At 34.4% G+C, this 134,052-nt stretch overlaps 2 protein-coding genes across 3 annotated transcripts; one reads left to right on the plus strand and one right to left on the minus strand.

The window, feature by feature from the left end:
* Positions 1-13,473: 13,473 nt before the first annotated feature.
* Positions 13,474-86,875, minus strand: LOC129235189 (ATP-dependent RNA helicase DDX3Y-like). 2 transcript variants are annotated; one of them, XM_054868884.1, is made up of 16 exons: positions 86,548-86,875; positions 80,902-80,953; positions 78,098-78,277; positions 68,414-68,560; positions 61,467-61,566; positions 54,770-54,910; positions 54,025-54,124; positions 53,693-53,828; positions 49,233-49,312; positions 41,290-41,558; positions 28,704-28,848; positions 28,450-28,615; positions 26,486-26,667; positions 23,267-23,384; positions 21,366-21,531; positions 13,474-18,291 (listed from the first exon to the last, which is right to left on the minus strand). In XM_054868884.1, exons 1-16 carry the CDS (start codon positions 86,656-86,658, stop codon positions 18,084-18,086), a joined length of 2,301 nt encoding a protein of 766 aa, XP_054724859.1. In that variant the 5' UTR covers positions 86,659-86,875; the 3' UTR covers positions 13,474-18,083. The 2 variants fall into 2 exon arrangements, with proteins under 2 accessions (XP_054724859.1, XP_054724858.1); XM_054868883.1 differs by having other exon boundaries at positions 41,290-41,573.
* Positions 86,876-97,332: 10,457 nt separating this feature from the next.
* On the plus strand, positions 97,333-98,106 carry LOC129216341 (uncharacterized). The gene has a single exon (XM_054850553.1). The coding sequence runs from the start codon at positions 97,333-97,335 to the stop codon at positions 98,104-98,106; it is 774 nt and encodes a 257-aa protein (XP_054706528.1).
* The last annotated feature ends 35,946 nt before the right edge of the window (positions 98,107-134,052 follow it).

Consider the following 134,052-nt stretch of genomic DNA (forward strand, 5'->3'; position numbering starts at 1 on the left):
ATATATTTATGATTTAATACATCTTTTTCACCAGTACAAATATAACTGTTTTCAACAATATGTTTACATGCTAGAAACCGGAAGCAAGGCCCACATAGTATCCCTTTGACACCAGTCTTCATTTATTCATCAAGATTTTTTTCCCTGGCTTGTTTATCACTCAATTTGATATTACAGTTACCCCTTGTTATATTGTGCTTTTCGGGGGACAAAGAAAAAGCACGTATTATCCGAAAGCGTGAAGTAACCAAGGTTATTAAAAATAGTAATCCATCCAACACATACATGTAAATTAGCATTCACTCTTTTTAACATGATTTTCAAAAGGTTTCGATATATTTCAAGAATTTACTATCGCACGTATTAAAACTTATACAAGATTCAAATTTAAGCAAATTTTCAGCGTCAATATGAAATGGTGACTAAAGATGATCTTCATCAAGAGTGAGCATTCCAATACCCTCTTATTCCCAAGGGACTTTCTAATCCCTTCGATTTGCAGTAGAAAGGATGTGAAAAGTAAAAGTAACCAGATTGTTTAGAGAACTCTTTTGCCCGTCCAGAGCATTCTTCCTTTCTTTGATGCAAATCTTGATCCGTGGAACCAAGCACAAATCTTCTGTGCTAACAGGCAGTCAGAGAGGGTGTATGTTCTCTTCTACTTAGACCAGTATGACACCTGCCTGCTCTCTCAATCATTGTAAAGGTCTTGGTATCAATACAAAAGAAAACGTGAGGTAGTTTCCAAGCTATATCTTAAAATGAAATATACTGCATGTACGTACATTTGGATAACAAGAGTTGCCACTGCTTTTCCAGCAAATTCAGAAGTTATTAAATACAAACAAAAAACCTGACTGCGTAAAAACCAAAAAAACTTGGCCCCATTCCTTTCTGATTCAAGGAACCTCGTAAAATTTGAATGGGCTCCGATTGTTGACCCTTCTCTTCTGCTTTTGAATTTATGATTAGTCTTATCTGTGTACAATTATAAAACTATTTCAATGGTGTAATTATCAGAAACACTTAATAACATTCTTAACTACTGGGCTTATACTTTTTCTTTTTAGGTTTTTACGCAGTCAGGGTTTTTTTTTAAAATATTTCTTTTTTATTTTACACTTTTTAGTTAATTTTCATTGATTTAGATGATTATGAGAGGATACACTTCTCAATCTTGTCATTTTATTAAGAGAGTTTGTATCTTGAGGTTTATTAAGTAACTTGCGGTGGTCTAAACTACTGATAATTAGTCCCTCTAGGCAGGGTCCGATTAAAATATCGAGGGGTCCTATGCCAAATACTTTTTTGGGGGCCCCTGTGTTCAAACTTTATAGCATTAGCCATCGGCCGAATAAATTTTAGCAAGACTAAAGTAATTTCAGACATTTAGGGGCCCCTAAATATCGGGAGCCCTAAGCCCGGGCCTAGTTGGCCTGTTCAGCAATCAAGTCCTGCTTCTAGGGGCCTAACTCGGCTTAAAGCTACATGTGCATGACCTTAAGCAAAAGCAGCTTGTATAACTCATGCTGACGCGAGCTAGGAAACGGCGTCAGTCAAATCTCGCAAAACTAAAAAAGGTAGACAAGAAAGTACATAACGCAAAACTCAATCTCCTGAATCACGACAAAAACAAATGCAACATGTTAGAGATGAAAATTGAATTAGTAGACTTTCTTTCTTTTGGTGCTTATTGCACTGGTTTATTTTGATGAGGACTACAATCTGAGTGTCTTGCCTCCCTTACGCATGATATATTTTTTTATTTCAGTAGATTACATATAAACAACACATGAAAGAATTTACATCAGAAAGAGGGGGAAGTACATGCGGAGCGAGGGTGGGAGTTGAACTCACCGCCTCAAGCGTGAGAAAAGCCTGATCGGTAGAGTGTCGGATTCGGGGCTGGAGGGTCCTGAGTTCGAACTTCGATGGTCGAAGACACACTGTCGTCATTAAAGGGGACTGGGCGACGTTAAATATGCTCATGGTCTCAATGTCCTCCAAGTGAAACGATACCTTTGGGGGTGCTAGTACCAGGTAGCTATTAGCTCCTGGACTAATTCTAAATTCTCATTAACTGTTCGATCCGGTGATGGTGCTGCCATCTATCGGTATAAAAAATAATGGAAGCAAGGCACTTAGTATGCAGTCCTCGACATAAATACAGTTGTGACTCGGAAGCGGAAGTGTGAGAAAGAATCGCTTAGACCACTCGGCCACTGAGGCGGGACCGCCGCGAATCTTAAGAGAGAAGGGAGGAAAACATGGATATGGGAACCGGTTCGCTTAACTAGATGGATGTCCATGTGGTAGAAAAGTGATTCCTTTTCAACCAACAATCGTCTGCCATTTTGTGGGCAAGTACTTCCCACTGCACATCCAATAAGCTTACTATGGGTTCGTTTTCCGCAATTTTTGCGGGGATTTTCCATTTTAAAGTACCACTTTCAATGGAACATCTTATTTTTTGAAAAAAAAAAAAAAAAAGTCTCAAAATAATTTTCTATTGGAAATTCACTATTGGAGGTAATTTCAGAACAGAAAATAGATTTCGCATCTTCCTAATTTGTAACTCATGTTTAATTCGGCTATTTGAAACATTCAAGTACCTACCTTTCTCGTCAACGAAAAACTAATTTAGGGTTTTATGGATTCCGGGTAAGTCAGTTTGAATCTCTAGAGGCCATTCATTGATTACGTAAGGATGATTTTGGCAACTTGCTTACCCTTACATGGGGGAGGGAGGGGGGTCGAAAGATTTTTCACCCCCTCCTTATCTTACGTAAAATTCCATTTCGATTTTCAAAATAATAAAATAACAAATCTTACATCGCTGGAATCGTTATTCTTTTTTTAAAAACCTTTAAGTGTAAAAAAATATTTACTAAAAGGATTCTAGACTGAATGTTTTTTCGATAAATATTTTTTGTATATAATGAAATACTAATTTAAAATAAGACATGCAATACACAGTGCGATACTTTTATTATATTTTACACTATTCATTCTATGAAAAACAAGTAAAAACAGCTCATCCTTATACATTTTTACCTTCCCGAAGAAAATAAAATATGATCCTTGCCAAACCACTTGACCGCACAATTTCTAATATAGAATATCGACTTGAAAAATGCCCCTTCTTTTTCTTATTATATTAGAGCAAAAAAAAAAAAGCAAAAATGCCTTGTTCCATTTTTGCAATTTAAATAGTATTTTCGCATTTTTCAAAAAATGTGACCATAGCGGAAACCTTGATTGAGACCAGAACATTATAGGTGCTTTTCAGGCCTTGACACAAGCAGTTTTTTTGGGGAGACAATATTTTTTTCAGAAAATGAGTGAGAAAAAAAAGTGCACACTGAACAGATCATATAAATGCATTTTAAACAACTTATAACAACAATTTTAAAATGACATGTAGAGAACTTACCCTTGCCACCTTGTTCAACAAGACTCTTTCAATGGAAAGATATCAAGGAACTTTGTCAACCTTTTCCATCTTCAGATTGCTCAAATTGAGGGCAGTCCAGTCGATTCACAGGGAGACTGCAAAGAAGGAAATATGTAAAGCAGGAAGATACTGGGTTCAAAGCCCAGTTTTATAGGAAAAATATCCGCTTTGTAGAGGAACCATCGTTGAAGACAGGATGCTTAGGTTTTCTGCAAAAAAAAAAAAATAAGGTGATTTAAAGAAAGAATATGATTAACATGAACTGCATGCATTGGGGACAATTAGTTACCTATTTCACAAACTACTTTGACAAATTGTCAAATTTTCATCTTAGTAGTAACTACCCAGGGTTGGCTTTCTGCCGGCAGAAACTAGTTTTTGCCGTGCCAGTGGCAGAAACTGGTTTTAACCGTTAAAAACCGGCAGAAACTGGCAAAAACTTAAAAGCATCTTTAATTACTTAAGTGATTGCTAAATGATATTCGTTTAAGTAAACTAAAAAATGAAACTTCATTTCATCATTTAAAAAAAATAAAATTCTATGCTAATGCCCTTGATTTAGTTCGCGAAGGGAACTTTTCATTTGCAGATGCTCGTAATGTTTGGATTAATTTAACAAAGGACGAAAAATCATATAGGTGCTCAGGAAAGAGGAGCGACATACAAAATTAAAAGGCATTTCAGATTTTAATTTGCTCACTTATATGCTTCATCTAAATTGTTTGTGATCGAAATTATCACGTGCTTCAAGAAGAAAGTGCCAGAATTTTACTTGCCAATATTAACATAGATTTTGTACCTAATGTCACAGCTTTGCAAAATAAATTGGCCCTATTTCTCGAAACTTATTTTCCAGTCGAATTTCTCCCACTACCCCAGTTACTACATGGTGGACCAGTTAAAAAAAAAACAATAGATGAAAGTTTCAAACATTGCTTGTTCCTTCATGCATTGCCTGCTAGCTCTTCTGTTGCAGGAATATTCTAAAGTTTCTCATTTGTACATATTAGATTGAGAAACTGTTTAGATTTTAGAAATAACCTTTTTGAAGAAGCAACTGCAGGGTCCAAACAATGTAATATTTGATTTTAAATTGTGGTAATATAATTAAAATGTGCTTTGGTTAATGATTATTTTTTCTTTTTTCCATGCACTTCCTATTGCATGTCAATAATTTTTTTTTGTGAGTTTTTGCCAGTTTCTGCCGCAATTGTGGCAGAAAGTGGTTTTCGCCATGCCGGTTTAACCGGTTTCTACCAGTGGTTTTAACCGCCTCCGCAGAAACTTGCCAACCCTGTAGCTATCAGAATAGAGGCTCTATCCTTTGAGGAATGCACTAGCCCAAAATACACCTTGTCATCATATAATTCCATCAATCAAATATTGTTTTTAAAATTACAGATTATCAGGGGCTCTCAAACCCCTGTCCCTTCTTAGATGGCAGGACGTTTTCACCCTAGGAAGATTTGAAATTATTACATGAAAACAAATCACTTGTTGACGATTTGCAAAGCAGAGGAGAAAACACAGCATTTAACTTACTTTTACCACATTGAAACATACTTAGCATAAAAACGCATCGAGTTATATGCTTGTAGAATCGTAATGTCATGAATACAAGAAGTCATAAAATCCACCTCGGGAAGATGGTCAATATTGTTTGATATTAATTTTCAATTTTACTAATTAGCCTGCTCAAAAATTAATTTCACTCTGCTGCAATGCTTGTAGCTAACATTACAAACAGACCGGCCCAATATAATAGTTAAAACAAAAATAACATACTTCGTATATAATTATACAAAACACAGTGAAACAACCATTTAGCTCGAACACCGTTGATGCGAAATTAAATATTACGTTACAAATATAATGTTTAATATTATGCACAAGCAAAAATAACCAGCGTACTTTGCATTGATCAGTACTTAAAATACAAAATTAATAATCTCAAATGCGAATGATAAGGTATTAAACGACTTAAATATTAGAATGAATACATTAAAGATTCAATATATATTTTCTAAGCCAACAAGAAATACAAATAATACACAATAAATATCTACAAACTGAAACTATTATGGTTAATGATTGATCAATTTTAAAAAATAATGATACAAACGCCGGAAAATTCAAAACCACATACCTCCACCAAAAACCGCTCGAACGTAAAAAAAATGGCTTCCTTCCGGAAAAACATGAATACCCTGCCAATAATCTAATCGCCAGATATACAAGCCAACGCCAAGTGCCGGTTAGATCAAAAGATGGACAATTTCTTTGGAGTGCCGCGGTTGACCTATTGTTCTCCGGTCAGGTTTTCCTCGAATGTGCAAACTCGAAAAAGCAAGACCTATGGGAGGGGTCCTGACCCCCTGGTCCCTAGTGTGCGCCACTGATAAATACCCACTAAGGTTTTCATTATTTATACACGTGTACTAAATAATTAGAATGAAATGACACCTCTCAGTAATGCTAAAAGCAAATTATTGCAGAGCTTAGTATTTTTGACAGTTGCATGCAGAATCAACGCTTGATTTAAATCTGAGAAAAGCCATGTTACTGCGTACAAAAGCCCTTTATCACGCTCTGAATGCAAATTGGGAATTTTACTGTTGTTTTTCTTAGATAAAAGCCTACTTCAATTCAAACTTTCGTCGATGTGCCTATTCATCAACATTTTAAGATAATTTCAATTCATTGAGCGTATTGTTAAAAGAATAAAAATTATATGTTCACAAATTTTACCAATGCATATAATAAAACGTAAGTAATTGAACTCTAATGGTTTAATATACTTCGAAAGAATGAATGAAGTGTAAGAAAGCGTACAGTGGTTCAAAATAGTCAGCAAGTGGTATTTAGGAATTTCCGTATCATAAAAATTTGATTTCTTGATCTTGAGGCAAAGAATGTTTTTTTCTTTCAGTTTGACACTCTCTGTTATTTAAACATTTTGTTCACATAGTAGGAAATAAATAAAATTCCTTATGAAAATAGAGTGGCGTTAAACAATATGAGTAGCACAGTATACAAATGAAAAACGTTATCTATCATGAAAGCGTCTCGAAAAATATTTACGTGTACCAACAACTACGCTGTTGTAAAAAGATTGCCATCAATCATGAAACGAGAAAAAAAAATCGTAAAAAAAAGGAAGGAACATGGTTTTGTTAATATTTTCGAAAAATATTTTCGTTTAGAGTTGAAAACTGTCATATGACAAAAAGAAAAAAAAATGCATCGATTCAATGAATCAAATGTATGATCATGTTCAATATCGAGAATTATAGGAAAAAATAGATTGCAAAAGACACAAAATTAAATAAGCATTATTCGAAAGGAGAGACAGTGAGGCACTCAATTTATGTGCCGAATTAATTATCACTATGAGGAACTTTCTTGTTCCCAGTCTCATTCGCTGTACGCAAAAGAGAAGACTTGTTTATCCAAAGTGGGGAAACAAAGTGCAAAAGGTGAGAAAAAATTATACATGAAATCAAATGAATTGATATCGTTCCATCTTCAGTATTGGAGGCAAACAAAATAATATGAAAATTCAAAAAAAAAAAAAAAAAAAAAAAAAATTGAGCAAGGAAAAATAGTACTGTGGCCCTAAATTACTGTGACAGTATCACCATACTAAACTTTCTTGTTCGCAGCCTCATTTCTTTTCATGCAGTCACGATGATTGACAAATTCGGATTGCAAAAATAAACTTTATGTAACATGAAAAGATTTCGAAAAATGCATTGTAAATTGTGAATAGAGTTCTTTGATTGTGAGCATGCGCAAATGATCAAGACGAAAGTTCAACTTACTAATGATACTTCTTGAAATATGGAGAATGTTTTTGATATGAAGTGCTGCTGGCGTCATTGCTTTCTGGATTCTTTGAAAAAAATACTTTCAATTAGTGTTTTAAAGAGCCATTTGGGCGGAAAAAAGCATCACTTTACATGAAATTGAATGAAGCAAATATGATCTTGTTCCATCTTGAATATTGGAGGCAAACAAAATAATATGAAAATTAAAAAAAAAAAAAAAAGAGCGAGGAAAGAGTACTGTAGCCCTAAATTACTGTGATAGTATCACTACACTGACCTTTCTTGTTCGTAGTTTCATTTCTTTTTCATGCAGTCACGATAATTGACAAATTCGCCCTGCAAAATTCGTATTGCTTTCTTGATTCTTAGAAAAAATATACTTTCAACTGGGGTTTTAAAGAGCCATTTGGGCGGAAAAAAAAGAACCAATTTATTCATAAAATTGAAGGAACCGAATATGATCCTGTTCCATGTTGAGTGTTGGAGGCAAACAAAATAATATGAAAATTAAAAAAAAAAATGATCGGAGAAAAAAGGTTGTGAGGTACAAGGGCGGATTCAGGGGAGGGTCAAAGGGTCAGCCGACCCCCTGTGAGAAGAATGTCATTATGATTATTATTAAACTTCAATTCTTTACATCCGAAAAAATAGTACATGGAATCAATGTCAACATTTTTTTTTTTTTTTTTGCTCGGTTCTGTAAGGTAGTTCTTTTTAGCGCGTCATAATTCAAAGAATTGACTGGATTTGTTTACTGAGGCATTGCTATTTTGATTTCTTTGTTCATTTTCAAAAGCGCAAATTTCTCTAATGAGCTTAACTTTTTCCCCAGTTCTCCTCCCCCTCAAACCACATGTTGTGCGTGTTATGGGTGCTTTTTATTACTATTTATAGATGTTATCTCATATAACCAAAGCTTACGGTGACATGACCAGCATATCTGCCGAAAGAAATGTGACTTTTGATGAAAGTTTGAGGGAATATGATCCATGGCTCAGGCTGTGGCATTGAAAATTTAGGGGGAGGGGAGGTAATTTGAATGGGTTTTGACATGGGGGGGAGGGGAGTGCTTCGTAGCATATGAGGCGGTACGCTCTCCTGCATGGAATAATGGGCAACCCTGATTAACTGCTACTTTTTTACGTAGGAATAATAACGATATCCATTGACACTTGACCCCCCTTACAAAAATTTCTTGATCCGCCCCTGTTGATGTACTAAATCATACTTGCTGATGACAGTATCACCGTACTGAGCTTTCATGTTCGCAGTCTCATTTCTTTTTCATGCAGTCACGATGATTGACAAATTCGCATTGCAAAAATAAACTTTATGTAACCTGAAAAGAGCTTGGAAAATGCATTGTAAATTGTGAATAGAGTTCTTTGATTGTGAGCATGCGCAAATGATCAAGACGAAAGTTCAACTGATGATACTTCTTGTACTAGCGAGAATTATTTTGATATGAAGTGCTGCAGGCGTCATTGCTTTGTTGATTCTTTGAAAAAATACTTCCACTTGAGGTTTTAAATAGCTATCTGGCCGAAAAGCATCATTTTATACATGAAATTGATTGAATCAAATATGATCCTGTTCCACCTTGAGTATTGGAGGAAAACAAAATATGAAAATTTCAAAAACATTGATCGTAGAAAAAAGGTTGTGAGGTACTAAATTACTTGCTGATGGCTGTATCACCACACTCAACTTTCCTTGTTCGCAGTCTCATTTCTTTTTCACGCAGTTGCGAAGATAAGACAAATTCGCTTTGCAAAAATCGACTTTATGTAACATCAAAAGAGTTCGGAAAATGCATTGTAAATTGTGAATAGAGTTCTTTGATTGTGAGCCTGCGCAAATGATCAAGACGAAAATAAAAGTAATGATAATTATTGAAATATGTACAATCTTTAAAAGAGAAGCATTTTGATACGAGGTGCTGACTTTGCTGATTCTTCGAAAAAATACTTTCACCTGTGGCTCTAAAGTCACAGGGGAGGAAAAAATGCATGAAATTGTGTATGTATATATATATATATATATATATATATATATTGGATTAATCAAATGTGATCCCTTTCCATTTTGAGTATAGGAGGAACACAAAATAATATGAAAATTTAAAAAAACAGTTATCTGGGAAAAAGATAGATACTGGCTGATGAGAGTATTACCATAGTGAACTTTCTTGTTCGCAGTCTCCTTCTTTCCTTTTTTTTCACACAATTATAATGACTGATAAATTGATATTGTAAATAAAAAAAATAATAAAAAGAAAAACCTTTATCTAAAATGAAACATTAAAGAGTTCGAAAAAACCATTGTGAATTAAGAGAGTAGATCCATGGTCGCGCCGTCCTTATGTGCGAGGTCGTGAGGCGCACTACGGCGCCAGAGTCAAAACGGCGCCTTTCACTACCAATCAAAAATGTTCCAAATGTGGGGAATCTCTCCAACCAAAGAAGGAAAAAAAAAGAACTTTTCATTATATCCAGTATCCAACAGGGCCCGCTCAGCCCAAAGTGATGCCCAGGCCCTGGCAAAATTTGGTGCCCCCTCTCACAGGAATATCTGCAATTTTTTTGTGTGGAAGTTTTCAAAAACGGGAAGAAATAAAAGAAATTTACCCCCATTTTGGTGGTCCTAAAATTGTGGTGCCCAGGTCCATGGACCTACCAGACCGTGAGTTCATCAGGCCCTGATTATATATCCTATGGTGGCGGAGAAATTACACTGCTCACTGAAACAAGCAATCCTCTCGCTGCCTATCTAAAATGAAAAATTATTGCCATGTTGTGTGTCTAAACATGCTTTTCAAGAGTGCAATCTTATACACTGAAATCACGTGATGCTAGTTAATGCATACATCAGCATTTTTCTTCGTGTGGAGGCGTGAATGCTGTTTAGGGTTAATAGTACACGAAGCTGAACATATGAGGCGCGAGAAATTTTCTATTCTTCATTTTGGATCTTGAGGAGAATATGTTGTACTATAATTTGTGCAATATGTTTCTTTGTGATTTTAAATTATTGCTCGCCGAAATTCGACTATTTCATTTTATCATACATAAAAATTATGGTAAGTGTATTTGCATATATTTTACTTGTGCGTAATATTTGTATATTGTAGACTACAATTTTGGCTAACTTTTTAGTTCCAAAAAGTAACGACTTGACCATAATTACTCGATTCCTCTCCCCCTCCTTTTTTTTTAACTATTTGTGTGTCAAAAAAAGAGCTTTGGACAATGTATTTGTTTTAGATATCATATTCAATGCCTTCCGTATTTTAGAATTGTTAATATTTAAAATATTTTCTTTTTCCTAAACGCATTAGCATATCAGAGGAGCTACTGAACTCGAAATAAGTTCGAGATATGAAGTGAAACTGTAATCACACACGTGCACTGTAATCCAAAATTAAATACATTTTTTTCAAAATCAATTAAATGACAAACGTATTTTTTTCTACGTCATATTGGTCTACAAAACGTCAATCCAGCTGTTAACTATATTTTCGCCGAACGCCACTGCATAAAGGCGCTCAAAAGACATTTGCACAACGGCGTTGACCAGGCTTGGCGCGGACCTGAGTAGAGCTCTTTGATCTTGGTTATGCGCAAATGATTAAGACAAAAGTTCAAGCAATGACAATTCTTGAAATATGTACATGAATCTTCAAACGAGAAGACTCACATTTTTTCCCATTATAAGATGCAGTAATTTACACAGATTCTTTAAACAAAATAACTTCTACACTCAAACGGTGTACTTATATTAAAACAGCATTGAAAAATATATCACCTAAATAATTTCAAAAACTTATCGAGGAACTCGAAAAAAGAAAAAAAAATGCGTTTTCTTTTTAGAACGGATGTCACCGTCGAGTCACATAGATACAAGACCAACACAAAAAACGACAAAGAATGAATGGTCATTAGTAGGGATCCAGTTTATTGCCTGGCGAGGCCTGTGGCGAGGCAGAGGGGAAAAGCGGAGAAGCAGCCAAAGACCCTGGGGGAGAAGAGAAAGTGGTCCCTCAAAGTGGGGTGTGGGGGGGAAATGGGTGTGGTCTGGTGGAAGGCGTGTTTTTCTCAATTTTTCGAAAATAAGGTTTTACTCCGTGGAGAATATCAATAGAACAAATTGTCTCAGAAACAAACTCAAAATATGTTTTTAAAGAGAAATGTTCAATCTCTTGCGCTCCTTTTTCCGTTTTTCCATATCATTTTTCAAACGTGTGAAAATAGTCGTTTAAAGTTTTAAAATGTTATTAAAAAAATTTCAAAATAACTACAGAAAAAATAAAAAAGAGCATTTCTAGTTCTAAGTCATAGCCATCGTTTAAAACAAACCGCATGAAAATATTCCAGTAATTTCTCGTGTTATGCTTTGTATAGGTAGCAGATTTTCCCGTAGAGAAAGCATTAGCGTCGAAAACCAAGATGGACGGTATAGAAGAGCCTTAAGAACAAACAGAGCTTGAGAAGGATCCTCTCGACGTTTTTCAGAGTCTTCTTTATGCTTGAATGTTTTAGCATGCTGCCTCAATTGCGAAAATCCACTATTGCATATGGGCACTGAACAGTTGCAAAAATGGCAAAATCATCTTTCCTTTTAGTGCACCATGCACCAAAATTTGTAGAATTAATGTCCTCCTGGTTCAACAACAAAAAACGGGATATAGGAAATATAGGACTTTTTCAAAAATATAGGAAATATAGGACGATTTTGATGCTTTTCTTGAAAATATAGGACAACTTCGACCCCTGCTATTAGGTACATAAATATACAAGGCAGACTGACTACGTTTTTCTAAAGTTATATGGAAAAAGAGCCAAGTAGTCGTTTTACAATTTTTAAATGATTCTTTTTCTGTCTTTTGCATTTAAAAATAGTCAAAAAGCAAATTTCAACCAAAACTATATATACTACCTAATTTACTTGATTACTTAAGATTTATTGAGATAGATTATGTACCATTGAAGCGATGTTTAGTGCAAAAATAGCTTAACACTAGAATGTTTAAATGACGAGAGGGGAAGAAAAAAAAAAAACTGAAGTCTAAGAACACTTAGAGTAGGCATATAATTGCGCTTATAACTGCACTTTTTGCATCCCTGATAGGCGACGCAGTCAGAGCAAGAAGAGAAAATGTATAAAATTAAAAAAAAACATTCATGGCTGCCTGGAATTTTTTTTCAAAATTGAAGTAAAATATTGAAATTTTTTGGTAGATAGGGAATAGGGGAGGTTTAAGTTCCCCCTGGAACTTTTTTCAATACATTCATGTTAATTTTTATGCTAAATTTCCGATGAATTTTAATACAAAAATCCAAGGTTGTGTGATTATCTGTGCATTAGATATACCAATCAAAAAGTAATCGCTATTTATAATGCAGTTATGTGACAACACGCAGTATATATTCTCCTACTTTAACAGCACATACTTTTGGATGTAGCAGTGAAATTAAGGAGCAGTAAATTGCTCTTCTCTTAAAGACTTAAAAATGCGGATTAATGAAAAGAGATGTTCTTAATCCCATTCTTGAACAGAATAAAAGATATTTTCATTCAACTTACTGTAAAACACAAATGCAGCAACAGTACAACTGTCCTTTTCTTGCAGAGATCTTCTATTACAATATATTACATACTAAATACTACCAAATTTGAAATTTATTCACTGAATTTTAGTATTTAATAACAATCTGATGATCCACTGTCAGTTATAAAATATTGTTCAACAACAATAATATGGCTAAAATCACACAAAGGAGCCACATTTATGATTTTGTTTGGGAAGCCTAGCTTGATCAACTTTTGTACATTGTAAGTTGCAGAAAAGTTTCAGGTGAATTAATAGTTTGCGTTAATTCTCGCAAGTGCGCCTTTGAGCAGGAAAAAAGTTGAATTTATGAAGATAAACTTTCTATTTTTGCAGAAAAAAAAGCAGCTAATAACATTTTTAGATAGGATGAAGTTCAAAATAATAAAACATGTTAGGACCGATTAAAAAAAAAAAACCATAGCAATTTTGGGAAAATTCGAACAACTCCAAATCCTACAACAAGCTGAAAATCATTAAATAATTCATCCGGAAAATCCAGATATTTACGACAACTATGAAGCTTGCAATACGGTTTTTGAATTGCAAATGCAGAAAATTTTTCTACTAAGAAAAACACAAATGTCTGTTAATTATCTTTAATTTTTCTTAATTCACAGCAAGTTTACATTAGAAAAATGGTTCAAACCTCTCTCACTTTTTTTTCTTTGGGAGGAGTCAACCATGATACAACAAATACAAGAACTATTACTTTATTTTTGCCATCCCACGTGATTCTAATACAAAGCCTATGTACATGCAAGATCTTAAACCTTGTCTGAAAAATCTCTTCTTTTAAAATGCAAGAATTTCTCCCTCATTTAACTTCACACAGAAAATGTGCTTTCAATAATTTACTTACCAGAAAGCTCGAAGCTCTGATGTACTGATTTATCAAAATACAAACTTTTAAATCTGAAAATTCACAAAAGAAAACTGCTAATATTCACTATAGCATTTTTTTCTCTATAAGAAAATTATTCAAAGAATAACACACCAACTTTTTTTTTTTGTTTAAAACTTTTCACTTAGAGCAAAGACCATTTGAAGATAACTTAAATATTTACATTACATGGGAGAGTACAGAACACATTTTGGTGAGAGCTCCCAAAGCTAATATTCAAATATTTCCACTAACAGCACTCAGATCTTTAATAAAATACACCAAAAAAGAGATTGGTCTCAGTTTTACATTTGTGCTCTTCAGTTAGATCTGTGACTGCCACATAATTAATGCTATCACAGACAATGCAATTTAAGTACAAAATGATTTTTGTTATCACCCCATCGCACATAGAAATATTTCGACAAAATTGCAGTACCCATGTAATCATGCACTTAAAAATGCACGGTAAGGCACTAATGTATATAAAATAAAAACAACCTAAGGCTAATAAATTCTATTGGAATGCAAAATTTTAAATAAACACATGGAAACATTAAAAGTTTTTAAAAAAGTAACAAAATGAGAACAATTTCCATAAGATTTGATGCGGAGGAAAGAAAATTGAAGCATCAAAAAATTTTAAACACACAATGAAAAACGAAGATTTCGAATATTATTAGAATATGATTTAACATTTTTACAAGAGAACTTTTTTACAGACTAGAAGCTTGAATGCGAGATGGGGTGTTAATTCAAGTGAACTGATGAAAAGTTTGGCCTGTACACTATGTTCTTAAATAATATATACAGATTTGTAACAATGGCTACTCAAACTGGTTTTCATTTCTTCATGGGTTTAAGATGCTTTCAGCTAATATTAGCTGCACAATAACTTATGATAAAAACAACAAATATAAATATACAAATTAATCTACAACTTCTATAAACGAGTGCATCAATATTCCCTATGAATAAGTATTTTTTCCTTTAACTTGAAAAGAAATTAAAAACACTTAAGGTAGTTAAAAAATATGGAATTTTAAAGTAGAACAAACGTTTCTTTTATCTGTGAAGAACTAAACAAAAAAATGACAGTGCAAAATTATAATTTTAAATTGGGAAGACTAAAGTTTGAAGTATGTAATTATACATGCTATCTAGTGAGTTTAGAGGCACTTGCACATGTGCACATTAATGGGGCCAATATCAGACCAGCGTTCTTATCAAGTATGTTTGATTAATTTTAACATGAAACAATGACACTGAATATCTTAGTGAAAATTAGTTAAAAGTCTCATTAGTGCAAATAAATGCGTGAATTTTTGGCCCCTGCTGAATAAAACATGATGCACAAGAATTTCCAGTAGTATATTTAGTTCAGTTGAACCTGTATATCAACCTTCCTGAATAATCAAATTCAAACAAATTCTCTAAAATTGAGTGCTTAGTTTGAAAGTTGCTTTTTATAAGCTACTTCCTGTAAATAAGTTTAAGCTCAAGATAGGAAATTTAAATTTCTTTAAAATAGATAAAATTTACAATATACAAAAGGGAAAAAATAACTGAGAAATAACTGTAACTCTAAAAAGTATCACAGTTCATGGGTTTAAGTTAAATAAAGCAACACATATATCTGTAATTGTGAACACAAAACTTTTTAACAACACATTTTCATCACAATCACCGTTCTTAAAAATTGCCTTGAGATATAAATTTAAAACATCAGTAAATAAAATTGTACCTACTGACTCAATAAAAAATTTCAAATTATGCTGAAATTTTTTTATTTAAAATATATGGATTGCAGGTTCATTTTTTAATTTAAAAAAAAAAGCCTGAAAATGTTCGATTCAGAAAGAAAAAGGTACACAGAGCACCATTTAACATAATACAAAAATATATTGCATCTCATCTTGAATTGTAATGACACAAAATCCAATGAGACTAAGAAATGCAGGTTGGTCAAATCAATAACTTTAAAATTACTGAAAAAACTTTCAAAATGTTAGGATTAGGAAAACGCTTTTAGTTGCTAACAAAAATAATTACTGAACAATTTATCAGATTCCAAACTGATTTTGCAGAATCACCGGAATGCGTCAAAAACAATAAAAAAATTCGACTAATTTTAAACACTCATTGAATACAGGAATAAAAGATTCTATACAAAATAAGGTACTGCTAATGATTCCTTAAAAAATATACAACAAACTGCAGGCCTATACTCAAGAACAGCTCACAACTTTCTTTTGTAAATGCTAATGAAAAATGTGTTCCTCAGAGAAACAGAAATGAATTTAATACTTTCACAACACAAAAGCCAACCTGCCAAAATTTGCTCACGAACTGAGCAATTTAATTAGCAAATGGGTAAACCTCTATTTGAGGCATGGTAAAAAATTAACATGACACATATAAAAAAGGTAACCTTGATGGCCATTATTTTCATATCATAGGCTTTGTTAATCAACCTTTTATTGGTAACAAGGCTGATAAATACTCATTAAGACAACAATAACCTCATTTAAGACATTTTCAATTTTGAATAAATAAAATCAACAATCACGGCAAATAAGTTAAAACACAGAACATATTCATGTCTTAAACAAGGAAAGTTAGAACAATCATGACAAAAATCATATGCAAAGTGACAGTATTAAAATATTAACACCATAAGTAAACAAACCAGGCTATGAGGTCTTAAGAAATACTTTAGATACAATTTTTGTAAAAGATTAAAATAAAAATTCTACTAGTATGTTAATATGTTTTATAATGAAACAAACTTATGCATGTCACTTTGTTTTCAAATGCCAACTTGGAAAAACAAGAGCTACTGCTCAAACCGCGCTTTGGGACGGCAAAAAACATTGAAATGTCACAAATATTGCAAGAACACTACACGCATACATACACACAGCCTAAAACAGTAATACTTCATATAAAGTTATAAATAGAAATATAGGCCCCCTTGCTGCTGCTGCTTGCTTTTACCTACTTCATGGTTCTACCATTTATAGAGACAGTTGGGAACAGCCACATTTCAAAAATGCACTTTAAAATGTACTTCTGAAAAATGGAGGAATATGATGTGTAAAACCAGCACCCAATAGCGACGGATCTTGCTGGACAAGTATTTTGTAAATGCTGGTCTCAGAGAAGAAATACAACACAAATTCTTCTTGAAAATAATGTTATGTACATTTATTTTGTTAATGAAAAACTGCTATCAATTCTAGCTTTTAGAATTTACAATTTATCGTATTTGCACAATGACTCAGTATCACATTCACGCAATCACTCCCATACCATCACATTATTCAACATTCAGCGGAGTAAACTGAAGTTAACAGAATACATACAAAAGGAATTAAAAACAAAAATGTATATAGGAAAAGTTATAGTCAACTATTGCACAATACATGAGACAATGATTTCCCATGTTTTAACCAGATCTAAAACAAAAAGAAAATGTCACAAAACACCAAGCTCTTATCAAGAAGAAATGAACAAAACGTGACAAGTGTAAAGTGATGAAATAAGTAGCATGAAGTTAAAAAATGACTTATTTGTAAAACAAAATACACAACACATAAATGTTGAATAAATTCTACTTTGAATAAGAAGGCAAACTGGTGAAGATTTTTGCCTTTTATTTATCCCAGCTTTTTTTTCCCTCATGTTTCTGAGTTTTTTTTTGTGTTATTTACTTAACTCCGAGAAGCTAAATTGTTTCACCATGCCTTAATGGAATGGCTAGATAATAAAATTGTGCAACTCTGAGCAAAATTATACATAACACATCACTAAAAAATTAATATAAATACCATGATTGATTAATTCATTCCATGGCACAAAATTTTATAACATTGAGTAGTAAAATAATCTTAAATAATTAGCAGCAATGGGGACTGAAAAAGACTACCACTATATGATACTTAGTGCAATTAAATAAACAAACATAAACCACTGGCGAATGTTAACTACTGCCACATACAGAGCAAAATGACATTCAAAAAGCCACAATCACCATAAAGCAAAGTAATATGTATATATATATATATGTATTAAATAAAACTACCCTTTTATCAATCATCTCATGCATTTGGTGCTGCTGCTGATTTCCTTTATTGTCCCTTGAACAGTTACTCAACTAAAAACATTCATAATTTCATCTACTGTGCATGATAAATGAATCCAACAAGCCACATTGATGCACTGACAACACAGCACAATTACCATTTTCTTCCTATTCATGAAGAAAATATAACAAATTATACATATGCCAGTGGTAAGAGCATGTCCTTTTTAATTACCCCACCAATCAGTAGCTGGAGCAGCATAATTTCCACTGTAATTATTCCGATATGTGTTCATGAAATGATTTCCGTTGTAAGGAGTGGCGAAATTTGGAGAAGCAAAATTTGCAGGAGGGATTGTACGACTGGCATTGCCTCCCCCGCGCTCCCGTCCAATTTGACGGTAATCTCGAGATCCAAAACCACCAGCACCATACCTATAAAATAAAAACATTACAATAAAATAAAGTAAATAAGCTTTTTAAATGAACAAAAATGAGAGATGTTACTACTCAAAGTTTTGAATAGTTATAATTGCCCCCTGGTTCTGTTGCCACCTTGTAATTTGCATTTAGTTCTTTAATTCCATGCATTCTAGTAATACGTAGGTGTATCAAATATAAATTGGTATTTGAGTCTGAGGCTGCTGTTAATAATAAATCTGAGGTGGTGCTTTGCCACGTGTTGGTGCTAATGTCTAAAGGAAGGTTTTTGTGATCTTTTAAGGTCTGTTACAAGCAATATTTTTCTTTAACCCATTAAGCGCCAAGTCTCCCATTTCGAGAACCTTCAATTAAGATTTTTTTCAAGTAATTAAGATATCATTTTTAAATTTTTTAAAATGAATGATAGAGAACCAAACTTTACTGGTAATTTTTTCAAAAAAATTTGGAATGTAAATTCTTTTTTGAAAATTTTTTAAATTTTGTGAAAATTTCTTGTTTTTGCATTACACGGGGAAAAAATTCCCTAAAAATAATAAATGCAAATGCAGGAAATTAGGAACATGGAATATGAAGCTCAATAGACCTTTTTTCAAATCACAACAAACAGGGGCCAAGAAAAATAATTTAAAGTAGTTTTAGAGGACTTTATTTACTGAAGTCCCAAAATGGGAGACTTGGCGTGTTCTGATTAGCAGAGCAAGTCATGCCCAGTAGAAATCGTTCTCACCCATTTTGCATGAATGAACTCTCCCCTTTTTTCCTGTTGAAGCCACAGCCCCCTTTGTAGTTTCTCATTGTAAACACTCTTTTGTTGTTCAAGGTCAAGAGCAGGTGCTTTTATCAAAACAAGTAACATTCCATTCGTTTAGAAGAAAGTTCTGAAAAACAGGGGTGCCAATCCTCCCTAAGGAGGATGACGCATCTCTCTGAATTTCTACAGATCACGAAAGAGATTTCCGTAAAAGGAGTTCAAATTCCCTTTAAAACTATTCCTCCCCCCTCCATTAAAATATTTTGTAGCTCAGTCAGATCCATGCTCCCATCCCCCTTGAGGGCGCTCCCCCTTCAATTAGGGAGATTGAATTTCAATAGAGAAATTTCTCCATTTTTTTTTTTTTTTTTGAAATCAAAAATGTAGTAAGAATTTGACTTTGCTACGAGCTTCAAACACTATTTAAATAATATATTTTAGCTTAAAACAAGAAGATGAGTGCAGTATCACTTGTTCGTGAATCGCCAAATTCTTTTCAGATGGTTGAGAAAAAAAAACTTTAATCGAAATCGTTTAGATCACAGATAATGCGATAACTATCTCACTTTATATTTTTACCATTTATCGTAATTTGTTGGATGAAATCGGAGAAACTGTGACCGTTGATAATTCTTCAATGCGAAGCATGCTAGACATTTATCTCTAAAAACATTATGATGATGAATAAATCATGTCATAAAACATGTTGTTAAGCAACCGAAATGTTTACTGCAAAAAATCCCTTGCCTATAATAACACAATTACACCATCAGGGAGCCCAAAAATATCTTAGTTCCATTTTATAAGATACATTTTATATAGCGTGGTAGTGTGTAATGGTAAATGACATTTCATGTCATTGTCATTTACCGTTGCTCGATCCCCCTACATGGTTAATAGAAAAAAGCTACCTCTTCTCTTTTTGTGTATGAAAATCCTAAGGCTTTTTGCTAAAAGGTAGTAAAATGTGTGGGAAAAGTTCTGTTTTGTACAAAAATGTATAAGAAGAAGGAATGCAACAAGAATGAAAACCAGACACGGAGTGATGTACGGGCAGAGGGAAGGCGTTCTTAAGGGCCCCAACGGCTCAAGAAATTGAAAATAACTAGCATACCAATACTTATTAATGTTGCAAATATATACTGCTAGCCTCTGGGGCTGGCCTCCACAGCTTTTGTTGCAAGGGGGCCCAAAATGTATAGCTTTGGGTGTCATGGAAACTTAAAAGTTCTACATTTTAAAGCTTGAATATGTTAAATACGTACATAAAGTACCAATACCTAGCCATATTAATTACATAAAAACGATTTTAGGGCTTTCTAATTGGATTTAGCCAGAAATTATTCAAGTATCAACATAGTGGCAGGGATATGTATGTTGTCCCCATTAAACGCCAAGTCTCCCATTTTGGGACCATACCATACCTCCTAACCTAATAAATATTTTTGCGAAATTTCAGCTACATATGATTAAAGATGTGTATTGAATATCAAAACACATGAAAACTTAAGTATTTTCAATGTGGTTCATATAGCGGCGCTTAATGGGTTAAATTAAATATTTTTTTACTAAATAGTGAATTAAAATGATGTACTTTCAATAGTCTTTAATAATGTATCTCAATGCTTCATAAAAAAAGACTGCGATCTTGAGAAAGAATGCGCTTTGGTGAAACTAAGAGCTAAAGTTCCATAGGTACTTGAGCACTCAAGTAAAAGAATAACACTATTCTTGATCTTTTCTTCGTGTTTCTTTGTTGCTAAATTCCTAGATTCTTCCATTCATTGGTAATAAGATGGAAGTTGAAAATTATTTAGAGTCAACCCATTTACTCCACTGGGTATCTTCATAAATTTGAAAAATTAAAGTTTAGAAATTTCAACATCTTTTTAACATATGTTCGCTAATGGTGATGAACAGCGGGAACAGAGTGCAATAGGATTTTTCTTCTGTGGGAACATTTAACAAAACCCTGTTGTACAATTTTCCAGGTCATTTCTTGTTTTCCAGGTTAAAAGGTCAAATTTGCAAAATTCCCCATTTTTCGAGGACAAAATGAATTCCTTGACAATTCTAGTTTTTCCTGGAGTGTAGGAACCCTAGCAGTTACAAAATCTTAAAACAAAGACTCATAATTGAGAAACTTCAAACATATTTTTATTGATTTTACTTCACTGCATTTTTGTACTAATAAAATTTCTTTCACCTGAATTTTCAGAATTTTATCAAGTACAATTAAAATGAATAACAGTATGAATTTTGCTCATTTTTTTTAACTATTTTATTTAAGGAAAAATATTCAGACAGTACTCACTTCCTTCCTCCATATTTACGTCCAGTGTTGGAGCGATGTTCTAATTGAACTTCCTTAGCCAAAGCACCAAGCCAATCTGGTAACTCTTGACGAGTTTCTGTTATGAGCTCTACTAAATCACAAGCCATATTCCTGTTTTTCTCATTGAAAAATGATGTAGCCAAACCTATTTAATTAAAAGTAAAAATTTTTCAGGATAAATTTTCATTTGCTAGCCATATACTTAAAACTTTTAAATGTAACATTGACCAGGTGCAAGTGGGTTCAAGTAAAATTTTTGGAAGGCTGAAAGTTCTGGAAATTATGAGGAAACTTTTAATTAATATCTATTCCAATGCTTTTTTTTTTCTTTAGTATATATTTTTTCATATTCAATATCCCACACAAAAACTAAAGTTGTCAATGCACGCTGCAAGACAATTTAATTTCCCTGTACATCAAAGTTCTATTTTTTTGTCATTAACACTATAATCAAATGCATACACAGAACAGAATTAGGGTACAATTAATTAGTGGAAACATTCATTTAAAATTTAATTTCATGCATGTATATATAGTTGCTTCAAAGCAACACTATCCAAGAATTAACATTAAGATATCCTACTGTTGCTCTGAGGCGACAATACGTACACACAGTAGTGTTTCCCCTAGGTCGAGGAAAAAGCATCCTGCCCTTTTTAAATCAACTTTTGATGTGCTCTGAAGTTGAAAACAATTGATTACAAATGCAAATGTTTCTCAAGTAAAAATTCACACAAGTCTGGGACTGGAACACAACTCACTCGCTTTCCTACTCCATAAGAATGACATGAGCAGAGAGTAAGAGAAATTGTAAAATCATAGGAGGGAGAAAAGTTTTAGGTGCGAAAAATTATTTCTCAGAATTTTAATATTAATTTAATAATTCAGTGTTGCATTGCTTATAAGGAATTTTTTCTGAAAGAACTAGATAAGGTATTTTTTTTATTTGTCACCTGTGATTTGCCAGCAAATTCACCTTGTGATTTTCAAAAATAATAAAACTAAATTTCTGATTTTACAACTTTCACTTCTTTATAAAATTCTTAAATTTTCCAGATTTAAACTTTCAATATAATATTTTTTCATTTTTCAAACAAAGATCAATTTTCAAATGAAAATTTTGGTACTGAAAGATAATGCTTTTCTAATTGTCATATACAAGTTTGATTTGAACATGATTTTGAATTTACTCGAAATTAGGAAGAATCAAACTAGATATTTCAAAGCTATTTAAAGAAAATATTGTCTATCGAAAAATACTTCTGAGTTTGTACACATTTAGCATATAATAAAAACAATTTTTCTGCTATAAAATTCTTTTGAGAAATTGACCTGTGAACTGAATAGAAGTGTCCTTTAATCAGAAAGCACCCTGCCCCAATACTACTATGGTACTATTCAACAACTTTTATCCATTGCATAATAAAAGCTGTTTGTGAAACAATTCATGAAAGTAAAGATTTGTTTACTATTCAGTTGCCGAACAGTAACTGAATAATTAGTGCATCTCTAACAAGAATTTTAACGAAAACATTCACTACAATTTGGGCCTAAAATTCAGTTTACTCACCCCCAAATGAATGTAGGTTAGTTTCTTAGGCATGCACTGTATATTTATATGTGTCCTTGTGAAAATATTAACAATTGAAATAATCACTTTTACTATCTTTGAGGGTTTCTTGTGACCTGCGTATGTACGTGCAACCGTTTAACATTAAAAGGTTTTTACAGCCCGCTTAAAAAAATATTGAAATACAGTAGAAACGAGTTTTAAAAGAAAATACAAAATAAATTCTTCAAAATATACATTATTCAAATTAATCTGTTTGCTGAAAAAGCATCCCCCCCTCAATATGTAGGAAAAAACAATATTTGATTACCTAAATTTCCCACTCTACCAGTACGACCAATTCTGTGCACATATTCTTCCACATCACTTGGCAAATCAAAGTTAATCACATGTTTAACATTAGGTATATCCAAGCCTCTAGCAGCAACCTATGAAAATAAAATACATTAGAACAAGTTACAGATAATAATTAAAGATAACACACATATTAAAAATAACATATATACATATGCACATTCTATTAAATTAAATGAAAAATTAGGACTGGAGAGTAAAAAAAAGAGATATTTAAACGTAGTATACATATCAAAATAAGTGCAATCAAATAAAGACAGGTGTTACTTTCTTCTGCAATTAAAAATAAATGAATAAGATAAATTGAATTTGCAAAGCTTCAAACCTAGCAAGTTAAAAAAATTAGTACAATTAACTCCACATTTACTCTTTATGATATACAGTATACTTCCGATTATCCGTGCTAATCACCGGATGTCGTAGCACGGATAATCGAAAAACACGGATAATCCGAAAAATCATTTAAGGAATATTCAGGGTAACCATTTAAGGGGAAATTAGAAAGAACTAAATAATATATATATATACATACACTAACACAAACCAGGATTTTTTCTTCGTAATTTATTGCTTAAAAATTTCGGTGATACATTTTTGTTTTCTTCGTTTGTTTAAATTGTTGCGTATATCCGTACGAATTTTTCTTACTGCAATTAATTCTCCGTAATTGTAACCTCTTTCACTCATGTAATCCAATAAATGTTCTACAGATTGCAGAGCAGTAGAATTTGAAATTGTATTTTCTTCATGTTCTTTATCTTCGTTTTCGGTATCATTACTTGCGTTTGATTCAGTAACAAGTTCAATGATATTTTCGTCAGTTAGACATTGAAATCCTGATTCACATTCGTCGCTTTTAAATCACTCTTCGACATTTTCAGCGTCAACTGTTTTGAAACCTTCGATTTCTTTAACTTCCTCAATGATGTTATCAATATTATCTTCGGCAATCGAAGATGATTCTTCATCCAATGACTCTTGGATGGCCCCTAATGTACAATGCAAATATAGAGCACATGAAGGTAGGGCACGTATCCGATTTGACCTCTGTGCACGGATAGTAGGGTACACTTCGTATTACCTTGATTTTAGCGCCTGAAAGAAGCTTTAAAAAAGTGATTCCAAAATGACGCACGGATAATCCGCAAACCGGATAATCCGCACACGGATAATCGGGAGTACACTGTATTTTGTTTTTCCACTAACTATTAATACATTACTATTTGCATTTGGACCTTTTATAAATAGAGTATTATTTGGGTTAAGACATAATTGAATAACCGAAAACAAAATCTTGTAGTTGAATTCAGGGTATCTGCTACTTTTTGAGTTTTGAAATCCATGACTTTCCATGACTTCTGCTCGTAGCTTTCCATGACTCACGTTCTTGAAATCCATGACTTTCCATGACTTACGCAAGTTACTTCATTTGACAATGACATCAAAATTGCGCATAAATATAAATAGATATATTGTCAGTCAGGAGATCAAGTCCGCGCACATGCGCAGTTATGGCAAATTCGCCAGGTGTTGGAAGGATTCAACGTTGAGTATTCATCTGATTGGTCAACACAATGTAACTCGTCAGGAAATGTTATTGACAAATCAGCTTTTCTGTGCACCGAAAATCGAAGTAGATGAATGACGATGAAATCATTTTCGTTCGTCCGAGATCGGAAGAACAGCGATCGGTACTGAGCGCGAAATCCATGACCAACAGTCAGTTTCCATGACTTTTGGACATTTTACACTGAAATCCATGACTTTCCATGACCAATTTCGATTATGTTCGAAATCCATGCCTTTCCCATGACTTTCCAAATGCGCGGACACCCTGTGAATTACTTCCTTTGCTTTTCAAAACAAAAAAAAAAGATGAAATAAAATCTTTAAGTGTAACTTGTGTACACAGCAATTTTCCTCTCAATGAAAGAATTACAGGTATCATTATTTTGTTCATAGCTGTACAAAGAAAAAGAAAACACTTAATAGTTTACCTAACTTATCAGTAGAGCCTGATTATACGCAAAATCACATTCAAATACTGAGAATAAACATGCAAATGTACACTAAAAATTTCCCAAAATAAGAACTAAAAATTTTTTATTCAGGCAAATTTGCTTTCATTTCTAACAAAAAAACACTAATAGCTTTCCTGTTTTTGTATTTTTAATATTTTTGGCGATAATGTGCACACAAGCAACAATATTAAAAATTTCAAACCCCTCCCCCGACTGAGTTGCAACTGTAGAATCAAGAGTGAAAATTAAAAATCCTTTTAAAAACGTTATATTATTCAAAATCAATGCCAAGTATTTTATTTGTATTAAATAGAAACTGGCAACAGATATAAATTTTAAATGGCCTTTTCGGCCAACAACGAATTCGGTGATCAATGACGTGAATGAAAGCTTAGCCATTATTAAAATCTGCTTTAAAAAAAGTTATAATTTGAATTCTATGAAACATGGAAGATCCAAACACATTCTATCAGATGAGGAAAAAAATCTATTTTGGTATTAAATTAAAAAAATTTTTTTTAACTATTTTTTTATTGCAAAAATTGCGAAAAACCTTTTAGAGGTTTTTAATTAATATCTTCGTTAATTAATGTCATCCAAAGATGCAACCTAGCTAAGAACACAATCGATTATCCTTTTGAACATTTTTTTTTTCTTCAAAATCGGTCCATCTGTTTAGCCACTAGAGTGCCACAGACACACAGATACGTCAAACTTATAACCCCCTTCCTCTGTGTGTCGGGAGTTTTAAAAGAAAAAAAAAATAATAAGGCAGCCCAGACTGCATCTATTTGTGCTTGATTTTAATTTCTCCCTCCCCTTTTCTCATCGAAGACAAATGAAAATTGTCCTGCTCACGAATTTCATTAAATCCTTGCCCAGAATTCGATCCGTACTCTGCTAGTGCCCAATGGCTTAAATTTTGTCTACACAAGGTGTTTGACCTAACAGAATGTCTTGCATGCAAATCTGAAAAAATTGCAAAAAAAAAAAAAAAAAAAAAAAAAAAAAAAAAAATTAATAATAATAAATAAATACAGTGAGAAAATAAAGACTGAAAAGTCGAAGGCTAACTTCAGAGCTCATATTTTTTTCAAATTTCAATACAGGTTCCCTAAAATTTTAGAACAGAATCATCCCAGCAATAAACTTACTGCAGTAGCAACTAAGATAGGTGTTCGTCCCGTCCTGAAAGACCACAGAGCTTCCTCTCTCTCTTTCTGAGATCGATCTCCATGGATACTAGTGACAGGATATCCTTCTTTAGAAAGAAATTGCTCCAGGGCATCCGCTCCTTTTTTAGTTTCCACAAACGTTAATGTCAATGAGTCTCTTGCTGAAAAATAATAATTTTTATCAGAATAAATAAATAAAAGAATTAAAACCCAAATTTAACAAAGCATATCTTAATAAATACTAATATCTCAATTCTGAATTTCACTTAATGCACTTTAAAACAAGCTTTGGATGATTTAAGGTATTTAACTATGATTTTTTTAAATTCAATTTCATAATGAATAAATATTTTTCTTGAGAATTATCAGTAATTCGAATTATTCTAAAGAAAAATATTGCTATGAAGTGGAAAGATATGTGTATTGTAAAAGCACTTATTTCCGCAAAAATGAAACACTGATGATTTTGTTGGCTGAAAGTTTGGTAAATTTTATATGAACAGAACAGAAAGTAAAGAAAAAAATATTTTGCTAGGTTTAAAATTTTGCGAATGTGATGGGTTCACGAAAATAAGTGCTTTTACAGTATTCAAAGATTTTTGTATTAAAGACTTTTTCATATGTAAACAATTTTTATTAATCCTGAATTCTTTATTAAATGTTTTTCAATTATTAGAAACTTAGTTGATAGATTACAAAAAATAATTAAAAATAAAAACCTTTTGAAATTTTTAAATTAATTTGAATTATTCAAATTATGTTTTTTGCAATCTGTAGGGCTGAAGGAAGCATTTCAGACCTCAGAAATATTACCAGAGTTGCAGTTGAAATAAGCACATGACGAACTAAGTCCCGAAGAAAAATATCCTTTTATTTTAGCGTGTTGAATGAGCTAATACTTAGACAATGTATTTGACTCACATTGAATCCAGTTCAACAGGAACATTAAAAATATAACATTATACTGAAACAAACATTGTCAAAAATGGCTCAGAGAACTTATTTCGAATTACTTTAGAAAAGATGCATCTTCAGGAAATAGGACATTCAATATAATTATGCCATTTTCATTTGAACTGGATAGGACGACACGAATGAAATGTGCAGACATCACACACAACAAAAATAAGGGAGAGCTCTTAAACCTGCAGCATTAAATACCGTGAAAACACATGGTGGAACAATCAACATTCGAAATTTTAATCACTTATGCAAAATAACAAGCAATGTTGCCACTCACGAAAACTTAAGAAAACATCTCACGGTTATCATATGCACGAACTAACCAAAACCCAATCCAGTTTAGATGCGTGAATCGCCTGAATGACGCCACTACCGATTCAATGTTGGTTACATCAGAGCAATTTGTCCGAACAAGATCTGCATGGGGCAAAAACGTATTTTAGAAGAAATAACAGTGGGTTATTTTTTTTTTTTAAATTTTATCTACATGAAAATTTGACTAAAATACTAACACAATCATGAGTTGCGACAGGACTCTACTTATTGGTTACTACCCCCACTCGCTTGTTTCTAGAAATGGTTCCAGGGCCTCCTCTTGGGCGGTTACATGTCTATAGTTGTATATGTAAAAGCTTGTGTATGTACGTAGACCTGTGTGTATGCACGTTGGCATGTGTGTGAGTGTATGTCTAGGACATGGACACCACCGACCAGGAGCAGCGGCTACCGAGGGACAGTGCTCAGGACCAGAGGAGTCACGCCTGCAGAGGGCAGTGGGGTTAGAAAAGGAACCAAACATCAAGGATTGTCAAATGAAAACAATTAGCGATTGTGATTGCTCATTGTCAAATGAAAACAATTAGCAATTGTGATTGCTAAAATAAAAAAAAAACCCAGTGATTTGCGGTTAAACTACATGATATTTAAAAGCTTGTACTCAATATAATCTCTGAATTTCCTTTAGAAAAATTCAAACTTACAATTCACAGAATTCTTTAATCCAGCTGCATTCAGAAGATCCAAAAGAAATGATCTTTTATCATGTTCATCGACCCACACAACTTTTTGAGTTATGTTTTCAGAAGTACTTCCAACACGACCAACAGCCAGAAAAATATAATTATTCAGAAAATTTCGGGCCAGCTCCTGTAGAAAAAAAAAACAATAATTAATTTTGCATTCATAAGTATTTTTAATTAAAATAAAATAAAAATAAATAAGAACAAAGCTATACCTGAACTTTTTTAGGAAATGTAGCAGAAAACATCAGTGTTTGCCTTTTACCCAATGGTGGCATATTATCTTCCAACACAATTCGACGAATTTGAGGTTCAAATCCCATATCCAACATACGATCAGCTTCATCCAGCACAAGATATCTAAAAATTCAAAGGATTATTAAGCAAATGCACACCCTAAAACATTTTCACTCATGTACTACTTTGATTACAAGCTAAAAAAAATAACTTCGTAAAAGTTTTAAATCCTGCAGGACTGTATTATTTTTTCAGCTGTAGTAATAGTAAAATGATTTGTAGCATAAGGTCTGTGTTGCTAACAGCTTCCATAGTGGCACAAAATGGCTATAAACACAAGCAATGATAAAATTAAAAATTTTTTTAAAAACTCCCGACTGAGTCGCAACTGTAGAATCAAGAGGGAAAATTGAAAAATCCTTTTAAAACCTTATATTATTAAAAATCAATGTCAAGTATTTTATTTGCTACAGGGTTCATACACTTGTGGTTAAAAAAAATTTCCTGACTTTTCCAAGTTTTCTCTTTTAGAAAATTCCAGGTTACTCATTTCATTCAAAATTAAGTTTAAATTATAATATTTTCAAAATAATTAAAATTTTTAGCAGTGCGAAAGAACTGAAACTTTTCCTCTTATAATATATATATATATATATATATATATATATATATATATATATATATATATATATATATATATATATATATAAAACATTGGAAAATTTCTTTTTTCTCTCAAAATTTATCATTATTTTTGAAATGTTTTGTTTAAAATCAGCAATCTTTTAGCATCTGCTTTTGGTTTACAATACCCCTTTTTATTTTCTTGTAAGTAAATATCGCAAAACATATTGAGCAAAATACAGAGCTATTTTTCAGTAAAAATATGATTAACTTGTTGCACCGATAGGCATACCATATTGCGCATAATGACAAAAATCAACATCCACCGATCTTAGGCCAATGCCAATAATCATCAGTTTTCTTTCCGCATTTTAAAGGATGCTTACATTAAAATTATTTTTTTTTAATAATTAGTTTTTAAAAATTCAGAATTTATTGCAGATTTTCGAAAACTTCCAATAGTTTACATTGAGATAAACATCCAATTCTGTTTCTGGAAATTCACGTATACTTCCATCTTGCAAGTGACCAAATAATGTGACTAAATGAAAAATTTAAGGTAAGTAAAATTTCTGTATTTGTAGCATAAGGGCAGTTACAAATCATTAATAATCCTTAAAAAACTACAGTTAAGACAAAATAGGCAGTTTTTAGCACGTAAGCGTCTAAATCCATTAGATTAAAAAAATGTTTTCAGATCAAATATTGCATTTTTCCAGTAAATAATTATGAATTATCCACAAATAAAAGGGCACATTTTGCATTGGTTTCAATAGTTTGCAAAACATCCAAAGCCATTTTCGGAAACTTAGGCACTTAATAGGAATGATCAAATACAGCGGCTGCGCCAAAAATAAGAAATAATTTTGTGAATTTGTAGCATGAAGACAATTTAAAAATAATAAATCTTCATGAAACTACAATTCAGTTGAAAAGATTTTATCACATTTGTGCCAAAGGCAATGAAGATAAGATTAAGTTTTAAGGACAAAATTTTTCATTCCTCAAGAAAATTTAAAATAATAATTCGACCCTCCCATTCTTAGGCTTGTGCTGTTGAAGCAGTAAATTGTCTTCTCTCCTGTTGAGTTTGTGCATAATTTCAGTTCACTTGAGGAATTTTTTTCTTGGGAACTATTGAGGGATAAAAATGGCGACTGTGGAAGTTTTTTTTTTTTGTCGCTACTTTGTTGCCAGCATCATTTTTCCTCAAAATTTCAATTTTTTTTTTCAGGAAATATTGATAAAAACAAAGATTAGATCTCATGGTACAAAATTTGCTGTAAAAATTTGGAAACAAAATCTCTTTTAGGCAAAACTTGAAAATTCCCCCGACAATTCCAGGTTTTCCCGGAGTGTAAGAAGCCTGTGCTATTAAATAGAAACTGGCAACAAATAAAAATTTTAAATCATTGCATTTTATTTCCTTGTCGGCCAACAATGAACTGTTATCAATCGCGTGAATAAAGGCTTAGCCGTTATTAAAATCTGCTTTAAAAAAAGTTATAATTCAAATTCTATGAAACCAAACCTATGTGATTCCAAACACATTCTATCAGACAAAGAAAAAAAATTCACTTTATTTTATTATTAAGTTTTAAAATTTTTAACTATGTTTTCGCTCCAAAAATAGCAAAAATCTTTTAGAGGTTTTTAATTAATATCTTTGTTAATTAATGTCATCCAAAGATGCAACCTAGCTAAGAACAATCTCCATCATCTCTCCTTCCAAACAATTTTTTTTTTCAAAATCTGTCCATACGTTTAGGTGCCAGAGTGCCACACACAGACACACAGATACATCGAACTTATAACCCCCTTCCTTTGTGCGTCGGGGGTTAAAAAAAGAAAGTCTGCTCTCGGAATGTTCAATTGCAACCAAAATACGAGAACTGCAAGGCAGTTGCCCTGCCTTTCAAACCAGTCTATACTATTTGAAGAGTAAACGTGAAGCACTTTCAAGGACTTTCCAAGGCAAAAATCAAGGATGTGGCTTGAATGAAATAACACCAAACTAAATACAGTGAAGCACCGTTTATATGTTTTTGAAGGAACTGTAAGAAAATACATATAATAGGTATAAGTTAATGCACATTAGACTCTGTAGGGACCAATTTTTAAAACGTATAATTGATAAAATCGCATAAAATAGAAACATATAAACAGTGTTTTACTGTACAAGTCAGAAAGACACATTTATAAATTTACACTATTTTAACTGTAATGAAATTAAGTTCATACAGTAAAACCTGTCTACAACGATACTGTTGGGCCTTAGAAAAAGTATCGTAATAGACAGGTTATCGTTTATAGACAGTTTGATTATTCATGCTAACAATTTGCTGGGGCCAAAAAAAAAGTTATAGACAGGTTATCGTTATAGACAGTATTGTATACACAGGTTTCACTGTATTTGGTACTGTAAAAACCAGATTGTAAATTTAATACAGTGTAGTCTCGATATTACGAAGTCGGAGGGAGGGTAAAATTTTTGGGATAACAAGGTCATAATTATAATAAAATAATGTTCTAAAAATTAATCACAATAAAAAGTGGAAATACAGTGGCTCCCAAAAGTGTTCGTACACCTATGAGTTTCAATGAAAAAAGACCCTATCCATTCGTTAGAATTAATATTTCGGAATAGGTATCTAATTATAAGATCTATGATCAATTTTCAATGAAACTACATGGAAATTTTTCAAAAAATATTAAAAGTTAATTTTTTAAAAGTCAAAAACCAAAAAGTGCCGGAAATTTTATCTCACAAGTCTTTGTACACTTTAAAAAATGTATATATTATTGAATTATCAACTTTTTATTAAGTTATTATTTAGTAGAATATCATGCAGTATCAACAACACCTTTTAAACGCTGATTTCATTCTTTTTCTCTTTTTTTTTGTGTAATTTCTGAGTAAGTGTTCAACCACCCTTTGAGTCTTAACTGTTTCTAGCTCTGTTTTCGTTTCAAAGCCGTATTTTCGTAATCTAGCCTCCAGATATCTTTAAACGTGTTACATTAAGTTCAAATCTGGAGATTAAAGGAGTATTTTCTAAACTTTAGGGCAATTTTTGAGGCACTAGATGCAAATGTTGAAAACCGTGTTCTTCTTATCGTTATCTTGATAAAAAACAAATTTGTTACCAATAATCAAATTTTTGGCTAAGAGTTCAAAATTGGTTTTTAAAATATTTAAATGAACAGCATGATTCATTATTTCATGAAAAAATTAAACCGTCCTGATTAACTTGTTCAACTAAGTTCTTAAGGGTGCTCTTCACTGAGAGTCTAAAAGATTCGGATCTAACGTTAACCTACGGGGAAAGTTGAATGTTATTTTACAAAATTCCTTTGAAGTTTTCGGGTCAATTTTTTTTCTGAGTATTTTTCAAGCCTATGTCTGTGTATTTTAGTTTTTACTTTTTTGATACGTCCATTCTTCGATTTTTTAAAATTCGAGAAAAAATGAATTATTTCGAAAACGAGGTACTGTTCGACCTTTCGCTCTGTAAAAAAGCTGCAAATCGTGCTATCGAAATTTTAAGAACGCCCCAACACGCAAAATATTTCCAGCTCTCTTTTGAGACTAAGTTTGAAATGATGCGACCATTTCTAAAAAAATATCGGAGTTCCAACCATCTGAAATATTTTCGAAAAAGCTCAATTTCTCTACTAAGCCACGCCTCCCACCAGTCCGTCCTTTCTTGAGGGGAAAAACCGGATGAGGTGTATAAGATTTACAATCATTAGCGCAAACGACCGTTTCCATTTACTACTCCCCTCTTTTCCGGAGGCAATTTTCAATGAAGGAATGAATGAGTGCTTTTGAAAGTGAATCCACATGCTTGGAAACATCTTCACGATTTGATTTGTGTTTAGAAAGGATATAGTTTTTAAAGAGTGCTTCTGAGATAATTCTTGTGAATTCTTGTGCTAAATGACCTCCTGAATCCAAATATGACCACCTTTTCCCATTCAAACGTCCCGCTTTTTTGGAAATGTCGCCTGCAATTTTTTTCAGTTTTTACAGTTTCATAGCCATTATTTTTATTTGGAGGGGAAGGGATCGTTATATTATACATTAATACTTTTCTGAGGGGCTAGAGAGGTGCTAAGTTAGTACGCAAGAACATATGGAGGAAATTGGTTAACTCATGGGGGGTATTACCACTTATTATATTTTTAAAATCATCAAAACCCATCCTTTTTTCTAGGGGTTTGTTTTACAATTTTTTCCCTTATTTTTTGGCATGAAACCAGAGTATAGGACTCACACCTATAAACCCTATATCCGAAAAAAAAAAAAAAATTAAAGTTGTAAATTTAAAAAAAAAAAAAGGAAGTATCGCATTTTGTGTAAAGTTGCATCACAGACCTTCAGTGAAGAACCTTTCTGTGTTATTCAAATTAATTCACGGATATAATTAAGATTAAAATGATTTTAAGTATGCTTATAATATAGCATTAATGAATATTTCTATTTCTGGGGCTGCACTACCCCCATTACTTTTCACTACATCAAGAAGGCATAAACAATGGAGCTGGTGCATCCAAAGAAAGATAGATATGTATGTTTAATGCTACTTTATAAGCAAATTTAAGGATGCTTTTCACTGAGAGTCTGAAAGCCTACGGATCCAATGTTAATCTGCGGGGAAAGTTGGATGAAGGTTTTACAAATTCCTTTGAAGTTTTCATATAAATTTTTTTCCGAGTATTTTTTAAGCCTCTATCTGTGTCGTGTACTTTTTGCTTTTTTGAAATATCCATTCTTTGATTGTTTAAAATTCGAGAAAAAATGCATTTCGTTGAAAAAGGTGGTAGGTACTGTTTGACATTTTGCTCTATAAAAAATCTGGCAAAATATTTCCAGCACTCTTTTGAGACTTTGCTCGAAATAATGCGACCATTTCAAAAAAAAAAAAAAAAAACGGGTCCAAAACCATATTCCAGATACTTACTAGATATTTGGAATCTATTTTTGTCTATATAATACTATGTTACTACAAATGTAAACGCATAAAATGCTTTCCACAGCTCAACAAACATTTTTGAAAATAATTTCTCGAGCCAAACTCGTAAAAAATTCTTTACAAGGTATGTACACATTGATCATGTAATTCATAATACAGTGAAATCCAGTAACAATGAACTTCAAAATCGGGACTGAAAACTGATTTGGTTGAAACGGGTATTTCGTTATACTGATATACGTTGTAACAGGATTTCACTGAATTTTTCTTTTGAAAACTTTCTAAGGAGAAAAATGATACATACCTGCATTTCTTTAAAGTATGAATGAGTATTAAAAAATTGTTTTAAAGCAGGGGTGGGTTCCCAGGGTCGTGTAGCGTTTCTTATTTGGTCGAAACATTATTCCTACCACAGGGGGTGGATCGAATCTAACATAGCAATTTTGTAATGTAGGATCTAACGTAGCTTTCAATGTTGCCAGGTTAGGTCCACACCTAGCGATACTTTACTGACATGTAGGCTACGGGATCAAAGATCCTTTACTTAGACAAAAAAAGGGTCGCAACGTGCAAAAGATTGGGAACCACTGGTTTAAATTTACAGATAATTAGAGAACTGATGGGGGAAGGGGGAGAACACTGACCATTTTGTTTTTAACTGGATGAATACACGATGTTCTAAGAATCTTTCGGTAGTCGTGTTACACTGAAATTTTCATAAGCTCAGACAAATAATTTGTCTGACGTCTAAAACATTTCCCTGAAACCTAAGGTTTTTCAATTTTAGCCAGTCTTTATCAATATATATTTGTGTGTATGCGCTGTGCAGTCGCGCCTGTTCATAGTGGAAGGAACCGAATAACAATTTCGTTTATAGCCTCAATTTCGCTATAAAAAAGGTAAACAAGAAGGGAACTGAACCATAAATACAATATATACGGCTTGAATATTAGTACAAAAAAAAAAAAAAAAAAATTTCTAGTTGAATTTTAATTCAAAGTGTCAAAGGTCAAAGTTTTTTAATATCCTGGATAAAAAAACAAATACATAGCCACAAGTTTTCAATCAAGCAATGCATTTTCTACACTTATAATTAACATCTTTTACATGTGCTTTTAAGACGTTGTTTTTGACTTTTATCTATTTCTTGCACAAAGCTCATGCTTTTTAAAGTGCATATTTTATTTACAATTTACACATTTAAAAATTGAAGATATTTTGGAGCACCCGATTTAAAATGGTGTTAAAGCTTCATTGAAACATTATCATTACTTAATATTATTCATAAATGGGGGGAAACATTCAAAAAATAAATTAATACCAAACAGAAAAGAAAGAAACATTTAGCATCCAGCCCACAGCTTTCATTTGAATTTTGACGTCTTGAATTTAAGTTATGTTTTTCACAATCACGAATTGTGGTAGAACCCTAATCGTTGGGTTTCTTATTTCTACAAATGGTTCCTATCCGAATTATATTTGTAAAAGTCATGATTTGAATACAAGACGTCTACATTCGAATGAATTCCAGGGGCTGGATGCTGGACGTTGTTGATTGAATGCTGTTTTTGTCTGAAAAGTATTGTAGAAAATCGAGAGGGTCGGGAATAAGTAAAGTCGATAGCGGGGAACATGAACTTCACCGCCCAGGAGGAGGGACATGCTCGCGAAGACACGTGGAACAGACGAATTTGCATTAAAAGCATAGAAAAATAAAGTCGAAAGAACATCAACTACGGACAAGTGAAAACAATAACCAACTGTGGTCGCTCAAAAAAAGAATATATTTGGTCTTGGTTAGAGATGTACCGAGTATCACTTTGGCTGAGTAGACGAGTACCGAGTACTCGGCCGAGTACCGAGTTACCGAGTAACTCGGCCTTTCACTACTCGGCCGAGTTTCCCAGTACCAATTAGGTTGAAAGAAGGACCACCGACACACACCGATGAATTTTGAACTTATTGAAATAGTAGTATAGACCTCCTTGTCCATATAATAGTTTTTAAACTAAATTCCTGCTGAAATTTAACTACAAAATTTTGCAAAAATAATATTTTTTAAATTAAAAATGAATAAATAAAAGGTATGACTTATCAAGTTGGAATTCACTGCAGGCACGTTTTTCTGTGTTACAAGGATCGTCTTTTCAGTGCATAACATGTGAACTAAAGTATGTAAAGGCATACGACAAAAAATTCGACTTTTGCCGGATGCCTTTAAATCAACGAGCTCACATTTTGTGCATTGAAAAAGAAATTCCTCGTAACGCCAAAACACGTGTCTGCAGTGATCCTGCACTGTGCTTCTAACGTTGGTTTATTTCCTTTTATTTTCAAAGCTAAGGTATTTTTATATATCTTATAACTAATTTTAGTTTGTAGCAAAAATTCCATATTTGCACAATTTTTAACAAAAAAGTTTTATTAACTTTCGAGACATTCGAACCAAGATTTATTCCATTGAAGTATTTCATGCTTCATTATTCTCGAAATTTAAATTTGAATTGTAAATGGTTGCAGAAAATTATATATGCTTGAGCTTTTTTGTAAATTTTAATATATTAAATTTTTTGCAACTACTCGGTATTGGCCGAGTACCGAGTACTCGGCATATTGGCCGAGTACCGAGTAGTTACCGAGTACTCGGTACGTCTCTAGTCTTGGTCAAGCAATAATAAGGTATTCGAGGGCGAATGATTGGTATTAGTCTCACGCAACTTTGCGCACATCTCTCAACTTTTGTTGATTTTAAATTTTAACATTTATTAACATAGAAATTACACTATTTTAATGTACAAACGTGCAAATTAAATTACACTTGTTTCGGGGTTACTAAGAACATCTTTATCAATAGAGATAGATACATGTGTTTCTGTCTTTTACATCATTCAAAAAGTTTTTATTGGGCCTGACAGATTTCTCTTCCACGTTCTAGAGTTATTTGAGTTACACTAATTTTGCTAACAGTTTAAAATTTCCCCGTGAAGTCGAGAAGAGATCAAAAAAAAAAAAAAAAAAAAAAAAAAAAAAAAAAATTAGAGCAATAAATGTTAGTACACTCAACAATTTATAAATTCTGCTTCATGAATACTTTTATACAAAAAAAAAAAAAAAATAAATTGAAATATTTTTTAAATTTAAAGGATAGTATACTAATGGGTGTGATTTGCAAATGTCGGATTATATTTTCAATTCTGATATTTTTTTCTGAATATAAATTACGTATGTAAGACATTGTTCACGTTCTTACGAGCAAACAATTGACGTAAGTAGGGAATATTCCACGTAATTGTTACGATTGTTTGATTGATTGCAATAATTTGCATCAATGAAAGCTTGATTGAGTGCAGCTATCAAGTTTAGGACTTCGTTTGCACGAAGCTGTCAACATTGTGTGGTAATAAAGAGGTTTCATTTAATTTCGAAATGCGAGCATGAATGAATTTTCTGAAAATTGTGCTTTTAGCCGTTGCTTTTCTCACCATAGTATCCGCAGAAAGGAAAGCATTTCTGATTATTGTTATTGTTACTATTTTGAATCGCAGAAAGCAATGCATAACTAATGTAACCAAAAATTGAAAACCATTAGAAAAAAAAAAGACCTGAGAAGAAAAAAAAATCAAAAAAAGTTTTAAAAAGTTATTCTATTCCTCCTAACATTTTGCATTTGAATAAGTCGAAGTACATTGTTCCAAGTGTACTGCAAGTAAACTGCAGCTTGTATTTTTAATTTAAGTACATTATTGCATGTAATTCTCTGTTGCTCGTGTAATTCCACCCACGAAATGTATTTTCAAATGTTCTCAAACATCATATAACTGCGTGCTTCGAAAATACACTTCAATAAAAGACTTACCAACTACTTATTATTATAGCCTGTTGCACTTTTCGTCTGATGCGTAAAATATTATTATTATTAATATTATTATTATTATTTTTTTTTGAAAAAGAATTTCAAATTTACGAAGTATATTAATCATTTAGTCTTGTGTATGCTGCTCTAGTTACCATGCTGATTATCTATGTTTGTGCGGGATGATTTGTTTACTGATAGTAAACAAATGCAGCCCAGCCCTGCGCATGATGAATCACCGGAAAAATATAAATAAATATCTAAAACATTAATTATTAATTAACAAAAATGTCAGTTCAGTGTTGCATATCCTCCATCGAATTGCAGAAGTATTCCTCTTTCGACCATATATATATACAGTAAAACCTCTCCTAACGGACACCCCTCTTATGCGGACAATTTTTAATTTCCCGATACCAAGGCAAATAACGTTATTAAACCCCTGTCCTGCGGACACCCCTCTATTGTGGAAACAAAAATTTGTGTCCCGGTAGTGTCCGCATTAGAGGAGTTTTACTGTATATATATATATATATATATATATATATACATATATACATACTAATAATAGCGGGATCCCCCCCCCTCTTTGAAATGTAACCATATCCTAATATGAAATTGTTTTCTGATTACGACATTTCTGCCGTCCTCCCAATAATTAAAAATAAAATCAGCATCGTTCCACCTCTTGACTGTAAATATCCGAAAATATCCGATAACCGATATGTATATATATATATATATATATATATATATATAATCATATCCTAACGCAAAAAATTGCATTCTTTAATTAAACTTCAGACAAGAAACGAATTAGCTTTATGAACGAAATAAAATTCGGACGTGGTAATTGAAAACATCGTTTAAAAAAAAAATAAGACAATCGTTTTTCCTGTTCAATTTATGATAAATTTTCATTTCATTTATCAATTTTTCATGAATATAAAATCTGGGAACGCATATCCAAAAAAAAAAAAAAAAAAAAACTTCGTTTCAAAAATTACCGCAGACCCTTTGGTACTGACTTTTATTTTCTGTTCTGTTCAACCTTCGCGTCGGTACTGTTCAAGTGGGGTTTTGGCCGCCAGCTAATGTCCTTGATTGCTCTTCACGACAGGGGTCATTTAGGGGTTCCTTTCCCTCCAGAACAATGACAGCTGTGACAGGTCACTGCCTTACATCGATTACCGTCCACTCCATTGGCCGTTGAAGTGTCAATCATTTGATTCAGGTTCATTCCCGTTGTTCAAGGAAGAAAGTCATTTACACCCTAACTTCAATGTTTTCCCTCACTGAAGAGCAGCCTTAAGATTAAGTGCCTCATTTTTTCATTCATAATAAAAAAAGAAAAAAAAAAAATTACAGACTATTTTGTGATATTTTCATAGGTTTGCAATTGAAGAAAACATCCAATTTTGCTTTGTTTTTGGAAACTTAGGCATTTTCGGATCGTATCTACTTTTATATTGTTAATGACCAAAAATGGCGACGACGTTCCACATGTAGCTGAAAAGACTTTCCGATAAAAAAAAAACGATTTTAATAGATCGACCCTCCTATTTTCAGGTTGTGCTTCCGAAGGAGTAAATTGTCTTCTTCCCTGTTAAGTCAACCAAGGAATTTTTTCCTTGGGAACTATTGAGAGTCAAAAATGGCGGCTGTAGAAGTTTTTTTTTTTTTGGGTCGCCACATTTTTTATTGCCAGCGTCATTTTTCCTCAATATTTTTCAAGAAACATCAATAAAAATGAAGATTAGATCTCATAGAACAAAATTCTCTGGGGGAAAATTTTTTTAAGGCACATTTGGAAAATTCCTGGACTTTTCCCCGACATTTCTGACTGTCATTTTCCCCGACAATTCCAGGTTCTCCCGGAGCGTACGAGCCCTGGATGCGAAAAAAATCTTGGATTTCATATTCAAATTCAGTTTTGCGTTATTATGGTTTTAATATCGAAGTGTACGAACGCTTTTGGGAGCCACTGTATATAATGAAAGTTGAAAAAAAGTCTTAATATAATAACAAAAATTTTAATTTTTAAAAAGAGCCAAAAATAATTGAGAAATAAGAATAAAAAAGAATGCTCTAGTGAAGTGGCAAAATATAGTGATTTATTACGACTAAAGGTACAAAATATTTGGATTACCAAGTTGAAGAACGGTTTGAAACTAGTTTCAAGTGCCTTGGAACAAAAGAAGTTGAACAAAGGATTGCACCATTCATTCCCCTATGTCTCTAAAGGGGTTTTCTGTTCAGCTCCCCCTTTTACAGACGTAGAAAATAGAGTCAAAAGGTTCAACGAAATGGCATGAGAAGGGAACGAAAACTTTTAGGTAGGTTTTTTTGGGCTTCTCAGGACTACATTTTCGAACACCCCCAGGCTCTAGAATAAAAGTGCCAGTAGATAAGCTTCTCCAAATCATTCTTACTCTTGCGCGAAATAATGAACGGTGTGAGAAATTTCTGGAAACATTCCTCTAGCTAATTCGAGACAATAAACTGCGGGTTTTCCGGAAAAATTATAGTCAATTTCGAAAAACATTTAACGCATTTATGACTAAAATCTTTTCAACATAAGAATGAAAAATAACATTAGATAAATGCGCAAAATCAAGGGGATAAATAATTTTTTGTCATACCAAGGTTTTTAAGATATTGAAGCCCAATGGTTTAGCGGTAGCGCTTTACATTTCCATGCTGTAAACCTGGATTGTAAGTTGACTCAAGCCTATCTTCTCTTCAGTGGGTGGATAAAATGAGTACCAAGCGTACTTGGGAACTAAAAACTCTTCTTAGTTTGGTTTATCACCTAACTGGAATATTTGCCTTAGGAGCTAAGAGCATTAAGTTTTATGTGTGTGAAATTAAGTGTTAAAAACTTAGCATAGCAGAAATAGAATTTCTTGACAAGCTATCTATAAGTTTATAGCAGTCCAGGCAGTATACTTTGCAACTTATTTAACACAAAACTATTTTAAATTGAACAAATATTTTGATTCCTCAAGTTTTAAGTTTGCACTGTTTGTTAAAAGACTTGAAAAAATACTAATTTTTGTCAATCAAAAGAACGACACTTTACTAATTATTTTCATCACAAAATCTACTTACTTTACCAATTCAAGGCTTAGTTTCCCTCTTTCTATCATGTCCACCAATCGTCCTGGAGTAGCAACTAATAAATGACAGCCACGATCTAAATCTTTCATCTGTTGCACAGGATCAGCACCTCCATAAACAACACATGGTCTTACACGAGATCGATAAGAGAACTTGCATGCCTCTTCATAAATTTGACATGCCAATTCTCTAGTTGGAGACAATACGAGAGCCATGGGATACTGTTTCATACGTCCAGGATAACGTGACTGAGGTTGGGCCTGTTGCAGAAACAGCTAGCATGTAACAATAAAAGATAATTTACATAAAATAGGGAAACTAAAGATAAGCATGCAGAAAACATAATGTAAGCATACCTGCCAACATCTACTGGGGGAAAAAAATCCAGTAGATCATTAAAAAATACAGTAGATGTTTAAGACTGATTTTTCGTTTTTAGTTAGGAAATAAAAGATTTTTTTATTTTCCTTCTTAGTATAACCAAATGCTCCTTACATCTTATACACAATCAAGAGAAATGATCAAAATCCAGGAATCTCCCGGAAAAACCAGTCGACTTGGCAGGTATGATGTTAAGTTTTATTTTACAGGAATTTTTTAAAAATAAATTTCACACAGGATTTTCTTTTCTACTTTTTTGACAAAGAATTTCAACATTGGCCAAGGAAATTTCCAATGTACATTCAGAAGTCGATGAATGACCAGCAGACATTTTAAATTTAGTAGCCAATTTTTATTATGTCACAGCTTTTCTTATGCATTAGTGTAATAAAAAGGAATTTCAAGGTTTTGCAGCTGGTGCAAAGGCGAGGGATTATTTTCAAATTTAAATGTTACATTAGAAAATCTTTTTGGAAATTAATTCTATAGATTAATTTCATTCACATGAAAATAGAATTATTATTAATCATTTAAAAAGTCATACTATAATTATTTTTATTTAAATGGTAAACATGAACATTAAATAATAAGACCAACACCATTTGTCTCCCTAAAAGAATTCAAAACATAACTTTTGATTTATGAGGTAATTAATAATTATATACATTAAATTTTCATAAAAGATTGTCAGTTCAATGGTGGCTCCCAAAAATTTAAAGCTAGAAAGAAATTTAGTTATGAAACTAAAAATAAGAAGTTACTTACCTTTCTTGAGAAACAAAGATTAAAAATTGTGTGGATTTATACAAGTAGCTGCTAACCCAAGGTATAAACTTAAGGCTACCATTTACTTTAAGAAGTCGCTCAATGCTCAAAGGAAAACACCCAGGGTTTTGAAATTGTCATATAAAGTAAAAAAAAATAAGGTGCTGAAAAAAAAAAGCTAGAAAGTTGAAATGCTCAAAAGTTATTTTGTCTCTCCATTAAATACATAGGCCATTAAAATTGCTCCACCAGAAAGAAACAAAAATACAATATTTATCAAACAAATATATTATGTGGAAATAACAAGTGATTAGTTTTAATAAATTTTGAAACAAAATCCCTGAGGTATTCGTACACAGAACAACCATCTCTGGCATCAATAGCAACTTACATATCGCAGAGCATCGAGTTAAAGAGTTTCAATGTTATAAATAGGCACAGCTGCCTATGCAGCTTCAAGAGATGCTTTGTTTATAAACAGTAGTGGGTGAGGTTTGGACTGGTCAATCGCTAGACAGCCAGATTATCATTATTTTTTAAATGGTGAAAGATCTAGAGAACATGCTGGCCATAGCAGTAATTGTAATCTTTTGATCCGCTAAAATACCAACAACATGTAATCATGCCTATCTTGCTAAAGCAGCCTTTTGCAGAGCTAGAACAATGAACAGAGCTTAACACTACCGTAATGAAGGAAACACTGCTAAATGTGCTATGAATTAACCGGAACAAGAGATGAACCAGATGTGCATTCAATGGCACCTCCAACACTTCATGTGATGGGCCAGCATGACAATGTCAAAGATAAATTGAGAAGCGATAGCTTTGTGCAAGGTGCTATCACTGTGCTCCGAAAAGGCAATAGTCTTTTCGGAGGCCAAGATCATTTGCAGACCTACAACAGTAGGTGAATTAGATTTTCTGGAATGCTTTTACATTCATAACAACTTAAATAATCTTTGCAATGAGTCTTTTGCTGTTCCGCATTTTTCTCCAATCTTATTCAATCTTGCATGTTAGAATACGTCATATTTTGCCTCAGCACTCGCTGATATCTGATTGGTCAATGTTTTTCCGGTTACGCATTTAAACTCTGCCAGGACCTTGATTCATCCATTTGTTCATTTCGCACTGAGGAAGGAGGCTATTGCCTCCGAAACATGTCGGCGTTTTTAAAAACTTTTTATCCTTTTTGTGCTTTTAAATGTTGTTCCATTTTTATCTAATTTTATCCAATGTCAAAGATACGCTGCCAATGCGAGTTTATCAGGATACCATCGAACACAAAGTCAACTAACAAAGGCGAGATTCGCATGACAACTCGCCATCACACCATTCCCAGATCCAGGATTGCCTTTGACACCAGTGAAAGTGACCTTTTCTAACACATAGCATCAAAGGTAGCTGAAGTCATGATAGCCAAGCTGACAGTCTCTTACTACAAATGTTGTCGAACTGCTTGTGCTAACACTTATTAACTTGTAAACGACCTCATTTCAGGTATCATGAGATGACTGTATGATCCCAATAAGGCAATGGAAGCAAGATTTTCGGCAGAATGAACTTCTAAGATACCATTTTGAAACAATTTTATTTCTGTAGATAGTCAGGGGATCCGGAGCAATGCAAGCATAAATACAGCAATAGGTTAAATCAATCTCAGTAAGCTCTAATTCAAGCTCCATCAAAGACCAAAACAAGTTGGTAATCATATCTCCTGAAGTTTTGCATCCAACAATAATATTTAACGGCGATTCATATACAAAAATCTACAATACGATTTCTTCATTCAAACGCATTCTATATGTTGACTGTCTTACAAGCTAATACAAAATTTTAATCCAATTCAAAAAGTTAATCATTAACACCTCACAGCTTCTTTCAGTAGTACTTAATAGTTTCACATGTGGAGCACGCTGTCTTCATAGTACAGCAATTTTTATGGCCTGTACTGCATATATACATTTATGTATAGGCAAATTCTACAGTAATGGGAACTGTTTTATCATGCCAAAAATACTGTTAAGGAAACTCTTTGCTTCGTTCACTTACATTGTTCACAGTTTCACAAGATTACAGATGCTTTTTTAAGGCCAAATTATTAAATTTTAACTGTGTAAATGTTAACTGCATTTTATTTTCTTTACTGTCCCTTTTTCCTCAGACACTTGTTCAAATACAGGCAAATGATAAAATTAAAAGAACATTAAGAACATATTGGTACAATTTATTGAATTTTCTAGACAGCTTTTCAAGCATCAATTTTTTCTTAATGTGATATTTGACTGACGAAATGATCTCGATTTTCAGTCCTTCAAAGATTTTAATTTTCATTAGCATTCCTGTATGGCATTCAACACATGCAATTTGGTGTGTATTCGTGTATAAAGAGAACCTCAAAAACCTGGATTATTTACAAAATGTTAAGTTTTAAAACTCAATCATCCACAATTCTATGCCAGAATAAGTTCAGCCTTGAAATAATGTGTTTACTATATCAGCAATCAGATTTACAAATGCTATTTTTCATTTTCATTTTTGGCAGCAATTAAAAAGTTTGTCCTACAAACCCACTCACCTGCCTAAATGACAGAGCAATTACAATAAAATCATTAAAATAACGTTTGCGCATGAGTTTGTTAAAATTCACTTTTGTTTCGCAAGATGTAAAAGTTACGAATACTGGAGAATTGCCTATACATACATACATGTTACGACCAAAGCTTGAAGCTTGACCAGTTCTCATTTTGGCCAAAGCTCAAAGTTAGATTTTTGAAGCGATATTTCAGGAGACAATGTAATCTGAGATCTTATAACATTAGGTCTATGGAACAAAAAAAACTAAGGATAACCCTTAAAGTACTCAATTTACCTATGTATTTACACACAATACTCAAGCATTTGCAATGACATAATTTTTCATTTTGAAGTGGGTTTAGTACAATAGATCTCAGGGCATAGTGCTTGGGCGATGTTGAGTAGGATGGGCCGAAAAAACTAATTTTTCTTATTTCGAAGTTGTAATAGCGCGGAAAAGTTGCAAATTATAAAGACAAACAAAGGAAAAAAAGAATTATGGAAATCAATTGACATCTTCTGTTTGTGCACAGGGCCTAAAGTTTGACAAAATATGAAATAAAAAATCATTTTTGAGACTTAAAAAAAAAAGATGTTTCCTTAATCTAATAGTTTGTAACATCTTGATACAGATCCCCCAGCCAGGCGAGGGACCTTGTCTGGATTGCTGTCCGACGTCTGCGCACAAGAGTTTCTAAGACTTTGTGCTACCAGAAAATATTGACTGAACCCGACAGTTTTTTCTTCTATCTCATTTTCAGTTTGACAGAAAAAATACTTAATCTATTATTTTAAATACTGATTATTCATCAAATACCGAAAACCCATAAAAATATAACTATTTCATTATTTTGGAAAATTTTGGGGCCCATGCGCGACCAAAAGATATTAGCTGATCGAAACCAAATTTAAACACTATGTTTTGAGGCTCTGTTTAAAGAAGTTACAAACTATTACATTGACAAAAAATCTAATTAAAAATTTAAAAAGAAAATCTCAAAAATGTTTTTTCATATTTTATCATACTTTAGGCCCCATGCATCAATGGAATGTCATTCGATTTTCATAATTCTTTTTCCCTTTGTTTGTCTTTATAATTTGCAACTTTTCCCAGCCCTCCTCTTTCATTTCATTCATTCGTTGTAATTCTCTTCACACTATCACATTGCAACTAGAGCATAAACGTGCGCTGAATAATTTCTATTATGAGTTAATATGAGAAGAGAATAACGCAAGATAGTAATTTTACTTAAAGATGTCCCTATCTAAACTCTTTTCCAAAACAACCGTACTGAAATTCAAAAAAAAAAAAAAAAAAAAACACAGAAGTACTCACTTTTCAACACTTCATTTTTAAGTTTTTAAAGCAATATGTTCTTGCTCTTTTTTCCCTACTTAAGGCTGATCTTCCCAAGTTACTTCCTGAATTAGCCAGTCGAAGCTGGAGATCAAGAAAAGATCGAACATTGGCTGGTAAGTTAATGATAACGTTGGTCAAAACGCAAACTAGCTGATTTCAGGCTTTAGCCATAACACATATACAGGGTGTTCCGTTTTAACCTGCAAGACCTCTATTTTCGCAACCGTTAGCTTTTGATGAATTGAAAAAATGTTCAAAATCAGATGCAGAGTTACGATATTGAAAATTTGAAGTAAAAAAAAAAGAGTAAAATACAAAATTTAACTTTTTATACAGGCCCCAGGTCTCCTAACTTACATTTAGGGAAATAATCTCCTTTTAAAAACAATTCGAACACTAAAAGTTTGAAATTAGCGTGACTAATAGTCACCAAAATATGAAACGCAGCGTTTAGTGACACCACTTTACACTAGTCATCAATAACACCTTTTGAGGGAAAATATAGCAGTTAACAAGTGGTTCAAATTATATGTGTGCACAGTTTGGTTTTTCAAATTGTTTGAGGTTTTGCAGTGTGTTTTTGCATGTCACGGCATAACATTTGCATGAATTTTTGAACAGGAATGAAGAATATTATATAAATACCTTGTTTTTTTTTACTTTGACAACTTGTCACACTTTCGAAAGGGTGATAAGTTCCAATCTTATCTTCTGTGTCGTAACTTAAAACTTTGAACAGGAATATCTCCTTGAGTTTTGGTCGCACAATTGTCAAGTTTTTTGTGTTAGTTATAGGTTTCAAAGGAGATTATTTCTCTAAATATAAGTTAGGAGACTTAGGGCCTGAATAGAAAGTTAAATTTTGTATTTTTTGACTCATTTTTATTTTTGCTTCAAACTTTCAATATCTTAACTCTGCATCTGAATTTGAACATTTTGCATCTAGGACTAACGTATGCAAAAATCAGGTCTTGCAGGTTAAAATTGAACCCACACATACAGTAAAACTCGTCTTTAAGGGACATCCCAACTCCCCGGCAAATCATTCAAGTGTTAAGATTTTATTTGAAACATTTTTCAATTATGCATAGTTACTGCTTACTTTCTTAATTGTTATAATTCCTGTCACACTCACTTATTAATAATATTTGTCCAAGAATCAATGTCCAAGGGCATAGGGGTATTGCCTCCTGCCCCCATGTTAATAGACTTTATAACTAATGTTACTACACTGTTATATTATTAAATTTTAAACTATTATTTCAATATTGTACTTTAATAAACATTACCTTTGGTTTTAAACTTAAGAAAAGTATATTTAAGTTTTGTTTTGTATCATTAATATATAAGTATGTACATAATACAGGTAGATTAGGTTCTATAGTTTTCACAGGCTGATACTCACAGTCCCAGCATGTTAATCAAATCCCACTAAAAACAATCTGTAAAAAACTAGCGAAGTCTCGATGGAGTTGTTTGTTTATCTTTAAAAAGTAATGAAATCTAGACAAAGTCATGACAAGTCGAAGGTTCCTTACTGCAATTTCTTTACTGTTACAGTTAATGTTGTGTGACTTGGCCATTAAACATTCTTTATATGTTAGTGGGTACAAGAAGATTTTGTTTACACGTTTTCCCAAGTGGCAATTTTCCATTGCCAACATGTAGCGGTTCTGGCGACAGATTGGTGCAATCATGTCATGGAGCACCTGGTTTTGTACCCTTGTGTACCCTTTAATGGCCAAGTCACACAACATTAACTATAACAATAAAGAAATCGCAGTAAGGAACCTTCGACTTGTCATGATTTTGTCTAGATTTCATTACTTTTTAGAGATAAACAAACAGCTCCATCGAAACTTGGCTAGTTTCTTACAGAATGTTTTTAGTGGGATTTCTCTTCTTTTTGTAGAAACATTTAATTTGTGTAATATTTGAGTAGACTAAAGTTAGGCTAAATTAAATTAGAAGATGTGTCCCACTACGCTGGACTTTTGCAATGACAGTCGATTTTTATATGTACCAATAATAGAAGGGGGCATTATCATATCTCTAATACAGCTGAGGGTTCTTCATTAGATATTCAGACTTTCGATTTTTGACATAATGAAGCAGCCAACCAAGTTGAATATTTTTTGTAAAGGCGGTATGTCGATCTCTAATAGTTTGGTTGGGCTCGTGTTTTCTAATCAGGGTCACTCCAGATCTTCGAGTATCCTAGTTTTTCTAGTTTTCCCTTTATGTGGCCATTAAACCCTAACTTTGTACCAAATTTCACCTCTCTGAGTTTATGGGAAGTACTAGTTCTATTTTGATGATCATGAGTGAGTGAGTGTCATAAATGCAAAACTTTGCTTTCGCTTAACTTCGGAACTAAATGACCTACTGACTTGAAATTTCGGATTTTAAGTTTGTGATTATAGCTTACTGGATGACAAAAATTTCTGCGTTCTAGTCTCATCAGAAGGTTCTCAAATAGAGGCCTGAAAACGCGGCGAAATGGTTCCAGTAAAGGATGGTACGGCAGTGTTCGTTCCGCGCTCGACTTGGCGGGGGCACTGCTGTGCCCCCCGATTTTTGAAACCTTTTAAACTATTTCATAGTATGATTTTACATGGCTACAAAAGGAGAAATATTAAATTCAAAAAACCATTCTACTAGAATTACTAACACACTTTGGACACAACAAAGCTGTAACAGATTGGTTGGCAACATACAGAATGATCAATAAACAATCATTTAGAAAGAAAGTACCTTATTTGAAATTGCCACAAACAGTTAAATGTTACAAAATTGCTTTATGATCAATTTTAAAATAAGCAACATTTATGAAAGTAAAAATTATATTTACCACAGGAGGATTTTTAGGTGGGCCATCTTCAAATATCTGATTTAAAATGGGCATTAAAAATGCTGCTGTTTTACCAGATCCTGAAAATTAAAGAACTTTAATGTTTCAGTAACACATAATAGCATGGCTGCATGTGATAGCAGTTAACCAATCAAGAGAAAAAGCACATTATCTGTCACTTCAGCTAATTTTGTTGCTATCGAAGCTTGTATATAATGAAATACAGTGAAACCTCCTTAAGGACTCTTGAATAGTGGACAGTTTTGTGAGTCTCAGTCCTTCAATCTAGATCACTCCATATAGTTCACTCTGAATAGTGTTCCTGTTAAGCAAAGCCGTAAAAACAGCTGAAGGCAAAAACCTCACACAAATGATAAATTTAAACTGATTCATATACCTATATGATTCTCCTTTGCTCCAAGCTATGAATATTAAGTCTTTAATTAAGTTAGTCTGTTAAGCATAGCCATAAAAAGAGCTGAAGGCAAAAACCTCAAATGACAAATGATAAATTTAAACTGATTCATATCCCCATATGATTCTCCTTTGCTCCAAGCTATAAATATTAAGCCTTTAAATGCACGCAATCATTAATTTTTAAAATTCAAAATATATTTTTAAATTTTGCCGAGATTTCACTCTAAGGAAATGTATGATGAAATATATTTCCATCACTTGTTTGCTTAATTCAAGTTGTGGTTTTTGAGTCTTAGATGTCCAAAAACGATTGGCATCTAATACTGCATTGATTTAGCCACGAGGTTCAAGAGTGCCACCATTTGAAGTTGCAGATTTGGCTAATAACAACGCTGATTGATGGGGGCTTTAATAACTAAAGTCAAATTTTAAAAGATAATTGGAAAAAAAAGTTAAGGTAGAAGTGTTAAAATAGCTCACAACTACTAAATAATTAGCACATTCTTTAAGTCAAAAAAGAATTGAATTCTAAAGCACTGAATGCAATTTTTGGTAAAGCACGAGTTTGAGTTGGAAATTCCAAATTTTTTAAATTTTGGACTTTTCAACATTGACAAATTCATGCACTAAATTTGAACTAGAGGTGGGCAATGTCGTTCTTTTTAATGATCCGTTCATCAGAGGATTGTTCATTCTATTGATCCGTTCATTTAACTCTTTCATTTGAACGACTTCGTTCATTTAAAAAAGTTGAAGGTGATCTTTTTGCACGATATTTTCATGTACATTCGAAATGTTTCATTAGATCAGTAATATTCTTTGAAAAAAACTACTATAATTGTTTAAAAGTAGGAAAATATCCAATGAAAAATGAATCAATTTTTTTTTTGGGGGGGGGGGCGGGGGTGTCAGATGTAGAATGTTCAGATAAACACAATTAAGCTGCTTCCTTCGTCAGTGGGTGGGAGTAAGAGGTGGGCAATGTTGTTCTTTTTAATGATCCGTTCATCAGAGGACCATTCATTCTTTTGATCAGTTCATTTAACTCTTTCAATTAAAAAGTTACAAGTGCTCTCTGCACGACATACACGCTTACATTCTAAATGTTTAATTAGATCAGCAATATTCTTTAAAGGAAAAACAACTAAAATCACACATTTAAAAGTAGGAGAATATGCCTATGAAAAATGAATCAAAAGAACTTTATTCAGGTTTAGATGTACATTCCTGTTCGTGAAAATTGCAACACCATGAAGGAAGCATCCTAGTTGAATGAAATTTAATACACAGTTGAGTGGTAATGGTACAAATAAATGATTACATTTTCAAACCAAACAAACAATAAAAAGAGATAGAAATTAGTATTTTGTGGCCAGCATGGGCCGCAATATGAGCTGCTACATGACTTTGCATGGAGAGAAACAAAGCTTGAATATCTGCCTGCGGAAGAAAATTCCATATTGTTTGAATGCGCAACCAAAGTTGTCTGTCAAAGCAACAGGACAAGGATCACGAGCGAGACGCCCCCCAACGAAATCCCACATATTCAATTGGTGACATATCCGGGGAATATGCAAGCCAAGGAAGAAGCTGTACCTGCTGCGAATCAAGGTAGAATTTGACAGTCCTGGCGACATATAGATGGGCATTATCCTTCTGGAATACAGCCCCTGGCAATCCTTGGAAGAAAGGAATAGCTAGAGGCTGTAAAACTTCATTTACGTATTGCGTACTGTTCAAATTACTCACAATTCGTAGCAATTGTGATCGTCCGTGATATGCTTTGGCACCCCAGACCATAACTTCGAGTGTTCGTCCACTTTGGCGTTCAATAATGCGCTCCAGAATGTGTCGTTCACCGGCATAGCGCCTGACACAAAGATTCGGCCATCATGGTGCCACAAATTGAAGCGGGATTCGTCAGAAAAGAAGACCTGCTGCCAATCAGCACGCCAGCTCCTATGCACATTGGCCCACTGTAGACGCAGGCGGCAATGGTTTTGCACGAGAGGAATCCTGTATAAAGGAATCCTTGTGTACAGCCCAGGCTGCAGCAGACGTCTCCGAATTGATGAAACACACAATGAAACACCTGTAGCTGTTGACCACTGTGCTGCCAATTGTTTAGAAGAAGCTGTGCGGTCCGTCAGCGCCATAAGCACCAGATGTCTGTCATCGCGAGCTGACCTCACATTTCGGGGTCCACTCCCGGATTTCCGAGCTGACCGACCCTCGTCCATCCACTGCTTCCAAACACGCACGATTGTGCTGCTGTTAAGCTGCACACGAGCGGCTACTGCATGATAAAAAAAAACCCACAAAAGCCGACGATTCTGCCCCGTTCAAACTCCGAAATTTGCTTAAATTTCGCTTTCTTTCGTCGAAGAGGCATAGTAAAGATTCAGTTTACATTTACTCTAGCATATAACCATCGATAATCATACACTCTTCACTACAGCCGTCTATTTATATTCAGCTTGATCCGCCATTCAGAAGGAGCTGCTCAGCATACACATGCGCTACCGGTCTGCAATTCTAATCATTTGTATATCATGCCCTACTTTACATTTCCTGCAATTTTCAATTCACTTACACGAGTCCTTTGTGGTATTGCAATTTTCCCAAACAGGAGTGCATAAAGCAATTAAAGTTTCTTTTGTAAGATATTTCTCAGTTGCGGAATGGTAAAATATGTTTTCCATTCCAAAAAACCGTTGATTTCATTTCAGCAGGACACAAAATTAAGTTATTAAATTTTACTATATAAAAAAATAACTTTGTTACGGTAGAAAATTTGCAAAATTGAACTAACGTGAAAGAGTGCACTAATTATCAATAGAAATATCATATCTCAAGCGTAGCATGGTCACAGGTGAAAATAACACAAAAAATAATTTTTAATCTGTACTTTAGGTTACATTGAAAAAAAAAAAGAAAAGAAACAGGCTACAATATTAAACACAAGAATAAAGAAATGTTTATTAAAACTACGTACCTTAAATAACAAACTTAACAAAAGTACTGTAATCATAAACCGTCTGCTTTTTACATAAAAAAAGGTGTAAGATGTCTTTTTTGACCGCAACAAACACCTGTCAACCACGACATCAACCCCAAAAGAAAGAGATGTGGTCTTTCAAATATTTTTTTCCAGCTACACTAACTTTATACATACATATAGTATTACTAATAAGTATATCGAAAAAAGTAATAAATAAATTGGTAGCTCAGCGGGGGGTACTGGATACTTTAATTATAAAAAAACATCACCTAAATGTTAGGGAGCTTCAAAATTATTCCACAGTACCAATGAGAACAGAAAAAAAAAAAAAAAAAACACAAACACACACAACACTTTTTTACATGGGGGAAAAATTAGACCAGTAATAATCCTTATCTAAAACCTCTGGACAATGGAAATGGAAGGTAAAATTAAGCAACTTGGGAGTCTCCAATCAAGTTAATAATAAAGCCAAATCAATATAGATGGTAGTTGATAGGAAGGAGGTACTTATGGGAATAATTTTCGAGACAGAAAGTGTGAAAAGGACCAAATAAGTTACATAAAACATTACTAATGGATACATGGAAAAATTGCAAATGAAAAACTGCAACTGTTAAAGAAAAGTGACGAATAAAGCAGAAAGTAAAAAGGTTTGAACTGAATATATTGTACTGCATTGAGAAAAAGGAAATTTGAGATTGATTAATGAGAAAAATTTGAAGATGAATGTATTTCCAAAAAAAAAAAAAAAAAAAGAAAGAAAAAGCGACTTTATCACAAGTGATCAATGCAAGGTTCCAAACTGCTCACCATTCAAAAGAACGATCGTTCATTTTTTAGGTGAACGAACGGATCCGTTCACTTTAAGGATTCGTTCTTTTTGACCCGTTCGTTCATGAACAACACATCCCTATTTTGAACCCAGGCTTTCAATTTAAAATAGCAATTTTCAGAAGAAATAAATTAAGTTTTTTTTTTTTTTTTTGAAGTATAAAAACAAAATCTGAAGAACTGTGAAAAGTTTAATAACAAAACATACCAGTCTGAGCACATGCCATCAGGTCTCGTTTGTTTAGAATAATAGGCATTGCATGTTTCTGAACAGGAGTTGGAATTTTATAGCTAGCCATCTCGATGTTAAATCTGACTAACTCTGTCAGGGGCATCTCCAGAAACTAAAAAAAAAAAATAAATAAAATCACAAGATTATGATCTCTGTAAAATACTAGTAAACTTGAGAACATTAAATGAAAGGAGGTTCCTCCCCCAAAAATATAACCTTTCCTCAATACTTGAGAAGTGTTAATTTAAGCTTTCCACCAGGAATATTAAATTTACTCAAATTTTAAAATGATATTTTAATGCATTTACATTTCCTATCTGTTGTGGACAATCTTCTCCAGTAGCTTCCACAGGAATATCTTCATATTTCTCAAAATTAATGCCAGTATGGCCCTGACCAAATAATTGCCTAGAAAAAAAAAGGAGTAAGTTTTTCAGTAAATAATTCTGTAAAAAAACAATGAAAAGAATTTATTGAACTAAAAATGAAATATACAACTCAGAGAATCGTGGCAAAAAACACACGCAAAAGTTGAGTATTCGCTAGCAAAAATTAAATTGTTTAAACTGTCCCAGAGTAATTTTTAATACAAGCTTCTTTTACTTTCTACTTTAAAGTGAAAATGAAAATAAATAGTAAAAAAAAATCTTGCGCAAGTTCTATAGAAAGTTTTTTTTTTTTTTTTTTTTAAATCTTTATGATTATTTATTAGCAATTTAATATGTAATATGCTGAGGATTTCTTTGAAATTTCTTGAAGTATGATAACATACATCACTATCAAAATTCAATTTGAAGGCATTAACTTCAACTTGAATGTTTTTAAGAATGAAAGAAAAAAGTTGTTCCTGAGCAAATACAAGGTTCTAGAAAAGAGTTGCACTTACAAATATTTAATTTCATTTAGATGTAGTCAATTCATTTTGTAACAAATAAATATTTTTCACATGTTGGGGAGAAAAAAAAATAACTCTCAGAAGCAACCTTTTGTTAGCATTCTAGATTCAAAAACAAGAAAATTCATAAAACTCATAACCTGGTGTGATTAAGTTACCTTTCAACACGTTCATCTCTAGGTAGAGGTCGAACCCAATCTTCCTCTTCATCATCATTCCTTTGCATCCCACTTCTCCTATCCCATCGATTACAGTCCCTACTATCAACTTTTGAATCTGGATCTCTCCATGTCCTACCACTGAAATAAGACATTTGAACAGTAAAACAATAGCACATACTTAAAAAAGAAAACATACTCAATTTAATATAGTTGGGGAAAATGTTTTTAATGATTAATTTTGCTATAAAGTTTTGTATAAAAACATACAGTTACACCATTTATGAGATGCAAAGATTGATGTCTAGTTTTTTTAGGTAGAAATAGATGCATCTATTAGTTGTTCAAGGTGCTTTTTTTACTTATAAATGTAAAGCCCACAGTTATCTTTAAAAAAGTTAATTTATCAACATTGTTAGTATATACAGTCAGACCTCGATATAAGGTCACTCTAGTCAAGTCCGGACTCATTGAATAGGGATTCTGTGTTATGGATTATTGGATATATGGTCAGGTCTCAAATACCACCATCGCTTATAAGGTCATTTTTGTCTGACTTTCTTTAAGTGATTTCAATGCCTCACTGATTCAGTTCCACGAATTTTCCCTAGTACATGATCTTTTATCGAAAAAAAACCATCTGTCCAACGAACCCCCAAAATCTAGGAAAAAGGCGTATAGAGACACAAGAATGCTGTAGAGAGAGGACGACTGAACCGAGTAGGAGGGATCATTCACACCCCTAAATCAGGTTAAAAGAGAGTTTTGCTTCCCCAGGCTGCTTACTGTTGGTTCCTATTCATGCTTTGTGGATCAAATTTGACAGCTTTTAGATAAGGGTCAAGATCAATAGAGATGGCTTTTATCAATGCATACAAATTTCAAAGGCAGGTCCTCATCAGAGCCATAGAAGAGGAAGGGCTAGGTCTTAGCGCCTCGAAAGTAGGAACGGAGGGGGAAAGTGCCAGTGACGTCACTAGGTACACTCGATCTGGGACATTTGTGTTGTGCGTGCGTGCGTAATTCCTCACTCTTTTCCCGTTTTTATGTTATTTCTTGAGGGTTAAGCTTCAAAAAGGAATGAAATACAAGGGTAAATGCTTTGAGTCCCATCGACAAGTTAATAAGCGATACGAAAAACAGTAAACCTGATTAAAATCTACAATACAAATTTTTAGTTTCTCTTGTGTAGTTTTGGATATTCTTTAGCCAATATTCCTGATTTAAAGGGGTAGAAAGCGGAAATTTCGCACAATAAAATTGAGCTTATAAAGAAATGAAAATAATTTACTGTGCTTGTCAAGTTTCCTCTCGTGTGTACATAATTTTGTCAGTTTAGGCTTTAAATAATATTAATAACATTGTTATTTCAATCTTGTCTCAAATAAAATGAAAGAGATAAGATTGATATAAGGAATAATTAAAACATATTTGAATTTCGCGATACCATTTGAATCTAAATACTGCCGATATGTTTTAGAGAAAATTATTTTTTACGAAGTAACTATAACTCTGAACAAGAATCTTAACAAACGTTGTTTTTGAAAACTGAAGTAGAACCTCATTAACCTGGACTAATATAGGATCCAGGTCATCTAGATTGTTTAAAACGACTTAAACAAAACAACCTTTAAATTCAATCAATGTACATAAGTAAAATACTTGAACACAGTAAAAGTTGTATTTTGAATTCAAGAGAATGAAATATAAAGCTGCATTAAAGAAAATTAAAAAAATAAAAATACAGCCTTACAAAAATACATTATTGCACTAACGCGTTCTTCATTTATACCGTATGTACATTTAAATGGTTTTCCCAGATTAATGGGTGTTTACTGAAATTATTAATCAACATTTTATTCACTTCAATTTATAAATAACGTATTGAGATTTAGCAACGTAAACCAAGTTTAAAGTTTCAATGATTATCGCCAAATTTATAAAGCTAACTTATTTGTAGACTGAAAAATTTCTTCATGTCTGAATTCTACAAAACATTACGTTATAGTAATTAATTGAAATCTTTCGGAATATTCTACAAAGTTTTCTTCTGTGATAAAGTCCATTTAAAAAAAAATGTCGGCGTACATTTTGTAATCAGAATGTTTTTCGTTCAAATATCGGATTCTTCCAAATGTTCTTACGTGAGAAAAAAGTTCAACAGCCTTTTTATATGGGTCAGGAAATTAGTCTTCCAATACAGAAGAACAATTACCGTACTACCCCGCATTATTCGGCATGCCGTAAAAAAGCGAGGTTGACCAGCACGCCGAGAAATTCGAATTGTCCGGCATGCCGGATAATTCGGGGTTTATTTCGCATTAAAACAAAAGTAAATTTTCCCGTTCCGGTCCAATCAAAAGTCAAACCATTGTAAGTAAAAAAATAAATAAATCGCGAAAGTAACCTTTTTTCAAAATAAATGTGCATTTCATATAACATGTGCGTGCTATTTATGATAGGACATAACTAATGGATTTGATTACATGCCAATAAAGTAATCAGTTCAGAAACAATCATCGTTACTGCGATTTATTCATATTTTTTTTACATAAAAATATTTTAGGTTCCTTTCATAGAGGTAAGTTTAATTTTTATTTATTGAAGAGCTATGGTAAATTATTTAGCACTGGTTTAGGGGCGGACTCTTACTGCTTAAATGTTTGCTTACATAGTTTCAATTTAATTTTTATAAAATTATTTGTTATCAAACAATATTTTTCTTGTTAAAATAACAAATGGCATTGTTAGTAAATATTTTCACAAAGTTAAACTGTTTGTTAATATCAATAAGATATGAAAAGAATTCATATTCATTTTTAAGCTGATCATATATTTTTTATATTATTATTATTATTTTCCTAACCTCGATTTTTCCGGCATGCCGGAAAGGACCAGGCAAGTGTTATTGAAAATCTGGTAACCCCCAAATTTTGCGGCATGCCGGATAATGTGGGGTAATACGGTAAATGGCCAAGCTTTTGTACAATCACAAAAACACTAATGTATCTGATTTGAAAGCTTTAAATGATCACAAAAAAAAAAAAAAAAAAAAAGAAAAAGAAAAGAAAAGAAAAGCTCCTACGAAAACAGATACACGATTGAAATAATCACGATACAGTGCTCATTTTACATGCGAATTATTAATTATTTTAAGCATGGGGATACAGTGTTCAAGAAATTGTTTAGTTAAATCTATTGAATAATATTTACAAAGAAATTTCATGCATTACATCTAGATATTGTAATTTTACGGTTGAAGGAAACTTATTACGGTCTCACAGTTCCGTTAATAAACTTATTAAATATCATTAACTTGCAATGTAACAGGGTTGAACCAAATCCTGCATTAAAAAATAACTTCGTACACCACATTTTATGAAATTTGCCTAGCTCTTTATCTTAACTTTTTAAAATTCTTCCTCCAATTATTTATTGAAGCAGCTTCAAATTTAGTATTCCATAAAAAAAAAGCATTTAAAAACAGAAAAGGAGGTTGTATTCTCAATTTTTTTGGTGTGTTTTGAGCTCTTTGAAAATTTTGAAGGAAAGCTTAAGTTTCCAGAACTTTTTCAGTACTAGGCCATCAGCACGTGAAGGCATTTTCAATACTTTCAAATATAATTACACACAAATATTTTCGATTCTAAAAAATGTGACCTACCTTTAATGTCTACTTTAGCATAACGTGGAGGAAAAATGACCTGCAACTGATCTAGCGCAGGAGCATATTTCTGAAGAAACCCTAGTCAAATGTTATGAGACATTTCCAAATTAAAATCAAACCTTGAAAATAATATTCATATCCTTATTCATAATAAGTAATTTTTAACCTTGTCTGGGATTGGCCTGGGCCCCTTCAACTGCTTCTTTAACAACCCTTGTACAGAGAACAAATTTTTAAATTGTATTTTAGCTAAGGCATACAGCAGTTCTTTGGGCACACACACACTGGATTGTCCCGCGTAAGGCCCCTAGTCCCGCGGAGTGTACCCGATGACGTCAAAAACGAGTTTTCTACTCTCGCTGTCCTTTCGGCGGTGGAAGGGAAAGATCAAAGGATTGAGCTAGCCCTTGTAACTTTTATGGCCCTGGGTCCTCATAGTGTCCATAACCACATGTCTATTCTCGACCAGCAACCCACAGGAAATTATCTCATTCTAACCGTTTTTTCACTTGTATTAATTTCCGAGTTGAAATTTTAACAAATAATTTTCTAATTTCCAACTAATCAGGGTTGGTAAAAAAACCCAAAAAGTTTTTTTTTGGCTTAAACCAGGTTTTTTTGGTTTCATGTAATTAACCGTTATTCAATAGTCACATTATACCTAATTTCTTGATTAATTAAAGAGATAAGAACAAAATCTTGTAACTAAATTAAATAAGTAAAATAGCTTTCTGCGGGGAAATATTGATTGAAATGTTTGACTTGATTAACATATTAGTATGCATGTATATATAGACCCTTTATGATACGAAATACTTCAAGAAGTGGTTGTGATGCAGGTTAAGATAAAATATAATGAAGATCCAAGAAAAAAACTTTATAAAACCAACATAATATGAATTATTATCGAATAAAGGTAAAAGTTATATTTTTAAGCATAATCTTTTCAAAAGAACAATTTTCATTTTTTTTTCTTTCTGATCTTACATAATGCTGATTTTTATATACACAATGTCGCAAATATTGAAGTAAAGCAAAATGTACAACAGTACATGATTGAACAGCCAAAAAATCAATTGCTGTTGTACTGACAAAGTTTTTTAAAAAAGTGCTGCTCTATATTCGACTCCGTTCTTATTTTGGAAAGCCTTGGAAAAGATATCGACTATCACTAAAACAAAGAACCAAATCAAAAATACAAAAATTGGTGTAACATGGCTTAAATCACAGCTTATTTACTGGCATACATGTTGCACCCAGCATTGAAGTTTAAAAAATATTAAATGTAAACTTTTTAGAACAAATAAATATGTAGCAAATTCTATTTCAAGAAATTTTTTTTGCCAAAAACGTTATATTCGTGATATATAAACTTTTTTTAAAAATTTGATTCAAAAAATATTTGTATTCACCTGCAGAACAAATCTTAATTTTTAGGTGCAAACAATTAAGTTAGACTGTTGATTACCTTACAAGTCAAAGTTAAAATTCCAAGAAAGTGAAAATAAATGGGCAAAAATGTCACACCCCTGCAACAGGAGTGAGCAATATAATGAATTGCATCTACAATAAAAGATTCAATCCTTAGTTCATCTTAACTAATCATGCAAATTAAGCATAATGATAGAAGTTGACTGAAATCTTGCTTTATGGCACATATATGAAATAAAAAATATATTAATATTTTTTTTCGATTAAAGCTTATAATACATTTTGAAGAAGCAACTTTGCAATTTTAGTATTTATCTCTGCAACTTAGCTAGGAACTTAGCATAAATGGAATTTTACATTTTTCAATATGTGTGGGAAAAATCAATGTAAACCTGTAAAATGGATTTAAAAAAAAAACATTTAAAAAAAAAACAATTGGTTTAAACCAAACAACCCTGCAACTAATTGCATTTATTTTAATTGATTCAATGAAAACATTACTTCATCATGTGATATAGTATTGAAAACATATTTTAGAATGTTTTTTTTTTTTTTGATAAAAGTTTATGAACCGGTTATAAGATCACATTCTCGAAGTCCGAGGGGTGACCTTATATCAAGGTCCGACTGTATACACAAAATCCAAATTTTTTTTCAACGAGTACTCAACTTTTCTAGGATAAAATGAGATTTTCAAGGACTACTTCGGACTATTTGGTAGTATATACTTTTTTTTTTACAATAATAAAATAATTCATGCTGATTCAGTTCTCAATCACATATAAGTTTCAGCATTAGGAAAAAGATCTTAGACAACACTATGAAAGCTTCAAAATCATCAATCTTAAATAGAGATGAGTAAGGGTTCAATTAACTACTATTGACCTAAAATAAATAACAATACTATCAGTAATTTAAAAAATTTTTGAAAGCAACTTCGAAATTTATTTTGCTGTGGCACTATCAGGAAATATTAAATATTCAGGGGTGGAAAATGAAAAATCAATCTTTGTATCCGCAAAAATGCCTATTTTGTATCAGAATGGTCAGTTTAGTATCAGGTGAACTCCCGATTCTGTTATAGAATCTTTAATTTGCACAAGGTCTTCACACAAATTGAAGCAAATACAAAACATTTGTTGCAAAAAAAAAAAAAATAATAATAATAATTTAAAAAATCTAATATGGCAGCAGATTTGTCGCTTCAAAGAGATCAATATTGCTCAGAAAAAAAGATTTGAGAAAAATACTGAACTTCTGCTGTAGTTTTATCCCACTAGCTGGCAAAATGAGCGAAGACTTAATGCAACTGTTTCTTCAGATTGCATTTGCTGAACAAAATTATTTCTTGCATTAATTACTCAAGTTCATTGAAATGAAAGAGCGGGGGAAAAAAACATTTTAATGCTTCATTAAGCTGTCTTCTTATTTTTCTATTTTACAATTTTTTTCCATTCAAAAACACATGTGGGTGATTTAATAACAAAGACTACTTGTTACTCGTAATACATTTATAAAATGTTCCCCATAGCATTAAAAATATCGTTGAAAACGAGAATTACACTCATTTAAGTACACTTAACAGAAACTGTCACGCACCCATCATTTTTTCGAGCTTGATATGAATTGGGGCGAAACTGATCTTGTCCAACTTTTTTATTTCTGTTGAAGTTTCCAAAATTCCTGTTTTTGTCATTTCCTATGAAAAATAAAAACCAATGTTAAAAGACTCGCCATCTTCGAAAGAAACATTAACACATCTCAAAATTAACATAAATAATAAATGTTTTTTTTTTGTTATTTCTTGCACCATGTATTCCTTTTTTTTTTTTTGAGGAATTCACCCTTACTCTTTCTGTTCAACTCCACTTTCATTGTTTAACATTATTGTAAGTGAAACAACAATTAAAAAGACTATTCAAATACTTTTGTTATTTTTTCCTTGTTTTTAACTCTATTAGGCACAGCTTATTTTCTATGCCTTCCTCCATTTTCAATTTCTTTTAATGTTTCATACTTTTTATTAATGTCAAGTTCCATTAACTTTCTTTTTAAAGCCTTTTTATGTAAAACTTATAGCACAAAAAGCAACAAGCTCGACTCTCCCAGTTCATAAAGGCAAAATTAAAAATGTCCTATATCTTAATCCCTTGCACCAGAAACATGTAACTTTATTCATTACTCATTAGCAGGCCCAGATCTGCGTACCTGCAGTGCAAGGGGCCTGCATCCTTAAAGGGGCTAACGGCCCTGGAAATTGATGAAAAAACAGAAAAAAAAAAAAAAAAAACTAGCACTAAGGCTTATTTGCTTTTCAAATAGACACTGCTGGTCACTAGGGAGGGACCCTACATATTTTGTTGCAGGGGGGCCCAAAATGTATAGATCCAGGCCTGCTCTTTTCAGCAGAATTCCTGTGCTGCTACAACATATTGTAACCAAAGGAAAAGACAACTTTTCTACTGACACCCATTTTCTTTGAACAGAGTACAAAAAGCTATCTCAAATAGAACAACAAATGAAAAACAAGTTTGGAGAATAAAGAGCAGCATAAGCTTTATGCTGCTGTTTAGTTAGTAAAATGCTAGTGTGTCATCAAAGCATTAAAAACATTCTTTGAAAGCTATCAAAAAAAAAAAAAAAAATATTATTAAATAAATAATAAGTAATAACAAAATATTCTGAAGAAAGTTTTAAAAAATAAACCAAGTGGTCAACTTACAAAGGGTTTTTTTACAATACTCCAGACCAAATTTGGCGTACATTAGTGGTCAAGATAGAGAGATTTTCCTTCATTATATGAGATAGGGCTAATTCCGTTCCTGACAAACGTGGTCAACATAGACAGGTGGTCAACTTACAAGGGTGGTCAACTTTACAGGTTTTACTGTACTTTAACCGAAACCTAATTCTATATGGCATGGTACAGGTACTGTACCATGCCATATAGAATTAGGTTTCATGTAGACTGATTGGGGTTATGATAAAGCAGCAAGTTATGACTAGGAGTCAAGTAGATGCAAGGTGGCAGAGACAGGGGTGATTGTGACTCCATGAAAAAATACCTGAACTTTTTTCCAAGAAGAAAAAGTGTTTTGATAGGCATACATATACACATTACGTGTATGCACACATTATTTATATACATAATTATTTGTTGGGGCTAAAACTCGAAGTTTTAATTGGACTTAATATGTCCATGTGTATGAAGAGAATTAAATTCTTTAAATTTTTCTCATTTCTAAAAATTTTTCAAAGAATGTTTTATTTTCCTCCATTGTATCTGAATCCTTAACCAGTTATTACATTCATTTTCTAAAAGTGCATAAATATTTCAGAATTAAATAAGTTTGGGGCAAAAGGGGCAGAATGTATTATGATCACTGCGCAATAGGGCTAGGCGATATCCGAATTTTAATGCCACGATATATCGCTCTGCAAATATCGATATTTTCGATATATATAAGTCGTTAAATTCAACATTTAATGGGGGGGGGGGACTGTAAAGCCTATTACATAAGCATCTACAACAGAGAAAAGCCATAGCCCATCTTGGTGAATAAATATTTTAGCAATTTAATCTAATAATATAGTTATAGCAAGGATTTTCATGTGTTTGTGTCGGGAGGGGAGGAGAGTCATGAAGCAGATTATACCACAGAAACTTTTGGAGAAATTAATTTAGAAGAATTTAAGTCTTTTTATTAGTTGGTGGCAATTCTTGAGGGAAAAGGGGGCTTGGTAAAATTGAGGGGTGCCATCGCAGTCGGGGGGAATGGGCAACCCTAGTTACATCATCTGCATATTAAGATATGCAACAGAGAAACGATATTAGACATCTTGAAAAGAAAATATTAAGGGGGAAAATATCAAGTAACGCTCCTTTCTCTTCTTATCTAGCCTTTACTTTATTCCATCTCTCACCCCAGCTGTTCTTCAATAATTACCATAGAGATTGCAAAACATGACGTAGCTTACGCTTTATACCAAACGAAACGTCTTCAATTTGGACTTTCAGCGTTTCATTAAACATCGACCTAAATTTTACAAAAGTGGGTTTTTCTGAAAATATAGGATGGTTCCGGTATTTTCGAAGATGAAGATACCGGAAATCAAGATGTAAATACCGGAAATCCGGTAAAATACCGGAACACAATCACCCCTGCAGAGATTTGCCAACCTTACAACACAGAAAAGCAAAATAAACAAAATCAAAAGCAAGAGAAATTTCACCTTGGAACAAGATTGCCAAATACAAAATTAATGATTTTGATGTAATAATGTTCAATTAATAATTTGTTTGCATAATGCTCTTAGACAAGAATCATAGAAAAATTAATACACAAGGTATAACACTTCTATTTTTAAGGGGGGAAACGTTGTTAAAGATAATTTGAAAACTAAAAATAAAAAAATGATCTGCGTCGTTTAGTTTTAAAGATAATTCAATACAGTATTTAAAATGTCTTTCTTCAGTTTAGTTGCTGGACTACATTTAAAGTTTCTCTTTAATCAATTTAACAATTGCAAAAACATAAGAAACATTAGATTTCATACATGGACAAGAAAAACAAATAAACAAAGGAAAATTTGTTTTAAATAGCAACCAACAGAAACCCTTTTGAAAAGGAAAATTGACATAAAGTAACTGACTAATAATTTTCAAAAACATATTAACCAAATTTTCAGTGTCGATAAACATCTGATTTCCTTGTTTTATATTAAAATGAAAACTAAGAGAATATAAAACTTTTACATCACTCAAAATTTTTTTCAACAAACAAAATCAATTATGACTCACAAATTACTAATATTAGAAACAGCTATGATAGATTGATAAATTACCTACATTTCATCTTAATTAAACCTTTTCACCAGTTTTAAAAACAATTTGAATATTGCAAAATTTTTTGCTTTACATCTAAAAATGGCCTGTTGGCACTAGTGATGTGGATCGGGTAAATACCCAGCGGGGAGGTAAATATTTTTTGGGCATTTACCCAAGGCCTGGGTAAATACCCAAAAACTGGGTATTTTACAAAAAAACTGCAAAAAGTGAATGGGATTTTTTTTAAAAATCTAAATATGAAATAATTGGTGAAACTGATACATATGTATTGCACAGTTTATAATATTTTTTATTGAAAGACTTGATGAAATTATGAAAATCGTGTGAACCAAAGAATCTTTCTTTTCAATGTCATAATTGGAGAAATATAAGCAATTCAGCAATGAACTTCAGGATTTCAAAATCACAATCTAGGTTACTCATATCCAAAATGGAAAAAAAAGGAAGCAAGAGGGATGTTTGGAAGAATAAACGGAGAAGTTATTAAGACTATGATGTTATTTATTTTATTGCTGTTTAAGTGATAACACCGCTAATATAGAAACAGTTTTCACATTAATAAGCAAAAAAAAATCAAAATATTGTTTTCTGTTGCCTTGCTCATTTGTACTTTCTCCCCAGTACTTCATGATAAAAATTTATTCAAATGTTTTTTATACACCCAATTAGTGATGTAGGGTGGGAAGGTAAATATTTTTTTTTTTTTTTGGGTATTTATCCGAAGGCAGGGTAAATCCCCTAATAATTGCACATTTTGCAAAAAAAGTTTAGGTGGTATCAAAAGGTGATGATTTTCTTTTTATAATATAAACTGTAAAATGAAAGATTAAAAATATAAAAATTTATATATTATAATTTTTTTAATTAAAGGCTTAATGAAATCTAAAAACTGTCAGAATTTAGAATGAACTATTTTAGACTCAAATTTTCTTCTTTTTTAAATACTATTTTAGTATTTTATTTAATAGTCATTCCATCAGTAACACAGGATTTTTGAGACAGTATCAAAACTCCTTCCAGCTGCAAGTGCAGCTATCTCTAATTTTTCTTTCCCATTATCAGTTCTTTATCATTTTGAAACAAACCTCAGCAGTTTCTTTCCTTCAGAATTAATAAAAAAAAAAATTTTTTTTTTTACTTCTTCAAACATATTTTACTGAAAAAGGATTGATCAAGTATTTTCCGCTAACATTTATGTTGTACTGCTTTTATTTTTAGTATTAAATTGTTTTGTTCTTTAAATTAAAACATTGTAAAACAGCTGTAATGTCTATTTTTCTCTCACACTCAATACATTTGCTTAAAATACAATAAAAGGAGAAAGTCAAAATATCAAAATGAAATAAGCGAACTAAGGACTGATACGTTATCTCGGGGTAGACCAGCCGCTTAGTTTGCAAGGTCCATTCTTCAGAACATTTTTGGTTTGTTTCCCTCTATTTTTGAATTTTAAATGTGTCTGTATCTGTATATTATGTGTATGTGTGTGTGTGTATATATATATATATATATATATATATATATATATATGAGATGCAGAATACGCCGGAACACTTGAAATAGGATTGGAGGAAATTTCTGCAAAAGATGTAGGAAAATAAATAGTAATAATAAATTGAGCAACATTTTGATGTCATTCAGGGACATATTACTGGGTTATAAAAGAACTAGGACCTTAAAAAAATGATGTGTTTGCTTTTTTTTTTTTTTTTTTTTTGTAGAATGGCTTTTTATGTCTGAAATTTGGCTATCAACATTGATTAGGCATATCCAACACATTTAATGTGAATATCATATTCGATTGCTAAGTTGTTTCAGACAATAATTCTTTAAATATGTGATCCAAAAGAGTTTTTGGGCAAAAATTTATTGTTTTGTATATGGTTGTTTAAATATATACATAGTGGAATACATATAGAAAAGTATTTTAGTTGAATATAAATTTTTGAAATAAATACCCGTAATATTAAATTTACTCCAGTAAATACCCATTTTGGGTATTTACCTGGGTATATACCCCTGAAAATAAATATCCGGGTATTTTACATCACTAGTTGGCGCATGCGTAAAAGTTGCTAGTCACACCATCGGACAAGAATAGTGGTTCACAGAGTGGACATGAGCAAAGAACAGCTTCAATTAGCACTCACAATTACTCCATATATCAATAGTCTATATCAAAATATGTAAATACTGATGTCATGTTAGTAAAAGTTAAATAGCGCATATAAGACATATCCATCATTCAAAACTAGAACATAAACAGAGTCCTTAATTCAATTTAAATTGAAGCACAGTACAGCACTGTTCATGTTTTTATCAATTATACGTGATTCAAATTGGTCCCTGTAGAGTCTAATACACATTAACGTATACCTATTATACATTTTTTTCATACAGTCCCTTAAAAACTTATAAACTGTGCTTCACTGTATTTAAAAATGATTTACTCTTGATGAGGGTTTAATCTGAACGGGAGCCGAACTACTGTATCGTGTATACACGCGTATATGTCAATAAATTTAGTGCAAAAAAATGAGGTCAAAAGTTAATGAGTCTGTTTACGAGGGCAGAATTTCCCGAAAGTTCGGTCAAATGATTTTCTGGAAAAAACTCAAACATGCGAACCTTTTTCGATTTTAGTCACTCTTTTAAACAGACACTAAAGTAGTGAATACTCACATTGTTTTAATTTTACATGGTCCGACTGCGAAATAAAGATTGAATAATTACAGTAAAAGATAAACTGCTGCTGGTAAAGTACAGAAATTGCCATTCTTGTGAATTTTCCCAGATAGTTGGTTCAGTGGAAAGTAAAGTTCATAATAAAAAAAAGACCGTAATATGGCCTACAATGCAGAACTTTCTTTATATTAAATCAAATTAAAAGCAACAGATAAAAATAGTATCCATGAAACAAACGCGAAAATTCTGGTTTCGGAAATGAACCCTTTTTGTACAACAGTTAAAAAAAACCTGTGCTGTTTTCGATCATAAAAAAAGATCATAACATTTCATTTTACTTCTTTTTAAAACATTTATTTTCAAACATTTTGCGGTAAAATGCTCCTTTTTTCTTTTCGAAAGTAGGGACTCGACTTGTATACGCTGGTTTTCTCGGTTGTTTTCTGATCCACTTCACAGTAGGGACTTAGACGAGAGGAAAAATGTAACTTTTTAAAAAAATGTTACATGAATTTTTACACACTAGTCCGGATGAAATCAAGCATCGAAGGCTATTTGCTCTCACATTTTGTTAGTGTGAAACAAAGCTCCCTACACCTGATCCATATGATATCCCAAAAAGTAAATTTTTTGCCTATTGTTGCATCAGAGCAACAGTAAGATATCTTAGTGTTATTTCTGGGATTAGATATCTTACTGCTGCTCTGAGGCGATGATATGCCAATTGCTCTTTTTAAAAACAAGATTGATACTTGGTACCTGGCCAATGTGCTCCTCGGTATGACTGTTTGAAATTTAACAAATATATAAAAATAAAAGTTCTATAGTTTAGTGATTTATTAGGAGACTCCCCACCCCCCACATATTAGCAGGTCCTTTTTTCCAAAGTACCTTTGTTGTATGAATTTTACTTATATAGAATATTGTGGAATGACCCTAAATATAAAATTGATTGTGCTGATATACAAATTAAACAGTCAAGGATAACATAATATTTTTTAAAGATACAAACCAGATTGATCATCTTGAACATTTAATTTTTGAGGATCATTTTGTTCACTACTCATGCTGTTGTGCATGTAAGATTCTTGATGGATGTTCTGAGAAGGTGCTTGATTATATGCTTGAGCAGCTGCAGCAGCTTCTTTATTAAAAGTTCCTGCAAAAGAAGTTTAATGTTTTTTAAAACTTTGCAGAAGAAAAAACAATTACATAAATAATAAACATTTATGTTTTACCATTCAAAATAAATAATTCAAAGCAAATTTTATTTATTAAGAATATACTCAATATTCAATGCTGATAGTTAAATGTTTGGTATGCTTTACTCATTCCTATCTAAGTACATTTTAATATCACTAATGCACTACTCTTGCTACTTTCCAAACCTGGGGAACATCGAGTTCTTCTAAGCCTATTTCCCTGCACTCACTCACCAAATATTGCAGCATTTTATTCCAGCAAATGTGGCTTTTATGTGTTCTAGTGAGTACGGCGTTTCACACTAATACACCATGCTCACTATCACTCCTCAAACTATTGCCTACTGATATTTTACATGAGCGCTCAGAGTTGCCTTCTTAAGTGCCAAGTTGCAACACAAAAGAATGAAAAACTATTAATGAAAAGAATTTCGATTGTTTCATTAAATTTTGGTTACTTCAGGAAATATTTTTATACGAGCCATAACTTGAGGCTCACTGGAAGTGTGTGTATATATATATATATATATATATATATATATATATATATATATGTTACGCTAAATGTGATAAATCCAGTGATTTTGTACAATCTCCGGTTGATTGTTCATAATCCATTAAAATTGGTAAATGTGATAAATTATTGAATATTTAGCCATATTTATTACATTTGCTGGTTAATTTATACAATCCCCGACTTGTAATAGGGAATGTAATAGAATTCAACACTTAGCCAAAATTTGTTCAGTCTGCTTAGCTACTTTGCTTTTTTTTAAAAAAAAGACGTATATTATTTCTACGCGACGAGGGCTTTATGTCGGATACACATGTCTACGTCTGAGCATTTATCGATAATGTTAGTATGATTTTATTTTCAATTGAATACATTGACCCCTCACTAATCCAAATCCTATTAAACTGGATTTTGATTAAACTGGATAGTTATTTAAATGTACACTATATAAATAAGTTGCAATCCAGTGCAATAATGATTCTTTGCAGGCCATATTTTGTTTTTTTGTTCTGCAATTTTAAATTTCTCTTCAGTTTGTTTTATTCTCTTGAATTCAAAACCCAATTTTTACTGCGTACAGTAGTTTATGTACCTAGGCTCAAATTTTTGGTTATTTATTTTAAACCGTACTTTCATTAATTCGTACAACCTGAATCTAGTATTTGTACAGGTTAATGAGGTTCTACTGTATTTTTGATGTCTTGCTGGCAAGGCCTTTTTTTTTAGGAATGTTTGCTTTCTCACTTTTATAGAGTTTCTAATAATAGCCAATGTGCTTTAGAGTTTCAATTTCGAGTTTTCATAACTATTATGAACTCAAGAAAGTACACAGGTCTTTGTTGACAAAAAAAACTATGACGATTCGTTAATAAAGATGAAACATTTTAACTATTAAAAAAAAATTACTTATGTACACAACTCAATTTCAAATCATTTCATTAGTTGTTAAAAAAATCTTAATTGCTTTAGTAACAAACATTGAAATGCAAAAACAATTATTAATTTTAAAAATTGTATATGGTTTCAAAATAAAAGAGGGAAAAAAAAAAACTTTGTGTAATCCAGGGTTGGCAAAAACCCGGGTTTTTTTAAAAAAGCCCATGGACCCAGGGTTTTTTGGGTTTTTAAATAAAACCAAAAAAAAACCCAACTAAAGTTGGGTTTTTTAAAAGAAATGTGGGTTTTTTTGTCTTTCTTTAGGGAAAATGTGGGGTACTTGTAGCATATTGTAGCGTACTAAGTATATGGAGAAAGCGCAAAAGTTATCTTCGGGTAAAAAGCTGGAAAACTATTTAAAATTCAGCATTTTATGAAGAAAAGTGTTAAAGACGAAAAAACCCAAGAATGTTTAAGCTTCAGATTTTTTAATTTTCATTATTACCAACAGTTAAGGCAAAGTTACTTCTCGGGAGATAAAATCTATTGTTCGTTTTTAATTACTAATTTTTTTTTTTTTTTTTTTTTTTGCATTTTACTTTATAGTATTTCATTTTTTTATGCAAAACTACTGTAGAACCTCAATTAGTTTAAATCCCTTTTTACTGAATTCCAGCTTAATCAAGACATTTCTTTGAATTTTATGTTGCCTGTTTTTCTATTTCTGTGTACAGGGTAAGAAATATTAAACTTTTTTGTAAAATAATGAAAATACTGTACCTGTTCTGTTTTCTGTCAACCGTTTGAAAAATGTGTTTATTTCTAAAAAATTTACCTTGTGTTTATTCAAGATTTGTGACGTGTTGGTTAGCAGAAAATAATTTACATGAAAGCCTTTTAACTAGATTAGTTTCCTCTGTACAATCTACAAATATTGAGAAAAATCAGACGTGACAAGACTTGGTCAAGATAATTTGAGTTATTTATTGACCAGAAGAAAAAGTTAAATACATTTATTTAAAATCTTTGAAGTATTTTTTTGATGCCGTTACGAGTTAAGAAATACTATTAAAGCTCAAAATTCATTTTTATGTTCATTGTCTAAGGTGAAGAACAAATAAAAAAGTTTAAATTGTAAAAGTATTTAAATTAATTAATTTTTTTAAAAACTTCTCATAAAATTTAAAAAAACCCAAAAGTGGGCTAAATAATGGGGTTTTTTAAATGGGTTTTTTCAAAAAAAACCCATTGGGTCCAACCCAATTGGGTCCAATTCGGCCAACCCTGGTGTAATCGGAAGTGACAATACCATGACACAAAAACAAATTTGATTTTGAGTCAAAATTAATTTTAGAAATTAAATTGAAAATACCAAATGATAACTTTAAAGATTTTTTCAGCATTAATTTAAAAATCAAAGACTCTTTCTTGAAATTGTGATAACATTATGCTAATTACTTCAAGACAAAGAGTAAAAGCAAGGAAGCAAAGTCATAATTCATGGTTTCCTCTTTGCCTGTGGGTTGTTTATTTTACCTACAATGGAATGAGTGAAGGAAAATTCAAGCTGGGTAAAATATAAACAACTTTACAGACACAGAATCAATCTCAGGATGCTCATCCTAAGATTGAATACTTTGACCTTGAGGAAAAAAGATGCAAAAATATGCGGCACTGTATAATCGCACCTCATTAATTTTACTTTATTAAAACAAATAATTGGAGGAAAATTCGTAGGGCATTAAAGTACATCTTTTTGCAAGGGAAAAATTATTTTTTTCCTCTTCATTTGATGTGTCCTTACTGAATTTTCAAAATTCCCTGATATTTCCCTGAGTGATAAAGTTCCCTGACCTCTCGCCATCCTGTTTTACGTGTATTTTGAAGAAATGTTTACCGTAATTCATTAAGCACATTTCTCAGTAAACCATGGTGGCAGAAACAGAACATTAAACGAGCCCTTAACAAAGGTACATAAGTAATATTACCAAAGCAGTTTATATTTTTCACTATAATTCACAATACATATTGTACCTACACATATAAAAAAGAGTAAAAGAGTTCCTTTTACTCATTTATTTAGTTTGAAATGTTACTGTTTTACCAATGTTACTGTTTTTCTAATTCATTCTATGCATTTTCAGAGAAGTTCAAAAATCTTCCCTTCTTTGGAACCAAGACCTTATTCGGAAAAATTATTCTGAATTTATTACATTCCCATCACAAGTCGGCGATTGTAGAGGGGGGGGGGGGGACAGTAAATTTGAACACTTTTACTTGGTTTCATGGAGATTAAGTCATCAGGGGCAGCAATTTGTAGTACACCCCCACCCCTCGCCTGAACACTCCAAAAAAGAAAATGTTTGTGCAAACATAAAATTCCTACAATTATCAGAAATAAATTTCAATTTATGTGGTCAATCGAAAAGGTACATTAAAAGACAAGTAAAATTATGAACCTATTTAATAAAATCGCCCCCCGCAATACACTGTAATCAATTTTCTTTAAAATTTGATAAATTAATCAATTTAATATTTATATGGGAAAATTTATCAGAATTGCAATATTTGTAAAAAAAATTTCATAAATGCTGATTATTTTGAGTTCCCCTCCAACACAAAAAAAGGTGTAATCTAGAGTGGACTGCTCCTTTCTTCCCCTCCCGTAGTGACGCTCCCAAATGCATTATTTATGATATATCTAATTTGTTTGTTTGAAGATATTTAATTAAAGTAAAGCAAAACCATTTTTTTTTGATTAAAATATTTTTGTAAGCTTTGATGGATATAAAACTTTGTTTTAATTGTAAAAGAAATTTTTAGTGTTGAAAATTTTTTTTGGAAGTATACTCTCGTCACTCTACAGAATCATTCAAATTTATTATTCTCCATCACGAGTGGGGGATTGTATAAGTAAACCGGTAAATGAGATAAATATTGAATTATCACATTTACCAAGTTTATTGGCGATTGTGTAAAATCACCCGTAATTATATACAATCACCAATTTATCACATTTACAGTAACAAATACACTGGGAGGAAGGTATCTTCTCACGGCTCCCTTAATGCTGGAGATATTTATTTTCTATAAGATAGTTTCTTGTGTGTGATCAAAGCTCAATTTGCTAGCTCATTGGATAACATCATGTTAAATCAATTTTTACTATAATCATTAAAAGAATTTTTTTTCAAAAATATCATACATAATCTAGAGCTTTTTGAAAGTTAAAAAAAAAAAAAAAACTCACTCTTTAGTTGCATTTATTGAACATTTGCTGGCTTAGTTCTTACCTCCATATTTTTCCCTTCTTATAAAAAAGTGTAGGTTAACGCTTAAGATAGCAATCATCAAGTATATATAGCAGGGGTCTGTCCAGGATTTTTCACAGGGTCCGTTTTTTGTGAAAAATCAAATAATTTTGTGAAAAATGAATTAATTTTGTGAAAAATCAAAAATTTTCGCAAAAAAAAAATTTTTTTTTAAACAAAATTTTGGAATTTAGAGATGGCACAAACTGCCAAACTGCATCAATTAAACTTAAAGTTGAGTGTTTTCCTCTTCTATTTCGAGAAAATCATTCTGGGGTGTTTTTCTGATATTTGGCGGGGGGGGGGGGGGGGGCATCGCTCTCTCAAGTATCAATATTTATCTACCATTTTTTTGTTAAAATTACTTTAAATACTGTACAGAAATATATTATACTAGAAATATTTCTGTACAGTATTTAAAATAATTGTAACAAAAAAATAAATAAAATAAAATTCAGAACAGGGGGTTCAGCATTTAACTTTTTGACCCAAGACACTCTTAAAAAGCACAGAATTTCGTTTAAAACTTATAAATTCCGTGATTTTAACAAAAATAAAAAGATGTTTTAATTGTTTACCTCTTAACAAAGCGTAAATATCATCAAAAATACGAAAAATCGGATTCCCATAGCGGATGCAAAGAGATCGCAATTCTCAAAGTGAAGACATCAAAAGTATAAAAACGGCTTGTAAAAGAAATATTTTTGATAAAATTATTTTTAAATTTCATTTTAGAGCCCTGTGATAAACATTTCATTAATATCTGTGGACACAGTTGACGCAAAAAAAATTAATAAATAAAATAAACCATCTATTCAGCATTTTAATTTTTGACTCATAACAGAAAATGGAATTTTGCTTTAAAAACTTGAAATGAGAGTTTTAACAGAAATAAAGAGACTTTTCATTTATTTGCATCCTAATAAAGCGAAATTAGCTTGAAAAAAGAACAAAATATGATTCTCATATCGGATGTTAAAAGATTGCATTTTTCAAAATGTAGACATCTAAAGAAAAAAAACGGTAATTAAAAGAGTTTATTTAAAGTTAATCATCCTTGTTAGTATCGAAAAATCAAAACTCATATAATTTTCTCCCAAAATAACAATTAAACATCGCACCACACTGCACCGTAAAAACGTTGACCATCTGGTAAAATGATGAGAATATTTTCTAATCAAGTCATTATAAAGGTTCAATGCCAGATGCTAAGTGGTGATAATTTTTAAGTTGGTAACCCTATCTGAAGCGATCATATTTTTCCCCCACCCTTACTATCACTTTGCAGTTCTAAGTTCATTTCGCAGATATATATTATTATTGTTAATTAAGATATATATTATTATTGTTAATTAAATCATGAGCGGAGAAAAGTGCTTACCAATGCCTTTTCAGAAAAGTTTATAGCAACACCGCTGCCAATTAGGTGTGATAAAACAAACAACCATTATATTTATTTGGCAGTAGCAATTATTTATCGCTTGCAGGAACATCGCAAGAGTGCCAATTTTTTTTTTTTTTTTTTTTTCAAAATTAGCCGATTTTGTATAAGCGGATCCCTCTAATTTGACTTTTAAAAAAAATCCAAAAATTATCGGTTTATACCCAGAAATATGCGTTATTTTGCTTTTAGATTTGTTCTTTCAATAAACAATTTGTGAAAGATCCAATCTTGTTTATCAGAATTTTGTGAAGGGTCCGTTTTGTTTGATCGGGATTTTGTGAAAGGTCCGTTTTGTTTGATCGGGATTTTGTGAAAGGTCCGTTTTGGTTGATCGGATTTTTGTGAAGGGTCCGTTAACGGACCCAAATATCCTCTGGCCAGACCCCTGTATAGAGACCAAAATTTTCATTTTTGAACGCAGATTTTCATCTCTTAGGCCAGTGCCAATAATGTTTGAGACCAAAAAAATTTAGAACAGGATAAAACCAGTTCGAAAGGTAAGAAAATCTAATAACATTAATAGGAAAAATAAATTACGGGCAAGCTGAGTTCGGGAAGGGGGTGTAGGGGGGGTTTAAAGGGGGGGAACGGTTTATCACGATTTCCGGAAAAGCTAAGAGTTCTATGGAAAAAAACTAAATTACAAAGTTCTTGGTAATAAAAAGATCTACAACTTTTGTATTCGCACTTTTTTTTATAACCTCAAAATATATGCGAAAAGTTTAAAAAACCAACTTTTTGGTTTTTTATTTTTATCTCACACAAAAAAATTTTTTTTCATTAAATTTAATGAAAAGTTACCTTATTATGTCCCAAATACAGTGTAACTTTTTGGATTTAAAATATTTATTTTTTCTCCTTATTTTGATTCAGTAGTAAAAAAGCATCAGAATTTTCAATCAAAAAATCTCACGTCAAAATATCTGATTTTTAAGAAAAATTGGAGCAAGTTTTTTTTGTTGGAATCTCTACTTTGTGATGGTTTAAAAAACAATATACAATACTATGGAAACTTTTCTCAAAATTGAAGAAAAATAAAAAAAACTTGAATTTGAAAAAAAATCATCACTATGTAAAATTTTAAGCTATTTATTAAATTAACAGCAAACACAATAATTAACAGCAAACACAATTAGAAAACTGATTATTTTTCATAATATTCAAGGTAACACAGTTCAAAATTGCTGAATTAGCTCATTTATCCCATCCTACAGTGTAGCTTGCTATTCGTAACTCCAAAAAACTATAGGGGGCGCTGCAGTCACCGTCTAATGGTGGATGAGAAGGTAAAACAAACGCATGCTGTAGCTTGATTTTTAATTATTGTAGTATATTTTTATTTTCAGTTTGTGTCAATGTAACATGGAAAATTTCCTTTTTTGAGTAATTAAAGTGTACATTTTAATAAAGTGCTTATTTTTTTTTACATAGTTATGACTTTTTTTTTTTTCAAATTCGAGTTTTTTGATTTTCTTCATTTTTTAAGAAAAGTTTCCATAGTATTGTATATTGTTTTTTATACCACCAAAAAGAAGAAATTCCAACGAAAAAAACTTGCTCCGATTTTTTTAAAAGATCAGATATTTTGACGTGAGATTTTTTGATTGAAAATTTTGATGCTTTTTTAATACTGAATCAAAATAAGGAGAAAAAATACATATTTTGAATCCAAAAAATTACAGTGTATTTGGGACTTAAGTAGGTAACTTTTCATTTAATTTAGTGAAAAAATTTTTTTTGTGGGAAATAAAAATAAAAAACCAAAAAGTCGGTTTTTTGAATTTTTCACATACATTTTGAGATTATAGAAAAAAAGTGCGAATACAAAAGTTACAGATCTTTTTATTACCAACAACTTCGTAGTTTAGTTTTTTCGATAGGACTCTTAGTTTTTCTGGAAATCGTGATAAACCGTTTGCCCCCCTTAAAACCCCATACACCCCCCCCCCCCTTCCCGAACTCAGCTCGCCTGTAATTTATTTTTACTATTAATGTTATTAGATTTTCTTACCTTTCGAACTGGTTTTATCCTGTTTTAAATTTTTTCGACTTTTTACCATTTTCAAAGCTATTGGCACTGGCCTATCGAGGCAACAAACACATCCAATTTTGAAAACATCTAAAATTTATTATTCACAGATATTAATTACCAAAATTCGGACACTGGTATTGGATACTTTCTGGAGGGGGTTTTTGGATCAAAATTACCTTCTGAAAGGGATTTTTTGATCAAAAATACCTTTTGAAGGGGGAGAAAAAAAAACCTTCCGGAAGAAGTTTTTGAATCAAAATTACCTTCTGAAGAGGATTTTTTGATCAAAAATATCTTGAGAAGTTTTTTTTATAATCAAAACAGCTCTTTCATGTGTATTAGAATTTGCATCTGTTAAAACCAATGCCTCTGGGGGTGTTTTCACCCCCAAAATCCCCTCTTTGCTGCGCCACTGGACCCAAGAGAGATCATGCGGGGCATACAGTCACTCCATTCTTATCCTGCGCCACTGGACCCAAGAGAGATCATGCGGGGCATACAGTCACTCCATTCTTATCCTAACACATGTGGCAGGGTAAATATTTTTCTGTAGTCAGTCACCCTTTCAGTATCCTCCTATCTAACAGTCCCCTTAGTAAATGAAGTGTTATTTTTACTTCTTTTCTTTCTGCGCATGAAGCACAATCATTTCTTAGAATTCAATGTTAATGAGGTAACTCACTCTCCCCACGCGACTGTTAATGCTTTGAAAAATGTCTCATTCTAAGCAGCATAGTTTTGCGTTCTCTAGCTCCCTTTCTGCACTTGTATAGCTTTGCACTCTGAATACTGGCAGGAAAACATAAACTTGCAGATTACAAAAAGATAGAAAATGATTTATAGAAAGTTTTAGATAAAACTGATTGGAATAACTCAGTCACCCCATGCGATCTCTTTTGTCACTGTTAGTTGCGCAATCTCTCTCGGGTTAATAATTTCCAAAAATTTTTACTCACACACACAAAGTTGCTCTTACAAGTAACATACCACCAAATTCAACACTACTTAAAAATATCAACTAGTTTCCCCATAGAACTTAAAAAGAAAAACACAGTAGCATAGTTCACATACTTTTTATGATCAATAGATAAGCTTCTTATTTAGCTAATCTCTTAATTAATTCAAATTAATGTTGCAAGTTCAATTGAATTTCCAAACAGCTTCAATAACTAAAGTGTTCAGTTAAACTTGTTGAATGTACTTTTAAGAAGCTTATCTATTATGCCCAAAAAAATTTAAAGCACACAATTAAAATTTTTCATTTATGCATTTAAAAACCTCAACTCATACATACAAAAAATTTGAAATGAAACCTACCTCTTTGTTTGTATTGATTTTTTCTCTCCCAATCTTGCATTTGATTATTTTGCCACTCAGGGGACCGCTTTTGTTCAGCTGGTTGTCCATATTGATTTACATTCCAATGTGTTTGATTAACAGAAGAAGGATCAGCTTGGGAATGTTGACGAGATCGAAGATGAGGAGGAACATATCTCCCTATCACAAAATAAAAATGAATTTATATATTAATCATAAAAGTACTAAAGATTTTTAAAAAAAATCTTTACAGGGTTCGTACTCAATTCAAGAAATAAAATGAAGGAGTTTTGAAAGAGTAAAATAAGATTTTGAAGGAGTACTAATGGAGTGTCATTAAATGATGTCACACTTTTTTTCAACATATTTGCTCTCTGCCACCTTTATCCCAAAGTGTCATGCTTCACCTAACTTCTCCTATTGTCACATGTCATATTTTTTACCAACATATTGTTACAATAGCTGTGTTATGTCACTTTTTGTCATCCTCTCTCTTCCCCTTGTCACAATTTCATGAGCTCGTCTCCTCCTCAAGGCATGACATCACTTGTGGATGACTCTTATTACAATATCATAACTGCGATTAACTAAACAATTGTTTTTTTAACAATCACTTAATATAGTACATCTACTTATGCATTTTTAAATAATAATTAGATAACCTGACTTTTGCTGTTGAGAGTGGTGGAGGGAAAATCAATAAAATCATAAAACTTGAAAAAATAGCCAAGCACTATTTAAGCATGTTTTACTTCACTTATGAAATGTCTTAGTCTTCTAATAAAATTTTCATTTTCAACTTTTATGAATCAACTATGATCAATTTGTAAATCGAAAAAAATAAATGCACGAAATTACTACATTAAAATCGCCTTTGTGACAAAGTTAGTCTCAATTAGTGATGTAAAATACCCGGTATTTATTTTTTAGGGGTAAATACTCAAAATGGGTATTTACCTGGGTATTTATTTTGAAATGTTATATTCAACTAAAATACTTTTCTGTATGTATTCCACTATGTATATTTATACAAACCATATGCAAAACAATTTTTACCCTTAAATCGTATTTTGACCACATATTTAAAGAATTATTGTGTGAAACACAACTTAGTAATCTAATATGATATTCACATTTAATGTGTTGGATATGCCTAATCAATGTTGATAACCAAATTTCAGATATAAAAAGCCATTCTACAAAAAGTAAAAAGCTTAGCTAGTTACATAAAAAAGCAAACATCAATTTTTTTATGATCCAGTAATATGTCCCTGCATGACATCAAAATGTAAGCTGTAAATGAGGCAGTGAGAAGCAAAGGGATGTAATTGAACATTTTCAAGTTTTGAGTGAAATGCGTTTAAAGACAACATCCTAGGTAGACTTTCATTGAAATTTTTTTCTAAATCATTCCTTTAATTAAAAAAAAATATAATAAATTAAATTTTTGTATTTTTAATGTTTCGTTTTATGGTTTATGTTTTAAAAAGAAAATCATCACCTTTTAATACCACCTAATTTTTTTTGCAAAATATGCAATTACTAGGTTATTTACCATGCCTTCGGATAAATACCCAAAAAAAAAAATATTTACCTTCCCACCTACATCACTTATTGAGTGTATTAAAAATAGTTTGAATAAATTTTCATCATGAAGTACTGGGGAGCAAATACAAATGAGCAAGGCAACAGAAAACAATATTTTGACTTTTTTTTTTTTTGCTTATTAATGTGAAAACTGTTTCTATATTTGCCATGTTATCACTTAAACAGCAATAAAATAAATAAATAACATCATACTCTTAATAACTTCTCAGTTTATTCTTCCAAACATCCCTCATGCTTCCTTTTTTTTTTCGTTTTGGATATGACTAATCTAGATTGTGATTTTGAAATCCTGAAGTTCATCATTGAATTGCTTATACTTCTTCAGACATTGAAAAGAAAAATTCTTTGCTTCACGATGTTTCTTTCATAATTTCATCATTCAATGAAAAATATTATAAACTGTGTAATACGTATTTATGTATCCGTTTTACCAATTATTTCATATTTAAATTTTTTTTTTAATTTCCCCTTCACTTTTTGCGTTTTTTTTGTAAAATACCCAGTTTTTGGATATTTACCCAGGCCTTGGGTAAATACCCAAAAAATATGTACCTACCCGCTGGGTATTTACCCAGTCCACATCACTAGTCTCAATCGAAGTATTTTAAGTTGCTGTTATACAGGAAGATTATATAGTCTTCAACTAAAAATGAAGGAGTTTTGAAGGAGTTAAAACCAAAATGAAGGAGTTTGAAGGGCCCTTCAAAAAATTTTCCTAAATGAAGGAGTGTTGGAGGAGTTTTGAAGGAGTGTACAAACCCTGCTTTAGTACTTTTATGATTATGCGTTTTGTTTTGGTATTTAGACTTTAGACAGTTAGTCATGCATTTTGAGATTAAATCTCTTGTAGAATTAAAAGTACTTATCTTTAAATGTTATTAAAGTATTTTATAATAGAGATCTTACAACTGAGTTATAATACACCTCATTAATTTAAAGTAGCCTGTTTTTTTTGGTGACAGAAAAAAAAAAAAAACATTTCCCTCAGCAAAAAAAAAAGCAGGAAAATGAAAACTCTCAACAGTAAAAGAATTTCTTAACATTTTATTGGTTAGCTGGACAAAAAGGTTGAGAAATACTAGTTTAAAATGTACAAAAAAAAAAAAAGTCATCCTACACACAGTATGAACTTCAATAATAACAATATTATAATTTTAATGAGCAAGTTAAAACAGCAAAAACAAAAATAATCTTACCGTTTGGCTGTTTTCCATTTTGCCCACCAGCATTAATGTCTAATCCAGCAAACTAAAATTAAAAATCAAAGCATTAAAAAAAATTATTTGAATTTCGACATCTTGAATTCAAATTATGTTTTTTTTCCAATCATGAGTGTGTGTGTATGTAGGCGTGTGTTTGTGTCTGTGTGCAAACATGAGTGTGCATATAGGCATGTCATGCATATGTAGGATATGGACACTGTGGTGCTGGAAAAGGGGGGAGGATAAAATCATAGGACATCGAAACAGTCAAATAAGAATAATCAATGTGATTGCTCAATAAATTAAAATTTCAAAAAAATGAATGAAACAGTAGATTAACAGGGTGTTCAATACCCATATATAATCATAAACAAGGATTTCCTATGAGAAACCAAGAAAGAGAGAAAAAAACTTAGGGGATTTTATTTTCAACCATTCTGATTTTTCTTAAAATACCATTTTTTACATGAAAGATCTGTTTGCAGCAGAGTTTAAAAATATGATGTTTTTGAAAATATCCAATATTTTCATTATATCATACTTTCAATCAGCACAAAGTAACATTCAATCTGTTAAAGTTTATGTAAGTGTGTATATAAATCAAATGAGTGCTAATAAGTTATATTGCATGTAATAGCATATATAAAAACAAACACATCAGTGGTAATTTTAAGATATATTTATCTGTGATGTGGAGGTTTATTGCCCATAATAAATGCATTTATAAAATTAAAAAGTAGAAATAAACAGCTTTTAAAGGTTGGAGTTTTAAAACATTAAAAATCATACTTAAAAAAAAGGGGGGGGATTACTAGATATTAATAAAGGAAATGTTGACATTAGAGACGTACCGAGTACTCGGCTTTTCACTACTCGGCTGAATACCGAGTACTCGACCTTTCACTACTCTGCCGAGTTAACAAGTACCAATTATGTTTTAACAATAACCACAGACACATATGTAATGAATTTTGAACTTATTGGAATAGTAGTATAGACCTCCTTGTCCATACATTTGTTTTTAAAACCAAATTCCTGCTGAAATTTAATTATGCATTATTTAAAAAACTTTATATATATATATCATATGTTCATTTACATGTCAAAAATTTTACAAAAAAATTATTTTTGGAATTAAAAATAAAGGTATGATTAATCAAGTTGGAATGAAAACAAATTATACCATATTCTATTTTATAGTTCTAGTCCTCCAAACATAAATAACTTTTAAAAGCAAATAAAATAAATGTGCAGGAACACTGCAGCCACGTGTTTCTGCATTACAAGGAACGTCTTTTTCAGTGCATAAAATGTGAGCTAAAGAATGTAAAGACATTTGACAAAAAAATCCGACTTTTGTCGGATGCCTTTAATCCACGAGCTCACATTTTGTGCATTGAAAAAGGAATTCCTTGTAATGGCAAAACACGTGTCTGCAATGTTCCTACACTGTGTTTTTAACATTGTTTTATTTTCTTTTATTTTTTAAGAGCAAAGGTATTTTTATGTTTCTTATAACTAATTTTTGCTTGTAGCAAAAATCCATTTTTAATATAAAAATTATATATTTTCTATACTTACCTTTTTTGCACAATTTTTAATAAATAAGTTTTATTAACTTTGGGGACATTAAAATAAGGATTTATTCCATTGTAGCATTTCAAACTTTATTCTCAAAATTTAAATTTGACCTGTAAATTTGAATTGTAATTATTAGTTGTAGAATATTATATACACTGGGAGCTCTTTTATAAATTTTTATATCTGTCTTGGACAATATTCAATTTTTTGCAACTACTCGGTATTGGCCGAGTATCTGATCAAAATTTGGCCGAGTACCGAGTAGTTACCGAGTACTCGGTACGTCTCTAATTTCTATGTCAAAACATATTAGGTTCATCTATACATATAATAAAATAAGATGTTTGTGTGTGTGTGGCGCGCATCCCGGGAAAACGGTAAGGCCTAGAAAGATGAAATTTGGTATACAGGTATAGTTTTTGCTGAAGTTGGGCACATCGGGCTTTGATTTTTGATATTTTAATTAGAAAAAAAGTTATTTAATGTTTTATGTGATTTTTAGCACTTTTTAGTACTTTTAACCTCACAGACCCCGAACCAATCGCGCCAGACAAATATTTTTGGTACTATAGTGTCAGAAATTTAATTTTAAATATGATGAACAAAAAAATTTTGAAGATAGAGCAATTTTTGTATTTTTTATGAATTTTTGAAAAAACCTTTAATTTGCATGTTTTCCTGGGTTTTATTTTTTTCTAATATCGTCCTGCGAGAAGTATCAAAGCCTCATTTCTGAAATTTAAGTTGGTAATAGTAAAAACATTTCGCCCTCTTCAAAAGAAAAAAGTTCTTAAAAATACGCAATAGTTTTTTTCTTACAATTTTTTTAATGCTGAACACATCATGTCCTTTCACGCATCAGTCGAAAAAAGCGTTCTTCAATCTTTTATGCCTGTGACGTCACTACTTGGGTTTTGATTCAATATTTACGATGGAATCTTTGGAATCTTAATCGCAAGCAATGTTAATCTTTTTTTTTACTATATAGCTTACTTCTACATTTTCTGACGTGATGACCACATGTTTTTTCGTGATGACCACATGTTTTTTCGGCAGCGCTTGCTTTTTTTTCTTTCCTTTTTTTTGTTTTATTTAGGGATTGCATTTATTTCTTTTTCCATCCCCCCCCCCCAAGCTGGACCTTTCGCTGTATCTATATTACGTTACATTTCATAGTTGTGCGCATTAATTCAATAAAAACAGCGAGATTTTTTTTATCTTTGTCAAACGCTACTTTTTGCACACTACAGGGAATTTGAGCTTTTTTTTTTTGCTCTACTTAAATTAAAAAAAAGCGGTTTTTGAGTGTTCTTTGTTTTTATTAGGAAATGGGCGAGGAGGTCAAAATAAATAGAGATGGATAAGAAAATGTAGAGATAGATTGTAAAGGTAGATAGCCGCCGAAGGCTGCAATCTTGGCGTAAAAATGTGAATGGCACAAAAAAAAAAAAAGATAGAGATGGATTGATTAATACTGCTGTCAAATTTATTTAAACAACCGGCGAAGGCGGCAAACTTGAAGTAAAAAAGTAAATGACAAGTTAGCCAAACAGCCGCCGTAGGTGGCTGCTTGCACATTAGGTGTCAATGCCCCCCTCCCTCCCCCACATACACCATGACTTTGAAAAAACAATGCTTTCACATAAAAGTGGAAGTGCTTTTTGTTATTTTTCGACAAAATTTGCATGAAGAGTACGTCGTTTGTGTCTCCCCTCCCCCTCCTTTAAAAATATTCCAAACGACGAAACTGGAGACAGATCTAGAAAATATTTTATTCAAATTATTAGTGATATAGATAGATATAGATTGATTGACACCGCCACGAAATTTATTTAAGCAGCCGTCGAGGGCGGCAACATTGGCATAAAAAAAACGAATGATAATACTGATTTATAGAGAAAAACATTGATTAATGTCGTCGCTAAATTGTTTAAGCAGCCGCCGAAGGCGGCACCCCTGGCGTAAAAAGGCGAATGGAGTAAAAAGGTGGACCAGCTGGTCGCCGCAGGCGGCTAGTCCTTTAATAAAATCATCCTCGCCGTTTTATAAAATCAAACTTTTGGAGAGCATATGTTAATTCTTCTCTGAATAGAACCAGGATTTTATTTTTTCTTTCAAGGATTTAAAACATTTCAGCACTAATAAAATAACAAATTCCACATAAACAAAAAAAAAAAGGTGAAGGTTGTATGGTTTTTTTTTTTGAGGGGGGGGGGGGAATTGGATGAAAAAAAAAGAAGAATGAAGCAGTCACAAGAGAATTGTTTCAGAGCCATATATTTAGTTGGTGCTGCCTGTTTCCACTTCGCAGAACTGTTTCGATATGCAGCCCTGCTCACTGAGTCAATCAGTTCGTGCTCATTCAGCTATCTACAGGGGTTGACAGTTCATTTCTACAATTGAGTTAAAATTGTTCGCTAGCAAGTCGTGACGACTTGAGTGTGAAAGATTAATTCGAAATTTTGAATAAGTATGACACGCTTCCTAAATGTAGTTAGTGTGATGCTGCAATTAAATTAGGGATTTCTCAATCTTTACTTTCAAATTCTCCCATTAAAACAACAAGAAGTCAATATTTTAAGACCCTTGTGAAATTTAAAAATGTACCTTATGTAAATTAAAATATCAACTGTATTTTGCAACTGAACTAAAATATACAACTTGACTAAAAATAAAATACAACTAATCGTAATTTATTTCTTTTTTAGAGTATTTATACTTAAAAACCTTTTACTTTTTTCAGTGCATGAGTGCCGGTTTATAAAATCAGCCGCTTTATAAAATCAAATGTCCTCAGAACGAATGTGATTTTATTAAGCGGCGGGCACTGTACCTTTGAGCATTGGAACAAATTTTGTCTGATGTAGAAAAATTAAAGGTTTTTGTAGATTTTTAAAATAATTTTTGCGAGCATTTTTTAATGTATTTTTTAAAATTTTTCCTTTTTCATTGTTGGATTTATGCCAAAATATTGATTAAAATTCGAGGAAACTAACAATTAAAAGAGTTAATTTGATTATAGAATATTGAATTGTCATCGGGTCTGAGGTTGCGTGCCAAATTTCAAAAGAATCCGATCGCAGGAAGTGGGCGAAATTTGAGCTGCAAGATTCTGTTACAAGATACATACATATAGGTGAAGCAAATAAAAGCGTGTTAAAAATATTTACTTTAAAGTTTCTCTAGATAGGTACTTTTGGCTTCTGCACAGCAGTATGTTTCTGTATACATTGCAGCTTTACATCAAAAAGCTCATTATCTTTCGCATGGAAAAGGGGCATTATTAGAAATCCAAAACATTGCAATTTGTGTGTTCAACTTTGCTTTATTCTTTACATTGGAATCTTAGCTAAAACTTAAATTGCTTCAAAAACAAGTAATTAACTACCCAAAAAGTAGAATTCATCAGGACAATGACTGTACATAAAATGAAAAGCAATTTCGAACTGCTACTACATCTGGATAGAAAGAAATTAAATTTTAATAAGGGTAACGCAATAAATTCCCATTTGTAATAATCTAAAGCGTTATATGTATTACTACGAAATAGCTTAGATGAGTATTTAAAAATATGCGATATTTTTTAAAAATTTAAAACAAAAGCGATTGAAAAATCAAGAGTACTGCAGCAAAAATTTTAACCACTATAGTTAAGATTTTCCTTCGGTACTCCAAAATCATCAATTTCTCTCGAAAAGTTTTCAACAATCAAGTACGATCTGTCAGCCAAACCATTAGTAGCTTCGGTGAAGTAAGAAAAACGTATTTCTATGTATTCAAAAATTAAATTGTCACATTAAAATATATCGTTCTGATAATTAGTGAACACACCGTATCATATATCTCAAAAAAAAAAAAAAAAAAAAAACAAATTATGTCGCTTATGAAAACGACTTTGGTTTTCAGCGACCCAGATCAATTCTCAAATTGACACAAAACAAGTGTATTTGACACATCAACACGAAACAGAACAAGACATAATTTAGGACATGATTCGAATTCGAAACTAATAGAAATATCTGGGAGAAAAAATTGTATCATTATTAAAAGAAAGCTTACATTATTGTATAGCACCCAGCAAGCAGCCATGTCAACTGGAACAGGTCTGCTCCAAACTAAAGGCATACCGGTATTTTTATCCCAAGTAGTTGTCGGACTCATATGCGCCATTTTGTCTTCGATTATCTGTGAAACTATTTACTATTAGATAACTATGATGTATGAAGCCACTTTTTAAAAATACTGTAGAATTAACGTATTTATCAATAAGAATAATCAACTTGAAAGTTTAATAATACTGATTTACAGTGCTTTGTTGGAATCATTTAGCAATTGACACAGTAAAACACAACGATGCGCAACTCAACAGCAGCACCCTCAAACGAAAAGTAACCTCAAAACAGATGCTTACTGGAAAAACTGGAAAAGGAAACAGTGACGTCACAACTATAAAAAAAATAATATTCGCATTAAAAAAATATGCACTAATTTGAGAATTTAAAGAGCATTGAATGCTTATACACTAAGTATTAAATAATTATTGCACTTCGTTTTAAACTAAAAAATAATTAAATAAACAGAAGGAAATCTGTCATACGTTAAACAGTGGAGCAATTCGCAACTCCAGAGCTCGAATACGCTACCTTGCGGTGATTAACAATTTTAAAGAAAAAGGTAAAACTTCCATTCCACGTGTTTTCTTTGGGGTAAATTACAGGTTTCAGACAGTGTGTGATGTAAAGTAATTTCAGAAGAATAAAAAAGAAAACTTCCCACAAACACGATGAAAACACGATGACATTCAGCATGGGCGCCCATATGCAAAGTTGAAAGGGGGGCTCAAATATTTCCCCCGTGGTTTAGCCAAGGAGAACCGGAGACAAAACAGTTCTAGTCCCTTTTTCACCTGTGTTTATCTCAACCTTTTTCCATGATTCCTTTAGCTCTTGAAGAGTTTTAACGTTTTCAATAAAAATGCTTGGAAAAAGAAGACGGAAATGTAAGCCAAGGACGCCGTTTTTTAAGTGTCCAAAATCACTAAAATTGTTTGAGCCAATGACTAAAATTTTTAAGGTATGACTGCAGAGTCTCCTGAAAAACTGCTTGGGCTATAGGGCCTCCTAATATTTTTATCGAGCTATGATCACAAAGGGAAGAAAATTAAACCCATTACTCATTTTTCTTCAAGTTTTTGTATCCAGTTTCCCAGAAGTGTTCGCGAGGGGGCAAATTCTTTGGCTTTAGGCTCATAGCTTTGGCTCTAGACCGAAAGGTACCAGTTTTGGAATCCAATACAGTACCCACGGCCATAGGCGGATTTAGGTCGAAATATTTGGGGGTGCAACAATAACAGGGATCTGAGGAGGGGGGAGGGATATTCCCGGAATAACAAGGCAGTGGCGAAATCAGAAAATAATTTTAGGGCCGGACACACTTTTAAGTCTAAAAGTCTACGTCTATGGTCTACGCGATGTAAACCATATTTAGTAAGATTAGGGGATGAGCAATTCTTAATATTTCAAACTGCAGAAAAAGTCTTAAACGAAAGTCGATATTAGAAGCAATGGGTGAATCTAGCTACTGGTTTGGAATGCTATTCACGCCCCAGAAAAAATTTGAACTAGTTTTTGAAAACGCAGTTTTACAGTTCTTGGTGATATTTTAGAGGCAAGAAAGGTACGTGTGGCTCCAAGGCTATTTTTAGAAATTTTAGTCTTATAAATGTGATTATAGTCCATATTTATAGTTTGGGTTAGGAATGAGACTCATAGACTGTCTCCAATCGATTTTTTGAAAAGCAGATAGAAATACGTAAGCCCCTTCCCTCCCCCACGCTACCTCTTTAACTTTTCATAATTGAAGTTCCAAAAATACTACGGAAGACAATTTTTGATGCTGTTACCGGACGGGGTGTTCTGGAACTCTCCCCTGGAAATTTTTTGAAATTGAAGTCCTAAAAATGAAGTTCTTCTGCAATAATCCATGGTATTAAAAAAAAGGATTCTCCCACTTAAATATTTCGAAATAGTAGTTTTCAAAACCAAAATATTAACACTCTTTGATGATAATAGAGAAAGGGGAATCAGAGGACCTTGTTCGAATATTTTCCAAAATTAAAGTCTTAAACACATGAGTGTAAGACCATATTTGGTAACGTTAGGGACACTGCAGTTTTTCAAAACTGAAGCTCCAAAAACGCAATTTTAAACGATTTTCGATGTATTTAGGTGATTAGAAACTTCCTTGGAAATTTTGCGAAAGTGAAGCATAAGAAACGAAATTAAAGGTACTCTGTAATAACTTTAACTGGAGAAAGGGTTTTGGAGAAGAAACATTTTGAGGACTAATAGAAAAAATGAAAACGAAATAGAAAAAAATCAAAAAAAAGAAAAAAAAAGGAGGGGGAGATATGAAAGAAAGAGGATTGTGCGAGAAGGCACACAATTCGCCGCCAATAATCTGAAGGTGTTGAAAAATTTGTGTCAATATTTCTTTTTGAAAGAGAAATTAAGATTTTTTTCCCAGCATTCTTTTTTTTTTTTTTTGTAAAATAACTGCGTTTTTCCAAAATGAGATCTTTTCTTCTCTTCAACAATAAAGAATATTTTTTTAAAAACATCTACTCAGCATTTTGTGGGGTGGGTCACCAGTCTTCCCCCCTGGATGCACAACTGCAGCAAAATGTCCGGAAGTCCTCCTTCAAAAATTTTTGATTATTTACCTTAAAATTGTTGGTTTTCGGTTGATTTCGGTGTGGATTTTATTGATCAAGTTTCTTGCAATAGCCATGTTTTTTTCTTTTTTTCTTTTTCTTTTTTTTTTTTTTTTTTGACTTTATTAGCCGTTGTTGTTTTAAAATAGAAGAATTTGTATTGATATACGAATAAATACCTAATTACAGAACATGCAATTATTCTATACAATAACACAGCACTGAACAATGAATTGTTTGAGAAGTTTTTTTATTTGCATGAAATTATTTATTAGTTTTTTTTTTCCAAATGGATAAAATTACTTTGATTCTTAATATGAGCACAGTTATGTTTTTCTTGCACTAGCGACGTGTGGTGATACATTGGGTTCAAGTAAATTTACTAGTATAGCAGCTATGAATTCTTTTTCCCCCAACTGCGTTTCTGAGTGAAATATACTAAACTAATTTTTTTTTCAAAACTAAACCAAGAATTTTGGGGGTGCGGCGCACCCCCGGGCACCCCCGTAAATCCGCCTATGCCCACGGCCTCCTTTACTGCGAAATGGGAAGATTGGGAGCCGCAGATTGGGCGCCGAGCATTTAGGGCGCCGAGCATTTTGGGCGCCGGGAACTTTGGGCGGCGGGAACTTAGGGCGCCAAGCACTTTGGACGCAGGAACTTTGGGGGCCGGGAACATTAGGCGCCGAGCATTTTGGGCCCCGGGAACATTCGGCACAATGTGCTCGTCGCCCAATATGGTCTCGGCACCCAAAGTGATCGGCGTACAAAGTTCCCGGCACCCAAAATAATGTTCGGCGCCCAAAGTTCTTGGCGCCCAATCTTTCTAGACCGCCTTTACTGAGCGCAGAAAACTGTCAAAACTGTACTTCCCTCTGATTGACACAAAAAAGCGGTTCTCTCTCATATCAGGCCTGTTAGGGCATAAAAGGCGTCACTGTGATAAGTATGAATGTAGGGGGGGGGGGGGGATTTTCGTAACCTCGTTAGTACAAAATAGTTAAAGCACGTTAATGTTTTCAGGAGTGCCCATTCCCCCCTCGAGCAAAGGCGCACCCCCTCACCCGTAAATTCCACAAAGACACCCCCATAAGCGAGGCCCCCCCTAAAAAAAGAGGAAAATACATATCAAAACACCTCCTAAAAATTGTAAAGGCGCAATCTGCGTCATGACCCCCCCCCCCCCTCCTTTACGGTGGCCACCCCTGGTATTTTGGTATTAACATCTTTTCTCACGGCAAGTCTCGATATCACTAACTGATCGGAGGAGGGGAGGATCAGTTCGGCTGCTCTCTTTTTACTTTCTTCTATATCTAATATATAGAAGAAAGTATTGGATTCGTGCAAATTTTCGAATTTCGAATTTTGACGGATTCGAACGTTTTGAGGTGTGCTGAGTCCATTTCGACTATTTTTGGAAAATGTCTGTCTGTCTGTGTGTGTGTGTGTATGTGTGTGCGTATGTGTGTGTGTGTGTCACGTCTGTGTGTGACCAGTTTTTTGTGGCCGCTCTACAGCAAAAACTACCGCATGAAATGGAACGAAATTTGGTACACATATGTGCCCCTATGTGAACTTGTGCCCATTGGTTTTTGGCGCGAATTCCTCCAAGGGGGGTGGAGCAACGGGACGTTTTTTGAGTTTTGCTCGATTGCTAATCCCCAGGAAGTAACTGGCGGAATCAGACAAAATTTGGTCCATATGTTGTCCCTAACAGGTACAGATCCTGATTCAATTTCGGTGTCAATAGCTCAAACGGGGGTTGAGCTATAGAACGTTTTCTGCCGTCAATTGTGACTGCTGTATCTCAATAAATAATGAACGTAATCTAACAAAAATTTATCGACAAGTAGCCCTTAGAGGGTATAAGAAATGATTCTATTTTGGTGTCAACAGCTAAAAAGGGGGTGGCGAAATCGAACGTTCTTTTTTTTCCATTGTGAGTGCCATATCTCAAGAAGTAATGCTACGTTCTGGATGAAATTTGGAATAAATATGAATCCATATGTAAACAGGCGCTGGTTTAATTTTGGCGCCAATCGCTCCAGGGGGGGGGGGGCTGATTTTTTTTTTTATTTGTGTGAATAAAAATAGCTTTTTAATTGCAACAATAAGAAAGATAAATCGTAACAGACTGTCGTCTGCGTTCAGCTCGTGCTTTTAATTGCATGGAAATGATCCGAAATATTATCTCAATGATTTAAAATTTTTAACTGTTGCCATCTTGAGTCTGCTAACAGATAAATGTTTGTAATTATTTTCAGCAAGGCTTTAAAAATAATTTTCAATTTTCATTCTTTGCTTTGCTTTTGAGATAAATCAGGAATTGGGATGGTCAACAAGTTTTGGCATGTGTAATTTTGTTTTCGTTGGAAATATTGCTTCCTCGTTAGGCATGGCATGGGGAGGGATCAGAATTATAAGAAAGATATAGAAGAAAGTTTCGTGATGGCCACAACATACTAGTTTTTTTTTCAAAATGTATTCCCGCTTAGAGAGAAAGAGCGTGGATCAACTGTGGTGAAGAAGAGGGTTATTACTCGAATGGTTGGTGCATGCAAATCAGACGAGTTGCGTTACATATGTGGAGAAAGAGAATTAGGAACGTGAACCTAGTCATAGATTGATACTTGCCCTGAAATATAAGGGCCCATTCAATGACGATCCTGTGGAAATTTTTGTAAATTAAAGTCTTAGAAACAACGCGATTGCCTTCTTTGGAAACGTAAGGAGAGGATAAATGATGTTCAGGGATCCGGCAACTTTTCGGAGTTGAAGTTTCAAAAACGAAATTCTAGACGATTTTCGAAAATGTTGAGGGGGGGGGGGGGTTAAAGAATCTTAGGAGGAATTTTTGAAATTAAACTCTTAAAGGCGAAATTTTAGACGATCTTTTATAATATTAATGGATTCGTAGGGCGCTTTCCGAGACCTTTTTCAAAATTGAAGTCTTAGACGCACATTGCTGGCATCTTTGACGATTTGGTAGAAACAAGGGCTGACAAAATTCCTTGTCTGCCGAGTCAGAAACCAAAGAGCCGGCTCAGAACTAGAGAAGTATAAGTTTTACGGGGGAGCGGGGAGCAGGCACTCGACGACCAAACTGACAAGAGCACCACTTTGACTCTCGGAGACACTTCCCCAGCAATTTTTAGAAATTGATACTGTTAACGGGACCTGATTACTACATAGGTCAACTAAGCGGTCGCCTAGGGCCCTCGTTTTGAAGGCGCTCCCAAATTGCATTAACCAATGGCTAAAAATTTAAGGTTTGCCTACAGAAGGGCCCCGAAAAACTGTCTGGTCAACGGCCTTTTATTATCTTAATCGGACCCTGACTGCTAAAATACAAATTTAGACGATCTTCGGTTAGGTTTGGGTAAGGATTCGGGGGCTCTCCGGATCTCCTCCGAAATGTTTTCGAAATCGAAGCTTGAGAGTAATTTTTTTTTTAAAGGTGGACGAAGAGAATGGGGGCTCGATAGTTGACACCTTCAATTTTCCTGAAACTTTTTTTTTAATATTTTCGGTGGCAAATTATGAACAGAATTACAATATGAATATAACAGGAACCAAAAAAAAAACTGAAACTTTCAAAATATATAATTAGTATTTTGATAAGAAAAAGTGACGCTTCATTTCTCTGAAATTTGACTTGTTGGCTCTTGAGTATGGCTCAAAGTTTAAGGTCATAATGTATGATAGTTTTGCTTCAATAGGAATGAGTGACTCATGCCAATTTTTTTTAGATGAGGATAATAGGTACATACAAGCATACATAATTTGGTGGCTCACGCACGTCTTTGGGGGCAAAGGCCAATTGAATATGCTATTTCCTTTACTTTTTTGCCTTGTTTGTCTCCGGATACCTGCAAAAGACGTGAATGACCCTTGAAAATACGCAACAGTTTAACAGTTAAACGGTCAAAAAGTTGATAATTCTCAAAAAAAAAAAGGGTCACGTTTCAAGGTCAATACCTCTGTGCGCAACGAGTCAATAAATATGTGATACAGCTGTAATTGTAGAGCATACATACCCTAATATATATATATATATATATATATATATATATATATATATATATATATATATATATATATATATATATATATATATATATATATATATATATATATATATATATATATATATATATATATATATATATAATAAATGTTTTTTTTTTTTTTTTTTTGCAATTTAAAACGATTCGCCAAAACAGTTGCTTTAAAACTTAAAACAATCCTCGAACTGTATAGTTCATCGCTTAACATGCTAAGGAACCACGCTACCGTAGCCATGCCCTTTAGCGAGTTAAATGTTTTTTTTAGTTTAAAATGTTTCTCCAAAAACACAAAAAGACATCAAAAAGACATCTTAATGTAAAATAATTCCGCAACTCTATTATTTACCGCCAAACTCGCCAAGTGACCAAGAGTGTAAACTAGCTGTTAGCGAGCGAAGAGAACTCCGATTGATTAGCTATTCCATCTGTATGACGGAAAAAAATCCTTTAGGACGTTCGAAAATCGTCGTCAAGAAAGAAAAGAAAAAGAAAAGTTGTACATTTCATTCGGTTAAAAACAAAACAAAAATTTCTTTGGAATTCAAAATAATTCGCCAAAACATTGAATTACATCAATAGTTGTTTTAAAACTTGAAATAATCCTCCAGTTGTACTACTTGGTCATCGCCTAACGTGCCAAGCGACCAAGTTACCGGAACCCAGCCCTTTTGCGAGTGAAGCGGATGTTTTTTTTTTAAATTTATTTATTTATTTATTTATTTTTCTGCTCTGCGCCCTGCTCGTTCACGCTCACCAACTCCCGAAGATTGCTTCGTAATCTTATTTGATTCGCAAAGCTTTAAACCGTCAATTAAAAAGAAACAGATTAAAAACGCATTATGAGTTCCCTTAGGAACAAAAAGCACCCCTTCCCCGGGTTTCAAAATAACCTGTACCAACTTGCAGAGCCGTAAAGGCTAAGCGTCCCGAGCATTGTAAAACTGCAGTTTTGTACGTTTGCAAAGCGCTTTCATATTCGTGGTCTCGAGGGGCGTGCGCAGAGCTTTAGTATTTGGGGTACTGTTGCAAGCCTTTGCTTTATTTTCCCATCCTTTAAGAGTTTGTACGTTTTTGTTTGGCAACAGTGGATATGTTTTGTTAGAACAGCTAAGTTTTGATTTGAGATGTTTTAAGCGGTGTTTTAAGAAATCTTATTAAGAAATATTAAGAAATAAAAGTATATGAATGAACAAAGTGGTGTACACTTAATGTCGTATCTAACATGTGGTGACCCGGACGTGATTTTAAAGAAGGTCAGTACTTTTTTTTTAGGAATATCTGATTGAAAAACTTTAGTTTTTGTTTTGCAATGGAAAATCTTGTCAAGAAGCGATCTCCGTTACGAACATCTTTTACTAAGACATATAAGAATTTAATGGCCTTGTTTGAGAATGAAAATATTGCAATAAGTGATCTTAAGATTAAATTAGCTACTTTAGAACGCATTAATGCTGGTTTAATGACTCTTGACAACGGAATTTTAGAACTTACGTTAAATGCAGACAATGACGGTAAAAGTTATACTGTCGAATTTGAAGCTATAGAAGAATATAAAATCAAATTTGATGAAGCGTTAGTTTACGTAAATTCTTTTTTAGAAAGTAAATCCCAGATAAGCGCTAGTATTAATAATGAGAAATCACAACTAAAACTTCCCAAACTGGAATTAATGAAATTCGGTGGTGAAGTTAAAGATTGGCTGTGCTTTTGGAGTCAGTTCAAAAGAATTCATGAAAATAAGCAAATTGAAGAGGAAGATAAATTCCAATATTTAATACAGTGCATGTCTCCTGGTACAAGAGCGAAGGAGATCATTGATAGTTATCCACCAACAGCATAAAATTATGAAAAAGCAATTGAAAGCCTCAAAGCAAGGTTTGGCCGTGAGGAACTGTTAGTGGAGTATTATGTTCGCGAATTCTTAAAAATGCTACCAAGTCGAAACTAAGCATGACTCAATTGTATGATAAGCTTGAATCCCATCTAAGATCATTAGAGTCTGTTGGGATGACATCCGATAAATATGCTGCTATGCTATTCCCACTTGTGGAATCGTGTGTTCCAGAAGACATTTTAAGAGTTTGGCTAAGAAATTCTGCAAGTGAAGAAAAATCATACAGTGCAAGACTGAACCAGCTTCTAAACTTTTTAAGGACTGAAGTAGAGGGGGAAGAACGGATCACCCTCGCAAAGTCGGGTATGAAGCAAAGTGATTCCTACAGAAAATTTCCGAAAGATAAGGAAGATATTATAATATCTACTGCGAGCAACTTGTTTTCAGGAGCAAAAGAGATTAATAGCAATAAGGTAATACATTGTATATTCTGTGAAAATTCTCATCAAAGTAAAGATTGCTACAAAGCACAAAATTTAAGTTATGATGAAAAATTGAAAATCATGAAAGAGAAAAATTGTTGTTTTGTGTGTTTGAAAACAAGCCATCGAGCAAAAACTTGCAAGAACAAAGTTCAATGTGTGTTTTGTGGAAGGAAGCACTACCTTGTTTGTTGTCCAGAATTTAAGCAGAAATCAAAAGTTACGGTGGAGTGCAAACAAGAAAATTCCGAAAGCAGCACTCTTTCATCAACATGTACTTCAGGGAGAGTTTTGCTTCAAACATTAGTGGTTGGCATTCAACACGAAGGTAAGAAACTTCATCTAAGAGCTTTAATTGATACTGGATCCGAATTTTCCTATATTTTGAAGTCAAGAATAGAATCGTTAGGAATAAAATCTGAATCTCAAAGAGAATTAACACACGTTGTGTTTGGAGGGAGAACATCTGATATGAATCATAAGGTTATAATATCAAGGTTGAGAATCTGCATACTGGTTATAGCTGCAAAGTTCCTGTTCTCGATCAGCCTATTATTTGTGGATCCATACCTAGTCTACAGAAAGGACTTTGGATAACCGAGCTAGCCGAAAAAGGAATTCATATCACTGATGTTTATTTGATCAATCCCCAGATTGATCTTTTGATAGGCTCAGACTTTGCCGGAAATATTTATACTGGAAAAATACAAAAATTAAGTACAGGTATTTTTGCCATGGAAACGTTGCTTGGATGGGTTTTAATGGGAAAATCGATAACGAGTGGAGGTAGAAATTCTATTGCAGCTGCAGTTACCTCTCTTTTAATTCACAATCAAGATATCAGAAACCTGTGGGAGATGGAAGCTATTGGCATCAAAGATCCTTTCGAACAGAAGTCTAAAAGTGAAATCGATAATGCAGTAAACGATCATTTTATAGCAAATTTAAGAAAAGATGACGAGGGAAGATATGAAGTGAAATTGTCATGGGTACATGACAAAAATCTTCCTGAGTATAGAGATATAGCTGAAAAGAGACTAGAAAGAACAACAACAAAGTTAAAATTGGAAGGAAAATATGATGCATATAATATGGTACTCAAGGAGTGGTTAAATGATGATATAATTGAAAAGGTACCACTTTGAAGAATTGCCAAAGTCTGGTTGCTACTTGCCACATAGAGGGATTTTCAAGGAAAATTCAACAACCAAGATCAGACCAGTTTTCGATGCATCAAACAGAAGAAAAGGCTTTCCTTCTCTCAATGATTACCTTGAAAAAGGTCCTAACACCTTGGAATTGATCCCGTCATTGTTAGTAAGATTTAGAGAAAAAAGAATTGGAATTATTTCTGACAAAAGAAAGGCTTTTTTACGGATAGGAATCAATGTAGAAGATAGAGATTATCTTAGATTTCTGTGGTGGAAGGATAGTGAAAGTAAAACAATATAAGTTTTGAGGCACCGCAGATTAGTTTTCGGTCTTACGAGCAGTCCGTTTATTCTTGGATCAGTTATTCGGCATCATCTGGAAAACTCATGCATCGAACATAAGGAAATTGCTGAAATGTTGTTGAAATCGTTTTACGTTGACAATTGCGTTACATCGTTGGACACAAAAAGTGAAGCTCAGCATTTTAAAGAAGTCTCTACACAGTTGATGGCAAGCGCAAAATTTGAATTGAGAGGCTGGGAGCTTACTGATTTCAATGTCTCAACTTCTGAATAAAAAATCTCTCAAGTCTTAGGAATGCTGTGGAATCGTAGAACTGACACTTTATCTTGTGATGTTGATTTAGGAGTTGAAATGATAGAGCCATTTACTCGAAGAAAGTTACTTTCCGTTGCACAAAGAGTATTTGATCCGATCGGGTTTTGCTGTCCTGTAACATTGTATCGAAAATTACTTCTTCAAGAAAGCTGGAAGTCAAAACTCGGATGGGATGACGAACTATCAACAGATGTAACTGAAAAGTTTAAGAAGTGGTTTAAGGACCTTCATCTTTTGAAGGTGGTTGAAATTCCAAGATATATGTCAATCGACAACTGTGTATCAATCAGTCTTCATACATTCTGTGATGCATCTAAATTGTCTTTCGTAACAGTCACTTTCTTAAGAAGCGAAAGTAAAGATCAAGTGTCAGTGCAATTGGTACTTGCTAAATCAAGAATTGCACCATTGAAAACGATGTCAATCCCTAGGCTGGAATTAATGGCATGCACAATAGGCGTACGTCTCACTGATACAGTAAAAAGGGCTTTAAGTATCCAAGACATTGAAGAATATTATTGGACGGACTCGACTTCAGTGTTGTATTGGATAACTCATGAAGATACATGGACTGTGTTTGTAAAAAATCGAGTTAAGGAGATAAGGAAATTGTCTGACCAAACAAAGTGGCGACATGTGCCAGGTTCAGAGAATCCTTCGTACTTACCTTCAAGAGGTTGCTCAGTGCACAAACTGATAGAATCTCGTTGGTGGGAGGGTCCTCATTGGCTGAAGTTACCGAAAGAAGAATGACCTCATTCTACCTTAATTGATGACACAGAAAAAGTTGACAGTGAAAGACGCAAGGTAGTTGCAATGGCATTAAATAATGTCAAGGACTTTTCTTCTCAGCTACTTTTCGACATACAAGAAAAATCTAAGAATGATGGGATGGATATTAAGGTTCTTAGAAAATTCCCGTAAGAAAAGAGAAGAAAGACAGCATGGAGAGCTTAAAGTTCGTGAGCTAGAAAAAGCCGAAAAAGTAATAATAAAGTTCATACAACATAACTCCTTCTCATCTGAGGATATTGAAAAATTAAAGTTCATCTGTGTGTTTGAAGATGAAGGAATTTTGAGAGTCAAGACAAAGATTTTCAGATGGAAAGATGAAGAAGATTATAAATGTCCCATAGTTTTACCCTCTGATCATCCTCTAGTGGAACAGTTAATTTACGAAAGGCATTTGGTCTCATGCCACAGTGGAACCCAAGTTGTCCTGGCAGATCTTCGACAAAAATTTTGGATTCTTAGAGGCCGGAAGACGGTTCAAAGGGTCTTGAAACAATGCATTCGATGTAAGAGATATGCGTCAAAGAAATTAGAAACCATGCCTGCCCCCCTTCCGGAAGAAAGGGTACGAGATGCATTGGTTTTTGAGGTGACAGGGGTTGACCTGGCCGGACCACTTTACCTGAAGAAGGGAGATAAAGCATGGATATTATTATTTACTTGCGCCGTGTATCGGGCTGTACATTTAGAATTGATTCAGAGCCTTTCCACTAACGGATTTTTGCTCGGATTAAGAAGATTTATAGCAAGAAGAGGCAGACCTCGGAAAATATATAGTGACAATGGAACAAATTTTGTTGGCGCGGTTAATCAATTTGCCTCCCTTGACTGGAGTAAAATACTTCAAGAGAGTTCAATTTTGAGAATTCAATGGGAGTTCAGCCCTCCTACAGCCCCTTGGTGGGACGGGTTTTGGGAACGTATAGTCCAAATGGTGAAGAAAATCTTAAGAAGAGTTTTGGGAAGAGCTTCCTTAAATTTTGAAGAGTTGTGTACAATTCTATGTGATGCCGAGGCAGTTATCAACTCACGGCCACTAAACTATCTATCTAAAGATCCGGAGGACTTGACACCATTAACTCCAGCACTGTTCATCCAAGAAGTTCAAACGGTGGGAGTGCCTGACATAGATAATTTAGACAGTGTCAATCTTTCTAAGAGGGTCAGATACCAACAAAGGTTGAGAAAGGACCTAAGGAAGAGATTTCAGGAAGAATATCTTGGTATGCTTGTTCACCAGCAGGCAAACAAAGCCCTCGTCACCGGAATAAAGGTTGGAGACATAGTCCTCATCGGTTGTGACAAACGACGACTAGATTGGCCGATGGGACGTGTAGTAGAAGTGCTCCCAGGCAAAGATAATTTTGTTCGAGTCGTAAAAGTGAAAACTAATTAATTCGTCCAGTACAACGTTTATACCCTTTAGAACTGGATTGCTCTAGTGAACTATTTAACAGTAAAATATTAAAACATGTAGAAGCCGAGCACTCTGCAGGTGAAAAGGTTTGAATCGACTATAGATGATAAAACTGACACTATTGATCCAGGAATTGGTGTCACCCCAGAACCGATTCAAACCAGATATGGTAGAAAAGTTAAGAAACCAAAAATTTTTGACATTTGATTTATAATTTATATTTTAATTTGTTTTCATGTTTATGAGGTATAATTTTAGGATTAAACTACTAAGAGACATTAATTTTATTATTAAAGTTCAATTTGTTAACATGAAAGTTTTAATATTTTAATAAGTTTTGATTTTATGTGTCAAATATGTAAAAAAAAAAAATAATCAAAAGGTGGGAGAATGTTGCAAGCTTTGCTTTATTTTCCCATCCTTTAAGAGTTTGTACGTTTTTGTTTGGCAACAGTGGATATGTTTTGTTAGAACAGCTAAGTTTTGATTTGAGATGTTTTAAGCGGTGTTTTAAGAAATCTTATTAAGAAATATTAAGAAATAAAAGTATATGAATGGACAAAGTGGTGTTCACTTAATGTCGTATCTAACAGGTACCACACTGTACCAGGGAGCATGAGGGTTGAGATAACCCCCAGAAAACCTTGGGGTGGGGGGACAGGGCAGTGCCGTGGCGAGAGTTTAAAATGGAGTCAGGGAATCGAAACTAGATTTGAGTATTAGAAATATGAGCCTAATCGTAAGCAAAATATTCACTCAGAAGTGGGGGGGGGGGGGGATGGTTCTCTCCCGAGAACTTTTTCGAAATTTTAGTTTTAAAAATGCATTTTAAACTATCTTTGGTCATGTTAGGGGAGAAAGATTCAAGGGCGCTTCCATCGTCCATTTTTTCGAAATTGAAACTTTTGAAAACGCAGTTGTTATCTCCGATTATGTTGAGAAATTAGGGGTTCAGGGGCTCTTCTCTAGAAATTGCTCGAAATTGTAGCCATATGAATGCAAATTTAGACGATCTTTGGTGATGTGGGGAAGAAAGATTCGGATGCGCTCCCTCAGAAATAGATCGAAGAACTAAAAACAAAGTTTAAGACGATCTTCAACGGTATTGGTGAAAGAGGAACGCTCTCCCGGAAAATTTTCGAAGTCAGTTTTTTAAGACCAGATTTTAGGGGATATTTGGTAATGTTACACTGCAAAAAAAAAAAAAAAAATGTTGTTTTTTATCAAGAGGCATAGCAAGGCGTGGGCGAAGAGGGCGACAGCCCACGGCCTCGCACCTCCGAGGGCCTCGCATCTCCAGTTTGTTCCGAATTGTTCTCAGATGGAAGTTTGTTCCGGGAAAAAAAATTATTTTTCAGTCCCGAATCAGTACTAAAAGACAGGTAAAATAAATTTTTCTCATCAAAGAAAAAAAGAAAAACCGAAGGGCTTCGCTTCGAAATTTTCTTTGATCTGCTGGTCGACAAGCAACCACAAGAAAGACCCCCCCCCCCCCCCGAAACTATCTTATCACCTAAAACAGGTCGGCAATATATTTTTGTCTACCTTCTCTAAAAATGCAATTTTTAAAGTTCTAAAGAGGTCAGAAAATATAGAGCTGTCTGCTCAAATACAATTGGCGCATTTGCATCCGTATAAAACATAGTTTTGTTTCATTTAATTGTTAAATTAACAGTAAAACAAGCAGTCCAAGTAGTGCAGGCCTAACGCTAAGCGACCGCGCGTCGGGTTTCGTGTGATGCCCCAAAAGGGCCCGATTAAAGTATCGGGAGGCCCTAGGCCGAACACGTTTTTGAAGTCCACCGGTTGTGAAACTTTATAATTTTAACCATAGGCCAAAACAGTTTCAATGGTACCCCTAAATCTTTTGGACCCCTAAAAAGTCAGCCCCTAGGGCACGGTCTAGTAGGTTTATTCAGACCCTGGATGCCACAGAGCTTTGAAGTTCCACTAAAATCTAAAACACGAATGCATTGGTTTTACTTTTATATATTACCAACTCAAACAAAAGCGAACGAAATTTTACTCCCAGTGGCCCAGTGCTTGATTTTTCCAATAGGCCAATGAAGCGAAGTCAAGGAGGTTCCTAGCTGGGCCGGGTGTGGGGTGGGGAGGGGAGGATTTTGAAGAGCGATTCCATATGGCACCGAAGTTCGACAAGAATCTAAAGCACGAAAACATTGCTTTTAGATTTTTCCAAACGTAACTCAGCCAACGAGTTTTTTACACACAAGGCTTGTAGGACGAAGACATAGAGCTTCAGTGGCGAATCAAAGAGGGCGGCTGTGAGGCTGCAGCCGCTTTTGTTTTTCGTTTTTCTATATTTTTTAAATTTAATTTTTTTTTTTTTTTTTTAGTTTTTATGTTTTTATTATTTATTTTACAGCAGCAGCACATACAGAAAAAATACACAAAGAAAAAAATTTGAAACTGAACATTCTGATTTGTTTTTGAATTACAGCCCTTAAATATACTCTGGTATTTTTATGTCCAAACTAGTTTTGGGAGAGACTAAAACTAATTCCTCCATAACCTCCCAATGGAATCATAATTGTTAGGATTTTCTGGATATTAATACCGTGTCTACCATCTTTCGCCTCAATTCCAAGTTTGAGAAAATTTGTTTTATCCGTAAATAAGTATATTTGACAAAATACACCCATTTATTTCAACCGTCCAGCTGCGACGTTCTTTGAAACAAAAGAATCCCCTTGGTAGCGAAACTCGTCTATTTTAGTTATAGCTTTTCTGTCCAGAATAAAAATTGCCAGTTAAACAACATTTGCCACACAATGAATCTAATTTTCAATGGAAAGCAGATCACTTTTCTTTCTACTTTCAATGGCAAAATTGTATATTATTGCATACTGATAAAATTATCAAACTATTATCCATCAGAACAAGTATGCATACGACATACAATAATCCACTTATAACTGGAAGATATTTTCTCCTTCTTCCTGCTAAAATCACTTTATTTTTTTTTTCTGTCTCATGAATAAAACTTATAAATCTTAAAAGTTAGGCTCAATAAAATAACAATTTATTGAAGTACCCATAGTTGTCCTTGGAGATACGAAATCATCATTGTTTCAGCTCAATTAATTAAACACCTAAATTCCTAGTCTCAGATTTATCTCAATCATCAGTGAAAGGAGCACATGTTTGAAGAGAAAGAGTTAGAGATCAGGCTAAATCCAACATTAGTTTCATCTGTTTGTTACATATATATAGCAACTATTTGCGGCTGGGTAATGTTTTTCTACACATTGATTTTATGCATCGATATCTTTTCAGGTAAGTCAGTAATTCCCAACCTGGGGGTAATCGCCCCCAAAAGGGCGATCGAATTCTTCTAGAAGGCGATAAATTTCTGGGGGGCGATAGGGTGGCGACCGGTATTCGGATACATGGTAATGAGAAATTCTTGACCTTTCAAAAACTATATTTATTAAAACAAATCCGTACACAATTCAGAAATATCTTTCAGAATACCTATGTTGTGTAATACCGAACCAAGCATATGGCACGTCAAATCAAAGAAAGTCGTTCCCAGAAAATAAGGCATGTATGATTTGCAGCTCAATCTACTCAAATTTGTTCGGATAAAAAAAAATCCCGAAAGCGAAAAATAATATCTTTTATTTTATTGCCGTTTTCACGAGAAGAAAAAAAAATCTTGTAAGCACTGTCTGACCGTTGGCGCCAACATATATTTAGCGCCTGAAAAGTGGAAGGATATATGTGTAGGAATGGATTTTTGCATTTACTTATAGACCAAGAGCTGAGCCCCCAAAACGCGATTTATCTCTTTTATGGCTTGTGACCGGTTAAAATAATAAAAAAATGCAATTCAATTAATAAGAAAAAAACACGTAGCGAATTTCTCCCCCAGCTATGTTGAGGCGAACGTGGTGGCCCCCAAGGGTAAAGTATCGATTATAAAACTTTAAAAAAATGATCACTTTCCTGGGGGGGGGGGGATTTTACATTGTATTAGTTTCATTATTTTGATTGCCAAAAAAAATTCGCCCCCAGTAACTATGGGTCAATTTGTCAAAAAATTTTTTTTTTGTTCCTCTTTATTTGGTCCACGTCGAGTATTATTCGAACTTACGCATGACTGTTTAAATTGAAAAAAAAAAAAATAAGTTTGAACGTTTATTCGATAAAAAAAAAGAAAAAAAAAAAAAAAAAACTCGTAGCAATCCCCCCCTCCACACCTATGGAGGGGGTTGCTACACGGTGCGCGGTTTTACAACGTGGTGCCCCCCCCCAGGAGTGAATTATCGATTGATTAAATTAAAAATTAATGATCACTTTCGTGGAGGGAATTTTACAGAGCATATATTTAATTGTTTTAATTGCAAAACAAAATCTCTCCTCCCCAGCAATTATGAGTCTACTAGCTGCATTGCCAGGCGTTGCACGGTCTACCTCAAAAATGTACGTGTCTTCGGCGTTCCAAGCATTTTATACAATTACTATATAAATTTTCCCGTTTTCATTACATTTCTTATTGCTGCTCCACTCCTATTAGTCAAAGCGCAATGTTATATAGCCTATAGCCTTCTCAATAAATGGACTATTCAACACAAAATGAATTTTTCAATTCCCAAAACACGGTTTATCTGTTTTATGGCGGGTGGCCGGTTAAAATAATAAAAAAATGTAATTAAAAATTTTGGCTCTAATCCACCCCCCCCCCCCTCCGCCCACTATTTTTGGGTCACACGCTGCATGGGTGGATGAAAGGTCAAAATAAAAGAAAAATATTAACATAAGTGAAATAGCTAAAAATTATATAATAACATTAAATTAATAAAAAAAACCACGTAGCAAATCCCCCCTCCAGCTATGTTGGGGCGAATGTGGGTGCCCCCCCCCCCAGAAGTGAATATCGATTGTTAAAATTAAAAAAAAAAAATCACTTTCGTGGGATTGGGGATGGGGAACTTTACAGGGTATTTGTTTCATTATTTTGATTTCCAAAAAATCTCTCCCCCCCCAGTAACTATGGGTCAATTTGTCAAAAAAAAAAAGTTTTTTGTTTCTCTTTATTTGGTTCGAGTCGAGTACTATTCGAACTTTCCCATGACCTCTTAAATTGTAAAAAACAATTGCAATTATTTATTCGGTAAAAAAAAAACACGTAGAACCCCCCCCCCCCCAGCTATGTTAGGGCGAACTTGTTGCCCCCCAGGAGTGAATTATCGATTGATTAAATAAAAAAAAAGATTTTGATAACTCTGAGAAGGATTTTCTCCTTCTCCTTCTCAGATAACTCTGAGAAGGATTTTCTCAGAGTTTACATTTGATTGCAGCAGGAAAAAAAATCCCCCCCCCCCCCAAAAAAAATGTTTTTAATTTAAATTAGAAATTTTGAAATATTTTTCAAAATGAAAGGAAGAAATTCAGTGTCCGTACATCTGCTTCTACCATTGTGTGCTCAATATGAAAAGAAGGAAGGGGAAAGTAGACGCCTGTGATGATTTCTTCTTGCTTTTTCGAGACCAGTTTCGTCAGTGATCAACTGTAGCCAACACAGTGAAGTCGTTATAGCTGTTGGTTTTTCTTTTCGGAGCACGCTGTACCGCATCCTTAAACTGAAAACGTAAAAAAATCCTTTTTTCAAAAATATATTTTGATGTTTTTATATTATGAGTGTTTTAAAGGGTAATTTTATGTGTAGCCAGCCACCAGATAAAAGATAATGTTTTGACAGAAACTTTATTTGAAGAAATAAAAGTTTCAAAGATTCGAAAACACTGAAAACTGAAATTCCGTGATTTAGATTTTTCCGAGTTCTTAACAGAAGCAGATTTATATCATCGAGTTGCAGGAACATTTTTATCAAACTAGATAGACACTATCACAACCAATATGCCGAAGGTAAATAAATCGATATGAATTTCCAAATTATTATTTTAAATATTCATTTAACGCATCGGATTAACGCATTAACATTTACAAGTAAAAAAAATCGTTATTGCAATTTTAACATAAAATCACTTTTGTTTGTGAAATAAACTCATAATTACTGGAGTAGGGGGAGATTTTTTTTTTGCAATTAAAACAAAAAAAAATTTTTGTTAATGTTAATTAAACAAAATTAAATGTATACTCTGTAAAATTCCCTCACGACAGTTATTTGTTTTTTATTTAATCAATCGATAGTTCACCCCTGGGGGGCACCACATTGTAAAACCGCGCACCGCGTAGCAACCCCCCCCCCCCACACACAAATAGATGGGGGGAATTTGCTGCGAGTTTTTTTAACGAATAAACATTCAAACTTTGTTTTTTGCAATTTAAGCGATCAGACTAAAGTGCGAAAAGTACTCGACTCGGACCAAATAAAGAGGAACAAAAAAATTTTTTTTTTTTTTTTTTTTTTGACAAATTGATCCATAGTTACTGGAGGGGGAGGGGTTTTTTTTTTTTTTTGCAATTAAAACAATTAAATGTATGCTCTGTAAAATTCCCTCCATGAAAGTGATCATATATTTTTAATTTAATCAATCGATAATTCACCCCTGGGTGGGGGGGGGGGCACCACGTTGTAAAACCGCGCACCGCGTAGCAACCCCTTCCATAGGTGTAGATGGGGGATTGCTACGAGTTTTTTTTTTATCGAATAAACGTTCAAACTTTGGGGTTTTTTTTTTTTTTTTTTTTTTTTTTTTGCAATTTAAACAGTCATGCGTAAGTTCGAATAATACTCGACGTGGACCAAATAAAGAGGAACAAAAAAAATTTTTTTTGACAAATTGACCCATAGTTACTGGGGGCGAATTTTTTTTTTTTTTTTTTGGCAATCAAAATAATGAAACTAATACCCTGTAAAATTCCCCTCCCCCCCACGAAAGTTATCATTTTTTTTAAAGTTTTATAATCGATACTTTACCCCTGGGGGCCACCACGTTCGCCCCAACATAGCTGAGGGAGAAATTCGCTACGTGTTTTTTCTTATTAATTTAATGTTATTATATAATTTTCAGCCATTTAACTCATCACTTTAATATTTTTCTTTTTTCTTTTTCTATTTTTTTTTTTTTTTTTTTTTGACCTTTCATCCACCCACGCAGCCGTGTGACCCAAAATTAGTGGGGGGGGGGGGATTCGACCCAAAGTTTTTAATTGCATTTTTTTATTATTTTAACCGGTCACAAGCCATAAAAGAGATAAATCGCGTTTTGGGGGCTCAGCTCTTGGTCTATTATCAGTTGTCATTCAGAATCTTGCAATCAGCGCATAAACCTCCTTACGTAGTTTCTATTGTTTGATTTAATTTAGTGAATTTCTGTTTAATTGTGCATGCTTCGTAGTGTGGAAGTTCGATATGAATTCGAAAAAGAAGTACCGGTAGTATTCAGCAGAGTATTTTAAATTTGGTTTTGTCACGTCACCGCAAAATGTGCAGTTTCCGCAGTCTTTTGTGCGATAAAACATTTTCTAGCAATGAAGCGATGAAGCCCTCGCGAATGAAAGAGCATTTGTCAAGAGTACATGGTGACAAAGTAAATGAACCTCTTAGTTATTTTCAAGACCTCAAAACAAAAGCGGATAAACGGCCAAAGATGGATGAATTACTTAGAAGACAAGCAACAGATCTTAACAAAGGGCTTCTTGCTTCTTACGAAGTGTCTCTTTTGATAGCAAAATGTGGTAAGCCTCATACGATTGGCGAATCTCTTATTCTACCGGCTGCCAAAAAAAAAAAAAAAAAAAGGTTGAAATTTTGCTTGGTGAGGGCTCCAATAAAAAGATAAGTCAATCTCTCCTCCTGAGTAACAACACAGTTTTCAGGAGAATAGATGAAATGGCTACTGACGTTGAGTGCAAACTCATAAATGTTTTGAAACAAAGTAAATTTGCACTACAGATTGATGAATCAACTGTGACAGATAACAGAGCTATTTTATTAGCTTACGTGAGGTTTATTAATGAGCTGAAAGATATAACTGAGGAAATGTTGTTCGCCAGAACTTTGATTACTGATACAAAGAGATCGTCGATTTTAAAGTGGTGAAGGATTATTTTGAAGAAAAAGAAATTCCATTGACAAATGTAAGTGCTTGCGCAGCAGATGGTGCCCCTGCCATAGCGGGTCGTCATATTGGGTTTCTTGCACACCTTAAAAAAGAAGTGCAAGAAGTGATTACAATCCATTGTGTCATTTATCGGCAACACTTGGCTGCAAAAAAAATTGAGTGCTGTTTTACATGAAACCTTACAATTAGTCATTACTGGTATTAACAAGATCAAAGCTAATTCTCTCAATGATAGCCTGTTTAGAGAGCTTTGCTTGAAAATGATGAAAAATTCGAACGCTTGCTTTTACATACGTCTGTGAGATGGCTTTCCAAAAGAAACTGTTTGCGCCGTTTCTTTGAATTATTCGACTCTGTAGCTGAGTTTCTCGACTTGCATGATCCTGCTTTAAGTGAGAATTTGAAACAGCGCAAATTGGAAATTGCGTATCTCACAGATATTTTTGAAAAAATGAACAAAGAAATGAACATTAAGCTTCAAGGAAACAAGATGAACCTCATCAAATCCAAAAGCATAATTTCAGCATTCATTGCCAAATTCGAAATCCACAAGGGAAATATTGATCGTAAAGAATTTATCCTGTTTCCGACTCTAAAAAAAGTTTAAACATGGATGATGAACTTCCTGAAGAAAATTTTTTAATTTTTATTGATCACATTGATCAGTTAAAAAAGAACATGGAATCAAGGTTTGCAGATTTGATCAACTTACAAATTCCTGACTGGATTTTAGACCCATTTAGTTTTGAAGATGTGGATGAACTGGAAAACTCTTTGCAGACAGAGTTTATAGATTTGAAATTTGATTGTGAATCAAAAATTACTTTCAAGCAATACGGTTATGAACTATCCTAGAGGAAGCTTATAGGTACTTACCCACAACTTTGGAAAAAAGTTGAACAGCTCCTCATCTCATTCCCCTCAACATATTTAGTTGAAAGAAGATTTAGCTCTGTCGTGCAGCTTCTCACGAAGCAAAGAAATAGATTGGACATCTGCCTCAAAGGGGACCTCAGATTAAATCTCACTAATATAAAGCCAGACATCAAAGCTTTAACGGAGAAGCACAAGGCAGCCATTAAAAAGATAAAAAAGAACAAATCTTAACAGTTCAATTTTCAATTTTTTCCGGATTTCAATTTAAAAAAAAAAGCATGTTACTGAAAAATACAGTATTCTTTTTTTTTTTGCTAAGTATGTAAATGACGTTGGTTCATTAAAGAACTTCAAATTATGTTTTTTCTTTTTTTTTTGGGGGGGGGGGGGGGGAGGGGGTTAAGAATAAAAAAATCAATTTTAAAGCTAATTATTGCTTTATCATGCACTTTTTGAAGCTTTAAACTAAAATTAAGCGTTCAAGAACATTAATCTTCACTAAAATCAGCGCCATCTAATTTGTGTTTTTAAGGGAAGAACGTGGGGGCGATAGATGTAATTTAACTTCCAAAAGGGGCGATGGGCCAAAAAAGGTTGGGAACCACTGAGAACGCCACATAGGAACAGACATACTGTAACGGATTCGGTGCGACTTCCACTTTCTAGAAATGAAGACACAGTTCGTGATAAAAACACAGAAACTTTATTTACACTATTTACAGGAGAAATCGTTAACAACTGCTAAATTAATTATCAGCAATTAAGCAAATATCACTCAACACCGTAAACTTAACGGTTACACACGTATTTACATCCAAATACGAAAACAATACAGCGAAATGCCTCGCTATAAACAGAGCAAATACGCTCTCAGTTCGAAATCTCAATCGAAACTCAACTTTTTATCACGCGGGACGCCTTTATAAACATCGAAAGAAATCTCTCAAATATTCCAAACGCTTCTGGAAAATAGTAGACCGTTATCAAATTTTATCAATGAACAAAAAAGAAATAGGGGGATCGTACACTTTAGCCGAATGAAAAGGGGTTGTATATTCATTACGGGAAACTATTTACAGGTTACGTTACTACAATAATTACTATTTACAGAATTTGTAACATTGCCTCCTTCCTAAGGACTGCACGTCCCGGGCAGTACAATCCTCAGAAAGGGTGCAAACTTCTGTCACAAGTTCACAAATACACACATTAAATAATAACCAATAATGCATAGGAAACACAATAATAACAAAAAATATTACTAAACATTAAAAGCAAAAAAATTATCTACAACTTTTATGTTATCAAACATGGTTGTTTACGTAATACTCATGAACTATGGCCATAGTATGGGGCTAACCGATCATAATGTACAACCCTAGGTTTTGCATTAGGTGGTTTTTGGATCCTCACTACGACGTCATTTAGTCGGTTAAGGACTTTGTAGGGTCCATCCCAATGCGACTGCAATTTGGGTGACAGACCTCTCCGTCGGATGGGATTCCATAACCAAACCTTGTCGCCTTCGTTGAATTCATGTCTAGTAGACCTTGTGTCGTATCGGGTCTTCATCTTCTCCGCCGCGATGTTGATTCGCTCTCGTGCGAAGTTATGAACGTCTTCCAACCGGGCCTGGAGATCCTGGATGTACTCCTCAGGCGATGAAGGCGCATCCGGAGGACGACCGAGGACGAGATCACAAGGTAGCCGAAGTTCTCGTCCGAAGAGCATCTGAGATGGGGCATATCCGGTAGTCTCGTGGACAGCACTGCGGTAGGCCAGCAGGAACAAAGGTAGCTTCTTGTCCCAATCCTGTTGATTTCTGGATACCATAAGCGAGAGATTGTTCAGGATTGTGCGGTTAAATCTCTCCACCATGCCGTCCGATTGTGGGTGTAGTGGTGTTCTCCTAGTTTTCTCAATTCCGAGAATTTGACATAGGCCCTTAAACACAGCAGAGATGAAATTCCTCCCTTGATCGGAATGAATCTGCAAAGATGTTCCGTATCTCGAGATCCAATGTTGGACTAGAGTCTCTGCTACGGTGGTAGCTTCTTGATCTGGAATGGGATACGCTTCGGGCCATTTGGTGAAATAGTCGATGGAAACAAGAATGTATTTGTTCCCATCAGCAGTTCTTGGTAGAGGACCCAGGATGTCGATCCCAATTCGTTCGAAAGGAGCTCCAACGTTGTACAGATGTAGCTTCCCTCTGCTTCTTTTCTTCGGTCCTTTACGAGCAGCACAGGCGTCACAAGAATGGCACCACTTCTCCACGTCATCCTTCGCCTTGCTCCAGAAGAAGCGCTCCCGAACTTTACTGAGGGTTTTCAACACACCAAAATGTCCTCCAGTCGCACTACTATGTATTTCTTTCAGAACATCTGAAATCCTTGATCGGGGAAGTAGTAACTGCCACCTAGACGTTTTGCCGTCATCAGATTCCCATTTTCGGTACAGTACGCCGTTCCGTAAATGGAGTGAGTTCCATAAAGCCCAGTATCTTTTTGTTCCAGGGCTGAAGATGGAAACGTCCTGCCAGCTAGGGCGCCGACTGTCACTTTCCATGAACTCCAAAATTGGTTTTATGTCGGGGTCTTCAAGTTGATCTTTTCGAACTTGGTCGTCACTCCATGGATCAGGTTCTGATGATGTTGGAGTCACTGTCACCTGATAGGCAGTAGGGCTAGTAGTCGTTCTATACTGTTTCTCGATTCGGGAACAATAATTGCAGTTCTCAGGACAGGGTCTTCTTGATAAAGCGTCTGCATTGCCGTGAGACAACCCTTTTCGGTGCTTGATCTCCATGTCATATTCCTGGAGCCGCTGTATCCACCTGGCTGTCTGACCTTCCGGATTTTTGAAGTTCAAAAGCCAAGTTAATGAGGCATGATCTGTCCGAAGCAGAAATTTTTTGCCGTAGAGGTAATGATGGAAGTGTTCTACAGCTTTCACTATGGCCAGTAACTCCTTTCTGGTGACGCAGTAATTTCGCTCCGACTTTGATAAGCATTTGCTCCAGTAAGCGATGACGTGTTCATTGCCGTCAATTTCTTGGGATAAAACAGCTCCGATGCCCTCGTGGCTCGCATCAGTGTCTAGGATGAAGGATTTTCCGGGCTGAGGATAAGAGAGAATAGGCGTTGATGTTAAAGCCTCCTTCAGTCGTAGAAATGCATCTTCGCATTCTTTGGACCATTCAAACTTTTGCTTGCTCTCCGTCAGCTTATGCAAAGGTCGTGCAATGTTGGAAAAACCCTTCACAAACTTCCTGTATTACGTGCAGAGCCTCAGGAAACTTCGCAGCTGATGGATGTTTTCGGGACGACTCCAACTCTCGACCGCAGATACGTTTTCTGGATCGGTTTGTACACCTTCAGAAGAGATGATGTGACCAAGGTCAAGGCCGTATCCAGAGGGGGGGCCTGACGGGCCCCGGGCCCCCCCCCCCGAAACCCGAAATGTTTTGTACCGTAAAACAGAAGAAGGTTTTTTTCTTCTTCTTTTTAAATTCCTATTGCCAGAAAAGGAAAATAACAATTTTTTTTTAATTCTTAATTTTGCTACTGTTCAAAATTTATAATATTTTGAAGAAATACAGAAAAAACAGTTCTAGTTCTCATTAGCTGCAAGGCACACTTGAAATTTAGACCTTTAATTAGGAGTTCCTGCTCTCTTTCCCAATTCAATTCAGGGCAGTCCAGGGTCAAGGCAGGCCCTTTGTCAGTTTGGTAGATTTTTCAAGTCTACCGAACTGACTTTTGTGCACTTCCTCCTCCAGAGGCGTGCACAGAAATTTTGGGGTTGTCACAAATGCTTTTTTTGGGTCCCCTCCATATTGTTTACCCATATTTTCAGCCCTAGGTATAAAAATATTGGGCCCCATTTAAGCTCGGGCCCGGGCCAACAGGTGTCCCTTCTCCCCTCTGTGCACGACCCTGCCCTCCTTCCCCTAAAACTCTTATAAAACTTACACTGTACTGATTTCGAGCCGGGAACTCCCCAAAGGCTTGGACCCTAGTTTCCGATTAGGCGAGTATCTTGTTACCAAGATGTGCCAAATTCAGCTCCTTGATACATCCTGAGTAAAAAATGCAAAAATCACGATTGTCGCGTTTTTGTAGCATAATTTTCAAGATCATTTTTGTGACTGATATGTTTCTTGTCTTGCATTTATTTAATGCCGAATTCAGTATTCAGTCTTTTATTTCATATTTTTGTAGTCTCAATTACCTAATATAAGGCTCAAAATATAGATTTTTTTTTCAAAAATTTCTCGGGAGAAAAACCCCCGGACCCCCTGAAATTATGGATGTTCTACATCCGACTTAAAGCGACACTCTCCTGTTATCCTTACTACTACAAAGTGAATAAGAAAAATAATAAGAAATTAAAACAACAACAGTCCAAACAGTGGAATCATTAAAAATCGAGAAAAAAAGTCTTCTATGTTAACATTTTTATGCGTTTGGTGTGTCTGTATATACTATATGTGTGTGTGTTAGGGCAATGTGCTAATCCGGGCCTCTCTCGAAAAAAATTTCTGGATACGGCCTTGACCAAGGTAGTTCACTTCCCGGCGGAATAAGTTACATTTGGACGGGCTTAACTTCAGATTGGCTTCCTTAAGCTTTTGCAGCACCTTCCTAAGATTTGCCAGATGTTCTTCGAAACTGCGTCCCACGATGATGATATCGTCTAAGTAGACCAGACAGGATTCGTAGGAAAGTCCTCTTAACACTGTCTCCATAAGACGCTCGAACGTAGCTGGTGCATTGCAGAGGCCGAAGGGCATCACTTTAAACTGCCATAAGCCTTGTCCAGTTGTAAATGCTGTCTTCTCTCGGTCATCAGGGTGTATTTCAACCTGCCAGTAGCCGCTCTCCAAGTCCAGGGTCGAAAACCACTTGTGTCCGGAAAGAGTGTCCAAGGTGTCGTCTATCCGTGGAAGAGGGTAACTGTCTTTCTTGGTGATTTCATTCAGCCGCCGGTAATCGACACAAAATCTGGTGGAGCCATCTTTCTTTCGGACCAAGACGATGGGAGAGGCCCAAGAACTGGACGAGGGTTCGATGACATCATTCTCCGGCATCTCTTTCAGGAGGGTCTCAACCTCTTCCTTCTTGGCGAACGGTAGCGACGGTAGTCGTCCTGGATGCTGTTTAATAGGGGGGTGTTCTCCAGTGTTGATCCTATGCTGCGTCAAATTTGTCCGGCCCACATCCTCCGATGTAGATGAAAACAGATGCTTGAAATCGTCCACCAATTGTTCCGCAGCAGTTCTTTGATCTTTCGATAATGGCGCACTCCCAATTAACTTCGATGTCAAGGACTTAGAAGACACAGTCTCGGGGGAATTGATTCTTCTAATGATGCAGATTACTGGAGTACAAGTTGCTTACACTTCACCTTTCCGGATATTCCTTGGCCTTTCACTCACGTTGGCGACTCTCACAGGAATTACATCCTTAGAAAGGTCCACAAGCGTAGATGCTACCAGCACTCCTTTTAGGCTATTGCTTAGGTTAGGGTATTCAATGAGTCCAAATCGAAAACTTTTGTTTTCTTCAATGGAGCCAGGTAATAATGATTCTGACCTTGAGGGAATCGATAAATCTGTTTGGGCTATTATTTGATGAGCGGATTTTACATCATTTTCAACGTTGAAGATGGCTATGTCTTCTCTCATCGAGTGCAGTTCATTAGTCTTGAAGTCAAGGGTGAAGTCGTATTTCTTTAAAAAGTCCAATCCGAGAATGAAGGGGTCCGTGATATCCGCAACGAATGCCGTATGATGGTAGGTGGCATTCCCAAACACTATTTTCAAGTCCACTTTACCGTCAATCTCGATTTTGTCACCTGTCACAGTCTGGAGACTTACGCATGGCGATGTCCACAGCAGTTTCAATCCAAATTCACGAGCCACATCTGTCCTAATGATTGTCACATTGGCTCCAGTGTCGACAATCAGTCTGCAGGGGTTTCCATTTACATGTGCGTAAATGAAAAGTCCATCACTGCAACTACTAGAAGAGGAAATCTGCAGAGCTCTGGTGGTGGTGATTTCCTTCCCTCGCGTAGCTTGGCGAGCTGGACAACTCCTTCGCAGGTGTCCTTCACTACCGCATTTCCAGCACTTCTGCTCTTGTTTCTTTTGGGCTGTTATGCTGCTCAGATGTCTTGCCAAGTCACCGAGTTGTCTCTCAAGTTCAGCGAGGTGGGACGACCTGGAATCAGGCTCATCAGCTTCCTGAGTCCGGATTAGATGGCGATCCACACGGGTTGCTTCTTGGGCGGCCTCGTATCTCATCGCATACGTCAAAGCGGATTTCAAGTCGTTTACATTCGCCATCCGGAGGGCCTTCTGGATCTCAGGATTCCGAACTCCGTCGATGAAGTAGTTGAGTGCCAGGTTGTCTCGAACATCCGCAGGACAGTCGCAAAAAGCAAGATGCGACAGTCTCTCGACATCCGCCGCTAGCTCTTGCAGGGTTTCCCCGGTTTTCTGGAAACGGGACTTCAACTGGAGTCGGCTTAAATCTTTCTGGCACTTCTCACCGAAGCGAAGCTTCAACGCAGATGTGAGGGCGGCGAAATTCAGGCGCTGGCTGTCCGGAAGGGTCTGGAGAATGTGCGCTGCGTCACCTCTCAGAGATGCTGCAAGATGACAGGCCTTGGTAATAGAGTCCCATCCGTTCGCTTCCGCCACTATCATGAATTGAGTTTTGTAAACCTGCCACGAAGTTTTCCCATCAGATGTGGCAAGCTTAATGGACGGTCGAGCAACCGATGTGGGAGCGCCAAACTGTACAGAGCTGCTTTCCGCGGTCGCCAATCTCCATGTTTTTAATTTTCTCATCCACATGATTCTCAACTGTTGCGATACGGTTTTCTACTGTTTCAAATTTTTCATCAAAAGCATCAACTCGTTGCTCTAACTCATTAAATTTATTTTCCATCACAGTCTTTACCGAAGTAAGGTCGTTTTTAATTTCCTCTTGGTTAGAAGCTAAATCATTTTTCAGCACCATTAAATCACTTTTCCATTGTTCTTGATTAGCCGCCAATTCATTTTTCAATTGTTCTTGATTAGCCACCATATCATTTTTTAATTGTTCTTGATTAGCCGCCATATCATTTTTTAATTGTTCTTGATTAGCCGCCATATCACTCTTCACAGCGTTGATTGCATCAAGAAGTTGTTTTAATTGTTCATCCATTGCGCGAGTAATCACCATAAAAATAAAGTCCAAATTTAAAAAGTCTTTATGAAAAAATGTCCAAAGTCACACTTACTGCAAGAAAGTCCTGAAGTAGCCCCACGTTGGGCGCCAATTGTAACGGATTCGGTGCGACTTCCACTTTCTTGAAATGAAGACACAGTTCTTGATAAAAACACAGGAGCTTTATTTACACTATTTACTGGCGAAATCGTTAACAACTGCTAAATTAATCATCAGCAATTAAGCAAATATCACTCAACACCGTAAACTTAACGGTTACACACGTATTTACTTCCAAATACGAAAACAACACAGCGAAATGCCTCGCTATAAACAGAGCAAATACGTTCTCAGTTCGAAATCTCAATCGAAACTCAACTTTTTATCACGCGGGACGCCTTTATAAACATCGAAAGAAATCTCTCAAATATTCCAAACGCTTCTGGAAAATAGTAGACCATTATCAAATTTTATCAATGAACAAAAAAGAAATAGGGGGGTCGTATACTTTAGCCGAATGAAAAGGGGTTGTATATTCATTACGGGAAACTATTTACAGGTTACGTTACTGCAATAATTACTATTTACAGAATTTGTAACAATACATACATAGACTGATAAATTCATTACCCTCCTTTACGTCGCGCACGCGCAGTCGGGTAAAAATACATTAAAATTACATTAACAGTAGCTTTCAAATGTGAAGTAGTTCCGCAAATCCATTGTTTATCGTCAAATTCGCCAAGCGACTTTCGAATTAAAAAGACAATCAATTAACATACGCACAATAAATTTAACCTAAAGTAATAACTGTAAAAAATCCGTAAACAATAATGACAAATTTCCCCAAATTGCTTTAAAAAAAAAGAGTAAAGAAATTGTGCGAAAAGTCATCCTTTGAGAAAAAGAAAAATTAGAATCGCTTATGTCTCCTGTTGTAATTAATTTAGAGAACTGGAACAATCTTCTTGTTCAGAAAAGAAAACTCTTTCCAACGACATAATGCTGGGGGGTGGGGTGATTATTTACCCCCTAATTAGGCGAAATATGTAAATTTTAACTTAATTAAAAAATTAAAAACAAAAACTTATTCGAAATTTAGAATTCGGGCTGCGAGGTGCAGACACCCGGGGTACGTTCGAATTTTGTACCAAGTTTCAGGGCTCTATGTGCTATAGGGTCTTCAGGCCATCGGGTAAAACAACAAAGAAACACCGTCACCTTTATATTGTTTAGCGTTCATAGCAACTTCAAACTTTCTTTGAATGACGACACAGTTCTTGAGAAAAGCACAGGAGATTTATTTACAGCTATGTACAGGAAATGTTCTTACAACTGCTTAATCAATCATCAGCAATTAAGCAAATATCAAATAACACCGTAAACTCAACGGTAAAACACGTATTTACATCCAAATACGCAATAACACAGCGCGAAGCGCAACAAGAAATGAAACTCAACAGTTAGAAAGCGAACCAACTGGCTAACCCATTCACAAGAAACCCGGCGTTTTATACCGAGCGAAGAAATATTTAGAAAATCCTACAGAGTTCTACAAATTTCTCATAACTTCTTTTTTTCTTCCATTCACAAATCTTATCGGTCAGAAATGGGGGGTCCGTATATTTCAGTCGAATATTAGGGAGCTGTATAGACATTAGAAGAAACTATTTACAGGTTACGATACTAAGATAATTTTAGATGAAAGATAATGGAATAAACGCCAAATTTAGCTAGATTACAACAAATTAATCATAAGAATAATTACTATTTACAGAATTTGTAACATTTCCCCCTTTCTAAGGACTGCACGTCCCGGGCAGTACAATCTCCAGAAAGGATGGAAAACTTATATCACAAGTTTACAAATACACACATTAAAAAAATAACTAATCAGACACAGAAAACACAATAATAACAAGAAATGTTACTAAAAATTAAAAGCAAAAATTATCTACAACTTTTACGCTATCAACCATGGCTGTTTACGTAATTACTCATGAACTTTGGCCATAGTATGGGGCTAGCCGATCATAATGTACCACCCTAGGTTTTGCATTAGGTGATTTTTGGATTCTCACTACGACGTCATTCAGTCGGTTAAGGACTTTATATGGCCCATCCCAATACGACTGCAATTTTGGTGAAAGACCTTTCCATCGGATGGGATTATATAACCAAACTTTGTCACCTTCTTGGAATTCATGTCCGGTGGACCTCGTGTCGTATCGGCCACGATACGACACAATACGCACCTTCATCTTCTCCGCCACGATGTTGATTCGCTCCCGTGCGAAGTTATGAACGCCTTCCAACCGGGCCTGGAGATCCTGGATGTACTCCTCAGGCGATGAAGGCGCATCCGGAGTACGAACGAAGACGAGATCACAAGTAGCCGAAGTTCTCGTCCGAAGAGCATCTGAGATGGGGCATTTCCGGTAGTCTCGTGGACAGCACTGCGGTAGGCCAGCAGGAACAAAGGTAGCTTCTTGTCCCAATCCTGTTCATTTCTGGAGACCATAAGCGAGAGATTATTCAGGATTGTGCGGTTAAATCTCTCCACCATGCCGTCCGATTGTGGGTGTAGTGGTGTTGTCCTAGTTTTCTCAATTCCGAGAATTTGACATAGGCCTTTAAACACAGCAGAGATGAAATTCCTCCCTTGATCGGAATGAATCTGCAAAGGTGCACCATATCTCGAGATCCAATGCTGGACTAGAGTCTCTGCTACGGTGGTGGCTTCTTGATCTGGAATGGGATATGCTTCGGGCCATTCGGTGAAATAGTCAATGGAAACTAGAATGTATTTGTTCCCGTCAGCAGTTCTTTGTAAAGGACCCAGGATTTCGATCCCGATTCGTTCGAAAGGAGCTTCAACGTTGTACAGATGGAGCTTCCCTCGGCTTCTTTTCTTCGGTCCTTTACGGGCAGCACAGACCTCACAAGAATGGCACCACTTCTCCACGTCACCCTTCGCCTTGCTCCAGAAGAAGCGCCCTCGAGCTTTATTGAGAGTTTTCAAGACACCAAAATGTCCTCCAGTAGCACTACTATGTATTTTATTCAGAACATCTGAAATCCTTGATCGAGGAAGTAGCAACTGCCACCTAGATGTTTTATTGTCGTCAGATTCCCATTTTCGGTGTAGCACGCCCTTCCGTAAATGGAGTGAGTTCCATAAAGCCCAGTATCTTTTTGTTGCAAGACTGAAGATGGAAACGTCCTGCCATCTAGGTCGCCAATTGTCACTCTCCATGAACTCCAAAATTGGTTTTATATCTGGGTCTTCAAGTACATCTTTTTGAACTTGGTCGTCACTCCATGGATCAGGCTCTGATGGTGTGGAAGTCATTGTCACCTGATATGCAGTAGGGCTAGTCGTTCCATACTGTTTCTGGATTCGGGAACAATAGTGGCAGGTTTCAGGACAGGGTCTCCTTGAAAAGCGCCTGCATTACCGTGAGACAACTCTTTTCGATGATGATCTCCATGTCATATTGCTGGAGCCGCTGTATTCACCTGGCTATCTGGCCTTCCGGGTTTTTGAAGTTCAAAAGCCAAGTCAACGAGGCATGAATTGTCCGAAGTAGAAGTTTTCGGCCATAGAGTAATGATGGAAGTGTTCTACAGTTTTAACTATGGCTAGCAACTCTTCTCCGGTGACGCAGTAATTTCGCTCCGACTTTGATAAGCATTTGCTCCAGTAAGCGATGACCTATTCGTTGCCGTCTATTTCTTGGGATAAAACAGCTCCAATGCTCTCGTGGCTTGCATCAGTGTCAAGGATGAAGGATTTTTCGGGCTGAGCGTATGAGAGAATAGGCGTTGATGTTAAAGCCTCCTTCAGTTGTAGAAATGCATCTTCACATTCTTTAGACCATTCAAACTTTTGCTTGCTCTCCGTCAGCTTATGCAGAGGTCGTGCAATGTTGGAAAAACTCTTTACAAACATCCTGTATTACGTCAGAGTCCTAGGAAACTTCGTAGCTGATGGATGTTTTCGGGACGACTTTAACTGTTGACCGCAGTTACCTTTTCTGGATCGGTTTGTACACCCTAAGAAGAGATGATGTGACCATTGTAAGTCACTTCTCGGCGGAACAAATTACATTTGTATTGGCTTCAGATTGACTTCCTTAAGCTTTTGCAACACCTTCCTAAGATTAGCCAGATGTCCTGTGAAACTGCGTCCCACGTTGATGATATCGTCCAAGTAGACCAGACAGGATTCATTGGAGAGCCCTTTTAACACCGTTTCCATCAGACACTCGAACGTAGTTGGTGCATTGCAGAGGCAGAAGGGCATCACTTTAAACTGTCATAAGCCTTGATCAGTTGTATACGCTGTCTTCTCTCGGTCATCAGGGTGTATCTCTACCTGCCAGTAGCCCAAGGACTGGATGAGGGTTCGATGACGTCATTCTCCTGCATCTCTTTCAGGAGGATCTCAACCTCTTTCTTCTTGGTGAACGGTAGTCGTCTTGGATGCTGCTTAATAGGGGGATGTTCTCCAGTGTAGATCCTATGCTGGGTTAAATTCGTATGGCCAACATTCTCCGATGTAGATGAAAACAGCTGCTTGAAGTCTTCCACCAATTGTTCCGCAACCGTTCTTTGATCTTTTGATAATGGCGCACTCCCAATAAACTTCAATGTCAAGGACTCAGAAGACACTTTCCGGATATTCCTTGACCTTTCACTCACGTTAGCGACTCTTACACGAATTACATCCTTAGACAAGTCTACAAGCGTAGATGCTACCAGCACTCCTTTTGGGTTATTGCTTAAGCTAGGGTATTCGATCAGGCCAAATCAAAAACTATTACTTTCTTTAATGGAGCCAGGTATTAATGCTTCTGTTCTACAGGGTATGGTGAAGTCCTTTTGTGCTATTATTTGATGAGCGGATTTTACGTTATTTTCTGCGTTGAAGATGGATATGTATTTTGGACAGTTTTGGACGGTAAAAACCACCTGTCCTGTCCTAAACCAGTTTTGGACAGTCCAAAACCCAACCCTGTCTTATACACTTGCCATTGAGACTTGCCGTCAAATGTGGCGAGTTTAATTGAAGGTCGAGTAGCTGAACATACAAAATCAGCAGAACTGCTTCCAGACGTCGCCAATTTCCTATCCAAGTTTTAATTTTCTCATCCACATGATTTTCAACTGTTGCGATACGGTTTTCTACTGTTTCAAATTTTTCGTATAAATGTCCCTTCAATGGAATTAACGCGGTTCTCCATGGCTTCAAATTGATTCTCCAATTGATCCTCCTCTTCATTGAAATCAGGTCATTTTTAATTTCATCTTGGTGGGTTGTCATATCATTCTTTAGTCCAGTCAAATCATTCTTCAATTCACTCTTGAATTGGTTTTGATTTGCCGTTATGTCACTTTTTAATTGTTCTTGATTTGCAGCCAAATCAGTACTCAATTGTTCTTGAGTTGTCGTAAAACTTGCAGTCAAATCAATTTTCGCAGAGTTTATTGCTTCCAATAATTTATTCATCTGCTCCTCCATTGCGCGAGTAATCACCATAAAATGTCCAGGTAGTCTTCAAGACGAAATGTCCAAGGGTTATTCAAGAAAGTCCCAAAGAAGCCCCACGATGGGCGCCAATTGTTAAGCGTTCGTAGCAACTTCAAACTTTCTTTGAATGACGACACAGTTCTTGAGAAAAGCACAGAAGATTTATTTACAGCTATGTACAGCAAATGTAGCTAAATCAATCAGCAATTAAGCAAATATCAAATAACACCGTAAACTCAACGGTAAAACACGTACGAGGGGTGACCCAAAAGAAACCAGACTAATGGTGCGATGCCGATCCTATATGTAGTAGAGTGTTCTCCAGCTAGACGGCTCAAGTAGAGACCTTCACAAACCAGCTGTGCAAGTGGCGTCAGTGTAGTTGATAACGTCTGATTGTAGTGTTGGTTTTCTCAGGTGCTGTTGCTTTCCGGCTGCGAACTCATTACGGCAGATTTAAAAGAACAAACTGTAAGCTTGAAATTTTGCTTTCTGCTTGAAAAGTCAGCAACGGAACAGCTTACCAAATGCTCAACTGGCTTTCAAGAACGATGCTATGAGCCGTGCAGAAGTTTTCGGGTGGTTTGGGCGCTTTAAACAACTAAGTATGAATGTTGAAGATCATGCTCGCTCTGAGCGCTCTTCAACGTCTCGATATGATGAAAACGTTGAAAAAATGCGCCAAAACATCAACGAGTGTCTTCGTTTTACGACTGACGAAACTTTGGAAGAAACTAGAATGAGTTGATGCTCCCGCGGGCGATCAGAAGAATGGTTTCTTCACCATGATAACGCTCCCGTACACTTAGCCTTCACTATTAACCGCTACTTGGCCTCTCAGGGGTGGCCAGTCATTCCTCGACCTCCGTATTCGCCCGACCTAGCCCCCTGTAATCTTTTTCTGTTCCCGAGGATGAAAAAAATTCTGAAATTGAAGCGTTTTGATAATGTAGAGGCTGTAAAAACTGCTTCGCAACGGGCACTGAACATGGTCGAAACTAAGGAGTTCCAGGGGAGCTTCTAATAGTGAAAAAAAAAAAAGAATTAACAAGTGTATCTCATCTAAGGGTGAACACTTTGAAAGAGACAAAAGAAATTTTGTGAATAAACTAATATATAAATATTTTAGAACCAAAATCCGATTACTTTTGGGCCCCCCTCTTATTTACATCCAAACACGAGAAACGAAGACTCCACAGTTAAAAAACGAACCAACTAACTCCCCCATTCACAAGACGCTCTGCGTTTTATACCGAGCGAAGAAATATCTAGAAAATCCTACAGAGTTCTACAAATTTCTCATATCTTCTTTTTTTATTCCATTCACAAACCTTATCAGTCAGAAATGGGGGGACCGTATACTTCAGTCGAATGTTAGGGGGTTGTATGTACATCACAAGAAACTATTTACAGGTTACTATACTAAGATAATCTTAGATGAAAGGTAATGGAATAAAGGTCAAATTTAGCTAGATTACAACAAATTAATCATAAGAATAATTACTATTTACAGAATTTGTAACAATATATTTAGAAGATGCTTACCTGTTCTTTTACAAGATCAGCTTGTTCCATATATCGCAAGAGAGACAATGATTTATTTTTAACTCAGTCTAGTGTTTTCTGAAGGCGCATTATCAATTTGTGCTCTTTGATATTCTTGCAGAATCAGTTCTGTTCATGAAAATTTGAAAATTAAGATTAGTTGTGAATAAAAGTTAAAATGTGCAAAAAAAAAAAAGATCTACAGTCAGTGGCAGATCCAGACGATCCTGTTGGGAGGGGCGAATAACTAATGAATTACGGAAAGGGGAGGGGGAGCTGAAGAACTGAAGAATTACTATTTTTTCTTTTGAATAATGTACATGATTCAAAGAGTTTGAATGAAAGTTAAAAGTGTTTCGAGTACCGAGAATAAGAAATTGGAGGAAAAAAAGGAAGAATTTCTATTACCACATATTGTAGATCCAACGTCCAAACATAATCCTTCAACCTTTGATTCATTTGAGGACTCGTGAAGTATTTTCAGTAACCATTTAGTATCTCAATAAATTGTACTTTTTTCCTTATAAAATAAAGGTTACAGTATCAAGATGGCATCCCTTTTTACCAGTTTTCGTTCCGAACATAATGAAATACAAAAATTGCATTTGGAACAAAATTTTGTAGATAGTTGGATTTGTTTGATGATTGAGCTATTTATTATTCGCACAAAATAGGAGTGTTTGCAAGATCACAACCAATTTTTTTTTGTTAGAAACGCATTTTTTAACCGCTCTATGGTGGATAATAGGAGAAAGGGAGGTTTGGAGGTTCCTTCTCGGAAATTTTTTGAAATTTAAGGATATAATTTTTGAAAACACAGTTGTTAGCCTTCTTCGGGGGCTTGAATGGGAAAGATGAAATTCAGGAATTCTCCCCAGTCGTTTTTTTTATTACATTAGAACCCCAAAAACGCAACTTTAGAGTTTTTTAATGATGCTAAAGACAAGGGGGCTTGGGGGCTTTCCCCCGGAAAAAATTTCGGAATTGAACTCCTAAAAACGCAATTGAAGGCCACCTTTCTTTCGACGCCTAGGGCCTGGGTGCAATACGCAGATGAGAGCCTATGACAGAGAGAGATAGATGAGATACTCTCCAATACGCATATTTAGTCCAGATATTGTGGTATACATTATCTAGATATCTGGAGTGTATCATACATTACATACACTGGTGTGCAAAAATTAAGGACGAAGTCGAAAAATTAGCATATCAGCTGAACGAAGAGGCAGAGCGGACAGAAAGACCAATCAGGAGATTAAGTAAGGTGATGTACGGTAGCACATGCGCAGATATGCAGGCAGACGTAATGGGGGAGTGTCTGGGTAATATAAAGCATGTTGTCGGTGTAAGATCAGTATTTCTGGCAAAGAGATTTCATGCCGTATAGCAGTTAAAATCACACCGAGTTGCTGCCTCAGCGAAAAATGGCGAATAATCAATCTGTTACACGACATCTGAATGCTTTTACCCGAGGTCGAATCATTGGGAAGTTGGAGGAAGGCCGCAGTGTGACAAGTGTGGCTGCAGAGTTCGGAATTGCTCACAGCATCGTTTCACGACTTTGGAGACAATTTCAAACTACAGGAACAGCTATCCGGGGGTTAAGGAGTGGTCGTCCACGAGGAACCACACCCGCAGATGACCGATATATTGTCTTACAGGCCAGAAGAAACAGGCGGTAGACAGCGGGAGAAATCGCTAGACACACGACACAGGCGACTGGACGACCGACATCGCGTTTTACCGTGGTCAGAAGACTGCACGGTGGTGGTCTGTTTGCACGACGCCCTATACGGTGTGTACCTGTAATGCATGCCCATCGGAGAAGGCGTTCTCTGTGGTGCCGAGAACACCGGAATTGCAGAGACAATGAATGGGGACGAGTACTCTTTACAGATGAGAGCAGATTCAGTGTGAGTAGCGATTCTCATCGCATACTCATCTGGAGAGAGTGGGGAAACCGCAATCATCCCTCGAACATCATTGAAAGGGACAGGTATGGAGGTCACTGTGTTCTCGTTTGGGGAGGCATCATGCTTGGTAGTCGTACAGACCTTCACATCTTCGACGCAGGTTCAGTCAACGGGACCCGTTATTGTAACGAGATTCTTCTTCCATATGTGCGTCTTTTTAGAGGCGCTATGGGTCCGCAGTTCCTTTTCATGGACGACAATGCACCATGTCATCGCACAGTAGCTGCCGAACAGCTCTTAGAGAGTGAGGATATTGAACGTATGGATTGGCCGGCACAATCTCCGGATCTCAATCCCATCGAACATGTATGGGATTTTCTAGGCAGACGCTTGGCAGCTTGTACCTTACCATTAGTAACGAATCGGGAGCTTCGATTGGCGCTGCAAGACGAATGGGCAGCAATGCCTCAACAACTCATTGACACCCTCATTCTCAGCATGGGCAGACGCTGTGAAACCTGCCTAGCAGTCGGGGGAGATCATATCCCCTACTAAAGACCGGATGTTTCTTGCTGGACACCCATCATAGGGATGTTTCGGCCTTCAGTCGCATTGCGCTCCATGCTACTTTTTCAATAAAGCTTCTTTTTATCCCTCTGATTTCTCTTTTAGTAAGTCTTACATTACATATGTCCTTACGTATTGGGGATCTTACGGTATTAAATGTGTTGATTTGGAAAGCTTTTGTACAAAGTTATATTGAAAAAACCGTCTTGTCCTTAATTTTTGCACACCAGTGTATTTAAAAGGTGTTAAAATTTACCTTTACATCTATGTTGGATGGCCGAATTCAATGGAAACACATAAATCACAAGAAACATAAAAAGAAAAGAAGTAGACATCACTCGAAGAAGAACAAAACCCAGACAGAATACAAGTGAAAAGAGAAGAAATCAGTTCGAAACTTTGATGATGTCGCAAAAAATATGGGGTTCAGAACTTTTCCTCAGAATTATTTCGATAGAGAAATTCTAAAAATGCAGTTTTAGACAATCTTTGAATGATGTTCAAAGGTGAAGAAATGACTGGAGGGGCGGGGGGGGGGGGGGGGGGGGTTCATTAAAATCACATCAACAGTAGCTTTCAAATCTTTATATATTAAGAGCTGCATTGCCCGGCTTTGCCCGATCTACCTTGAGGATAAAAATTGTGTCAAGTGACATATATTCAACAATCAGGCTTAAATAAAAGAAAAAAAATAATAGCTTAAAAAACTAAAAAAAGCACGCTTTCGTAGCAAAATGAACTAAAAAGTGAAAAATAATCTTTGGATGATAGTAGTTGACCAATCACTTAATTTTAAATGTAATACAAAAAAGCGTGGGGGGGCTTCTTATCAGTTGTCTTGAATTTCTTCCATTTGTTGTCCAAGCAAAAATGTAAATAGACAGCACCCCAAGCTTTTTTGTATTACATTAAAATTAAGTGTTTGGTCAACTACTATCATCCAAAGATTATTTTTCACTTTTTAGTTCATTTTGCTACGAAAGCGTGTTTTTTTAGTTTTTTAAGCTATTATTTTATTTTTCTGTTTTTTAATCTTATGTTGGAGAATTATCAGGCGACGAAATTATTTATAAAACGAGTGCGAGGTAATATCTTAAAGTTAAGACAAGGGCACCCCGATGGGAAGCTAATGTGAGTCATCGATGTATGTTTTCGGAAATCATATTTATATTACTTTCAAAATTTGAGATGCATTTGAATAAAAGTTTTGTTCAACAATGGTCTGATCAGCAATGAATTTCCAATTGAAGGCTCATCTAAATTTTGGCATGAAATTAGTTAAAAATAATAATATTTCATGTTCTAATTACCTTGGAACATTGGAACAAATTTTGTCTGATGCAGAAAAATTAAACGTTTTGTAGATATTTTTAAATAATTTTTGCGAGCATTTTTTTAATGTGTTTTTTTTAATTTTTCCTTTCTCACATTGTTGGATTTATGCCAAAATATTGAGTAAAATCGGAAGAAACTAACAATAAAAGAGTTAATCAATTAATTTAATTATAGAATATTACATTGTCATCGGGTCTGAGGTCGCGTGCCAAATTTCAAAAGAATCCGATAGCAGGAAGTGGGCGAAATTTGAGCTGCAAGGTTCCGTTACAAGATACATACATACATACATACATACATACAACATACATACAGGTGAAGCTAATAAAAGCGTGTTAAAAAAGCACCATGCAAAATTACCCTTCCAAACAATGATGACAGATATTAAAATAATTTTAAGAAATTAAAATGCGAAAGATGAATTTTAAAAGCGTAACCATGGAAACATAAAATAAAATAAGTTTAAGAAATTAAATGCAAAATAAGGAAAGAAACAGTGGATTTAAAAAGCGTAACCTTGGAAAAGCGAAAATAAAATGGTTGACAACCTGAATCAAAATGAAAACTTTCGAACTTGATTTAAAAACGCTTGTAACTTTTTTTCCTTTAAAGATAGAAGCTAAGTTTTTCGATCTAAGGTCGTGAGAGATCTGGAGTAAAAATGTCGCTTTTTCCAATGGTGTCAAAAATAAAACTGTAGGATAATTCCTTCACTTTTTATTGATAGACTTAATGAAGAAAGTAGTGCCTAAATTTCAGCTAAGTCTAAAAAAAATTGAGCTAAAAACACAAATTTCTCCCACCATAATTAAGTTAGAGCATTGAAACAAATTGTTTAGAACGCGGAAAATTCTACCCTTTTCAACGATATATAATATTAATATGTGCATGTAAATTTTCACTCCCATATTCGGAATTTATGTGAAACTTGGGCCTGAATTGGAATAAAAAAAAGAACTACGTATTTATCGGATTTTTTCGAATTATAGCCTATGTTACTCAGTAAGAAAGCAAATTTCATATAGTGAAGGAATTTTTCAAATAGGTGCAGTGGTGCCGGAGATTACCTCGAACATATAAACACACAAAAATCCGCCCTTTCTCTTTATAATATTAGTATAGATAAAATCGCCCGTGAAGATATGACAGCTGGTGAAAATTGCTTCTACATTTGAACGAAGCAATTGCCTGTTTGGTGATATTTTGATAGTTGAAATTTTACCATAATTCCATTGGACTAACCCTTGAATGTAGTAGATAGCGTTAATTGTTGACTACTTTTTCGTTTCTTCATTCTCCTAAAACAGTTAAGTTACCGGATCCAGTTCATCCTTGTCAAAATAAAGCATTTCCCTGCATGTCAAACATTGCCAAAAAAATATTATCAAATTATAAAAAACTTACTGAATTTTTGATGACTTCAAGAGACAAGTCTAACAAGACTAAGTAAAAAGGGATTAACATTGATTACCTACACTAATTTTTCAGGACTAAAAATTGACTTTCAACAATAATAATAAGTAAAGGAAATATAAAATAATAATAATAAAGACTTTCTCATCACGGGGGGGTCAGCTGACCCTTTGACCCTCCCCTGAATCCGCCCTTGATATATATATAAGGATGGCGCCAACCTACAAGGAGCTCAAAACGGTTCGGGAACCACTGGCCTAACGCCACCTTGGAGTTAAAATTATATTCAATTTCATTCAGTCTAAGGCTTAGTGAAGTAATTGGTTGGGTTACGTTTAAGTGCTCGCTTGGCGACAAAAATGGAGCTTTTTAATGATGTTTTATTTAGTTATAGGATTTTAAAAACCTATCAATGGAAGTTTTAGTAATCTTGGTTAATGGCTTGTTTTAATTAACGGATCCTTTAAAATTTTAATGGAGCACTGAATGATTTTGAAGGCCTAATTTATTTGTTTGGTTTACTTTTCTTTTCTTGCATTTTATGCAAGCACGGATGTTTTACCAAAATTTTGCCATTTTTTAAAATGCGCCAAGTGATCCACGTTATTAAATTTAACCAAAAATTGTTGAAAAATTAGCAACATGTAAAAAGTTTTGGTATTTATGGTGACGTTGTCCTGGTAATATTTTGAAAATCTTGAGCCCACGGCCATTATAACAGTTCTATTAAAATGTAAACTTTTTTTAAAGAAAAAAAAGACCACTAAGCTTTCAATTAAAATTTTAAGTGATCCTCCAAACAAATTAAAGAAAACAATACCACAAAAAATTACATCAAAATATAAAATATTCCTCCAACTCCATTAATTATTGAGGATCTCGCCAAATAGGTCACGTTACCGTAACCCTGCCGAAATATTTAAAAATTTAAAACAAAAACAAATGGTTAAAAAATTTAAGTTTGTAAAACAAAAAAAAAAAAAAAGAAAGAAAGTAGTTTGAACAAAACATTAGCACCGAAAACCTTACCGTTAATATATACCTCAAGTACAAAAGAATACCCTTTAAAATTTGATCTCTTAACAGTAAATTAGCTTGCATTAACATAGTCCTTTAAAACTGAATCACAAACCAACTAAAACAAAAGAAAATCGATTTAAGTTATTTAATCTCGCAGTTGTAGTCATTATTTGAATGATACAAAGATTTTAAACTTTAAGGCTGTGCTTGATTATGCTGTTCAGTGGTGATCGGTTACGCTATTCAGTCAACACCACACTAGGGACGGTATCTAGTGTAGTGTTGATTCAGTCGTCCTGGTTTATGCTATTTCTTTTCTTACCTGAGGACCGCACCTAAATTTAAGATGATTCTCTCGGGCCAGAACACATATACAATGTAAAAAAAATTGACCCCCCCCCCCGTCTACCAACACCACACCAGATTCAGTCTCCTGTAGGGCCGTTTCCATGGACACTTTCGACCCCGGAAAAACCTGCTTTTCACCGCATTCCGGTTATTTGCGGGGTATATGTGGAATCCTCTACTCCTGCTTGCTTCTGGAGTGAAAGCAGCCAGGTGAAAGCGGAGTTTTTACCCAGAATGCATTACGCGAAACAAGTTCGTCTACTAGCCGCTAAGAATGCTGGGTAAAAACCGCTTTCTGGGGAAACCTCTTTTCACATGGGAACGGGGAATTTTTCAATCGGTTTTTTGCGGATCCAGAGCGGGTGTTTACCGGGTCAAAAAGTGTGTTGTAAACGCGGCTAGTATGGTGTTGCCTCTACCATAGAAGGTTTAATTGAAGTTCCAAATGCTCATCTCACACTATTAAAAACTGAGTGCATCTATGTATGTATACATCGATGTCATCGTGAGAGACAGGGAACTGATAATCGAAACCACACATCGTTACATTCGTAATTTTTCAGGGAAAGGCGATTAATATTCAAAGTAAAATGATAATAATAATGTTACAAATTCTATAAATAGTAATTATTTTTATGATTAATTTGTCGTAATCTAGCTAAATTTGGGCGTTTATTCCATTATCTTTCATCTAAAATTATTGTAGTAACTTAACCTGTAAATAGTTTCTTGTAATGAATATACAACCCCCTGACATTCGACTGAAGTGTACGGTCCCCCTATTTTTTCATTGATAAAATTTGTGAATGAATAAAAAGAAAGTACGAGATATTTTTGTAGAATGTTCTCGAAACTCCTCAATGGAACATTCTGGAAACTTTTCAAGGATTTATAAATAGCCTCTGCGGCATAAAAAGTCAGTCTCAACTGAGCTGTTGAGCTGAGAGCATTTATTTTGCTCTGTGTGTATTAGTTCTGTTTATTGCGAGGCATTTCGCTGTATTGTTTTTCGTATTTGGATATAAATACGTGTTTAACAGTTGAGTTTACGGTGTTGATTGTTATTTGCTTAATTGCTGATGATTACTTTAGCAGTTGTTAACGATCTTTCCTGTACATAGTGTAAATAAATCTCCTGTGTTTTTCTCAAGAACTGTGTCGTAATTTCAAGAAAGTTGAAGCTGCACCGGATCCGTAACAAATGGCGCCCAACGTGGGGCTTCTTCAGGACTTTCTTGGAGTAAGTGTGACCTTGGACATTTTTTCATAAACACTGTTTGAATTTGAACTTTATTTTTTTATGGTGATTACTCGCGAAATGGATGAACAATTAAAATAACTTCTTGACGTAATCATTTCTGTGAAGAGTGATATGGTGGCTAATCAAGACCAATTAAAAAGTCATATGACTGCAAGTTTCACGGCAAATCAAGACCAATTAAAAAGTGATTTGACTGCAAATTTTACAGCAAATCAAGACCAATTAAAAAATGACATTGCGGCTAATCAAGAACAATTGAAAAAAGATTTAACGGTGCTGAAAAATGATTTAGCTTCTAACAAAGAGGAAATTAAAAACGACCTTAGTTCGGTAAAGACTGTGATGGAAAATAAATTTAATGAGATAGAGCATCGAGTTGATGCTATTGATGAAAAATTTGAAACAGTAGAAAACCGTATCGCAACAGCTGAAAATCATGTGGATGAGAAAATTAAAAACCTGGAAAGGAAATTGGCGACTTCTGGGAGCGATTCTGCTGACTTTGTACACTCAGCTACACGACCTTCAATTAAGCTCGCCACATTTGACGGCAAGTCTTCATGGCAAGTGTATAAGACGCAGTTCCTGATAGTTTCCGAAGCAAATAGATGGGACTCGGTTACCAAAGCCTGTCATCTTGCAGCATCCCTGAGAGGTGACGCAGAACCTTCCGGACAGCCAGCGACTGGATTTCGCCACTCTCACATATGCGTTGGAGCTTCGCTTCGGTGAGAAGTGCCAGAAAGATTTCAGCCGACTCCGGTTGAAGTCCCGTTTCCAGAAAACCGGGGAAACCCGTCAGCTAGCGGCGAACGTCGAGAGACGGTCTCATCTTGCTTTTTGCGACTGTCCTGCGGAAGTTCGAGACAACCTGGCACTCAACTACTACATAGACGGGGTTCGAGATTCGGGATTCCAGAAAGCTCTACGGATGGCGGATGTCAAAGACCTGAATTCTGCTGTTGTGTATGCGATGAAGTTGGAGGTCGCCCAGCAAGCAACCCGTGTGGATCGCCATCTAATCCGGACTCAGGAAGCTGATGAGTCTGATTCCAGGTCGTCCCACCTTGCTGAACTTGAAGACAACTCGATGACTTGGCAAGACGTCTGAACAGCATAACAGCCAAAAAGAAACAAGAGCAGAAAAGCTGGAAATGCGGTAGTGAAGGGCACCTGCGAAGGAGTTGTCCGGTTCGCCAAGCTACGCGAGGGAAGGAAATCACCACCACCAGAGCTCTGCAGATTTCCTCTTCTAGTAGTGGCAGTAATGGATTTTTCATTTACGCACATGTAAATGGGAATTCCTGCAAACTGATTGTCGACACTGGAGTCAATGTGACAATCATTAGGACAGATGTGGCTCGTGAATTTGGACTCAACATTCTATGGACGCCGCCCTGCGTTACCCTCCAAACTGTGACAGGTGACAAGATCGAGATTGAAGGTAAACTTACCATCATACCGCATTCGTTGCTGATATCACGGACCCCTTCATTCTCGGATTGGACTTTTTAAAGAAGTATGACTTCAACCTCGACTTCAGAACTAATGAGCTGCACTCGATGAGAGAAGACATCGCCGTTTTCCCCGCAGAAAGTGATGCAAAATCCGCTCATCAAATAATAGCCAAAACAAATTTATCAATTTCCTCAAGGTCAGAATCATTAATACCTGGCTCCATTGAAGAAAGCAATAGTTTTCGATTTGGACTCATTGAATACCCCAACTTGAGCAATAACCCAAAAGGAGTACTGGTAGCATCTGCTCTTGTGGACCTTTCTAAGGATGTAATTCCTGTGAGAGTCGCCAACGTGAGTGAAAGCACAAGGAATATCCGGAAAGGTGAAGTATTGGCAACTTGTACTCCAGTAATCTGCATCATTAGAAGAATCAATTCCCCCGAGACTGTGTCTTCTAAGTCCTTGACATCGAAGTTAATTGGGAGTGCGCCATTATCGAAAGATCAAAGAACTGCTGCGGAACAATTGGTGGACGATTTCAAGCATCTGTTTTCATCTACATCGGAGGATGTGGGCCGGACAAATTTGACGCAGCATAGGATCAACACTGGAGAACACCCCCCTATTAAACAGCATCCAGGACGACTACCGTCGCTACCGTTCGCCAAGAAGGAAGAGGTTGAGACCCTCCTGAAAGAGATGCCGGAGAATGATGTCATCGAACCCTCGTCCAGTCCTTGTTCCTCTCCCATCGTCTTGGTCCGAAAGAAAGATGGCTCCACCAGATTTTGTGTCGATTACCGGCGGCTGAATGAAATCACCAAGAAAGACTATGGCCGAAAACTTCTACTTCGGACAATTCATGCCTCGTTGACTTGGCTTTTGAACTTTAAAAACCCGGAAGACCAGGTGGATACAGCGGCTCCAGGAATATGACATGGAGATCAAGCACCGAAAAGGGTTGTCTCACGGTAATGCAGACGCTTTATCAAGGAGACCCTGTCCTGAGAACTGCCACTATTGTTCCCGAATCGAGAAACAGTATGGAACGACTAGCCCTTCTGCCTGTCAGGTGACAGTGACCTCAACATCATCAGAACCTGATCCATGGAGTGACGACCATGTCCGAAAAGATCAACTTGAAGACCCGGACATAAAACCAATTTTCGAGTTCATGGAAAGTGACTGTCGGCAACCCAACAGGCAGGACGTTTCCATCTTCAGTCCTGCAACAAAAAGATACTGGGCTTTATGGAACTCACTCCATTTACGTAACGGCGTACTGTACCGAAAATGGGAATCTGACGACGGTAAAACATGTAGGTGGCAGTTACTACTTCCTCGATCAAGGATTTCAGATGTTCTGAAAAGAAATACAGAGTAGTGTGACTCGAGGACAATTTGGTGTCTCGAAAACACTCAATCCCTACTAGCAAAATTTCTTGCATCAACCTTGACAGATCTTGATATTATACTGACGGCGTCAATATTGACGTGTTTCATACTGCATAAAACTTGCATAAAGATTAAAAAGCAATATTACAATAACAACACGTATGCGACATTGCATTCATCTTAAAATATCAATATTGATATTACCTTACAATAACAACATTGCATACATGTTGACGCCGTCAAGATGATATTGATTTCATGCTGTCGCCGTCAAGGCAAAGTACACAATAGAACAGGTGGACCTTCCTTGATACTTGCGCATGCGCACAGTTCTTTCTACCCAGCGTCCCTCGCTTTGCTGGCACATTTTCCTCCTTCGACCTCTGATTCAGTCGGTTCAGAGGAGCTGCACGTGGTGTTGCATTTCTTTAGGCTTCGTTAAGTTGGTTGCTTAGTTATTAGTGTGGAATCGTATTGTTTTAGGAATAACTTATGAATAACTGATAACGGCATTTGTTTATTAATATAGTACTAAACAAGTCATATC

The sequence above is a fragment of the Uloborus diversus genome, chromosome 2, assembly GCF_026930045.1.
Source record: "Uloborus diversus isolate 005 chromosome 2, Udiv.v.3.1, whole genome shotgun sequence".
Classification (NCBI taxonomy): Eukaryota; Metazoa; Arthropoda; class Arachnida; order Araneae; family Uloboridae; genus Uloborus; species Uloborus diversus.

Coding starts and splice junctions, on each gene's coding strand:
- LOC129216341 (XM_054850553.1), top strand. CDS start 97,333: ATGCTGTGGAATCGTAGAACTGACACTTTATCTTGTGATGTTGATTTA.
- LOC129235189 (XM_054868883.1), bottom strand. CDS start 86,658: ATGGCGCATATGAGTCCGACAACTACTTGGGATAAAAATACCGGTATG. Junction 49,313..53,692: donor GATGGCATGTGCTCAGACTG/GTATGTTTTGTT, acceptor TTTAATTTTCAG/GATCTGGTAAAACAGCAGCA. Junction 18,292..21,365: donor CGTAAATATGGAGGAAGGAA/GTGAGTACTGTC, acceptor TTTATTTTATAG/GTATGGTGCTGGTGGTTTTG.